This window comes from Pan troglodytes, chromosome 11 (genome assembly GCF_028858775.2).
Source record: "Pan troglodytes isolate AG18354 chromosome 11, NHGRI_mPanTro3-v2.0_pri, whole genome shotgun sequence".
Taxonomy (NCBI): Eukaryota; Metazoa; Chordata; class Mammalia; order Primates; family Hominidae; genus Pan; species Pan troglodytes.
Window position 1 is genome coordinate 41,015,161 of NC_072409.2, and position 109,312 is coordinate 41,124,472.

A 109,312-nucleotide genomic window follows, 5' to 3' on the forward strand; every position below is an offset into this window, starting at 1 on the left:
TGGGTAGGAGGATTGTAGAAAGCCTGGGTCCTAGCTGGACTCTGTGGGCAATGAGAAGAGAAGCCACTCAAGATTCGGGTTGAGGGTCACGTTGGTTTGCCTGGGCTGCTCCTCTAGAAATGCTGATGTGTTAAGACTCAGGATAAGTCCTCACATGCTTTGGTGATCACTTGCTTTGATACACTACTACATCAGGGTAGAGTTAAGTCATAATAGTCTCAGCTTCACTGGAGAAGAACCCAGCTCTGCAAGGAAGACAACATGAAACAGAAGCTTTCATCTTAAGATCATGAAGCCTAGAAATTACAAGGTAGTCAGCTTTTATACTGATAAACATTTTTATTCTAATATTATAGTTATAATTCAAGTACAATTTTCTTTGAAAAGTCAACTCTGTTAAAACAAAACTTGTTAAATATCTTTCATCAAACATAGGCATATTCTTTTCAATCCCCCACAGCAGTCAGAGCCATGTAGCAGAGTTAAGATTTTTTTTAAGCCTACTACATTTTGTTATTGCTAAAAAATCTGAATTAGTTGTCAAGGTTTCAGAGGCAGTCATTAATTAACTTTTGAAAGCTCTATCAGATACTCTGACATAAAATCATGAATCCAGGTATCGGTGTCTGGCAACGATGTGTCCACTAAGTAGACCACTACTTTCCGGTCCCAAGGGTTAGCATTTTCAATGACTGTCTGCACCAGTGCCACCAGAGGTTTCTTCTCCACATGATTTCGAAACACCATAGAAGCCTCCTCAGACCACTGGTTGCACTTCACTCCTAGGAGGAAGAGAGGAAGAAGAGGGAGCAGTGAGGAGTCAAAGGAGCTTTTCTTTGATCCATTATGATGGAAAATTATTTAGTCAATTCCAAAGTAACTTAAGCATCCCAGGTTTTAGACTTGCCTGAACCAAAAAACGGTTACTGAACAATCTTAAAACACTCCAGCTTATAGTTTTTCTACTCTGAATGGAGTCACTCTGGAAATCTTTAACTAAAAAACAAGTTTCATTTGAGACTTAACATTGTATTATAAAATGAGGTAATAATGACTACTGTACAACCCCCATAAAGTATATGCATATTTAAACTAACAGAATAAAATATCAATATCATATTAAATGACATTTCTTTCATTAAATTTTTTTTTTCTGATGGACCAAATATCATAAAAAAAGAAAAAAGAATTATTGTATGATTCATTTACAGTATAGTTATTTAAAATTATACACAGCATCGTGGGAAAAGCACTGAATTGAAAGTCAACAGACTCAGTTACTATTCCCAGCTTTTCCTCTATCGGGTGGCGTGGTCTTGGGCAAATCAGCTGATCTCTCAGGCCTCACCTATGATAAAAGAACCTGATTGGATCAGATCATGAGAAATCAAGTTAGAGAATTCTAAATTCGATTTTAAAACAAAACTGGGACAAGAAAGTATACATTGGCCGGGCACAGTGGCTCACACCTGTAATCCCAGCACTTTGGGAGGCCAAGGCGGGCAGATATCTTGAGCTCAGGAGTTCGAGACCAGCCTGGGCAACATAGCCCAGCCCTGTCTCTACAAAAAATACAAAAATTAGCTGGGTGTAATGGCCTGTGCCTATAGTCCCAGCTACTCAGGAGGCTAAGGGAGGAGGATCGCTTGAGCCTGGGAGGTCAGGGCTGCAGTGAGCCGTGACTGCATCACTGTACTCCATCCAGCCTGGGTGACAAAGTGAGACCCTGTCTCAAAAAATATATATATATATACACATATATATATACATATTTCAAGAAATACAATTAAAATTAAGTCCACATATACTGGATTACATAAACTGTAAATTATGCCCCAAAGTAATTAAGATATGGAAATTTCAGACATAATTTTGGAAGACTTGCTGTCTATATAGCAAATGGGCTAAATTATTTGATTATTTATTTCCCACAAGAGAAGCCTAGAAATTTCATTTTATCTGCAGCAGCCCTGACAATCTTTGAGCCATGTTATTTAAGAAGAAAAAAGGTAACCCACTGGTAAAGTAAAAGATGATTCCACAGTATGGCTCCCTTTCTTCTAGGATTCAGAAAATTTTGTGCATGGCCATGGTGCACTGATGCAAAGAATGCCCAGGTCAAGGCCAGATGTAATGAAGCAACAGCTCACTGGTGTTGTGGGAAGTCAGGAACCCCAAATGGAGGGACCAGCTGAAGCCATGGCAGAAGAACATAAATTGTGAAAATTTCATGGACATTTATTAGTTCCCCAAATTAATACTTTTATAATTTCTTACGCCTGTCTTTACTGCAATCTCTGAACATAAATTGTGAAGATTTCATGGACACTTATCACTTCCCCAATCAATACCCTTGTCATTTCCTATGCCTGTCTTTACTTTAATCTCTTAATCCCATCATCTTTGTAAGCTGAGGAGGATGTATGTCACCTCAGGACCCTGTGATGATTGCGTTAACTGCACAAATTGTTTGTAGAGCATGTGTGTTTGAACAATATGAAATCTGGGCACCTTGAAAAAAGAACAGGATAACAGCAATGTGCAGGGAACAAGAGAGATAACCTTAAACTCTGACTGCCAGTAAGCCAGGTGGAACAGAGCCATATTTCTCTTCTTTCAAAAGCAAATGGGAGAAATATCGCTGAATTCTTTTTCTCAGCAAGGAACATCCCTGAGAAAGAGAATGCGTCCCTGAGGGTAGGCCTCTGAAATGGCCGCTTTGGGTGCGGCCGTCTTTTATGGTCACTGCTGTAGGGATGAAATAAGCCCCAGTCTCCTGTAGTGCTCCCAGGCTTATTAGGACGAGGAAATTCCCACCTAATAAATTTTGGTCAGACCAGTTGTCTGCTCTCAAACCCTGTCTCCTGATAAGATGTTATCAATGACAATGTGTGCCTGAAACTTCATTAGCAATTTTAATTTCGCCCTGGTCCTGTGGTCCTGTGATCTCGCCCTGCCTCCATTTGCCTTGTGATATCTTATTACCTTGTGAAGCATGTGATCTCTGCGACCCACACCCTATTCGTACACTCCCTCCCCTTTTGAAAATCACTAATAGAAACTTGCTGATTTTACGGCTTAGGGGGCATCACGGAACTTGCGGACATGTGATGTCTCCCCTGGACACCCAGCTTTAAAATTTCTCTCTTTTGTACTCTGTCCCTTTATTTCTCAGACCAGCCGACACTTAGGGAAAATAGAAAAGAACCTACGTGAAATATTGGGGGTGAATTTTACCCGATATCTGGCTGAAATTTCCCCCAATACACTGGGAACCTTGAGAGGGTGGGCATCCAGTGATCCCATTTGTGAGCGGGTAAGGGGTAATCCCAAGGTCCCTGGAGAATCCTTAAAGCATTCCAGTTTAAACACTCAGGGCATTCCCATGGGTTCCACTTAGATTCCACAGAGCTCCTTTACATCTAGAGATATTCCTAAATATGTCAAACGGCTTGGCTAGGTGTGAACTAAGTCTACCAAAGTGATGACTCCAATGGCCATGTCACAACCAGTGACTTCCATGAAACTTCTAGTCTACCTCGCTTCTCTCTAGTGGATGCCTATGATGGCCCAAGAGAGACATACTCTCCGCCACATATAGTTTAATAGTTCCAGTTCATATGTTTTCAATTAATTATAAAATGGAGGTCCTCCCTTCAAAATGGATAATGTGATAGCCAGGAAGATTTTGTGACTTAGGAGCAAGTCAAAAGGAAGAAAGAAGGCTTGGCAGAGGTGAGCCTAGAAAAGGAACTGAGGACATGGATGGGACCCAACAGCAATGCTGTTTCAGATGTAAGTGTACAAAGAAACTTTCATGTATTTGGACTATGAGTTTTAGTTCACAAGGCAATTTCATATTCACTTTTTCATCTGATCCACATATTAGTTCAGTTACATAGACAGGATAGGAATTTACTGGTAATTTTATAAATAATCATGGGGTAGGTTTAGAAGTTAAATGACTTGAATCTCAGCCTTTTGACTTCAAAAACCACACTTCATGGAGAAGGAAGTATACAGTGAAGAAAGGCACACACTGAAGAGGCAGAGTGCTGAGTTTAAGGCTGTGGTGTGGGATCTTGGACAAGATATTTAACTTCACTAAGCTGCTATTCCCTGATGTGTATAATAGTTATAGTAACAGTACCTAAACCTCCTAGCATGGGGAGAGTTCAATGAAGTAAAGCAGTTGGTAGAACTTCTGCCTACCGATCTGGCATGTAAAGAGCTTAGAAGTTGCTACTGCCTCCTAATAAGAAACAAAAAGCTGAACAAACAGAAAATCAACAACTACTCCCAGGTCCATCAGAGAAGGAAGGTCACAGGGCAATTCACTGTCCCCAAAACCAGAGAGACAGACAGGAAGATACTGAGAGTCAAAGCGTACTAGAGCAGAAACCAATGAGCAGAGGCCTGGAAGCCAGAGGAGGGAAACCTAAACTGTAACTGACAAATTGCTGGGGGTACAGGTAAATAAGTCTGAGAGTTAAAAACTCCAGGGGAACCCAGTTATAGGGCCCTGCCTCCCACACTTTTGAGAGTTTTACCTCCAGAAGCACTACCTGGTACTCACAGTGAGTATCAGGGAAAAATCTCCTCATGCTTCCAGTTGGGGGAGGAGAAAAGGAACATTTTGAAATACACCAGAGCTTTCTGTTTTTCTTAACAAGCTCTGTCCTCAGAAGAAACTATTTTACTAGAGCCTGACCTGACAGGGTTTTATAGAGCTTAACCTTCCTGGGGGAAGGGAAATACCCAACTCCACTCCCCTCTAGCCATCCTGCTCCACCTAAGCTGGGGGGAAAGACCCCAAGGAGCACTGGTGAAGTTCCCAGTCCAGGGGCACAGGCTCAACAAAAGACTGAGACCTAATCATAGGACTACATAACATCCCTCACACCCCAGACACACATTGCTGCTGCTACATTACAAAAGCCTTATTTACCCAGATTTCCTTTTACCCAATGTATCATGTCCACCTTTCAACAAAGAACTACAAGTGATATGGAAGGAAAAAAACACAGTTTGAAGAGACTGAGCAAGCATCAGAATCAGAGTCAAATATGGCAGGAATGCTGGAAATAATCAGACCAGGAATTTAAAACAACTATGATTAATACGGTACCAGTGTTAATGGAAAAGCAGACAAAATTTAAGAACAGATGGATAATGGAAGTAGAAACACAGAAATTCTAAGAAACAATAAAACAGAAATGTGGGCTGGGTGTCGTGGCTCACACCTGTAATCCCAGCACTTTGGAGGCCAAGGTGGGAGGATCACCAAAGTGGGTGGATCACGAAGTCAGGAGTTCGAGACCAGTCTGGCCAACATGGTGAAAAAGCCTGTCTCTACTAAAAATACAAAAATTAGCCAGGTGTGGTGGTGCATGCCTGTAGTCCTAGCTACTCAGGAGGCTGAGGCAGAAGAATTGCTTGAACCTGGGAGGCGGAGGTTGCAGTGAGCTGAGATCGTGCCACTGCACTCCAGTGTGGGTGACAGAGCAAGACTCTGTCTCAAAAAAAAAAAAAAAAAGAAAAGAAAAGAAAAGAAATGCTAGAGGTCAGAGGTCAGAAACACTATAAAAGAAAATAAGAATGTCTTGGGCTTCTTAATAGATTAGACTTGGCTGAGGGAAGATCTCTGAGTTCAAGGATATGACAACAGAAACTTTCAAAACTGAAAAGCAAAGAGTAAAAGTACTGAAAAAAAAAAAACAGAACAAAAATCCAAGATCTATCAAAGGTTTAACAAATGCATAATAAGAATTCTAGAAGGAGAGAAAGGAACGGAAACATTTGAAACAATAATGACTGAGAATTTCTCCAAATTAATGTCACACACTAAATCATTGATCTAGGAAGCTCAGAGAACACCAAGCAAGATAAATGCCCCCGCCACCAAAATATATCTAGGCATATCACATTCAAACTTTAGAAAATCAAAGATGAACAAAAGTCTTGAAAGAGACCAGAAGAAAAAAACCACCTTATCCATAGAAGAACAAAGATAAGAATCTTTGTTCTGACTTCTCAGAGAAGCATCTGACTTTTCAGAAATCATGCAGCAAGAAGAGACTAGAGGGTTGAAAGGAAAAAACCCACCAGCTAAAGTTCTGTACCTTATGAAATTATCCTTCAAAAGTAAAGGAGAAATACAGACTCTCAGACAAACAAAAATTGGGAGAATTTGTTGCCAGCACACCTGCCTTGGAAGAAATATTAAAGAAGTTCTTCAGAGAAGGAAAATAATATAGGTCAGAAATTAATATCGACATAAAGAAAATCAGAGAATGAATAAGTGAAGGTAAAGTAAAACTTTTATATTTCTTTTTCTTAATTCATCTATTAGATAGGGTTTGTTCAAAATAATAGCAACAATGTATTTGATTCTGTATGCGTGTGTGTGTGTGCACGTGTGCACGTGTGCGTGTATGTGCTTATATGTAAGTGAAGTAAATGACTGCAATGATACAGGAGCCTGGAGGAAGGAATTAACATTATTTTGTTATTATACAGTACTTGCACTGTCTATGAAACAGTGCAATGTCACATGAAAGTAGACATGGATTAGTTCTAACCGTATATAGCAAACTCTAGAGCACCCACTAAGAAAAGGAAAAAATAGAGGTATAATTGAATCCTAAGAAAGGAGAGAAAGTGGCATTACTTAAAATGCTCAATTAAAATCACAAAAAGCAGAAAAAGAGTAATGGCAAAAATAAGAGCAAAGAACAAGGAAAACAAATAGAAAACAGTAACAAATATGGTAGATGTTAATCCAACTGTATTAATAATCACTTTCAATGTCAATAGTCTAAATACACCAATTAAAAGACAGAGATTGTCAGAGTAAATAAAAAAAAAAAGACTCAACCACATATTATCTACAAGACCACTTTAAATATAAAGACACATATAGAGTAAAAGTAAAGGGATGGAGAAAGATATACCACGTTAACACTAATTGAAAGAAAGCAGGAGTAGGTATATTCATTTCAGGCAAAGCAGACTTCAGTGCAAGGAAAGTTATCAGGGATAAAGAGGGGCATTACATAATGGTAGAGGGGTCAATTCTCCAAGACGACATACTAATCCTTAATGTACATGCATCTAATAACAGATCATCAAAATACATGAGGCAAAAATGGATAGATCTGCAAGGAGAAATGAAAAAAATCCACTCTGATAGGTAGAGATTTTAAAACCCCTTTATCAGAAATGGACAGATCCAGAAGGCATAAAAATAAGTAAGGACATAATTGAACTCAACAGCATCATAAGTCAACTGGATGTAATTAACATCTATAGAATACTTCATCTCAAAACAGCAGATTATACATTCTTCTCAAGCTCACATGGAACATTCATCAAGACGAACCACATTTTGGGAAATAAAACACACATTAACAATTTAAAAATAATACAATGTTTTCCCTCAGACCACAATGGAATTAAATTAGAAATCAGTAACAGAAAGATAGCTGGAAAATCCCCAAATACTTAAAGAGATTAAGCACAGTTCTAAATAACACATGGGTCAAAGGATACATTTCAAGAGAAATGAAAAAGTATTTTCAGCTGAATGAAAATATAGCACATCAAAACTTGTGGGATGCAGCCAAAGCTGTACTTAGAGGGAAACTTGTAGCACCGAATGCATATATTAAACAGGAAGAAAGCTCTAAAGTGACTGGTAGAGCGCCTAGCACACCATAAGTACCAATAACTCTTAGCCACAATGCTGGTGATGGGGATGATGGTACCATGCACTCATTCTTCACAGAGAAGCCTTCTTTGGGGAGTATAACTGTCACATTTAACAAAATGTGTTGTTAGGAAAACCTGAGCATTAGAAAGTGAAAACGAAAAAAAAAAAAAAAACCCATTAAATCTGAAGAAGAAGGTTTGAATCTAAACCAGACTAACTGGTGGCCATGCTACATGAAAGTGTTATTTTTGCTTTATATCCAATTACCATAGGATTTGCCTTTGAATTCTAGTAGGAAGACACAGAGAAGCTGGCAATATTTCAAAATAAGGCAATACACAGGCTTCCAATAAAAGCTGATCAATAAGTAAAAGAAGAACCTATATACACAATTTCTTTCATTGCTGACATCACATCACTTCTGTCACTGTGTTCCACATATGGGGCAAGGTGCTGAGGACTGTGAGCAGCAGCAAAGTGATCAGGGAGGCACCCCTCAACTCTTTGGGCCTCAAAAACCTCTGCTAACGCTACAAGGCCTCTGGGTTGAGCTTCATCCAGCTGTTCATGCTACATAATGGTAGGGTGCTCACAGGGGAGCCACCAACAGTTGTATTGCTTTCACAAAAGATAAAAGGGAAGTCTCATTAGACCACATTACAAGGAAGTGTCATTGTATGCCTGTTAAATTGGTTCCTCACATTTTAATGACAATCAAGAGGCTGATGTGAATGTGGTGAAATTGCTCCCTTGTATGCTGTTAGTTGTGCTGCAAACTGGAAACTCACTTGGTCATGAAAATGGTCATATATTCCATGACCCAGGAATGTTTTAAGATTGCATAATACTCTATTATGTAGATGTATTATAATTTATGCGATAATAATAAAGTATGATCCTCCTACTGGTTATTATAATAGGTTGTTTCCATTGTTTTTTGGTTCGTTTTAGCTAGTGTAAAGATGCAGGGTTTTTCTTGATATTACAATAAAAATGTTCATCAATAGGGAAGTATTGATTAGATAGAATTTTTGCACCCATTAAAAACAAATAGGAAAACCATAAAACCACCCAGAAAGTCATTAGAAAACAATACTAGATGAAGAAAAGCAGAATGCAGTATTATATCTGTACTAAGATCACAGCTTTAGAAATATACTCATGCTTGAAACCAGAGACAGAAGGAGTAGAGAAAAGAGAAACAGCAGATATAATGATAGAGCACGACTGTAAGAGATCATTAAAATTATTTCCATTATGGTTGCAATATTATTAGCACAAAAAAACAAAAACCCAACATACCTAAACTCAAGAGGCCAATGATTCAGTACTTGCTAAGTACCCAGGATAAAATGACAATATTGCATTGTTGTAGCATGAGTTCAGATTCCACAGAAATTACCTGCAAGTTGAGCTGTGACTGCTTGGAAGGGCAGCTTTCGGAACATGTCCACTAGGGGCTGTACTTTTCTTATGTTGACTAATTCGTGTTTGCCATAATCCAGCTCATACACAGATACCAGTCCATTGGTCAGGATTCCTTTTAAAAGCACCCTGTGCCACCTAGATGTACATTAAATTAAAAAGGAAGAGAAAACACATAAACTCAGTACCTGCTTTAAGGGCAAGAAATATTTTATGATAGAAAAATTAATGCAAATTATGTTTATCAAAATTTAAAACTGTATTTTCAAAAAAGTTTTAAAAGCATTTCCTGCTCCTTTTTCCAAAGCTTACTATTCTCTGCTTTGCCACTGTCTTATTTGATAGAATTTGCTCATTCAAGAGACTTTTATAAGCCCCTGGAGTTAGTGAAGGAAAGAGACATATAAACTGTCAACCATCATTAATTAGAAGAAACAAACGCCATGGAGCATGACCAGGACAAAGCCAGGGGATCCCTTCACTGAAGGAGGGTGGACAGAAGATGGCCACATGTTTGGATATGGTACATGCTTGGACGATGGAAAGAGAGAGGCAAGCAGGACCAGCTGGGGATGAAGAAATGCTTGAGAAGAAAAGCACAGAGGACTGGAGAGGGCATAGTGTTTTGGAGCAGAGCAAACCTTCCAGGAATGCGTGGAAGAATGGAAGAGAAGTCAGACTAGGAAGGCACGCTGGGGACAGATCAAATCAGTTTTGGACAAAAAAAGTTTGCAATTTTAATTATGACAAGGACATTAAAAAAAGAACAAAACACAAGATTCAACCCACCACCTAAAATAAAGAACCTGGAAAAGGTAGAGGAGTATGAGGGAAGTGGAGTATGGCTTCAGATCTGGAGCTCAAGGCACCAGAAGGAAATCCACAGGAATCTACTTACCCCTACTGAAGCTACATCAACATCATTAAAAAGAGAAAAACCCAGACTTCAAGGTTAATATATGAAAGATCACTTTAAAGTCCTATAGTCTCAAATACATGATTAAAAAGTATTACTGCATGAAGGAAAGGAAGATTGTTCCTAACAGCTGAAAGAAAGTGTCTATGGAGGTGGTCTCTGCTGCTAAATGGTGGAAATTGGCCTCTAGTTCAGGTGGCATGGTCAGTCATTCTCTGGAACAGGTTTGCCAGCCAGAAGCCAGAAGCCCACCAGAACAGCAAGCCCTGTACCACAATACACTGCTGGACTGGGGCTGGCTGGAATGGACTGTTTCTCCAGCCCATATACACCTAGTATAGGAAACCCATGCAGCTGCTATAGGATGAACTACAGAGAAACCCCGAAACAAAAAGGTCAGCTTTCAACACTGTAACTGGGGGCTTCTGAGGGAACTCCAGAAACTTTCAGACAGGCTCAAAGTACAGCAAGCAATACTCCATGAGTCCCAGAGACAATTGGGACACAGAAAGGATACATAGTATGTACATGAGTTTTGGGGGCCAAATAGACCTGAATTAGAGTCCCACCTGGGCTCTTCATTTAAGCTCTGAGCCTCAATCATCTCATGTTTAATATTTAATGTAAATTCACTTACAGAAATAATACATGGAAAGTGCCTGGGACATTACTTGGCTAATAATAGGCACTTGGCAAATGATAGTTATCATCATTATTATTAAAATGAAGACAAGCTACTATAAATAAGAACTTCAGATCAAACCGAAGAGAAATTTTCACAGGTGGAAACACTTTCGGTGTAGGTTGCTAATTTGTGTAAGCACAAAAGGAGGTAAAAACACTTGGTTTCCACCAACAGCGTCATCTTAAAATTGTACAGGGCAAATTGGTGGTGGTCTGTGTTTTTAGTCCATAAATAAGTGGTATAGGGCAGTGAAGAGAGAGTCCCAGAAAGCTGATGTGTTGTATTTCTATTTAGTTTTCAACTTTCAAAACTAATAGCTTAAGGGAAGACTTCAGTTTTGACTAGATTACTAAAATTCAGTACTGGCATCACCTGGAATTTGTTAACAACAGATTCTGGAGCTCCACCTGCAGAGATTCTGATTCAGAATGCCTGGGGTAAGGAAGAAGAATCTGCATTTTTAATAGGTTTTCCAAGTTGTTCTTATGCTGCGATAGATTTGGAAACCGCTGTAATAAAAATATGTATCTAAAATTTCTAAGTCTTAACTTACCATAGTTGGGAACAAAGTTTAGTAAATAGTCCTGAGTCTTAAGAAAGACAGAAGTTCTAAACATTTTATACTGATTCAGTTCATGAAGTTTTAAAAAAATCAGATTATCTGTTTTTATATACAAAACATCCCTTGATTATCTGGGGCAAATTAACTAAAGTCCAAGAGTCCTGGGGCAGAATGGTTCAAAGCCATGGAGGGCAGAGTGGGGAGTGCAAGGGCTCATATTGGAGCTCTCCAGTTGATGTGTTCTCCTTCCTACCCAACCCCTTTCCTCCAAGGAGGATCTCCTCACCTTTAATCATCAATCTGCCCCCCAGAACATTAGTTTGGTTTTTAACTGTGATTGAATTATCTTACAAAGAGCTCTGATTGAAGCAAACCTACACAAACTGAATTAAACCTATTTATGCTTGTGGTTATAAATAACACGACAGTAGAAATGGTTTTTTAGAGAAGAAAAGCTTATGACATACAAATTGTATGTTTTTCAAAATGAGAGCTTTTATACGCTTCACTGAGAGTTAAAAATTAGTTTTTTTCTCCCATGAAAATGACAAAACTTTATACATGCCTATGTTTGCTATCTTAAAGAATTAAAACATTTCATATAAAAAATAAGCAGTTTGACCTTTTAAACTGAGTTTTGGGGTGTGTGTGTGTGTGTGTGTGTGTTGGGGAGGGGTGACTGTTCTTTGTGTTCAGCATCGATAAATAAGCTTGTTCATTTCTCCTAAGCAAGCTGGCAAAGGAACAGGATGGGCATTGTGCCATTTCCCAGGGCTTCATGGCCTGAGTGGAGAGTGGACAGTGGGGTGTCTGGGCTTCACTTGGATGAAACCAGCACATCCTGCAGGGCTTTGGGGAGGAGGGTGTGGACCCATATGTGAAAATATTAGAAAAAACACTGAAGCGCTAAAGAAATGTAAGAGAAAGTATGTTCTCACAGCCCCAAGGCCAAAGAGTAGTGAAATAAGCATTGTTGCTCCTTATGAAAGATGGCACAGATGCCAGGATGCAGCTGACAACATAAAGCAAGAGTCTTGCCATCTTCCAACAAATGACTTTTCTTCTAGGAATCTATCCCGTAAATAAATAATCAGAAATGCAAAGATTTACATTCACTATTATTTATAATAGTGAAAAATACAGGAGAGAAAACCTTACATAACAAAATAGAATGGTAAGTAAATTATGATTTCATTGGGAAAAAGGAATTCTGTATATCATGATTAAAATAGCCATTATAAAGGTTCCTGAAGAAATTTTATCACATGGAAAAATGTTCATGACATAATGTTAGGTGAAAAAAGCAGGTACAAAATTATACATACTAATAATATACCAACTATATAAATATGCACATATAAAATTAGAGGAAATACATAAGTAGTTTAACAAGTGTTATGTGTGGGTGGTTGATTTTAATTTCTTATGCTTTTTTTATATTTTAAAATTTTTCCATAATATTTTTATTTTTAAAATAAAAAGTCATTAAATGAAAAAATCTGGTTATTTTCTGAATAAAAATATTCTTCTAATAGAAAAATAGAAAAAATATTTAAACATTCATTTTAGTTATATAATTGAGTTTTAACAGGAGTATGGCCAGTAGATTTTTTGATAAGTGACATCATTTTAAATACTAGAAAATCGGAAAAATTACTGTTTGTTTCACATTCAAAATTCCCATTAGTACAGTTCGAAGTCCCCCTGCCAAGATTAAGACTCTGGCATCATTTTACACATTTTTCTTAGGAGTAGAATAAAATGCTTTGTCCAAGGACCTACTTATTTTCCACTTTTGCAGCATACACTTGGTCTTTCTCCACTGCTATGTGGCGCTCTTCAGACACGCTGTAATATAGAATCATCTCTTCCATCAGAACTTCCAACTTATGTATCTCCTGCCAAGGCTGAATGACGAAGTAGCCTGGGTGACAGGCCACAGGCACATACACATCCATGTGTTCCCCTGGCTTTGATAAGTGGACAGGAGGTGGCAGTTCCTCTGTGGAGAAAGCGCTCGTATGGTCCACCATGGACTTTTTGATGACATCTGTGAGGTTCTTTCTGAAATTCTCTCCAGTGTTGCCCGACATGGGCATGTTGCCATTTTTGCTGTTGGGAGAGCCAGCTCCACTGGATATGGCACTCAAAAACACATCCTTCTGATGCTTCCACAAGTCTGCATTTGTAATCTGGCGATTAATACTGCGATGAGGATCAGGGAAGTTCTTAGGGGTAAATAAATAAACATGTGCGATCCCTCTGGTTTCATCCACTTTTGTAACCTTTGGAAAACACAAAAAACGATATAAGAAATACAAGTTCACATTAAATTTTGAGAGGCAGTGATAGTAACCTTAATCATTAAAACACAGTATTTTGCCAAAACCCTTGCTAAAATCCATTTTATTTAAGGAAAAATAAATTATCACAGCTTGGCAATGAATGGGCTCTGAAGTCAAAATAGTCTAGGAAACAGTGCAGCCTTATGGAAATAAAAAATTTACTAATCTTTAAAAAGTCTGAGAAAACTTTGTAACTTGCTATAGGTCATTATCATTGACAGAAAGGATTCTATATATCATGATTAAAATAGTTTAAATTAATGACATTTCGAAACACTTAAAGTAGAAATGATAAGTATGATGAACCCTGATATACTCATCACCCAGCATCAATAATAAAAAACAATCACAATGATGGCAAAATGATTTATGAGCATTCTGCTTAAGGCTGGTGTGTCCTCAAGACTGGGAAGGGAAGGAAAAAGCTCTGACAATCACCATATCTGTAAGCACCCCTCTTTCAAATTCCTTGTCTGGTCCTAGTATATGTCCTCACCCCTTTCCCCATCTCCAATTACATGGGAGGAGAGGGACCTGGGGAGAAAAAGAGGAAGCAAGCTCCACAGAACGGATCAAAATTAGTTTTACGCTTTTTGTCCAGGAGACCTTCTGACTACCTAACCATCTTTGCTCTTTCGGCCAGAGGGGTGTTTGTATGGAAATATCATACATTAATAATTGGGACTGTACTGCTGTGTGTCCCAAGGAGCTAGGTGACTGTTGGCTATTCTCATCAGCAACTCTGGTTTATCTTAGGAATGATAAAAATAAGATACTTCCAGCCACATTTATCTTTTACCAAATAGGGCTAGAAATGAAAGGCAGGAACACAGGTCTGCGGAGAGGGAGATAACAGCAAGGCAACCCATCTACAGTGATTTACTTAAAATTTCTTTTTTTTCCCAACAAGATGCCTCTATTACATTCATCCTCCGAAGTACTAATTAAATACTGACTGCGAATTCATTTTGAAATTTATAATACAGAAGTACAGTTTTAAAAATTAACAAAAAGTACTTTTACTGAGTAACCATCCAATATTCTGGCTTTAGGAGCTTAAAGAGTAGCTGAGAAAACAGTATTATCATCTGACAACTGAAGAATATGGAATAGTATATAATTAAGCATGTAATTGTACACTATAAACCCCAGAGGAATACAAAGACAGAAAAATCACTGCTAGCTAGAATAATTTAGAGGTCTTCATGAAGATATTTTTCAAGGACATTTCATTTTAAATGTTTATATAAAACAGTCATACAATTTCCATCAGTTAACAGAGAAAAACTATCTTCTTAAATTTGTATTCTTGGATATATGAGCAATGTTTTTGATTTAAAGATGCAAAAGTACAGAAAAACAAACAAGAGCTAGTGAAATAAGTACAGCAGATTAAATAAACTTTAGGAAAAAGAGGCTAAGAACCACAATTATAAACAAATGATTTGTTTATAATCTATTCTACTTTGTGAATAAAAAAGAAATAGAGGACTTATTTAAATGATCTTTAGAAACATTTATCAAGAGATCTGTGGTCCCTCTGTTGGGGACTTAATCCCTTATCATGAAGCAAAACAGAAGTGGAGAACCATCTCTTCTACATTAATAATGGGAAAAATTATAAGAAGGATTTAAAAATAATACTGGAGAGACAGGATAACTTCTTAAATAAGAATTAAACCATAAAATATCTTACAGCTACACATGTAGCCAATTTCCTGAATATAAAAAATGTGTTGGATGTGGAAGCATCCATTTTACAGTGAGATAAAATTCCTTCACAAAAACTAAATGAGCCCTGACAGCTGCCAGCTCCCTTTCTAAATGTATCAGGCCCAACAAGATAACTAACCTTAATGCTACAGTCCGAGCAATTCAAAACAGAATCTCTTAACCACAGCACTGCATCTGGTGTCCACATGCCAATAGATTGTGGAAGATCTGCTAAACAGCACTTGATGGCCTGAAAAGAAAATATGATGGAAAAGTGAACACACCATGTTAAAATACCTAGTTATGAGTAATGTTAATATTATTTTCCTACAAATCAAATGGTACCAAGATAGACAGCAAGCAACAACAGCTAATAACGACAATCACAGTTCCTGGTTTGAGCATCTGCTATGTTCCTAACTCTATTTATATAACTACTATTGTCTTTACTCCTTTATGAGCCAGGGCTTACCCCCAGCACTCCATATACTTCCCACCGTACAATACTTCTGCATGACAGGTGTTGCAGCCCCATTTCACAGATGGGGAAACGGACTCAGAAAGACTGTATAAGGTACCAAAGTTGCAAAGACAGGGTTGGGACTTTTATCAAGGTCTACCCTCTAGCTCAACTTAAAAAAAAAAAATCAATTGTCATTTGGAGGAAATCTGACTCCTGTTGCTTCATTCAGCATTTCCTGAGTACCTCGTGGGTACCAGGCACATTTGTTTGCTTTTTGAACAAGGCTGTAATGAGAACTAAGGAGGGTGAGAAAAACTGAAATCCACAGGTCCCTAAAAGCTTCATTTTCCCCAGTGCTTTTTAGCTCCTACCACCACTATACAAGCATCTGTAGAATGGCTACAACAGAGGCTAAAAAGTGAACTCAGGGATTTCCTTCAGCTTCAAGCAAACCCTCGAATCAATGGAAACAATTTTGTGAAGGGGATGAAACCCAGTTCCAGGATTCCTTTTCCTCTCTGAGCCCTTCCTGTCTTCCTGCCTTCCTCCCTCAGGAGCTTTAAGCCTTTCCTCGCTCTGCTGGCTGGATGTGGTACCTTTCTTGTTGGAGAGGAGGTCACTTAGAGCAGACAGCACACTTGAATATCTGCAGGGGCTGGGCAGGCAACGAGGGAGTGGGGCAGACCCGATGGGCCAGCAGAGGAGAAGGCCCCAAACTCCTAAGGAGCACTTCCCCACAAGAAGAGTGCTCAGCAGTCAGATTTTCCAATTTGTCAAGAGAGAAGCTAGAAGTAGGAATTTTTGTGTGAAATTTCCTAATTTTAAAATCCTGGCAACCAATTCACATTTTTAAAATACTGTAAGAGCCAAGAGCCAAAACTCAGTATTTAAGGGTTGGCTTTGGCTTACAGTCCATCAGTTTGGTACTCTGATTTAGACTCTTGGAGAGATGTTGTGAGCCAGAGGCTTGGGCTAGCTGGCTTTTAAAGTACTCCCAACCAACAGTCTTCCCATTTGTCAAATAATAAACCTACACAAGATTATGAAAAAAAAAAGTTTAGTGATTGTTAATGCCGTAGCATACAGGTGGTACTGTTGTGGACTTTCAGACAATCACAGCGGTGGGACAGATTCCCAACTGCCCTCCAGCCCAGGGGATCTTTTCTAGGTAAGCCTGGCCCTGCATGGCTGTTCCAACAAGAGGTATTATTAAGTCAGAGTAGCACTTAAAGGCCCATCAATTTCCAGAATTATGGCTGAACAATGGACAGTAAAAATGATTTTGAAAAAAGCTTCTCTGTAATAGTCACGGCTAGAAAAAGCAATGGTGATGGGAGGGAGAGACATGTCAAAAGCCATGCTAATTACGGACAATGTTTTATTTACTGAGTTTGATGGCAGAAGATGTCTTCTTGAAAATATTAGTAAATGGGCATCTTGAAGTTGTAGAATACCGCATTGTTTTATTTTTTAAAAGATATTAATTTCTGCACAAAATCCTCTATTTCTCCTAAAGGTAGTGAGTAGTTCTAAACAATTCAAAATATTCAAAATCCTTATCATCTGAACATTCATGAATAAAGAAAGGACCAGCTGAAGTTCATCTTTTAATTAAAATGTATGGTGGGGAAGTCACCGAGAAATGATTATGTCTAAACAGATTTCCAAAGAAAATGGTTACCTAAATAAACTAAAAACTCTAAAAATAAACATTTATACACAATATTCTGGAACTGTACATAAGTCAGTACTGGCATCTAATTATCAAAATGGAACCTGTAACTGGACAACACAGCTTAATGACTGGATGCTCTTGAAAACAAACATTTCTCAAACAACAGTATGTAAATATGACTGGTCTTCTTGTCTAAGTCAGCAATGTTTTACTTCTGAAAACCAGCAGACAACCACATTTGGACAATTTCCAATTTTCTTAAAAATTAATGAGATCAAAACTGAGAAGGCATCTTACAATAAGATTATGAACACATCCAAATCTGTTCCAGCAAATCTCCCAGGCTGGTAACATAGTACCTGAGGTGGTATTGCAATCATTTCTTGTAGAAACCGAGGTGGAATTTCCCTGAGCTCTGACACTTTTACAGATGTCACAGTGCCAGAGTCCAGGAACTGAACATCAAGAGCCCGGCTGCTGTGAACATTTGTGATCTGAAATGAGATAAGTGTTGGCTCATTTATTAGCATATTCAAAAGACCAAAATGCTTCTGTGCAATTACATTTTGTACAATCCTGAATGCATATTAAAAGGAACAGACTATCAGTGTTAAAATTTTCCCTGAATTTAAAATGTATTTATTTACTAAATATTATTATTATTATTATTTTGAGACAGAGTCTTGATCTGTCACCCAGGCTGGAGTGCAGTGGTGCAATCTCAGCTCGCTGCAACCTCCGCCTCCCAGGTTCAAGTGATTCTCCTGCCTCAGCCTCCCAAATAGCTGGGATTACAGGTGCCCACCACCACAACCAGCTAATTTTTTTGTATTTTTTAGTAGAGATGGGGTTTCACCATGTTGGCCAGGCTGGTCTCAAACTCCTGACCTCAAAAGATCCACCCACCTTGGCCTCCCAAGTGCTGCGATTACAGGTGTGAGCCACCGCGCCCAGCCTACTAAACATTGTTTTAGAGTAGAATTGCTTTCAACATCTAGTTAATCAGTAATAATCAGCAAACTGACAATAAACAGTAAAATAAGTATAGTAATATTTATTATTTCTCCAATTCTAGGACGTGATTTATTATAAAATGATTTGATACATTATTATATATTGCTGATTATAAGATACAGTCGGTTCTCCAAAATATTAAAATATAAGGGAAAAACTATTGTTTTGGGGTCAAAACAATAATTACCTTTGCAATTATTTGTATAACTATCAAGAATAAATACATGATTAAACATAGGATCTGCTTTTCACTAATTATTTTTCCTTCTCTGACTTTCCATACATCACTAAGAGAATGAGTACTCAAACCTTTTGTCTACCTTGAAGGTAGACAATATACAATTTGATAATAACAAAAATAATACTAGATATTTATCTAAAATATTTGGACATACACTAAGAAGGCTTCTTTTTGCCAAAAATACATAACCTAAATTTAAACATGAAGATACTCAAATTGTGAGATACTTTACAACATAATGCTATTCTTCAAAAAGTCAGGAATAGCAAAGAAAGGCTGAGTAACTGCCAGGCTGGAGTATACTAAGAAGACATGACAACTAAAGACAATGTGGGATCCAGATTGTATGCTGGAGCAGAAAAAGTACTTTGTGGGACAATTTGGGAAATGTATGTTCTGTGGATTAACTAATGGTTTTGTATTAATGTCAATTTCCTGGCTTTGATAATTATGCAATGGTTATATAGATGTTAACATTTGCGAAGGTAAAAGGCCAATGAGACCTCTTTGTGCTATTTTTGCAACTTGTAAAAAAGGAAAATTATTTCAAAATAAAAAGTTGAAAAAGTTAGTATGCATACACTTATATATTTTAAATTAAATCACACAGAACTTTAAGATCTGAAGAATGCCATGATCTTTTCAACGAGTCATGTTTTTGAAGTTTATACCTAGGCACATACCCCTTGGTCATATGACCTGAGATTTCAGCCTTCTGACATACATTCACATTAATAGCAATAATTACTTCAAAACTGCTACTCTCATTAAAGTAGACATGACCAAGTTTTATTTAAATAATGAAAAAAATCAATTCAATTAAGTTATCAAAATGTTGCTGTGCAGCATTTAAAAAATTCAATAAAGCAACGATTCTTACCTTTTGGGGGTTGCTTTGAGAATCTTACAAAATTATGCATACTTTTCCCCCAAAATATATAATACAAGCACACACACAATTTGCATACAATTCCAGGAGGGTTGAGGGACCCCCCTGAAAGTTGAGGTCCTTGCATCTAGGTTAAGAACCTCTGTATCAAAGAAAAAAAAGAAAAAAAAAATCAAGCCAATGTTTTTTTCTTAATTTTTTTTTTTTTTAGTTTTTTTTTTTTTCTTTTTGGTTTTGTAGAGATGGTATGTCACTATTGTGACCAGGCTGGTCTCAAACTCCTGACATCAAGTGATCCTCCCGCCTTGGCCTCCCAAAGTGCTGGGATTATAGGTGTGTGCCACCTCAAACTAGATGAAGAGAGGGAGGGAAAGCAACCACAAAAATCCAAAACCTGCCTTTTTAAAAACATATAGAAACGCAAGATAAACCACAACAAAACTCCTTTCAAGTTCGTAACTGAGCTTGCAAGAAAATAAGACAATTGTTAGTGACTAGAAATAGAAGAGTATGTGAACTTTAAAGCCAAAATTGTCTTGGGCAGGAGACATGGCCTTAGATCCAGGCAGGAGGCAGGGAGGATCTGACACTGCCTCATGAAGCCACAGTTCTTAAAGGAATATACTCTCAATGGAAGGCAACTTTGGAGAGCAATTAAGCAAGATCTAGTAAAATTGAAGATATGCATTCCCAATACCTAGAAACTCCATTCCTATGTATGTACCCTGGAAGACACAGACAGGAAGGTTCAAAAAATTAGGAACAATCTAAATATCCATCATCAGGAAGATGGAGTGATAACGTTGGCATATTAATAGTGTTGAATCATACAGCAGTAAAAATAGATGAACTACAGCTGCACACATCAACATGAATGAATCTCACAAACATAATGAATGAAAAAGCATGACCAATACCTCTTACAACTTATATAAAGTTTGAAAATATTTATTCATTTAGTTACACTTATTCATTTGCCTTTATATTATATACACATATTCATTAATATATTTCCACTATTTAAATATAAAAAATATATAGTAAAAGTGTGTATCTACAAGTACAAATACAGTAAGAATATAAACAAGTAAGAATGAGAAAAACACAAATGAAACTGGGGTGGAGGCAGAAGAAAGGAGATGTAAACTTTCTTCGACCATAACTTCAACCAGGAAATTTCAACCATACTGGTCATGTTTTATTTCATAAACTGACGATGAGTCTGTGAGTATTTATTCAATTTTTTAAAAAACCTATGTGTATATTTGAAATATTTCACAATAAGTTAAGATTAAAAAGCCAAGTGACTGATTTTTACCTCTACTCGTAACCATTTTCCTTTGCAATGGAAGAGGCAGATTTTCCCACAGAAGGGTAATGAAACAAAGCACTCAGAGGTCATGTGCTGCAAAACAGAAATGCATGATACTCTTATTACTCTTAGCAAAGAGCATATTGCTACACCATTAGAAAAACAGATCGCTGTGGCACTGGCAGACTTAACCGACATGTAGTCAGACTTCCAGCAATGGATGCAGCAAACACACAGGGTTATAAAACTTTTGTCTTGTTACTCATACATTTGTTGACATCAGTAGTTTACTCTCCCTACATGCACATGGCCCATAAATCAGCATTGTTAACATGTCTAAAAACATTAGCATAAGATCATTATGATTCACTTAGGCACTGGCTCCATCAGTTACACATGAAGAGAGGTGTTGAATCTGACAAAAAGGAGAACAGTGAGGAGGTTGCGAGAGCTGTCTGTGGGCCTATTCTTTTCATCTCTTCACATTTAGATGCAAAGATAACATTTTAATTCCAAAACAAAGAAATGTTATCACCACAAATATGTATGTCAGTGCCAGTTAAATACCAACAAATCACAGCTGTAAAGATGAAGTCTCCTCATCTTCCTCTTCTGCTGTAGTTTGAAGTTGGGGGTACCTGTCCATGGTCTCTTTCTGTTCAGGGTGTGTGTTTCTACTCTCCCCAAAGGCAATGTCTCACTTAGGTTACGAGTGCAGTAGGAAATATCGAGTCCTTTTCACCACCAAAGGTTATAAGGACAACATCCATACAAATGAGTCACTAGAGTCAGCCAGGCTGGGGGTTTCAGATTTTTCAAAGATAGACTTAAAATTAAACCTCTGTAACACAGAACAAGATAAAGCTATAGGAATGTCTCAATTCCAGACTGTACTTTGAATGCGGGTTTAAGCTGATTCGGCACATATTTTGGCATACCTATTCTACATAAGACACTAGATTAGATACTGTAAGGGATGCAGAAAATTGGTAAGGCACAGTCTATGCCCTCAAGAAGCATACGGTCTAGAAAGGCAAATAAGTACCCAAATAGCTAAAATATAAACCTGAATATGAATGCCCTGAGGTGCCTGATGTGCTTTGTGGGTTAGAAGGAAGAGTTCACTTCCAGGGACGAGGGGGTAAGGGCAGAAGTGGCAGTAGGGTTTAGTGATTTGGAAACCACAGCATATTGTGAAATATGACCATAATGTCCTAATGGAGGTAAGGAAACCATTTTAGAAACTTAAAGCACAATAAAACCTCTACAGAGCTCGATTCAGAAAAAAATAGTAGAATTAAAGGATAAGGAGCTTATTAATACAATTTGAACTGCAGAACCAAATCATCAGGTGGCAGGTTCTCAGGGTCCATAAAGAGCTCAAGGAGTGATGGCTAAGGAGGAAGATGAAGGCAGAACTAAGGAGGAAAGTTTTATTATCCTCCTAAATTCCAAGGTTTCTCCTTGCCTAAGGCAGAAGAGTCAGCTGGCTCTAGCAGACAGTCACAGGCAGCTGCACTGTGGCATCATCAACTGCATGTTATAAATAACACATCTACCGATTGCTGTGCACTGACTACATGCCAGGCACAGTGTCCTCAGGACAATCCTATAGGGTACACACTATTGCTATCTTCGTTTTACATTGCAGAAACTAGTGTTGTGTTTTTCTTTTAAAGCTCTGAAGTCTGGAGCTCTTTACCTACTATTCTAGAGATTCCATTTCAGACTACTAAAAAATCGTTCATACAAAAAAAATTGTTCATACTTATGCAATTTAGTAAATTACTCTTGCTTGTAATTTTAGGGCTAATTTTAGAGGCAGAAGAGGTTCTGCTATACCTTGCAATGGAAGTAGTCCTCTATCTTACGTAGAAGGTCACTGAGCTTGTTCAGACCCTTACAAGGCACCTGGCAGTAGAGTGTCCCATCAGAGCAAATATTAGTTACTTTGACATTTGTGTACATGGCATCAACCTATAACAGACAAAGGATACCTCGTGAATGCTTGAGAGCAGAATGCAGCTCTTACCTACCTAAAGGGTATCTACCTAAACATCCCATAACAAGTCTTTGCATTTTAAAATCTTTAAGTTAGAGTATATGTAAGATGAAATGCAATTTATAGCTTAAATGTACAAAACTAATTTGGATTCTTTTCTTTTTAAAAGAAATGTCCAATATCATTTATGCCAAGCACAAAATAGACATTGTGCATACATTCCCATACTCCATTGTCTGAAAGGCCAAGACTATCTTTAATGTTGGTTTATTTTCTCCCCATTTATTTAGAAAAAGAATTACATAAACCATGTTTTGTAACATTAACAGAAGTGAAAATAAACTCTCACAAAATCAAATCCATCATCAGTCTACTTTCTAACCTGTGTCCAGAGGTCATATGAATTTGAGTAATTTTAAAAAACCATAATCAAAGTAAATATTCAATTTTACCCATTTTTAGTCAAACCATAATAAAGACATTCACAGTGGTTCTACTTATTAAAACAGAAGTTTTCTCATTGTTTCTATGAAATCTTTAAAATGACCATTTTTAACATCTCATCCTATCTTGGGTAGATATTCTATAATTTATTTAAAGGCTTCCTTCTTTTGGGGCATTTATGTTCTTCACATTAAAAAAAGTTAAAGCTAATAATCAACATCTTCGTGGACCCAATTTTCCCTTCTTTTGTGTTATTTTTCCTTATTATCTTTACAAAATAATCTCATATAAAATCAATAGATGCTCATTGCAGGAAATGGAAAATAAAAAATCCAGTTCCTAAGAAACAATTACTCTGAACATTTTGGTACTTTTTTCCCTTCTAGCCCCACTCCCTCCTTTTTTCCCCTCAATGTAAACGTAATCTGTCTCTATCAATTGTTAGCCTAAAATGTATAATATTCTGGTGATTTTTCTCTCATACAAAATGTGTAACAAGCAACAACAGTGATCACAGTGGTACCTGCAGGTGAACCTCTAGTGACTTGTCACATATAGCCTTCAAGCAGGTGGCATTGATATTGATATCATCTTCTCCTGAGGTATCGTACAGAACAACAAGTGGAATGTCAGCTTTGTCAAGTATTTCCACTGCAAAGATCTTTCCACAAGTTAAAGATTCAACCACCTTCACTAGATCAGGGTCATCGCTTAGGACTTCCAAGCCTGAAAAATATTGAACTTTTAATTTCTACTTAATTAGAAAAATCATTTCAAGATGAATAGATGGATTGTGTCTGTTTTGACCATTATTAAAATTATAAGCCTACTGCAAAATTATTAAATTTTATATGAAAGCTTTGTTTTACAATCTTTATCTTACCTCTTAGGTTTTAAAAAAATATAATGTAAACGCCCTTTTGAATGATACACTAAGGCAGGCAATCTTAAAACAAGCAGAGAAACGGATAATCAATCAGAATTTCTACCTTGGGAGAAACAGTCTTCACTTTATACATGAACACATATTTAAAACCAAAAAACTAACACATATGAGAAGCCATCAATTATGTCTTCCAGTCATATGTTTGTAATGCACTTCCTACATATATACAATTATTTTTCTTATAAAATGAACACACATTTATTGGAAATTGAGACAACCACTATTGTTTCTTTTTTATTGACCCTTAGGATACCAAAGAACCTTCTGATTTATCAAAGACAGATTAAGTAGTGTTTAACACAGGTATTAGATGAATTTTGTTGTAGTCCAACTACTCTTTAAATTCTTAGAAAATTATCGTTCCACATAACATATATGACAATTCTAAGTTAATGTATTAAATGAATTAAAACTAGCTCATATTCCCCCAATGGTACTATAATGCCTATTTCCATATTTTTCTACTTTAAATCCACAAGCTAAAATTCAGACTCCTCCGAGTTTTTTTCTTCTTCTTGTTCTGTTCTCCAGACATATAACTTTGAACTTTTCTCAAACATTTAATTTCAACACCCTAAATCCTGTCCTATGCCCTTGATACATTCTTTCCAACACCAACTTCTAAAAGTTGTTAACAAGTTTTTAAAATTTCTTCAGGTTAATCTCACAGATAAGAGTCAAACCCAGCTCCTGTGACATAAGAATTCATCCCACCGGGAAGGAGGCATTTCTTCAGAGTACTAATTTTCATGAAATAATTATGATCATTTTCTGCATCTGGCTCAAGTCCCCCCCCGGCATGGTGCATATTTCAATGCCTTTCCTTATCACGAACATGACCAATGTGTCATCTGTCCTTTAAGTTTATCCCTACATGGCACTCTCATACAGGTGGATTCCTCTGTTTCCTTTAGGAGGAAGGAAAAGAACAATGATACATCTACTATGCCAAAAACTGCATGTGACCTGTGATCAAACCCATGCTTGGGCACATGAGGGTGTGTCAGTCACACCCTCACAGTATCACCACAGTCCATCTCAGTGGGAAAGGGGCTGCGAGTCACCTCACAACATGCTGAACAACATATTGAAACTGATCAAATGTCATGAAACAGGGCCTCTATCAATTGTTACTAGGGCAGTTAGAACAAGAAAAATCCCTTTAAGATGGTTGACACTTTTATAAGAAATTATAATACGTTTTTATATATAACACAAAATATAAAAACATAACATTTTTATAATGGTATCTTATAAAGAATACATTCGACATGAATTTAAACCTTTCAAGAAGTAACACATTATAACATGAGATACTTAGTCCATTTTAGGATTCAACTATCCAAATGTACAGTGGTAACAACCTATTGAAATGGAGAGAGTTTTTAAAAAAGTTCCTCTTACCTGCAAGCTTACATTTTGTAGCTTGAAATGAGAGTGAACAAAACTTCGGGTTTAATTTGTATGCTTTGCTTTTTTCAACATTTTCACTAAAACCATAGTCAACATAGCATACCTAATGATTAAAAAAACAGAATGTTTAGTTCTTTATCCTCTCTTTAAAAAATTCATTTGATACACTTAATTGGCTCAATCTTATTCCATGATCAGCAAGCTGAGTGGCAGAGTGGCACCTGGAAAAAGCTGAGGAGGTGCCCCTGACTTACCACAGAAGAGAAAGGCTGGAGCTGAGACCAAGGAAACCAGGGGTCCTGGTTCCAGGTCCCAGTCTTCTACCTCACCCTACCCCTTCAATGGGAAGAACAAGACTGCTCAGCCCTGCCACCTTGCTGTCGCCAGTCTTTCAGCAGCCTATCTACCTGGTTCTGCCAACTCTGCTCCCCTCCCCTTTGGTGCTTTCATTAATATCATAATGCCTATATCAGCTTATTCTTTTTTGAGTTACACATTTCCACCCGTTCCCTGGACAGCAGTATTTGTTTCTATGGCAGGCATCATCCTTGTGGTATTTATCAGATTCTAAATCCCCAAAGCAGCATTTGTGATGGCTATTCTCAGCTACTGTGCTTCCAGGGACCGAGATGCTTCATCAATGACAACAATGGTATCACTGCTGAACAACATGGAATTCTAAACTAAAAAACAGGCGTACCTATTTTTTTTAAGGGTGTGAAGCTGGGTTAGGTCTTCTTTCAGCTCAGCAAAAGGCCCTAAGTCTGCTGAACAGAGGTCTGTGTTTGCAGAAACCTGCACAACTTTTCCTCACCATTAGCACAGACTGTTAAGAGCCTGGATATTATTTTTAAGAATACTGATAGAATCTTCAGTTTAAAAGGATTATATAAACACAAAGCCTTTTTTTGAGAAAAATAAAAATCTAGAAACATTAAGCTATGGTTTAGAATAACTAAGAATCTAAGGGAAATGTTGAAAACCTAATATGCATCTCTAATTAAAGGAGATGATGGTTATTGAAAGAAACAAAGCAAACAAAACAACAAACACCAGGGCAAAGTCTTGGCCTTAATACCAAGTAACATGAGGTAGGTTCCTTTCACTGCCTCCCTGAAAATAAAGTCCACAGGCCAGCTTCTTAGTACCTAGATTATGGTACTAAACACACGAAACAAAAACCCTCCCCAGCAGAGAATCTAAGGGAAAAAAGCAGAAGACACCACTAACTCCTTTCCTTGGCCATGTGATAAGCGGGCCTGTGGGGCCTGTCTACCTTGTATCAGAAAGACCATCTCTTAGAATCCACATCTGACTCAACACTGACTTAGGCCTAGATCGCTGGTAGGGCTGCATGTCAGGCAGCTGGCCATTTAAGTGCACAAGTCTATTTCTCCAATCCTAAATTAGCACCTGCTTTTGCTTCTCATAGGCCTCAGGAGTCAGGCAGCTCTCATTTCCTTTAATAGCTATCACCACCTACAACTTAGATTCTGTTCTTCCCAGGCCCAAAATGGAGGTAACGTGGTCTGACAATAGGACATAGCATGTGAAATCATGACTCCTGGGAAATTCAGAATGTATTCTTAGCACAAGAACAGATTAAAGAATAACTGCTCCAAAGCCTCAAAAGAAAGTGTTTCTGAACTGTTTGTAGCTTCTTTTCTTGTTTTTAATCATACACGTTTGTATGGCAACTGCAGTTTATAAAACACTTGTCCATGCATTGGCCAGTGTGACTCTCACCACACTCTGCTCTGTGTCCTTTGCTCTGTGAGGGCTCAGTAGTCTCTCTCTCTCTAATGTCCTGGGATCAGGGCCAGTAGTCACATAATGTGGCATAAGGCCGCAGTCCATTCCTGGTTCTCTGGCACCATCAAGTGGCCAAAGGTCTCCCAGCACTACCTATCACCCAGCAGACTCCCCTGGGATGTGGGCCTGGGTCAGGCCAAACTGGCACCAGCCTCATCGGGTGACCGCATCTCCTGTTTCTCCTACTCACCAAGGATCTGACAGGGAAAGCAAGGAAGGAATCAGTACTTACCACCAGACAAAGTTCAATTCAAGCGAAGCAAGACTGGTGCTAAGTAGCTGGGGTTTCTCCAAATAAAGGGAGAAATCATCTCTGTCAGCTTCAAGGGGATGTGGGGAACAAGTTCAGGCCCGGATTGCTACAATCACCGCTGTCCCAAGAGCTTGCTACTGCACAAAATACCGAGCTACCTTTTTTATTCTTCACATCCAGCCCATAATTCTCAGCAGCAGTGACGAGGCTGGTCACTCCCTTCTTCATGAGACGCTTTCTTTTTCTGGCTTCTGTGACACCACTCTCTTGGTTTTTCTTCTTTGGCCATCTTTACAGGCTTTTCTGCTCCCCTTATGCCTCCATGTAAATACTGAAGGGTTTCAGGACCTGGGCCCAGGCCCCTCCTCCTCTCTACGTGTATTCTCTCTCTAGGGGATCTCATCTTGTCCTGTGATTTCACATAGCACCTATATGCTGATGCCTCCCAACCTGACACATCTCCAGTCCTAACTGCTCCCTGAGCTCCAAATTCATCCATGTGACATCTGATAGCTATTCTCAAACCTAGCAGGTCCTATGAAATTCTCAATTGTTCTCCACAATGGTTTTTCTCTCTGACTTCCCAATTTCAACAAATGGCACCAATATCTAGTCAACTGCTCAAGCCCCAAACCCAGTAGCTTATCTTGAATCTTCTCTTTTGCTTACCATCCACTTCCAACAGGTCAGTGTCCTGCCAGTTCTACCTCCAAATATATCCTGAATCTCTTCCACTACCTCCATGTTCACTAATCCAGGTTACAAGGTAGCTGGCTATTACAACAGCCACCTAACCAGTATTACTTTCCTTCTGTGCCCTACTATAATACAATCCATTCCCCCACAACAGTCCCAGAATGATTTCTGAAGCATCTAAATGAGATCACATCACTCTGCCTATCTCTTGCTTCAGAGTTATTTTCTATCATAGTTATTTCCTTTATTGGTTATTTCCTTCATTGTACTAAAATTGTTTTGTGTGTTTACTGTATGCTTGTCATCTCTCTCTTCTCACTAGAATGTAAGCTTCTTGAGAACAAGGACTTGTATGTTTTGTTCTTGGCTCCAGTAAAAAGTGAAAAAGTGTATCAGGTATATACAACAGGATGAGAGTGTCTGAATTTACAGACAAGCAATCAGGGAAGTTAAATAACTTTCCTAAGGCCACACAGCTAGAAATGGCAAAGCTGAGACTCAGTTCTATCTGACACGAGAGCCTGAATTCCCAAAGTAGAAGGAGGGAGGGAGGAAAGAAAGTGACTGCCCTATAGACTTCAGACTGGGAGATATCCTTGTGGAATATCTGCATTATTTATTGTAAATATTGTTACACTGTTAATGTGTCACTAGGATTTACGTATGATTCTTCTCTTCATAAGAAATCTCTGTGCCTCAAAATAGCTTAGCTTTTGTTGAACTTCCTAAGGGCTGGGGGAGTGAAATGGCCAGGAAACAGAAGTTTATCTAGGAACATTTAGGGATAGTTATCTCCTATCAACTAGAGACCCAGAGGAATGGAGGGACTTGACCAAAGACACACACCCAAATACAGGCAGACTCAGGACTAGTGCCCAAGCCCTGTGTTCTCCTTTGGTCCAGTGACCATCGTGGTCCTTAGCTTCTTTCAGGTTTCAAACTTTATCCAAGTATAATTTACACTGAATAAAAGATACCTGTTTACAATACAGTTTGATGGGCTTTGATCAATGTATACATCCATATAATCATCACCATAATAAACATATAGACCATTTACACCACCCCAAAAAGTCTCCTTTTGCCCTTTGCAATTAGCCCCCCTCCACCTCCTGTCCCAGGCAACCACTGATCTGATTTCTATCACTGCAGATGAATTTTACCTGCTCTTAGACATCATTTACATGAAATCATACATTACTCTCTTGTGCCTGGCTTCTTTTGCTCAGCACAAAATCTGTGAGGTTTGTCCATGAAACTATTTTTATCAGTAGTTAATTCCTTTGTATTGTTAACAGTGTTCTACTACATGAATAAACTATAATTTGTTTTTATGATTCACCTGTTGATGAACATTTGGGCTGTGTCCAGTTTGGGGCTATTAATAATAATGCTGCAACACACATGTATGTACAAGACACCTTGTGGGCCTTAGGGGTCATATGGTAAGTGTTCGTAAGAAACTGGCAAACTATTTTCCAATTTTCAGATTTTTAAAGTCAGTCAAATTACTTAAAATTTGTGCCTCTGTAGATTCAGCTGAGGAATTTCCTAAATGCCTCTGCAAATGGGAAAGGGTGGCTGGGTGGTTGGGTGAGCTTACTTCTGGAGAGGGTCAGGGCCTCTCCTATTGAGCAACCTGCTAAGAAACAGCAGTATCCCTTTCTGACCTCCTAACTCCCACTTGTAGCTAGGGTTCAGTGGCCAGTAACTGATGGACTTAAGCCTGTGTTCAGGGACTGGTCATTTGCACTCAATGACACGTACAGGATTACTGGCTGGCGGCTGATAGTGGCACATGGAATAAGGTTTTGTATTGTGGAACAGAGGCTGCAGAAATAGAAACATATTTCCCTGCTTGCAAAATCTAGAGTAAACCAAAAGATCTTAGATATATTCCCCTCACAGTCCAAGAGCGCTCTGTATAAATACAAGGGACTATAGAAGTGGGGAACTAGGGTCACCCTTCTACACAGTGTCCTTCCCATCATGAAGGACAGAAATGAACCCAAGTCTTAAAGTGCATTTCCCTTTAGGGAAGGGAGACATCTTAACAATCGAGAAAGAAAAGACTTTCTCTCCCTCCAAATTCTCTATCAAGTAGCAGGCCCATTATTCAAAGGATAAATTCCAAATAGACACACAGCTTCCACCAAGATAGAAAGAAGTAACACATTAAAAATACACTAGTACAACTGACCACACAGCACACGGAGCTAATACCTAATTTCTCTGCATGTTATTTGGGTGTTCCAAGGCCCTGAGACACTACCGCTCTCAGGGAAACTGTGCTTCTTGGTCTCTGCATTGACGGTATGAAGAGGCAAAGGGCAGAGGCTGATATCCACGAATGTAGCCAAGCCCAGAAGAGTCTGCTGATGGAAGCAAGTGGCAAACGGGCCCACTGGCCTTTTCAAGAGGGTGGAGAGAGCTACGCTGGGAGCAGCTGTGGAGAAGGACCTGTGTCTTGGCTATAGAAGAGGGAGAAGAAGAATTGTCTCCTTTGGTCTGTATGGCTTCCCTCACTCCGAAGTACTGGCCTTGATAAGAGGCCCACAGAGATCTGGTCAGTATTCATTATACATCCCCTGGGAATAGGAAGTGTCTTTCCCTGATTGGATAATGTGTTATGAATATTCCCATGGGGAATTTATTTTTTTAACTAAAACTCTGAGATAATAATAACTACCACGAATATAAAGGCTGACAGGGATAACCTTTTACAGATATTATCTTTTCAACTTCCATTGAAAACTACATTTAATTATAGGATACAACATTTAAATTTCAAAAATGTAAAAAATATTTACATTTGGAAAATAATAAGGTATTTGTATCCATAATGCTATGACAAAGTAAACAGTGCTTGCCTTTATTTTGTTCTCTTCTGTTGAGATGACCTGTGCCCGTAACCAGGCGTCCTCCTCGGCATTTACGGCCAGCAACTGCCCAACATTCACAGCCTGGACTGGTGTGATCTTAGGATTCTTACTGTAATATTCCTTCATCTCATCTTCCATTAATTCCTGAGCAGCAGAATAGTCTTTGCCCACATACCTGAATCAGTTAAAAGAAGAGAATGCAAATGAAGTAACCTAGAAGAAGAAAAGCAATAGGAATTCGTTTTTGTCCTTCTTTTTTCCCTGCTGCCATCTTTGGTTCCAGTCTCGGACTTGCTTATATCAACAGGGAGGAGAACGTGTATTCAGTGAAATACTTATCTCTTGAAAAAGAAGATAAGGGGGCTGGTCACAGTGGCTCACACCTGTAATTCCAGCACTCTGGGAGGCCGAGGCAGGCAGATCACAAGGTCAGAAGTTTGAGACCAGCCTGGCCAATATGGTGAAATCCTATCTCTACTAAAAATACAAAAATTAGCTGGGTGTGGGGGTGGGCGCCTGTAGTCCCAGCTACTTGGGAGGCTAAGGCAGGAGAATCGCTTGAACCCAGGAGGTGGAAGTTGCAGGTTGCAGTGAGCCAAGATCACACCACTGCACTCCAGCCTGGATGACAGAGTGAGACTCCCTCTCAGATAAGGGACAATGGAGATTGCACAAAACACACACCAAACAACACAGCAAATATTTGGTCCAACATATCCCACAACAAAGGAAACGTGGAGCAATCCAGACAACGAGAGGGCATAACAGGAAGCAGCGATAGTGTCCTCAGGAAGGACAAGGCTGAGAAAAGTCAGGAAGGGGAGAGAAGAGGAGACGTGGAAAATGGAGACACCAAGGGAGGCCTGGAGGCCAGAGAAGTGAGGGTCGACGCTGGATCTTGACTAAGGCTGCTGGAAATCTTTACAGATTACTAAGAAGAGACTCTAGAACATAGTTTTAACCTAACTAGGGCTGGGTCAAGCTTTGAAAAGCAATGAAATTTTACTAGAGAAAAAACAAAGCTGTAAGTACACTAAACACAACGTGACACCCCCCCTCCAAACTTATTAAAGAATTTGAGCAAATTACAACAAAATGTTGACTTCTGATACCCTTAAAAGAGGTACCATATTCTAGTCAAATGTCTCTAAAACTGTATGCTTGTTGAGAAACATTTTTTTTCAGGATTATGTCCTTATTCCTTTCTACACTTTTCTACTGTTGACAACTGTGGTCACCTTGTTCCAGTTCATGTTATCAAAACAGGCTACTGTTTTCTTGCGCTTTAGTCCTCAGAGATGATTTCGTCCAGGGTCTCCTTCTAGGGTGTAAAACCTGGCATATCAAGTTTGGGTCATGTAAGAGAAGCTGTCCCAGCCATAGGATCGAAGCCTTTTTAGCTGGAAGGCTATACTCTAACAGCACCAGCATCACTTGGCCCAGGAGACAGGGGAGATGCCACAAGAACCTTGTTCTTTGTATTGTTCCAGGTTTCACCCAGGCTCCAAGTAGGCCTGTACAGCTCTAAGAAATGGTTCCTTTAGGACTATTTCTATGTATTCTTGGTAATTATCAGCAGGGCAGAAGATGCCATAGTCAAGCTATTCATTACAAGGAGGAAAAAAAAAAAAACAAAAAAAAAAACCTCAGAAAGTCCTACACAAAATGGAAACCATGTGCAATGGCTATTTTAAAATGAAATATTATGTGCATATTATTGGCTTCAGAAATAGCTGCAGAAGCTTTGCCATACTCTTATAGTTTAATTTTTTTTTTGAGACAGGGTTTCACTGCTATGTTACCTAGGTTGGACTCTTGGGCTCAAGCAATCCTCCCACTTCAGCCTGCTGAGTAGTTGGGAGGATGTGTATGTGTCACTGAGCCAGCTACTATCATTTAAATGTATTGAGCTTTGCAAATACTAAGGCACTGCCTTGAATGCAGTTGCACTCTTGGCTCTGAAGTCCTCCAGAAGGTCTGCAACTGCACCCGAGTGCCCATTTGCTGGGACCTAGAGTCTCACTGGGCCTCCCCCTAGTGCTGCTATGTAGCCCTGGGTGCTCAACTGGCAGAGGCCTGGGCTGCAGCCCTGATGTGGTGGTCTGCCAAACACAGGCTCCTGCCAGAAGGGAGGAAGGTGATGAGAAATGGCTTGGGATCTGCAGGCAGCTTCTCTTCTCTTAAGCAGCCAGGAGAGAAGGAGGGCTGCACAGATAGGGGGAAGATGGACGGTGTTGGATGAGGCACAGTGCAGGACTGACATTACAGCTGGTATGACAGTGGGTAATGACGAGAATGAGGTCATATATTATCCTCAAATTACCTGAGCAAGGGGGGCAAAGAATGATGGATAGGCCAATTTAGAGATGCCCTAAATACAAAGTTTTACAAAGTTAATTTCTGAGACAAGGGATTCCCATATTTGAGATGAGGGTTCTGCCATAGTGCCCTCCAGGCCCTAATGAGCCAGAGATCCAGCTTCCAGTGCCTACTGCCTGCCTGGGTGAAGATGCCAGTACAGAACAGGGTTCAGTCTGGTGGAGGTTTGCAAAGTCTTGTGGGGAGGGCAGAAGCCAATAACCTAAGGTCAACCTAATGGCAGACATTACCCATCTTGCTTGCTGGTTGCCAGCCACTCTGCTGAACACATAAAATGCTGACTCCAGGATTTAAATTCCTACTGGGATAAGGTATTTAAATAATCTGACGACCCTGGACATAATCATCCTTGACAAACCTTGGTGTGAACAACAGAAACCATGTGATTGGTCTGGCCCGGTGCTTGGTCTCTGACTATGGCACCAACAGTTACTGGTTACAGATACCAAAGGATCCTGCCGTGGAAGTTTCTTTATAGTATAGTCAAATGGTAAAAGGTGGTAATGTGGCCTTCAATATCTTTCCTTTACTTCAATACAATAGTGAAACATATTGGGACCTCTAGCCTTCAGCAACCTATTTATATCTTCAGGCCACACCACATCTTAGAATAAAAGCTTTATCCTCTCTAAAGTTTCTGGAGGTTCTTCTAGTTTGAGCATCTGAAGATACTAGGTTCACTCTATTATCTACTCAGATTTCATTTGTTCAAATGGAAGAGCTTTAAATTTTTGAGCTCTTCTTTCATTGAAGGATTCTAATTATTTTTTGTGGTTCTTCTTTGGGCTTTTCCATCTCAGTTATGGGTCTCTGGAGGAGGGACAGCCCAAACCAAAGGACCATTTGGTTGAAGGAGCCCAGATTCTGTTTGCTTCAGCATTTTTCTGATCTGCCCAGCCATGGCCACACCCTGGACTGGTACCTCCAGGGGTTCAGCTACATAGGTTCCCATTCTTTTTCCCAAATGGAGACTGCAAATTATAGTCTTTCTATATTTTCCACGTATTCTGCATTTTCTCCAAAAGTCCAAGACAGGTGCCTGGAGCTGTACTGTTTTTTGTTATTCTAGTTATTGTTAGCTACCTAGGCAATGATGCCTTAGGCAATGACACCTCCTCTCAGGCAATGATACTGAAAGACTCAAATAAATAGAGCACCTTTGGGTCCAAGGTCTAATCTGATGTATTATACAAGGAAAGCAGCTCTGAGCTATTTTTACTTTTAGGAAATACTACATAGTCCCAGATTATAAATAGTATTATGCAGTGTGTAGGGCACTTGCCTTTTCTGCGAACTAGGTATTGCTTTTGACATAATATAGTTACCATCACGCTTTTGACATGAATATTTTTTTCAAGTTCATATTATCATTCCAATGTTTAAAGCTATTAGTAGTCTTAGGATAGCTGTATATTTTGAACAATTAACAAATATTAATACATTATTAAGCCTCACTATAACTCTATAGAACTAAGAATATGTTATCCTTTTTTTTTTTTGAGATGGAGTCTTGCTCTTTCGCCCAGGCTGGAGTGCAGTGGCGCAATCTTGGCTCACTGCAAGCTCCACCTCCCAAGTTGACACCATTCTCTTGCCTCAGCCTCCCGAGTAGCTGGGACTACAGGCACCCGCCACCACGCCCTGCTAATTTTTTGTATTTTTAGTAGAGACGGGGTTTCGCCATGTTAGCCAGGATGGTCTCGATCTCCTGACCTTGTGATCCGCCCACCTCGGCCTCCCAAAGTGCTGGGATTACAGGTGTGAGCCACCGCACCCGGCCATATTATTCTTCCTTTAACCCTCAACATCCATGTGAAGAATAGACAAGTGACAAAAGTATATCAGAATCCTAAAGAATTAGAAAATGAAACTTGCCTGATAACCACTTCATTTGTGTTGCTCAGTTCAACCACCAATACAGATGGTGATGCTTCAGTTGGAATCATTAAAGGAGGAACTGTTATGTCCTCCATAAAGGTATTAGCGCTTTCAGCAATGCTTTCTTCTACCTGCAAATACTCTTGTTCAACCATAGCCTTGATATCATTATCACCATGTGCTTGCCCTGCATCCTTTTGGATTTTGTCAGTGGGCAATGGAAGTTTAGCATAGAGAATGGCCTTCTGGGGATTTCCAGAAATGTAGTCTATGCTGCATACATCAGAAAGTGAGGCAAGATTTTTTAAGGCATCCTCAGGGAATTTCACTTTGTACATTTCCTCAAATGCTTTCGGAAGTGCACTGGCCCAAAGGCCACTTGTGTATTTCACCAGCAGGTCTGCCACTTTTTCTTTAAAGTCTCCTGCCATAACTGTTGGATACCCTTTCAACGGTGGTGTTTGTTTGGGACCAGGTAGTGGGGATAGAGGTACTTTCTCAGTGTCCAGTTCACTTCTCAAAAGCTGCTTTCTCTTAGCTGGATAAAGAAGTAAATCTTGGCCACCACTGCAAGGTTTCTCCACCTGAAATTTTTAAATAAAGCAAATGACAGATATTTCAGTGACTATAAACAACCCACAAACACATTAATGCATTCTAAATTTGAGAGTCATGCTGTTTCCAAATTAATCAAGTGTACGATTTACTCTTTTCAATTGCTAGGACTTTAATGCATTATCTCCACCTGCAAATAACATGAGCCACATTTCAGAAATAAAAAGGAAAATAAAATAGTATTAAATTCATTTGTGCGGCATCGAGACTCCAGCTGCCCTAGAAAATCACAAGTGCTCTGCCCTGTAACGCGTACTCTCATTTAGTTGTTTCTGCCAAATCCAAAACAATAGCTTACAAAACTGACTAAAAATAAGTTGTGAAAAGGTATTAAAACTGTCAGGAATAAACCACTGGGAAGAAAACTAGAAAATATTTAGACAAAATAGGAGTGCCATCTCTCTTCTTCTTGCAATAGCCTGAGAAAACCCTTGGCTTTCCATTATTTAGAAAAAGATGCTCCAGAGATAAAGTACAGTTTTAAAACAACCACAGCAGAAAGTTTAGCTGCAAGTGTTGTCACTCTAACAAACAAGTATTAAAAATACCTAGCACTTGTATGTCATCCAATCTTGAATTTCATTTGCATGCCATTTCTGAGAGGCACAGCTTGATGACATATTTTTATGTAAGAGAAGAAGGAGAAGAGAAATTGATGTATGGCATAATTTTTCTCCCTGAGTTTTAAGCCTTTCTACTACTAGAGCAGGGGTCAGCTCTACTACTAGAGCATGGCCCAATGCAGTTCATGGCTCATGGGCTAAAAAATGATTTTTATATTTTCAAATGCTAGAAAAAAAATCAAAAGAATTATTTCATAACTTGCAAAAAGTATATGAAACTCAATATACATAAAGTTTTATTGGAACACAGTCATGCTCATTTATTTACATATTCTCTCTGGCTGCTTTTGCTCTACAGTGACACAGTTGAATAACTGTGAGGGACTGCTTCTGTTAGTTGCAGCTCTTGGCCTGCAGAGCCTAAACATTTACCATGGACCTTTACAAAAGCAGTTTCTTGAACCCTGTACGAGACCATTAGACTGAAGTTAAAATTCCTTGCCTTCCAAAATATTTCTATTTTGTCAGATCCTATTTTACCTACCCCTTAGCTGCAATTTAACCCCTTAGGGTAATAATTACAAGTTTACATGAACCACGGTCCACCCAGAAGAACAGAATTTTAAAGTATGCTGGTTAGGTAGCTTATTAGTAAAGAACACTGACTTTTTACTTCACTCTCCATACAATGCTTAGGAAGAGTGAACATAAACATTTATGTACAAAGAAAGAAGGTGCTATCTTGTTATCAGAGAAGAGTTTTGACAAGTTAAAAGACATAGGCAACTTGGTAATAAAATTCCTTTTAGTCTGACTACATATTCTACATCACATAGGAAGTGAATGATATTAATATAAAACATTAGGTTTTCCTCTTCATACTTTTACCAATGTATGCTTAAGTTTTGAGGACTGAGGAAAACTTCCACACCTGGAAAGCCTAAAGCATCACTGAAAGCAGAGGTCTAATGGCACCTCCTGTAATCTGTCATGGTCTCCTGCTGGCACTCTGTGATCCCTCTAAATGGCATGTTATATGATTGGCACAGTTTATGTCCCTTATTTTAAGCCATAGGGACACAAATAGTTGGAGCATTCCTCATCTTTCTCTTGATGGTTAGTCTACTTCTCTAGAGACCCATGTTTTAAAATCTGAAATCTTAAAATGCCAATCTTCGCTGTGCTTTATGACACTCAATAAGATACAAGAATACAGATTAGGTATCCAGAGGTTTGAAACGCACACTTTCGGAGCCAATGGATAAGGAAAACAGCATTATAAGTGAATGATTAATTTGTCATATAGAATCCCAATTAGTGTAGTCAGTCATGCATCACTTAACGATGGGAATACATTCTCAGAAACGTGTCATCTGTTGTGCAAATATCATAGTGTGTACTTATACAAACCTAGATGGTATAGCCTACTCCATTATATAGGTTCATTATAATCTTTTTTCCTTCTAAAAAAAATGGGATACATGTGCAGAATGTGCAGGTTTGTTACATAGGTATACATGTGCCATAGTGGTTTGCTACACCTATCCACCTGCCCTCTAAGTTCCCTCCCCTCAACCACCCTAATAGGCCCCTAATAACCCCCTAATAGGCCCTGGTAAGTGTTGTTCCCCTCTCTGTATCCATGTATTCTCAATGTTCAACTCCCACTTAGGAGTGAGAACATGTGGCGTTTGGTTTTCCATTCCTGTGTTAGTTTGCTGAGGATAATGGCTTCCGGTTTCATCCATGTCCCCGCAAGATGATCTCATTCCTTTCTATGGCTGCATGGTATTCCATAGTGTGTACGCACCACATTTTCTTTATCTAGTCTATCACTGATGGGCATTTTGGTTGGTTCCATGTCTTTGCTATTGTAAATAGCACTGCAATAAACATACGTGTGTGGCCGGGTGCAGTGGCTCACACCTGTAATCCCAGCACTTTGGGAGGCCAAGGCGGGCAGATCACGAGGTCAGGAGTTCGAGACCAGCCTGGCCAACATAATGAAATCCTGTCTCTACTAAAAATGCAAAATATTACCTGGGTGTGGTGGCAGGTGCCTGTAATCCCAACTACTTGGGAGGCTGATGCAAGAGAATCACTTGAACCCGGGAGGCGGAGGTTGCAGTGAGCCAAGATCATGCCATTGCACGCCAGCCCAGGTGACAGTTTGAGACTCTGTCTCAAAAAAAAAGTATATATATATTTGTGTGTGTGTGTCTTTATAGTAGAATGATTTATATTCCTTTGGGTACATAGCCAGTAATGGAATTGCTGTGTCAAATGTATTTCTGATTCTAGATCCTTGAGGAATTGTCACCATACTGTCTTCCACAACAGTTGAACTAATTTACATTCCCACCAACAGTGTAAAAGTGTTCCTATTTATCCACAGCCTCACCAACACTGTTTCCTCACTTTTTAATAATTGCCATTCTGCCTGGCATGAGATAGTATCTCACTGTGGTTGGTTTTGATTAACATTTCTCTGATGATCAGTGATGTTGAGCTTTTTTTCATGTTTGTTGGCTGTGTAAATGTCTTCTTTTGAGAAGTGTCTGTTCATACCCTTTGCCCACTTTTTGATGGGGTTGTTTTTTTCTTGTACATATGTTTAAGTTCCTTGTAAATTTTAGATAATTATTAGACCTTTGTCAGATGGGTAGTTTGCAAAAATTTTCTCCCATTCTGTAGGTTGCCTGTTCACTCTGATGATAGCTTCTTTTGCTGTGCAGAAGCACTTTAGTTTAACACCATTTGTGAATTTTGGCTTTTGTTGCAATTGCTTTTGGTGTTTTTGTCATGAAGTTTTTGCCCAGGCCTATGTCCTGAATGGTGTTGCGTAGGTTTTCTTCTAGGGTTTTTATGGTTTGGGGTTTTACATTTAAGTCTTTAATTCATCCTGAGTTATTTTTTGTATAAGGTGTAAGGAAGGGGTCCAGTTTCAGTTTTCTGAATATGGCTAGCCAGTTTTCCCAGCATCATTTACTGAATAGGAGATCCTTTCCCCATTGCTTTTGTCAGGTTTGTTGAAGACCAGATGGTTGTAGATGTGTGGTGTTATTTCTGAGGTCTCTGTTCTGCTCCATTGGTCTATATGTCTGCTTTGGTACCAGTACCAATTTGTTTTGGTTTCTGTAGCCTTGTAGTATAGTCAGTCTGAAGTCAGATAGTGTGATGCCTCCAGTTTTGCTTTTTTTGCTAGGATTGTCTTGGCTATATGGGGTCTTCTTTGATTCCATATGAAATTTAACATAGTTTTTTCTAATTCTGTGAAGAATGTCAATGGTAGTTTGATGAGAATAGCATTTAATCTAGAAATCACTTTGGGCAGTATGGCCATTTTCATGATATTGATTCTTCCTATCCATGAGGATGGAATATTTTTCCATTTGTTTGTGTCCTTATTTCCTTGAGCAGTGGTTTGTAGTTGTCTTTGAAGAGGTCCTTCATGTCCTTTGTTAGCTGTGTTCCTAGGTATTTTATTCTCTTTGTAGCGATCGCCAATGGGAGTTCATTCATGATTTGGCTCTCTGCTTGCCTATTGTTGGTGTAAAGAAATGCTTGTGATTTTTGCATGTTGGTTTTGTATCCTAAGACTTTGCTGAAGTTGCTTATCAGTTCAAGAAGTTTTTGGGCTGAGATAATGGGGTTTTCTAAATATAAAATCATGTCGTCTGCAAACAGAGACAACTTGGCTCCCTCTCTTCCTATTTGAATACGCTTTATTTCTTTCTTTTGCCTGATTGCCCTGGCCAGAACTTCCAACACTATGTTGAATAGGAGTGGTGAGAGAGGGCATCCTCATCTTGTACCAGTTTTCAAAGAGAATGCTTCCAGCTTTTGCACATTCAATATGATATTGGCTGTGATTTGTCATGAATAACTCTTCGTATTTTGAGGTATGTTCCATCAATACATAGTTTATTCAGAGTTTTTAACATGGAGGGATACTGAATTTTATCAAAGGCCTTTTCTGCATCTATTGAGATAATCATGTGGTTTTTGTCTTTGGTTCTGTTTATGTGATGGATTACATTTACTGATTTACATATGTTGAACCAGGCTTGCATCCCAGGGATGAAGCCGACTTGATCATGGTGGATAAGTTTTTTGATGTGTTGCTGGATTCAGTTTGCCAGTATTTTCTTGAGGATTTTCACATTGATGTTCATCAGGGATATTGGCCTGAAGTTTTTTTGTTGTTGTGCATCTCTTCCCAGTTTTGGTATCAGGATGATGCTGGCTTCATAAAATGAGTTAGGGTAAAGTCCCTCCTTTTCAATTGTTTGGAATAGTTTCAGAAGGAAGGGTACCAGTTCCTCTTGTATTTCTGGTAGAATTCAGCTGTGAATCCACCTGGGCCCGGGCTTTTTTTGGTTGGTAGGCTATTAATTACTACCTCAATTTCAGAGCTTGTTATTGGTCTACTCAGGGATTCAATTTCTTCCTGGTTTAGTCTTGGTAGGGTGTATGCATCCAGGAATTTATTCATTTCTTCTAGATTTTCTAGTTTATTTGTGTAGAGGTGTTTATACTATTCTCTGATGGTAGTCTGTATTTCTGTGGGGTCAGTGGTGATATCCCCTTTATCGTTTTTTATTGTGTCTATCTGATTCTTCTCTCTCTTCTTATTAGTCTAGCTAGAGGTCTATTTCGTTAATCTTTAAAAAGAAAAACTGCTCTTGGATTCGTCGATTTTTTGGAGGATTTTTCCTGTCTCCATCTCCTTTAATTCTTCTCTGATCTTAGTTATTTCTTGTCTTCTCCAAGCTTTTGAATTAGTTTGCTCTTGCTTTTCTAGCTCTTTTGTGATGTTAGGGTGTCGATTTGAGATCTTTCTAGCTTTCTGATGTGGGCATTTAGACTATACATTTCCCTCTTAACACTGCATTAGCTGTGACTCAGAGATTCTGGTACATTGTCTCTTTGTTCTTATTGGTTTCAAAGAACTTCTTGATTTCTGTCTTAATTTCATTATTTACCCAGGAGTCATTCAGGAGCAGGTTGTTCAATTTCCATGAAATTGTGTGGTTTTAAGTGAGTTTCTTAATCCTGAATTCTAATCTAATTGCACTGCGTTCTCTCTTTTATTGTGACGGAGTCTTGCTCTGTCCCCCAGGCTGGAGTGCAGTGGCACGATCTCGGCTCACTGCAAGTCTGCCTCCCTGGTGCACGCCATTTTTCCTCCCTCAGCCTCCTGAGTAGCTGGGACTACAGATGCCTGCCACCACACCCGGCTAATTTTTTGTATTTTTAGTAGAGATGGGGTTTCACCATGTTAGTCAGGATGGTCTCAATCTCCTGACCTCGTGATCCACCCACCTCAGCCTCCCAAAGTGCTGGGATTACAGGCGTGAGCCATCACACCCAGCCGAGACTGTTTTTTATCATTTCAGTTCTTTCGCATTTGCTGAGGAGCATTTTACTTCCAAATATGTGGTCAATTTCAGAATAAGTGCCATGTGGTGCTGTGAAGAATGTATATTCTGTTGATTTGGGGTAGAGAGTTCTGTAAATGTCTATTAGGTCCACTTGATCCAGAGCTGAGTTCAAGTCCTGAATATCATTGTTAATTTTCTGTCTTGTTGGTCTAATATTGACAGCGGGGTGTTAAAGTCTCCCACTACTATTCTGTGGGAGTCTAAGTCTCTTTGTAGGTGTCTAAGAACTTGTTTCATGAATCTGCGGGCTCTTGTATTGGGTGCATATATATTTAGAATAGTCAGCTCTTCTTGTTGAATTGTTCCCTTTACTATTATGTAATGCCCTTCTTTGTCTTTTTTTATCTTTGTTGGTTTAAAGTCCGTTTTGTCAGAGACTAGGATTGCAACACCTGCTTTTTTATTTTTTTGCTTTCCATTTGCTTGGTAAATTTTCCTCCATCCCTTTATTTTGAGCCTGTGTGTGTCTTTGCATGTAAGATGGGTCTCCTGAACATAGCACACTGATGGGTTGCTCACTCACTGCCTCCCTTGGCTGGGGGAAAAGGGTTCCCCTTCCCCATGTGGCTCTCAGGTGGGCTGCCGTACCATACTGTTCTTCCTTCTCTCTGTGAGTCATGCCAGCCTTCTACTCTACTTTGATGAGAGAACCTGGATACCCTGGGTTGCCAATGAAGGATTCACACACTTATTATGGTTTTTTTTCGATGGGAGCCTCCAAAAGCCGCTGCTTCTAGTCAGCTTTCTTGCCCCCCGCCCCCAGCTCCATTATAATCTTATGGGACCACCATTGTGTATACATACAGTCCATCATTGACCAAAATGTTGTTATGCAGCACTTCACTAATTTTAGATTTAGATGTGGTGGTTCTCTGCAGCCAAACCCAGATGAGCCTGTAAAGCCCACCTTAAAACTTTTCTTCAGTTTTCACATACCAATCTCAATACTTTCTCTGAAGTGGGTGGTAGAAACTACTTTCAGTGGACGATAACCCATCTTATCTAAAATAACTTCCTAAGCCCCATCCCCCACTGTCCACATAGCTTCTTCTAACCCAGAAGAAGGTAAGAGGGTTCTTTGGCTTTATTATCTTTTTCTTTCCAAGGAGTGTACTGAGAATCTGGGATGCTTCATTGCTTAGTCTCCCCTCTCCCAGTCCCCAGACTGCCATTCCATCTGTGCCTTAGATGTGATTAGTGCCAATTACCTAATAACATACCTATCAAACCTCTAACAATGACCTCTGACATGACCAGCACAAGTTCTTCCAAATAGGAACTGCTGTCTTAACTGAAGTTAGGGACGTTATGTCCACTTGAGTTGGTCCAGGGCAAGAGCAGAATTCCCATTTTTTTCTGGCTTTTATTCCAGAATAATACTTAAAGATCATCTGGAGGTACTAAGCTTCCAGGGCTGTGTCTGCAGCATTTAAGTCAAACTTTGCCAGTCAGCCTATAAAGTGAATTTTTGACCAATAAGTCTGAATTTACCCAAAGTACAAACCATAGCCAAATAATCATCTGAATTAGAAGACAGATTTTTTCCCTCAGCAGTTTTATATTATTTTTATTGTTTAAAGTAGATAACCATATCCCACTCTAATGACTAGTTCCTTGAATTGTAAGCACTTTCCAGTCTTTAATGGTTTATTCTTTTATCTCAAAACAGTTAGTTATGTGCCTACATTTCACTTGTTCTCCAATGATTTGGCTTCTATACATTCAAATAAGCATTTACTAAGATTAAACATAGGCCTAACAAGGCACCGAACCTGACTCTACCTGGAGTTGATTCAGATATCCTTCAACACTTTAGGCAAATATTCACAGATAAATTTAGTGATATGGAAAAAATACCTGGTCCACATACTTCATTCCAATCTTTGGGGTTTCTTTTCTTTCTCTCTTTTTATTAAGGCTGGGACTTGTTCTGTTGCCCAGGCTAGAGTGCAGTGGCGCAATCTCGACTCACTGCAGCCTCCATCTCCTGGGCTCAAGCGATCCTCCTGCCTCAGCCTTCTAAGGAGTTGGGATTACAAGCATGAGCTGCCATGCCAGGCCAGCTGAGGGGTTTCTCAATTCAAAGGCAACAATTCATGAAACTCCTTTTAAAGTTAAAAAATATAATTTAAAGCAAATATAATTCTTTTTCAGTTATGAGTATGGAAAACACAAACAAGTTTTTCCTATTTTCTCATTCAACAACAATCATCAACACAGAAGACTTGTGTGACCAAATGAGTGGGGGGTCTCCCCACTTCAGTCAATCAATTAATTCTGCATTGGATATCAGCTGAATTCCACCAATTCAATTCTGACACTATCTACCTGGAGACAGCATCAGATCCCACAGGTTGAGGGCTCAGTCCCACAAGACTGTCTCCTCTTCAGACACCAGTTACAAGCCTGTGGCTCTGGAACTTCTGACCACCTGGATCAAGCTGGGGTTCCCAAGACCCTCTCTTTAGTTTTAATTTGCTACAGTGGCTCACAGAAATCAGGGAAACATGTTTACTGGTTTACTATGAAGGATATGGCTGGGTGCAGCAGCGCACGCCTATAATCCCAGCACTTTGGGAGCCTGGGGCAGGAGGATCACTCACTTCAGACTAATAGTTGAAGACCAGCCGGGGCAACATAGTGAGAATCTCAACAAAAAAATTTTAAAAATTAGCTGGATGTGATAGTGTGCATCTATAATCCCAGCACTTTGGAAGGCTGGGGTGGGAGGACTGCTTGAGCCCAGGATGTCCAGGCTGCAGTGAGTTATGATGGTGGCACTGCACTCCAGCCTAAGGGACAGAGCAAAACCTGTCTCTAAAAAAATACACGTGCGTGTGTGTATGGCAGATATATGTATAAATTAAAGGATATTACAAAAAAATACCAATGAAGAGATGCTTAGTGTGAAGTATGCCGGAAGGAGTGTGGAGCTTCCATGCCCTCTCTGCTACCCTACAGGAAGCTCCATATGTTTGGCTATCTGGAAGCTCTTCCTGCTTTGGGTTTTTATGGAGGCATCATTCCGCAGGCATGATTGGTTAAGTCATTGGCCACTGGCGATCAACCTAATCTTTAGGCCCTCTACCTTCCCCAGAGGTTGGTTGGGGCTGAAAGTCCCAACCCTCTAATCATGCGTTGGTCTTTCTGGTGACCAGCCCCATCCTAAAGCTACTAGGGGTTGCCAGTCATCACTCATTAGTTTAAAAAAAAAAAAAAAAAGACCTAACTTTGGAGAGTCACTTTGGATTTTAGGAATTGTATGCCAGAGAATGGAGAAGGCCAAATATATATTTTACAATATCACCCAGCTCAAACTCTCTAAATTTTCATATGAATAGAAATTTGCTTTTCCTGGGCATTCTACTGTGATCACCATCTGTCATCTACAAAAAGTGCCACCTCTTTTTAATTTTCTGGCAAATAGGTTTAGGAAAGAGACCTACTACTATATGTATCCCACAAGAACCTTGCTAAAGATAAAGAATTGCTATAATGTGAGTTAACAGTGTGGTGTCCATTCTTTACTGGGCTCTGGTGCATCTGAAAAGATTTACATGTTCATCTCCTGCCTCATTTCCCAAGACAGAACAGCCATCTTATGGTCTTCACAAATGACCAAGGCAAGCCAACATCTACTTGAAACATGGCTTTTATTATTTCCTTAGTGTGATAATCAACTGCTAACCACTTCAGGTAGATCTCTCAGAAGGGAACTTTTACGGCATCTAGTTCCTTTAGCCCACTTGATTCAGGCATATACCTGAGGAGGGAGTCAGAAGGCCTCCTCTACTGTGGGAGAAGACTCAGGATAATACTCCTATCCTTGTCCTTCATGTTTTCTTTGTTTTGTGGCTCTGTAATTTTTTCTTTGGTTCTGAATGTCCACCCAAAAAATCCATCAGTCCAACGACTGGGAACTAGCATGACTTGTAACTTCACGTACCATGTGTACACTCCCACCCCCACCTCCAGCAGGAGAGACAGGTAACATTAAAGATGAACTCCCTACACCATGGAGTCAAGCCCCTTCCTTTGCTGATCATCAGAAGATGCTGTACCTAATACGCCTTAAACTTTCTATTCCCGTAAGTTCATGATAATCGGCTTGATTTCTGCCACAGTTGGAATCACAATTTGAATGAGACACTTCCCTCACACCCCTCTGGATTTCTGTAAGTTTGGAGCAGAAATACTAGGCTTGGCAGATGTGAGGCTGTGATACCGTGAAATATATATTTGGTCTTCCTTTCCAGTTTCCTAAATACAATTCCTAAAATCCTTGGAATCTCCCAAGAGCTTATCTTTTTCTATGCTAATACTGACTGAGAGCTTCAGGGTAGGGCTGCTTACCAGAAAGTCCAAGGCAGGATTAGAGGGTTGAAACTTTTGGCCCCACCATTCAACTGCTGGGAGGGAAGAGGCACTGAAGGTCAAGCTGATCACCAATGGTCAATGGTTTAATCAACATGCCTGCGTAATGAAGCCTCCATAAAACCCCAAGATGACAGGTTTGGAGGGCTGCCTGGAGGGTGGCAGGCCCAGGGAGGGCACAGAGACTCCATGCTGCTTCCCCCATTTATGCATTTCTTCATCTGTATCCTCTGTAATATCCTTTGTAATAAATCAGTAAATATAACTGTTTGCCTGAGTTCTGCGAGCCACTCCAGCAAATTAATCAAACCCAAAGAGGAGGTTTTGGGAACCCCAATTTGAAACTGGTCAGTCAGAAGTTCTGGAGGCCTGGATCTGCGCAACTAGTGTATATGTAGAGGAGCAGCAATTTTGGGGATTGAGCCTTCACCCTGTGGGATCTGATGCTATCTCCAGGTAGATAGTGTTAGTATTAAATTAGAGGGCACCCAGCTGGTGTCCGCTGATTGGTTTCTGGGGAAAACGCCCACATTTGGTCACAGAAGCCTTCTGTGTTGATTGTTGTGGTGTGACAGCAGAGGAAAAACATAGTTTGAGTATTTTTTCCGAAACAGGCCCAAAAACTTAAAATATGAATTTCTTCAGGAGTCTGTTTGTTCAGACAAATAGAAGTCTTCATCCTACATGCCTAGAAACTTGCTTCTCCTTAACTCTAAGGGTCTTTACTTCTTTCTTTCTAGTTTTACCTGTGCTGTAAACTTAAAAGTTCTTGAAGCCAAACTCCTTTGAGTCTATGAAGGCTTACCTGCTAATTCTTTAGCATGGGCCTCTGAGGTAAGCTTACTCTTTCTTCTGAAATTAGAATATTCTTTAGGGTTCTATAACAGAATTGGTATTGTCCAGTTAAATTAAGCTTTCCAAAGCATTTATATGGGCACAGTTTTGTTTCCACAGGGTAGTAGTCATTTTTGTTGAAGCTTTAAATTAAGTTCTAAATTTCATTTTATATGGTCACCACCCAATACAAACCTGAGACAGTACAGCAAAATCACATTTACCTAGAGACCTGCTTTCTAGCACTGCAAGCATTAATAATGGTTATGAGCTCAAAACAAACAAAAACAACAAAGAAAAAGCAAAAAATAATCCCATTTTAAAACTTGACTTCAGTAGTGAATAAAAGATCCCTGAGTGCCTAGCAACAACTAAAACATCGAAGTCACTGACCAGAAGCTTGCACCCTACAATTCGCCAGTTCACAGAAAGGTTGACCAGCTGATGACTTCCTTAAGAGGTGGCCTTTTTATGCTAAAGCTGACGAGTGCTGGAAAAGTCAGACAACTGAGAAAGAGATAGGGAAATGGTCCCCAATGGCATCACTATGTCACAATGCAGATGCACTGATCAGGACAGATATGAAACATGCAAGGGCAGCCGGTGTGGTGTACCCTGTATGCAGGAGCTAAACCCATCCAATCCACCGTTCCATATCACCTACAACCACAGCCATCTCTGCCAGAAGGTACTGAGGCTAGTGATGATAAGCCCAAGATATTCAGAAATGGTTACAGTTTTTCAGTCAATTCTCTTTGAGAAAGTTAAGGTTTTGTAGCATATTCCACAGAGACTTAATCAAAGGTAAAAGTAAAAAGATCCTTGTAGAGGGTAACCCTTGACTGTTGACAAACCATCTACTCAGAGAAACTCTTCTCTGCCATCTTAGATGAGTCATTTAATAGACTCCATGTACTTCAAGGTCAACACTTCCGCTTACTCCCACCCCTTTAACTAGGAAAGACCTTTCACCAATGCTGTCTTTAGACACACATTGCAATTATTTATATTAGGATAAACTTCAAGTCATTTTCCTTTAGCATGGCCTGAGGTTAGGCCTCTTGCTCATGTTCCTTCAGGAAGATAATGGAGTCTTCTCCTAGTTGAACATGTGCAGAGCTTTTTGGAATTGCTTTTGGCCAGTAGCTGTGGCTTTCAATGTGCATTGGACACATTCCTTGCTCTCATTACCTTGGGCAGGAGTTGGGGCAGGTGCAGGGAGGGTAGGGGGACTGGGATCCATTCATGGATTGTTAAAACGTCAGGAACTCTCTTTGGCTTGGAGTTTATTTTGACTTCATTTCCTCCACTGCTCTTTATTTCTTTTCAAGTTAAAGTTTTGTTTTTCCCTCTTTAGCTTTTCCTCTGTTTGTATTCAGTTTCTTTGTAGAGCTTGCTGGGCATGTCCCTGGTTGAGCAGTGGGTTTTGGCCTGCTTTAGGCTGGGGTACCTCTCAAAAATTAACAGCAGTTGTCTTTTACTAAACACCTATTATGTTTCTGATACCACATTAATAGCTGCTTTATATATTTTATCTAATTCTCACAACCACCCTATGACATGGGTAGAATTAGTGACATTTTAGAGTAGATTGTGGCACTGAGAGGATGGTCTGTATGCTGAAAGGTATACAGCTAAGAAATGATAAGGTAAAAATCTACCTCAAAGCCCAAACTCCTTCTAGTGTACTATGGGGCCTTATGGGTAGTTTCTGTTTCAAGTTCCAGAACAGCAACTTCTCATTATTCCTCAACTTCGCTATTCTGATTTCACAACAGTGCTATTTTATCTTTTTTCTACTCAGATGTTCACCGAATTTAAATTTAAAAATTGTTTCAATCATGTGTTCATTATATATTTCTTTTCACTGGTGAAAAAATGGAAAATAAGTTAGATTCCATTTAAAAAATATTATGATTATACTTCCAAGTCTTCAGTTTACCTCTTCACTTCTGCTTCTGCTGGCATTGCTATTTAGAATATATTCAATATATAGAGTATATTCAATACCATTAAGCCTGAGGATATCGATTGCTGTTTATGTTCCATTTCCTTAGAAATCCAAGTTGTTTTGTTTTTACCCCAGAAGTTCCAGGCTTTTTAAAAAGGCAAGTCATTTTACATGGGCTAAAAGGTGCTTTATTATCTCATACAATTAATTACCATAATTAAAATTAAGTTAGATTCCTGAACATCCCCAAATATAAAAACATCTCTATGTAAGTGACAGAAACTCTTGCCTCCTTTGATATTAGAGAAACTGCTATACTGATGCAACTCAGAATTTTAAGAATTTTTAAGAGTCTACAGGATTAGATGTGAAACAACTTAAAGCTCAGTGATTTCTAATGAATAGGAAAATGATATATAATAAAACCAGATTAACAGTAAAACATCCTTGTAGAAGCTATGAATAATTAGTGTAATTAGGCAGTTTTTCCTCATTCACAACATTTTATGTTCTATAATTTTGTCATTCACAAAATGTTATGTTTTATAATTAAGGCTTGGTGTGCCTCCAGCCCAACATAGAATGTTTCCCAGCTACCTGCTGGTTGCCTACCAGTAGGTCTTGGGGCTACTGACAGAAATTCTCCTTAGCTGAGTGCATCTAGTTCTGCCCACCAATGAGCCCCTCAGCTCTCTAACAGCTTCAGGCAAGACATGGGAGACAGATATTCTGGCTAATATAAGAATGGAGAGGTTTCTTTACCCGTTTCAGAGAGTAGAAATTTTCAATAAAATCTCTGGTGTTCAGCAGTCATTGTTGCAGGATTTGGAATTTAAGACAGGTCTCATGCTGTCACCCAGGCTGGAGTGCAGTGGTGCCATCATAGCTCTGCAACCTTGAATTTCTGGGATCAAGCAATCCTCCCACCTCAGCCTCCTGAGCAGATGGAACTACAAGCATGCATCACCATGCCCAGCTAATTTTTTTAAATTTATTTTTTGTAGAGACAGAGCCTTGTTATGTTGCCCAGGCTGGTCTCAAATTCCTCACCTCAAGCAATTCTTCTGCCTTGACCTCCTAAAGTGCTGAGATTACAGGCATAAGCCAATGTGCCTGACCAAGATTTGTAATTTTTCTAGAAATCAAAGTCAGCCAGAGGCCATGGATCCTGGGTGACCTCAAGGCTGAGACCTGCTGTGTTTCCACCAAATGATGACTCCTTAATGAAGTGACCTGGCCTCTGCTTGCCTCTTCAGCTTCTTCCTGAGCAACTCTCTTCTTACTGAATTTCTTTCAGCTTCCTGAAAATACTATGCTTTTCTATCTCAGGGCTTTGGCACAATCTGTTTCTTTTGTCTGAGGTGCTTTTCTCCTCCCTCTTTACCTAACTCACATTAACCCATCTGTCAGGTTTTAGTTTAACAGCCACCTCCCCTGGAAGCTTTACTTGACTCATCAAACTATGTAGAGTCTCCTGTTTAGACATTCCCTCGGCATCCTGTACTTCTCCTTCATAACCATTGCAGGCTTATCATTATTTGTTCAATGTTTATTTTCCCATTGGACAGAAAGTTCCATAAGGGCAAGGACCATGTCTGTCTTGTTTACTGTTTTATCCCTAACACCCAGGTCAGTGGCTAGCACACGGAAGCATTTTATAAATACCAGTCAAATACAACAGTTAAACGAGAGCACTATTAACAAGACTACTGCTCTAGAACAGCCAAGAGGTGTTGTTGTACTCCTAGGACCCAATGGGAACTCTTAGAGTGCAGTGTCCTTGATCTGCAGGCTTACTGTCTTGGAATCTTTGCCTTTTCAAGACAGTTTCTGCACAATTTCCACTTCCCTCACAAGTTGTCTAGGAATACCTTGGAGCTGGCTCATTGTTGTGAATAACTCTGTGTTCTCCCTAGCTTTGAAAACTCTCAGTACACATTTTGCTACTGGACAGACCCAAAAGGTTAAGGACAACAGATTCAAAGCATCCTTCTGCCTGCATCAAAATGTTTTCCAATATCCATGTGAAGTGGCTTACAGCATACTAATTAGAACCTCCCTGAAGATAAAATTTCAAAGCTGCTATTTGGTCCCTAAAGCTGATGCTGTGCATTCTGATATTCAAATGGAATTCCTGTAAGTAGTAATCTCTGGGTGGTAGAATGATGGGTGATTTTTATTTCTCTTATAACTTTATTTTTCAATCTTTTAATATAGAATATTTTATCTGGTTGGAGGAAAAAACCCTTAAAAAAGAGAAATACACTGCACTTAGATTTCTCCTTCAGTTACATGACAAGCCATATAGAGAGACAAGCCATAAAGAGAGATACCCATTACCAAGTTCTGTCTTATCCTAAACTTTTTGCACTGCCTTGAGACTATCTAATTTTGCTTGTAGTAACATCTGTCCTAGGCATGGTATCAGTGTTTCTGCTTTGCAGCAAGGTGAAAAGAAGAAGTTATAAGAAGGGGGAAAATAACCATTGTGTAAGTGTTTAAAGCTGTTTAAAAATAACCATGGTTTAACTGTCTAAAACTGTTTAACCACAGTCTGCTGAAAAATATTCAGAGGTTAAACAGTTTTGAAAGGTATCAGTAGACATCAATATGATTGGTGTTTTCTGGCATCCCACTTCACTAAGCAAATTACTATAACCTAATACTTGGTACTGATTATATCTGAACAAAGGTAACAGACACAATATATAGATAGGAAAGTTATATTGTGTTTCTGCTTCTGACTCTCATTGCTTGGACGGAATATAATAACGCAATAAAAGATGAATTCAAGTGCTATAAAAAGCAACCAAAAAAACAGTCAGTTGTTTTAGCACCAGAGGTTTAGTAGAAAACTATTCATTTTAGGAAAAGTTTTTAAATCAAAGAGATATATACTCTCTCATCTACAATCCTAGCAAGAGAAATTCTAGAATTGTGAAGGCATGTAGAGTAGCAAAGATTAAAATTTCCCAGAAAGGCCATAATAAAGCTACACAAATATTAGTATTATCATGGAATATAAAAAAACTAGAAACACATTACATTAAGAACCAGTGAAGTATATTTTTAAAGTTTTTACTCTAAAGACTTCTTTATCAGAGCTTAAAAATGAGTTATATATGTATCCTGATGATTAAAAAAAGGCTCTAAGTTTTACAGAAAACTCTCTACGGTATGCAAATACCCATGTAACAAACCTGCACAGGTATCCCTTATATTTAAAATAAAAGCTGAAATAAAAGAACTCATAAAGTTCTATGGATTTAAACCATAAAGGAGCCATATGCATTTCAAGAGGGGCCACAGGCCCTGAACCTTCAAACTGAACAGCCTAATGAGACTTCTAAGGGAATACCTCAATGTCACTAAACCTGCATCGAGTGAGGAAAATTCTTCCCAGAATTGAGTATAAATGGAAAAAACTGAACTGAAAAAAACTGGAAAAAACTGAACTGAACTGAAAAAGCAACCCTGGGAATTTCCATTAGGAGAACTAACCCTATATTCCACATAAATCAGAGGTCACATTATTACGAATATTAATTGTTCTTGAGTTTATTAGTAGGGAAACAGAGCCATATTTCCAGAGTTTAACATTCCTTATTTTCCCACCTTAGACTGTATATTCTAACATTTGTCACATTGTCCTAATCATTTTTTTCCCTATTTCCCTCACTACACTCCAAGTGTCTTCATCGTCTTTGTTCTTAAAACACCTAAGGCAAAAATTAGCACATGCAAGTGCACAGTGAATAGTATATGAGCAAATGGGATGGATGAATGATTGAATGACACCAGTCTCTAAGAGGCCACGGACTCAAGTGGAGGAAAAAGTAGTTACAAAAACACATGTTTTCGGCCAGGCATGGTGGCTCATGCCTGTAATCCCAGCACTTTGGGAGGCCGAGGTGGGCGGATCACCTGAGGTCAGGAATTCGAGACTCCAGCCTGGCCAACATGGTGAAACCCTGTCTCTACTAAATACACAAATATTAGCTGGGCGTAGTGGCTAACGCCCATAGCCCCATTTACTCGGAAGGCTGAGGCAGGAGAACCACCTGAACCCTGGAGGCGAAGGTTGCAGTAAGCCAAGATCGTTCCACTGCACTCAGCCTGGGTGACAAGAGTGAAACTCCGTCTCAAAAAAAGAAAAAAAAAATACATGCTTTCTTTAGGCCAGGTGCTTATAAAGAGGGAATGCCCTACACTGCCCAACAGGCTTGGGGGCCAAAATATATGTTAAAGAAATAAAAGCCCTCTACCAAAGCATACATAATCCTCATGCATATTTAATTCTACAAGCCTAGAAGCATCGAGTAGCTGTTAATGCGACCATTTAAAAGTTATATTTTAAATATATTTTATGTAAGCAAAAACACTAAGAAACATCTAAAAGTTAGTTACTTTGGTGTAAGAATCCAGTTGTCTCTACTTCTGGCTGAACTAAGATCTTTAATAAACTATGCTGATCCATAATCTTATAATCACAGACTCTGAAGTAGGAATAGAAATGGAAATTGATAAATCATTTTTAAATTTTTTTTCTAATTTCCAATTTTCTCTCTAAAGATAGCTTGTAAAAATTATAATATAAACACTATTATTAATTTCAAAATAAAAATTAAGAACTCTCTATATAATTAGTCAAAATAACTAAAATTTGCTCAGCTAAAAGTCTTTAAAAATGCTCAAGAGTGAGCAAATAAAATTTGAGGCTAATAAAACAATTCTTCCCAATAAGTTCAGATTTATTAAAATGGCAAAGCTATCAGTGTTTACTGGTAACAGTTCAATCATTATAAAATGGTTTACATATTATCACATATTAAATGCATTTTTAAAATGACATAAAACAAAATATATAAAAATAGCAATTACAACACAGGAGAACCTTCAACTTTGACATACTTCTATAAATAAGAACTGACATATGTTAATCTTAAGAGATAAAGATTAATGAGGTAACATATGTAAAGTGCTTTGTCTTCCGGGGATAAAAGGTGATATGACTAATAACTCAAGATCTCAAAGTTGGGCAGGGAGGAGGTATCAGAAGGGAGGAATAAGGAAAAACATACCGTGCAAATATGAGGCCAGTGTTCAAACTGTTGTAAAATTCCTTGATTAAGGTCTTCTTTATATAACTCTTTGTAAAAATGTGGAAGCTTAGATATCCAAATGCCATTGTTATGCTTGTTTAGTATTTCCTTTATGCGGTTTTGAACCTCATCCATTTTATAAGTGTAAGAGGCAGGAGGCATGACATTGGGTTTTTCAACAGTCTGATTTAAATTATCTTTAAATTAAAAAAAATAGAATTAACCAAAATGCTTAACATTTTAGATTATCCCCATTACCTAATATTTGCATCTTCAGGTTTTGCTATAGTGTGGGCTTGTGGTAGCCAAAGGACTTAGAAGGGAGCAGGATTAGGCAGAGCAGCACCGTGACAACCTCATTCTAAGTTTTAACCCTGAAATAACCAGCAGTGTTTCTTGTGGGTCAAGAAACACCCAAAGAGGGAACCTAGTCCCTTTATTTTGCAAGGATGCTTCATAGTTTAAACATCAAGATGATCTTGCTACGTAAAGAATAATTAAATTATTTAACCAACCGTTTTCTACCTGCTGAGGAAGATTGCATTTTATATATTAGTTTACAGACAATACTGAATTTAAAGCTATATTCCACAGAACATAGGAATAATTCCTTAACAGATCAAATAACTTTTTGATCTTATACTAGTTTTGTAGAAGATAAAAAATTGCCTGAGTTTGAATATTATGATCAATTTTCACCTTTATTAATGGAAAACAAATAATTTAGCAACACACAAAAGTTAAAAAATTGATCCATCTATAATCATCATCATCCTAGCCTCAGTTTATAAACATACAAGGTTTGGAACCCACAGATAACTTTTATTTCCCCAATATCAATCATTTATCTTTCGTAAGTGTGTATTTATAAAGTTTTGGCTTTATAGCTATTTTACATTTCGTTTTTACTTAAAACTTAGAATGTGAGAGTTAATATCCCCAGAAAATAAAGAAATCTGAGTGTTTACTATAGCTGACAGTCCTGGAATTTTAAGAACTATGAAATTTATTCCAAATCTCTATGAAATTTCACTGAGATACAGATCTGAGTATATTAAATATTACCATCTATATGCAAAATATATGCATATTTTAAGCAGATAGTATCTCTGCTGGGATTCAGTAATTTTTAATTTGCAGGTAGAGACAGTCTGATTTGGGGATGCTGCCTCTGAGAATGCCAGGAAGCCCAGAGTGAGCTATTCCTTGAGGACACTTGGACGCTGACTCTGCTCTTCCACCAAAGGGCAAGATCTGGCCTTGCTAAGTCTTAGATTGGCACAGAGAAGAGAAGGCTCCAGGATATCCACATATATTTCCTATTAAGGGTATAGCTAATTTATTTAAGTTCTTCCCAAATAATGATATTAAAGGACTGGGAAGGAGGAAAAGATTAAGTTTCTCATAACTGGCCAGACCCTCCCATAATGAGAATGTGTCAGCAGCTGACCCACAGCTGTGTCTGCAAATGCACTTGCTCTGTGGGGCCACTGGGGCCATCTAAGTCCCTGCACCTTTTGTTAAACAAATTAAAGTAGTAATGGAGGTGTCCATCATGTAGGAGAGGTTGTGTACACATGTGTGCCTATCAGCTCTGCCAGGTGAACTGCAATCCTCCTGAAATAAGTCCTCTTGTTTCTGTAGAAGTAGTTTATACTAATTTAAGCTTCTAAAAGGATATTCAACTTTGCCATGTAGTCATGTTTCAGAAAATGCCTATGTAAAAGTAATTCATGTAAACAAAAATCATATTGTTCAATTAATTTCCATTAAGAAATACTGGAGATGTGTTCTTATAAAAAAAAAAAAGCATTTCAACTAAGTAAGAATCATACTTAAAGCAGCAAATAATGTAAAATCACATTTACATTTCACACACTATAAGCACTGATACGAAAACACTGTCTCCCTGGGTGGGTCTATGAGCAGGGGATTTACACATTGGTTGGAGAAGAAAAGATAACAAGTGGTTGCATTTCCAACCTTCAGATTCTTTGACTTATACTATGTCTCCTATTGTTTTCCTAACAGCCCACTTGGATTCTATTACCCAAAGAATTATTTATATTCATATTTAGATGATTAGTGGTAACTGCACACAGTTTAGGGTGCTAGCTTTTAAGTGGTGGAGTATCTGAAACTCTTTTATAAATTTAAGTCCCATATTTATACACTTTTAATCCACAGCAGATGTTTCCTTTATGTGAGGCCTCAGCCTCTGAAGTCTCAGGGGTGCACCCCCTAAGAGGTGAGAGAGTAAGGGACACAAGCATCTCTGCAGGCCACACATAGAGGTGACACAGAGTAGGGCTGGGGTGAGGAAGGCCTCAAGTCAGTGTTTAGATAATGACATCTTTGGGAGGCACCATTTTCTCTTAAGATCACTTTGATTCATGATGTAAAGAAATTAGGAAAAAGGGGAGGAAGGATATATTCCAAACAGGAGAAGGTGAGAGCAAATGTCAAAAGCCACCACCAGATATGTTTCTTGACTCCAGAAGCCAATATGTATCTCAAAAATGTTTGGAAAACATACCACTCATTTCCTTAGTAGAGGTTCTTGAGAGATGCATCTGCAAAGGTGGCTGAAGGGACGCCTTCGGGCTAAACCTAAGATATTAAAAAAAAAAAAAAAGTAAAATAAATGTAAATAACAAAGTCTATACCAAGTTTTAAACACTACACTTTTCATTTAAAGTCTCAGTGGCATTTAACAGCAAAACAAGTCATTAAAATAATTTAAAATCAGAAAAAATAAAAATAAAACCTGGCATCATCTTTCATGTTTCATATTCACTCAGAGAAAAGTATGTTAAAAGCTAAATTTAAACTAGGTCTTTGAAAGCCTCTTTCAAAACTTGGATGTCAGAATTCCAATTAATCACTTATAAGAAACTGGTAAAACAGAATAAAGAAGACCATGCAAAAATAAACAGTTGGAAACAAAGAACATTTTGGAATATAACCAAAAAATGAAGGACTTGCATCACCAGATGTTGAAATGCATTATGAAGTTACAACACTTAAATGAGTTGTACAGATAGGTAAAATGGTAGAGAACTTAGAAACATGCAATTTGCATTATATCTTGGTACATAATGAAAGTGGCATTTCAAAACAGACAGGTGAGGGACTGGTCAAATAACTATTTGAAAGAAAGAAACAGATCCCTACCTCATACCCTCACTAAAAATAAATTTTATATAAATTATACTGGATATATGTAGGAAGATTTTTCCAAATATGAAGACACATAAATAAACCCCACACACATCATTTATATTCATGTCTGTTTCCCACACTAGACTCTAATAAGTGTCTTAATTGTTTGTGTTCCCAAGTGCCTGGGGCAGAGCTTGATACATGCAAGGCAAATGAATATTGTAAGAATGACTGAACGAATCATGACCGAATGAATAAATGACTACAACCTGCCCAGCAGTGGGTACGGGACTATAGTGAGTGATAGTGACATGGTACACATAGCTGCCAGTTTTTGAATAGTATGGAACAGTCTAAAAATTAGATCAATTCCTTGAAATGAAGCACATTTTCTTATAAAATTTTAATTCTAAAAGAAATGATTAGGTTCTAGGCTACCAAAAAAAACTTATTTGGTATATGCAATTATAAGATCATCCTATTTCTATATTAATATATCTGTGTAATAGCAGAAGATGCCAAAAATATATCCAACTCCTATTTTGCAGAACTGGTAGGGAGATAGTACTCCTTCCCGCACACCAGCCCAAAACATGTAAACTGGAAGCTTCCCCTGCTTTAAACAAGCATCGAAGGCTCCAGTAGAAGGTAGAGGGATATGAGCAAAGAGTGAGTACACAGAAACTATGGAAGGGACTGTTATGGTTCAGTCATCAAGAGGTCTACTGGAGAGGAAAGAAAAAAGTGTATATAGCAAAAGAAAGCTCTTCAAAGAAAACTGCTACGATGCATGAAAAACAGACATAATAAAATAAGATGACAGAGGTCTAAGCAGTTTTATAACACTAAGAATATATTGTCTCTTAAAAGACAAAGAGTTAGACTGGTCCAGAAAAAAACCTTCCAAATCTAAACATATGTTGTTTATTAGAGACATATTTATAGCTCATAAATATTTAAGACATACTATGTGCCAGACATTATGTCAGACAGTAACTGTCAATGATCAGCAAGATAAACATGCCCTATTCTCTGGGACTACACAGTATAGTTGAGAAATGGACCGTGGTAAGTAGCTGCTGAGATAACCCCAAAGATTCTTCCCTCCAGGTATTCACAGCCTTGTGTAATCCCTTCCCCTTGAGTAACCTGCTTCTAATCAATAGAAGACTTCAAGGCTGAAGGGATCACAAATAACTAGATTACAGAAGATTCTAATTTCAACTTTGCTAGTATAATCTCTCCTTTGTTGCTTTGATGAAGCAAATGGCCATGTTGGGAAGAACCATGTGGCAAGAAACTGAAGATGGCCTTTGGCCAATAGCCACCTAGGAACTAATGAACAACTCAGAAGGAAGTACACTGTGCCAATAACCATGTCAGTAGGACTGAAAGCAGATTCATCTTTAACTGAGCCTTCAGATAAGATCCCAGCCATGGCTGACACCTTGACAGCAGCCTCATGAGAGACCCTGAAGCAGAGGACCCAGCTTGACCGTGTCTTCCTTCCTGACCCACAAAAACTATGAGGTAAGAAAATGTGTCTTGTTGTAAGCTAATAACTTTGGGGTAATCTGTAACACAGCAATAGATAATTAATGCATTGACAAAATCTAAGAACAAAGTCTACTAAGTGTTATGATAAGGGCAGTAGGTATAATAAAAGCACACAATGGAACTAATAAACCAAATTAGGAGATAGAGGAGGAAGTAGAGAGTAAAGGTTATTAGCACTTATTATGAAGTTATAATAATGTGAATAGCCTGGTACTGCAGAATAGGGAGGTAATCAATTATTCTGAATGGAAAGCCCAGGAACTGAACCATATGTTTATAAGGCTTTAGTACTGGTAAAGATAGAATTACAAACCAGCAGAGAAAGAAAGGATTGTGTAATGACTGATACAGGACATCTGGCTAACAATAAAAAAGGATTCCAACTCTCACACTATAAAATAAAATAAATTCTGGATGAATTAAAGACTAAAATGTAAAAAATGAAGCCACAACAATTACAAAAGAAAACAGAAGACATATTACATAATATTGAGTGGAAATGCTTTTCTAAACATAATACCTAAAAGCAGAAGTCACATAGTAAAAGATTGATAGCTATAAGCATGCAACATTTTAAAGTTTTTGTATACAAAAAATACAATAATTAAACAAACTGAGGGAATACTGTCAAGATATTACAAAGGGCCAACTTATTTAATTATAAACCACTTTTATATGTAAGAAGGAAAAGAGCCAACAGAAAAATTATGTAAAGACAAAGACATGTAATTCACATAAGACCTATAATGGGCTAATAAATATATGACAAAAATGTAACTCCCTTAAGAATCAAAATCAAGGAAATAAAAATTAAAACATAAATAGATTTTTTTCACTTTTCAAAGTAGCAACGCAAAAAACAGATGCCCAATATTGGCAGGCATACAAGAAAATAATCACTCTCATATTCTTCTAGAAGAAAACAAATTATTATAATCTGTTTAGAGAACAATTTAATAGAAGCCTTAGTATATATACGCTCTTACCCACACATTTTATCTCTACTAATTTATTCTACAGGAAACTAGCCATGCCATTTTTCTAGAACTTTTCAATTTGTTAACAGGCAGGCATGAGTTCTTAACCGGAACTCTTGAGAATGAGCTTTGGGGGTTCATGAATCTACTGACTGGCACAAGATTATGTATGCATATGTAAATGTACATGTGTGAATTTTTCTGGGAAGATCATTTACAGTTTTCATCAGCTTTTCAAGAGGTTTGGTGACCTCAAAAAGTTTAAGTGTCCTTCATAACAGGTTTAACTGCTTTTTACTACATTAATATTTCATAAGTAGATATAGATGTTTTTGCTATTGTTCCATTTTGATATTTTGATTTTATAACTAGAAATGTTACCCATAACATCTGCCACCGGGTAGTATTTAGATTTCTCTTAAAAGATATCTTTCAAATACTATGTGCTTAAAAAAAGACTTGATTAAAATGTTTTACAACATCTCAAGCAGTCTTTAATTAAAATATGTGGCTTTTTTTTTTAAGAGACAGGGTCTTACTCTGTCACCCAGGCTTGAGTGCAGTGGTGTGATTATAACTCACTGTACCCTGGAACTCTCAGGCTCAAGTGATCTTCCCACCTCAATCTCTCAAGCAGCTGAGACTACAGGTGCACACCACTATGTCCAGGTAATTTTTTTTTTTTTTTTAGTAGAGATGAGGTCTCACCATGTTGCCCAGGCTGTTCTTGTACTCCTAGTCTCAAGAGATCCTCCTGCGTCAGCCTCCTAAAGTGTTGGAATTACAGGCATGAGCCATGGTGCCTGGCCTGCTGTCAATTAGAAAACTTTTTATTCTGAAATACCTATAAATTCATGGGAAATTTCAAAAAGTGTACTTAGAGGTCCCATGTGTCCTTCACTGTTTCCCCTAATAGTAAAATCTTGCATAGTACATATCAAAACCAGAATATTGGCAATAGTACAATTCAGAGCTTATTCAGATTTCCAGTTGCATATGGATGTGTGTGTGTAGTTCTGTGCAATTTACCACACGTACAGATTCACGTGCCCACCAGTACAATCAACATACAGAACTGTCCCATGGCTACAAGGGTTCCTCTTGCTCTCTCTTTATAGCCATACCCATCCCTCAAATCACCCAAATCCTTAACCTCTGGCAACCACTAATCTGTTATCTATCTTTATAATTTTATAATTTCAAGAATGTTATATAAATAAAATCACACAGTATGTCGCTTTTTGAGATTGGCTTCTTTCACTCAGCATGATTCCCTTGAGATCCATCAGAGTTGCTGTGTGTATCAATAGTTCATTACTCCTTTTTACTGTGGAGACATATTCTGTGTACAGTTTGTTGAATCATTCACTTACCAAAGGATGTCTGGGTTGTTTCTATTTTTTGGCTAATATAAATAAAGTTACAGTGAACACAAGTGGACAGGTTTTTGTGTAAACATAAGTTTTCATTTCTCTGAGATAAATGTCCAGGAGCGCAACTGCTGGGCCCTATTAAAGTTGCATGCTTTTAGTTGACAAGTAAAAATTGTATATATTTATGGTATGGAATATGATATGATATTTTGATATGTGTACACTGTGGAATGGCTAAATCAAGCTGCTTAACACATGCATTACTTCACATGCTTATTTTTTGTGGTAAGAACACTTAAAATCTACTCTTAGCAATTTGCAAGTACACAATATATCATTAACTATAGTCACCATGAAATACAACAGATGTATTGAACCTATTTCTCCTAACTGAAATTGTGTACGTCCACAACCCCCATCCTAACCCCACGTCCCTGCCTTTGGTAACTGCCATTTTACTGTTTCTATGAGTTTGACTTTTTTAGATTCCACATATAAGATCATGTGGTGTTTCTTTCTATGCCCAGCTTATTTCACTTAACATAATGTCTCCCAGGTTCATTCATGTTGTTGCAAATGACAGGATTTCCTCCTTTATAAAGGCTGAAGAGTAAGTATTCCATTCAGTAGATACAACGCATATTCTTTATCCATTCATTCATTAATGGACACTTCAGTTGATTCCATGCCTTGGCTATTGTGAATGCTGCTGCAATGAACATGGTTGTGCAGATACCTCTTCAACTGATATACGGATTTCATAGCCTTTGAATATATACCTAGTAGTGGGATTGCTGACAGTTCTTTTTAAGTTTTTGAGAAATCTCCATACCGTTTTCCATAATAGCTGTACTAACCTACATTTCCCCCAGCAGTGTATTGGGGTTCCCCTTTTCTCCACATCCTTACCAGCACTTGTTATTTTCTGCGTTTTGATAGTAGCCATACTACATACTATTGGGTGGGAGGTGGTATCTCATTGTGGTTTTAATTTGCATTTCCCTAATGATTTGTGATGTTGAGCATTTTTCCATATACTTGTTGATCATTTGTATGTCTTCTATTGAGAAATGTCTGTTCAGGTCCTTTGCTCGTTTTTAAAATTAGGTTGTTTTCTTGCTATTGAGTTGAGTTCTCTATATTTTGAATATTAAGCCCTTATCAGGTATATGGTTTGCAATATTTTCTCCCATTACATAGCTTGTCTTTTCACTCTGTTGACTGTTTCCTCGGTGGTGCAGAAGCTTTTTAGCTTGATGTAACCCCATTTGTCTATTTTTGCTTTTGTTGCCTGTCCTTTTAGGGTCACATCCAAAAAAATCATTCAAAATGTATTACTGAAATGTAGGCACACAATCAGAGAATACCTCTGTCACATACTGGATTCAACTAGCGCTTTGGGTCAAGATCTGTGTTTTAACTATGTATTTTCTAGACCTTATAAAAATTATAATAATTATAAATAATATTAAATGTATACCATTATAAAAATATTTAGGGTTACTTTATTAAAAATTCTGTAATATAAAAAATTAGTACCAACTCTACCTAACTTTTTTAAAAAATTAATTCTTCATAAATATTCTAGTATCTGGGGGAAAGTTCCTGGGGGGAAATTATCTTTCACAAAACAGAATTTTTGAACACTGATTTAAAGGAATATAATACAACAAAATTTGTTTTGAAAAGGCACAAGTAGGATAGAAGAATGTGATCTTGATGCATCTACATCAGGGGTCAGCAACCTTTTTCTGTAAAGGGTCCACCAGTGGATTTTTGGCTTTGTAGGCCATCTAGTCTCTGTACAACTACTCACTTCTGCCACTATTTTGCAAAAGCACCCAGAGGCATATGCAAACAAAGCAAAATGGCCATGTTCTAATAAAACTTAATTTACCAAAACAGGCTGTGGGCTTGATGTAGTCCATCGATTGTAGTTTGCCACCCTCTGAGCTACCTTATAAAACCATAGTTTTGAACCAGAAAGGAACTTTGAGATCATCTCGTTTAACATTTTCTTTGGACAAATGAACAAACCACAGACCCAAAAGATGAAACAACTTAATTTACCTGACTAGTGAATGGCAGCACCCAAACAAAGACTTATAGGTTGTCTTATTATTGCCAGTCTGGTATTCTGATGCATGGATGTCTGATGCTACTACATAATCATGGGCATGATATTTGCAGCACAGTGGAGTGTCTGAAACTCCATCAGATTTTACTTAAACCCACAAAATTGTTAAAAAAAGGTTTTCTGAAAAAGTTATAAGTTATACTGAAACAGTATCTCAAAACAACTTGTGAGAGCTGTTAAATGAACTTTACAAGGAGAGATTGACAATACAGAGAAAATATAGAATAGAGATGCACTTAGAGAATGATGTTCAGGCAGCTAGAAGTGAACTTAACTGGTAATGATGCATGTCTCTACTATATGTGAACTTACATTAGATAAAATAGAAAGTGTTTCTTTCTTAACCTGAACATACATTTGTAACACTTTTTACCCTAGATTCACCAAACTTCTGTGAGTCAGAGGCCAAATACCTGTTGTTAGTGGACATGGTCACATGCCTTTGCACTGGAATGTCTTTGAATGCTTCATTTCCAAGAGTTGTGTGTAGCATATAAGGAGACATTTCAGCATCAGGCTTAACTCCAGCAGAGTTTCCTTTGTCTCTTAACGGTGCTGGATTAGGTTTTTTGCCAACAGAAAAATTTGAAGCAAATCCTGGTTGTCTGAGGGTTGCTTTTGGTTTTCCTATGAAGTTAGGCATACATAACAAAATCAATTAGCATCCCCAAACCCCACTTTCATTATGACACTCCCCTGACCAGATGTTTTCTGTGGGTGTCTATTCTCAGAACAGTTTGTAAGAACACGAGGAGGTTGCCACTGGAGGGCTGGTCAACAGGGAAAGAATAGATTGGTAAGTATTTGGCAGATAAGGTTCTTCATCCATCAGACTGGCCAGTAACTCCTGCTTCTCACCAACTGAACACTTCAGTGGCAGCCACCTCATGTTCTTGCAAATATAGCACACTCAGCTATATCTTGGTCCTCCCGTCTCTTCCCCATAAATCCAAATTCTACCCATTGTTTGCGGTCTGGGGTCAAGTCTCCCCTTTGCCTTTTTCATTCAAAATGATTGCTCCCTTGTCCTAAATGCTCTCTGTGGCATTTAGTCATCTACTGCTTTGTATTATCATTGAACCACTTCATGGGAATTTAGTTTTAGAACTGATTGTAAGATCCTTGAGATAAGTGTTCGGTAAACAAAGGCTGAGTTGTCTATAACATTTCTCTGTACTACATAATTCATATATTTCTGAAACTAGAGGTTTTCTACCAGAAGACATAATTTGTCAAATAAGACATAAAATCATAGGTTCTTGGTGCAGCCAACATTCTGGACAAGACATTCCCTGAAATGAGCTTAAAAAAAATAAAACTACACACTACCGTAACAAGCTCAATTAAAATCTGTTCTGAGTTATTTCCCACTGTGTAATTACTTCACTTAGTAAGTCATGCTCAGCGCATTCACTTAAGAATTTCAAATGGAAATGCTAGCTTCAGGATCTTTCCCCTGACATATGTATGTTAACAGATACAAGTATTTATCATAATACAAACAATATTTCCATAATTCCCTATGATAATGTATTCGTAGACAGCCCTAAAAATTTTAGCATGTAAAAAGCTCCTACCTTCTAGAAAAAATGGCATGGTTTTCTTCACTCTCATCTGACAATTAACTTGACGCCCGGTTTTCCTTTTAGAACTCCTTTGACGAGCCACAAGCTGAGCAATTCTTGCAGTTTCTGTGCAGGCCATGGCATAGCAGGTAATCTATTCATTAGAGGCAGGGTAAGAGGAGAAACATTTCTCAGATTCCGTGTTGCCTAGAGGCCAGTTCTTAAAAGTGGATCTTAGTGAGCCTACATATCCCAAGTCAAGTGGTATGCAAATATTCATGTGTCTCGCTCCTTGATAATGCTAGAAGAAAATTATATTTTCTGCAAGAGGAATCTGGCATAGTCTAGTACATTGAATTATCTTTCCCAAACTGAAAATTCCATTTATTTTTAAATAGGTATTAAGCATCTACAGTGTACTAGATACTATGAGATTACCAAATGAACAAAAAGCAACCTATGATCTGATGTATAATATCATATAATTTGTGAGGTACATTTCATTCACACTTTACACATGGGAATGCAGAGGCTCAGGAAAGTTAAGCAACCTTCCAAGTCACATGGCGAGGCTCTTTGAGTCCAAAGTATGTACTCATAACTACTATGTTGAATACAAGACTACTAAATCCTTCTCTTGCCTCTGTGATGGATCTGCTGGGTGACTCTGGGCAAATCTAAGTATTCTCAGCTGTAAAACAGGGGTGGTTTAGACCTGGTGTTTTCAAACTGTGTTCACGGGAGCCATAGAGTTCTATGGAGAGGCCTCAAGGGGCTGCTACTGGCAGGGGCATGAGAGCAAGGCAGGGCAAGCAGGGTCTCCGGAGCTTCCACATCTCTCAAAACACTGTAGCTCAGCTCTGTATCTTTAAAGAAAAAATTGGTATGATATGATATTGAAAAAAGATTTGAAGATAGAGACTACTGGGACAAGATGCTCTCTACAGACCTGTGTAGTTTTCAAGTCTTTGACTCTAATTTGAAATCAAAAACAGGAAAACAATGAGGCTTTATGTCACAAGCTAAAATATGTTCCTACTCTTTGGCCCAGTATTTCTATTTCTGAGACTATATTACAAGAACATAATTTAAAAAAACAAATGTTACCTACCCAAGTATGTGCAACGGGGGTATTTTAATAGTCAAAACCTGGAAACATTTAAAATGTCCAAAACAGGGGAACGAAGAGTTGAGTAAATTACAGTATAGTGACTCTATAAAGCATTAATTTATTAATTCATTCAGCTATTCATTCATTCATGCATTCAACACAGATTTATTAAGCCCTTCATCCTTAATAAACTTATGGAGGAAAAAGAGAGAAGCAAGAAATTAAACAGAAAACATTGTGTCAAGTGTGATAACGGATGTATTACAAGGTGCAAGTAGACAGAAAGGAGGGCTTAAGTCTGTCTGGAACGATCAGGGATGCCAAAGCATATTTTATTATTCATATAACATTTAATTAATTTATATCTTCTCCTTAGGAAAATTATTAACTACAAGGTGAACTTCCCCTTTGACTACTTTCCTGCTCCTGGTTCCCTTGTCCTCCTCCACCACTGCCTCCTCATCCCCCCATATAGAAAAACCACTATGTCAGGTTTTGGTGAGAAACACTCCAGACCTGATCCACATATTTACACATGTAGAAATATACCCAGGAAACTATAGTGTATGAGGGGGTGTGGGTGTTTTTGTTTCTCTTTTGGTTGGTGGTCTGTCCATATCTATTATGCTGTACAATGGGTAGGTACCAAGAAGTGAAGCTGCTAGGTCGCAGTGGAAGAGCAATGACAGATCAACCGGCTACCACTAAATGGCCTATACTATCTATAAACTGTGTTCTTCCAGAGAGGCAGAAGGATTTAAAACGGTATAATGATATGATCATATTGGTGTGAAGGAGAGGAAAAGAACAGAAGAGAAGACAGAACAGCAAGGAGGCCCCGGTAGTTATGAAAAGTGATGAAGGATCAGCTCCGGACTGACTAGGTCCAGATAGCAGGAATTGACTTGATGAGAATTTAAAACTGTCTATTAGATTTGGTGATCACAAGGTCATTAGTGACTTTGGCAAAAACATTTGTAACAGGTCTGTAATAGGCAGGTGTGATATTTATGCACTTAAGGCCTCCAGTACAACTATTTTGTTTAGATGTTGACATTGGGTAAATATTTTTAATTTTGTGCGGTTAAAATCTTATTTTTACAATGAAAAGAATTTGAGGAATAAGAAAAAGACATAAGAATGTAGGCTGTGCTTTACATGCTGTTTTCTCTGTCACTACCAATCCCAAACAACTAAGCTAGTACTTTCACTTAGACGTCTATCACAGGTAGGAGATTGGAAGTGCCAGAGAGGCAATTATGAATTGGTTTGATTCTTCTGACACGCACAATTACCTTCTTACCTCTCCAGATCTACTAGTCTCTATCCTGACCACTGCTGGCACACTTCTCAGATAGGCTTCTAGTGTAGGGAAACCTAGCTGTTTGAAGGGGATCCAGTCTCCAGTCAAGGATCTGTACTCTCCTTGGAGCCGGGGTAATGCTACTCCATTCTTATGAGACTGCAGAACAGCTCGCAGCATCTTTGAAACCAGATCTCCTTCCAGCATCTTTGCCTATAAGAACACAGTAGAAGGTTACTATAATATGGCTCATTCGTTTGTGAATTCAAATAGATTTTCAGAGCTGAAACTTGTTACTTTATAAATTATTACTGCATACTTTCTGTGCAATTACAATATGGGGAAACAACTGCCATGGTAGAGAAAAGCACAAATACCATAAGAATGCAGGGGAAAGTCAGAAGGCACAAGACCAGCCTGAAGAGGGAATATATCAGGGAATGTTCCCAGATTCAGGCGGGGAAGCCTGAATGGAGTCCTGAAGAGCAAGATGGAATCACCTAACAAGGAGGAAGAGGGTGGGCTGTGGGGCTGGGAGTGGTATCAGCCCAAGGAAGGGAACAGGATGTGCGAGTGCACAGAGGTGAGAGAGAAGCACATGGTGTGTTCCAAAAATTCCAGACAGTTAGGTGGCTGGACGTGACTGAACAAAGACTCCAAGCTGAGGGCTCAGAGGGCCAGGGAGGGGCAGACCCTGAGACTACTATATTATGCTCATGTTTGCATTTTTGCCAAAAGTAACGGGGGCCTTAGGGATATTTTAAATAGGGGGAAAAAATGATCAGCTCTGTATTTTAGAAAGATCACTACTCAGCAATGGAGAAGATAAATGGGAAGGAGAAAGATTAACAAGTTGTCAGAATACTTGGAAATGTGGAGGACCACAATACAGGGCCTTAGGAATAAATAAAAAAATCAATTTGAGAGGTAATTAGGAGGTGGAATCAGCAGGAATTGGTTAATTGGTTTGGATGAAGAGGTGGGCTCCAATGTTTCCAGCTTAGAAGTAAGGTAGAGAGTAATGACCCACATTGAGGTGGGATAAAGGCAGGTTTGCAAGAGAGGAAGAGGCCAATTCATTTTGGACACGGAGAAGTTGGAATGCTTATAGAACAGCCATGCAGATATATTCACTAGGAAATTAGGTTAGAAGTCTAAGCTGGTCACAGATTTGTTGGTCTTTGACTTATATGGGGTACTTGACATCCAGGGAGTAAAAAACAAGGTTACAGATGGACCTCTGCAGAAGGCTATCATTCAAGAAATGGATAGAGGAAGACGAACCTATAAAAGGCTAAGAAAAAGGGACTAGAGAGATGGAAGAAAAAGAAGCAGAGTCATAATGCCATATGAATAAAAGGAGGAAAGAATCATTTCCTTTGGACTAATGATTACATCTAGTTGTAGTTTTGCAGAGAAAAAAAAAGACAAATTCAGGAGATACATTCAGAGAATGTATAGATACATACTAGGAGATACATTCAGAGAATAAGTAGCCTGGAAAAAATGGCTTACCCTTTTATTAAAGGAAAGAGGAAGGCAAACCATGGGCAATTTGTTACTTTTCCTTCAACAGTGATGTTCAATAGAACTTTCTGTGATGTTTTATATTATTGCAATGTCCACAATGTCCACATATGGCTCTGGGCACTTAAAATATGGCCAGGATGACTGAGGAACTAAAATTTTACCTTAAATTAAATGTGGCCACTGGCTACCATACTGGACAGCAGAGAATTCTAGACAAATAGCCATTTTCTTTCTCTGGCTTAGAAAACACAAAAGAAGAATGACATACAATTCTATCAATTCCATCATTCGTCCATCTTAAAAAGAAAACAAAATATCAGCCTGTTTGTCCTGCTATTAATTATAAACATAATATTGAAGTTACAGTAAGGTTTCAATAGCAAACAAAAATCTACATAGTCATGTGCCACTTAACAGTGTTTTAGTCAACAACGGACTGCATATATAAAAGAGGTTCTATAAAATCATAATGGAGCTGAAAAATTCCTATAGCCTAGTAATATCTTGATAATCCTGGCCTTGTATAGGCCAAGGCTAATGTGTGTGTTTTTGTCTTAGTTTTTAATTTAAAAAGTTTAAAAAGTAAAAGAGGCCAGATGCAGTGGCTCGCACCTGCAGTCCTAATGCTTTGGGAGGCCAAGGTGGGCAGAATCACTTGAGCCCAGGAGTTTGAGACCAGCCTGGACAACATGGCGAAACCCCGTCTCTACAAAAAATAGAAAAATTAGCTGGATGTGGCAGCATATGTCTATAGTCCCAGCTACTCAGGAGGCTGTGGTGGGAGGATCATTGAGCCCAGGAGGTCAAAGCTGCAATGGAGCACCACTGCACTCCAGCCTGGGTGACAGAATGAGACTTGTGTCAAAAAAATAAAAATAAATGAAAAGTAAAAGAAATGCAAACTTTTAATAAATTTAGTGTCGCCTAAGTGTACAGTGTTTATAAGTCTACAGTAGTGTACAGTAATGTCCTAGGCCTTCACATTCATTCACCATTCACTCACTGACTCATCCAGAGTAACTTCCAGTCCTGCCAGCTCCATTCATGGCAAGTGATCTATATAGGTATGCCATTTTTTGTTTTATATACCATATTTTTACTGTATCTTTTCTACGTTTAGATACACGAATACTTACCATTGTGTTAATGGTTGCAGTATCCCTCTTTATCTGAATGTTAATAGCATTCAGTACAGTAACATGCTGCACAGGGTTGAAGCCTGGGAACAATAGGCTATATACCACATAGCTCAGTTGTGTGGTAGGTTCTACTGTCTAGGTTTGTGAGTCCACTCTATAATGTTTGCACAGCAATGAAATTGCCTAACAATGTATTTCTCAGAACATATCCCTGTCGTTAGGCAATGTACGACTGCATGCATTATATACCTTCCATTACTAAACATTAACTCTTTTCAAATTATTATCACCAGGACCAACAACATTTAATTAATACTATAACCTACAAAAGCCCTATACTAGGTCTGTATTCTTATTCTTTTCACAGATGTGTGTGTGTGTGTATGTGTTTGTGTGTATAGTCATGCGTCACTTAACAACGGGGATACATTCTGAGAAATGTGTCGTTAGGCAATTTAGTTATTGTGTAAACATTATTGAGTGGACTTGCAAACCTAGATGGTATACCCTAGTACACACCTAGGCTATATGGTATAACCTATTGCTCCCAGGCTACACACCTGTACAGCATGCTACTATACTGAATACTGTAGGCAATTTTAACACAATGGTAAGTACTGTATGTCTAAACATATCTGAGCATAGATAAGGTATAGAAAAATACAGTATTATAATCTTACAGGACAAATGATTATGCAGTCCATTGTTGATCAAAACATTGTTATTGGCACAAGACTAAATATCAAAATCTTCCTTTAGGGAAAGTTTACCTAAAATAAAATTAACTCATTTTATATGTAGCACTTCTTGAGTTTTAAAAAATATACACACCTATGTAATCATACCACAATCAAGATACAGACATTCCCATCATCCAAAAAAATTCCCTCATGTGGGGTACATAATATATGTAAAAGTAAAATGTACAAAGGTAGTACGAAGAATAGAACCAATGGAAGGTTCTTACACTACACATGAGGCGCTGTAGTGTCATTTGAAAGCTATGATAAAGAGGGATACTGTAAACCATATGGCAACCACTAAAATTTTTAAAAAAGGTATAATAATATGCCAGTAGTAAAGATAAAATGTAATAAGACAATACCTATGCAAGCAGAAGTTAAAAAAAATTAGACAGGAAAAAGGAGAAAAAAAAGGGCAGAGAAAATAGAAAACATCCAGCAAAATGGCAGGTTTAAAGCCAATCATATCAATAATTACATTAACTGTAAATAACTGAAATAGCCCTATAAAACATTAGGGGTTGGCAGAGTGGATAAAAAAGCAAGACTTACTTATATACCACCTTCAAGAAACCCACTTTAAATATGAATGCATAGGTTAAAAGTAAAAAGAAAAAAGATGTACCATGCAAACACTATGACTGTATAAATATCAGAACAAGGAATCTTATCAGAGATAAAGAGAGACATTACATAATGATTAAGGGGCTAATTCATCAGAAAGATAAAACAATCCTAAGCTTCCAAACACACAAAATCTGATAGCTGAAAAAACTTATTCACAATTTCACAATTATCATTGGACACTTCAAAACTCCTTTCTCGTCAATAGACAGAACCAGTAGATCAAAAAATAATAATAAAATCAGTAAGAAAATAAAAGAGCTGGCCAGGTGTGGTGGCTCACACCTGTAATTCCAGCACTTTGGGAGGCCGAGGTGGGCAGTTCATCTGAGGTTGGGAGTTCAAGATCAGTCTGGCCAATGTGGTGAAACCCTACCTCTACTAAAAAATACAAAAACTCAGTCGGACGTGGTGGTTCATGCCTGTAATCCCAGCTACTCGGGAGGCTGAGGCAGGATAATTGCTTGAACCCAGGCGGTGGAGGTTGCAGTGAGCCAAAATTATGCCACTGAACTCCAGCCTAAACAACAGAGTGACTCCATCTCAAAAAAAAAAAAAAAAAAGAATATAAAAGAGCTAAACACTATCAACCAAAGTGACCTAATGATATTGACAGAACACTCCACTCCAAAGACAGCAGAATATACATTCTTTTCAAGAGCACATGAGATGTTCACCAAAATAAAATATATTCTTGGACTTAAAACGATATTCAAACAACTTAAAATAACTCATATTATAAAAAGTATATTCTGTGGATAGAACAAAATTAAATTAGGTATCACTAACACAAAGATATGTGAACAATCTCCATGCAAATTTAACAAGATACTTCTAAATAACCGAGGGTCAAAGAGAAAGGCTACCTCCAAAATTAGAAAAATATTTTTAAATAAATGAAGACACAAATGTAAAATTTTGCTGGATGCGGTAAAAGTATTAGAGGAAAATTTATAGCATTATGTTTCTGTTAGAAAGAAGAAAAGTGGCAAATCAATGATCTATTCTCCTACTTTGAGAACAAAAAGAGAGAAATTTATATCAAAAGTAAGCAGAAGAAAGGAAATAAAGGTGAGAGCAGAAATCAATTCTGAAATGATGAAACAGATCAATAATGAAGTTTAAAAATAGGAGAGAAAAGAATCATGAAACTAAAACTAGTTTTCAAACCATCAATAAAATTGATAAACTCCTAGAAACATAGAAAAAAAAAAAGAAGGCACAAATTACCATAATGTGATTGAAAGAGGGGCCATCAATACAGATCCTACAGACATTAAAAAGAGAACATGATAAAACAGTTATGCCAGTAAGTTTGTAGCTTAGATGAAATAGATAAATGTATTGAAAGACACAAATGTCAAAGCTTACTCAAGAAGAAATAAATAACCCTCAAATATCCCTATAGCTATCAGAGAATTTGAATTTACAGTTAAAAATCTTCACACAAAGAAAACCTGAAGCCCGCATTGCTTTACTGGCAAATTCTACCAAACATTTATAGAAGAATCAATACTACTCTTACAGATTCTCCCAGAAAACAGAGGGAAGAGAACATTTCTGAACTCATTTTATGAGGCAAGCATTATGCTGATACAAAAACTATACAAAGACACTGCATGAAAAGTACAGACCATATCCCTCATAAACATAAATGCAAAAATTCTTAACAAAACATTAGCAAATAAAATCCAACAATCAGTGAAAAGGATAAGACATAATAACCAGTTAAAGTTTATTCCAGGAATGCAGGTATGGTTCAATATTCATTAAGTCAATCAATATAACTTACTACATCAACAGATTAAAGGAAATTAAACAACACAATCATATCAACAGGTGAAAAAAAGACAGCTGACAAAATAAAAAATCTATTTATGATTAAAAAACTCTCAGACTATTAGAATAAAATGGGAAGTCCTTAACCTGATAAAGACCATCTGTGAAAAAACCCACGGTTAACATCATTACTCACAGCTAAAGAGTGAGTGCTGTCTCCCTAAGACTGGGAACAGGGCAAGAATGCCCATGCTCAGCACTCCCATTCATTATCACAGTGGAGGTCCTAGCCAGTGCAATAAGGCTGATTTCAAGATTTACTATAAAGCTATATTAGTCAAAATAGTGTAATATTATCAAAAGAACAATCATATAGATCAATGGAACAGAATATGTAATCCAGAAATAAACCCATATATGGTAAACTGATTTTTTTTTTTGAGACAGGGTCTTGCTCTGTTGTCCAGGCTGGAGTGCAGTGGCACAATCTTGGCTCACTGTAACCTCTGCCTCCTGGGTTCAGGTGATTCTTGTGCCTCAGCCTCCCAAGTTGGCTGGGATTACAGGTATGTGCCACCATGCCTGGCTAATTTTTTTGTATTTTTAGTAGAGACAGGGTTTTGCCATGTTGGCTAGGCTGGTCTCAAACTCCTGACCTCAAGTGATCCACCCACTTCAGCCTCCCAAAGTGCTGGGATTACAGGTGTGAGCCACCTCCGGCCTAGTAAACTGATTTTCAACAAAGATGCTAAGGAAATTCAATGAAGAAAGTTCAATGAACAGTGCTAGTAAAACTGGTCATTCATATGCAAATAATGAACTTCATATTATATATACAAAAAATTAACTCAAAATAAATAATTTAGGTCCTAAATGAAAAGGCTAATAGTATAAAACTTCTAAAAAATACACAGGAGTAAATCTTTGTGGCCTTGGGTTAGGCAAAGACTTTTGAGAACCATAGAAGAAAAAATTGGCTGGGCACGGTGGTTCACGTCTGTAATTTCAGCACTTTGGGAGACCAAGGCACATGGGTCACCTGAGCTCAGGAGTTCGAGACTCGCCTGGGCAACATAGTGAGACTCCGTCTTCACACACACACACACACACACACACACACACACAAAAGCTGGGCATAGTCGCACGTGCCTGTAGTCCCAGCTACCTGAGAGGCTGCAGTGAGCCATCATGGTGCGACAGAGTGAGAACCTGTCTCAAAAAGAAAAAAAGAAGAAATTGACAAATTGGATCTCACCAAAATTTAAAATGTCTGCTCTTCCAAAAGCTGTTCAAAAATGAAAAGCCACAGATTGTGAGAAGATATTTTCATAACAGACGTGGTAAAGTTGGTAGTCATATATAAACAATACTCAAAACTCAATAATAAAACAAAGATCCCAATTTAAAGTGTGCAAAACACCTGAATACATACGTCACTAAAGTAAAAATGAAGATGGCAAAAAAACACATGAAAAGATGCTCAACAGCATTAGTCATTAGGGAAATGCAAATTAAATTCACAATGAAGTATCACTACACATCTATTAGAGCAGCTTAATTTTTTTAAAAAAATGACAATACGAAGTGTTGATGAGAAAGCAGAGCATTTAGAACTCTCATACATTTCCGGTGGGCATGCAAAATAGTACCGTGAAAAATAGTTTGACAATTTCTTTTTTTTTTTTTTTTTTGAGACAGAGTCCAGCTCTGTGGCCCAGGCTGGAGTGCAGTAGCCCGATCTCGGCTCACTGCAACCTCTGCCACCCAGGTTCAAGCAATTCTCCTGTCTCAGCCTCCCGAGTTGCTGGGACTACAGGCACACGCCACCACGCCCAGCTAATTTTTTTGTATTTTTAGTAGATATGGGGTTTTACCATATTGGTCAGGCTGGCCTTGAACTCCTGACCTCAGGTGATCCACCCGCCCTGGCCTTCCAAAATGCTGGGATTACAGACATAAGCCACTGCCCCGGCCAGTTTGACAATTTCTTACAAAGTAAAGTATACACTTATATAACCCAGCAGTCCTCTCCTACATTATTGCCCAAGAGAAATGATGACATATGTCCACACAGAAACGTGTGTGTGTATATAACAGCATTATTTATAATTGCCCCCCAAACTGGAAACAATCAAAATGTCTATCAAAAGGTAAGTAGATAAACCAATCTAGTAGCGCCATACAGTGGAATACTATTCAGTAATAGAAAGGAACAATCTGTTGATACATAAAACATGCATGACTCTTATATTATGCTAAAGGAAAAAGCTGGACACAAAAGGCTACATACATGACTCTATTTATGTGAACATTCTGGAAAAGGCGAAACTACAGACACAGAAATTAGATCAGTGGTTGCCAAGGGCTGGGGGTAAGGGGAGGTGATTGGCTATAAAGAGGGATTTTTACTGCATGTACAGCATATCTTTAACCACCACACCCTCCCCCACCCGCCCCCCCAAAAAAAAGTTCTTTTAAGCTATGCTTCTCTGTGGTCAGCCCTCTCTGGTTCATACACACACTGCCCTGGCTCCTGGCAACTACCAATCTGCTTTCTGTCACTATGGATTATTTTTGCCTAGTGCTTTGTGTTCCATCTATGTTACTGCATTTAACTCAGTTCATTCCTTTTTATTGATGAGTAGTATTCCACTGTATGGATATACTGAAATTTGTTTATCAATTCAAATGTTGATACACATTTGGGTTGCATCCAATTTTGAGATATTATAAATAAAGTTGCCTTGATCATTCATGTACAAGTATTTAGGTAGGCATATGTTTTTATTTCTCTTATGTAAATTCTGAGAAATGGCTTTTCTAAAAATCTAGTATCTATAATAATGCTGGGAGGCTATTATCCTCAACTTATAGATGTGAAAACCAAGGTTCAGGTAAGTTAAATACTTAAGATATCGCGGGATGTAGATAAGCTAGGATTTCAATCCAGGTCTGTTTGATGCCAAAGGCCACATTTTTCCCATTATATCACCCTGTCTACTGGTACTGGGAAAAACACCCAGCAAACCCTGAAGAATTAAGAACAGGAGACAAGACAGGAAAGAAAGAGTAAGCAGAGTAAAAAAGAAAAAAACAGTGGTGTGAAATCCACAGCTGACTCCACTTAGTCACAGGGCTGGTGTGGATTCCAAGACAATGGAACAGCTGGAGATACTCAATAGAAATTCATGGCAGAGACAGAGAACTGCAGAGTCTGCACACCTCCACTACCTCTGAAGTCCACACTCTGAATGAATGCCAGGGAGCAGGAAAGAGGACAGCTTTGGGACCTATACTTCACGGTTGCCAGATGTCAATGCTGAAGTATGAATTTTGGCTCCTGAATAGTAAATTGATGACACGGAAAATACTTTAACAATGGTTCATGACTCATGAGTCAAAGATCACTGAACTACTATACAGTTATTTCCACAAGTAGTAAAAGCAACAGTGGAGACTGGCCAAGTTTTAATTTGCAAGAGGACATACTAAAGCATCACTTGCTTACTCCTCAGTGCCAATCCACCCTGACTATCCATTTCTGATCTCCACCTTCCCCATCTATGTGCTCTTCTTCCCTTCAAAACCCAATCCCTCCCATCAGTTCATCTAGAGCTCTTCTGAGTGAAACTGGGCTTTGCATCTTTGTATATCCGTATGCCTAAGTGGGCCTTGGCTATCAGCTACATATGCATTACATATAGATATAATGTCAGGTGGTTAGCACACATCCAGGGAAAATATCCATCTGGGTGTGACCAGTGTAAACGACTCAAATTAGACTGTTCAATATATCTGACTCCTCCCTGGCCAGACTACTTTATATTCCCCTGCCAGAGTTTCAGTAAGAAGGCCTTACCCTTTGCCTTAAGAATAGAGTTTCCATGGTATTCTCCTTCCCTTCATTTTGGAAAGAGCATCTGGCTCCACTGCCACCTCCCCTCTGTGGTCTACTTTCCTCCGCTACATTAGGAGTGGAGAGCAACCATTAATTTATGGGGAAAAAATGTCGGATAAATGCATTTTACTAATGGGTGTCCTGTTACTAAAACCTAACAGAACACTGTGATTCAGGTTTGAAAGGACAGGTCCAGCCCTGTCTTAGAGTCTAATCAGAGGCTTGTTCTACAGGTTGCCCTCTGCGGAAGCCTTCCACTCCTTCCACCCTTGGGAGAACCATTTTAGACCACTGCCCCTGAAATGTCCCTTCTATCTTCCTTATTTCTGCTCTGAAACAGCTGCAAGCAGGGATCTCCCAAAAAGGGCACTTCACAATTTTTTTTTTTTAAGGAGCGGCATTCAGGTAGAGTCTTCCTCTTGTCCCCACCCATGACCTGTTTAGCGGCCAGAGCAGTGAGGTACGAAGCTTTGCCTAATGCTTGCTTCTCTAGTCCCACCCTCTTTAAATGTGTCTTCTCCTTTATATAGCAGATGTCTTGTGACCTCCATCCTAATTGTTCTATCCTTTGCCCCGAGACTCTTGGAAGAAAATTAAATAAAATACCAGTGTGAATCTGCACGGCACAGAAGTGCTCATCCTTATTTTTCACTTTTCCCACCCTATCCAACCTCACATTTACCCACCTTGATTTCTTGGCATTGTCAGACTGTTTTTTCTAAGTTATATTTCTCAATCTGACCTGAGAAAAGCTTACGCCACACACATACTTCCTACTTTCACTCCCCCTTTATTTTTCCCCCAGATAGAGTCTTGCTCTGTCACCCAGGCTGGAGGGCAGTGGCGTGATCTCCGCTCACTGCAACCTCTGCCTCCTAGGTTGAAGCAATTCTCCTGCCTCAGCCTCTTGAATAGCTGGGATTCCAGGCACCCATCACCATGCCTGGCTACTTTTTGTATTTTTAGTAGGGACGGGGTTTCACCATGTTGGCCAGGCTGGTCTTGAACTCCTGACCTCACGATCCACCTGCCTTGGCCTCCCAAAGTGCTGGGATTACAGGTGTGAGCCACCGCTCCCGGCCTTTCACCCCCTTTTTAATGCACATATTATCACAGTTAAAATCTACTTTAAAATATTTCAATAGTAAAGTTGCTAACACCTGGCCGTTGATACATTTTGATTTGGTTTTGGGGGAACGGGAGGGGATTGCAGAAGATTATGCCTGAGCCTCCTTTTACTTGTGTTCCGCAAGTTTAATGCCACTGCTCACTCATTTTCCTGGGATAAGCCCCTTCTCCTGGATCTCATTCTCTTTATCTGTAAGATGAGTGAGGTCAGTATTAGTTCTCAATCCTCCCCCAAGCAATGTGATACATAAAGATGGAAGGCGGATGTCTACAATTCCTTCACTCTTCACCACTTCCATGGCAGTTGTCCTAGTCCGTGTCAGCAACATCTCTTTCCTGGAGCAGAGCAGCTGGGCTCTTAGCTGGTCTCTCTGCTTCCACTTCACCTCCTAGAATCTGTTCTCCACATATCAGCCTGAGTGATCTTTTCATATAATATATACTATTATATCACGTCACTCAAAACCCTCTAATGCTTCCTGTGTTAACTCAGACAAAAAGCCAAGTCCTTACAGAGCCAAAAAGGGCCCGGCATAACCTGCAACCCCCACTTCTTTGCCCTAAGTTCTCTCTTCTCTTTATTTTCATTCACCCATCCTGGGCTCCATGCTTTTCCTTGAACATGCCTGAGATGGCCTCACAACAGGGCTTTTGCACTTGCCATTCTCTCTACCTGGGACATATTGACTCCAGGGGCACATGTGGCTCACAGCCTTACCTCCTTCAGCTAAAGTATTTGCTCAACTGTCACCTCCACAGTAAGGCCTTCTCTGGCCACCCTATTCAAAATCAAAACTGAGATGCCAGCTTCCCTGATTTTCTCCTTAGCACTTATCACCATCCAATATTCTTCTCCATTTAATGGTTTTGTCTTTCTCCCCAACTTCAATGCAAGCTCCATGAAAGCAAGGATTTGTGTCTGTTTTGTTCACTGCTGAATCCCTAGTGCCTAGCCCACCGAGAGCTCAATAAATATTTGTTGAATGAATAAGAAATTCTCCATCCACCTACCACTCCTTTTCTCTCCTACTCACTAAAATACAGCATAACATAGGTGAGCTATTAAAGGCATAACTCTGAATCCAATTTAAGTTACTAAAAAATTATCTGCAAATGTTAACAATTCTTATAAACTGAATGAGACAGCCAATCGCAACACCAAACTGTGGTTGAGAATCATCAAGTAAATTATTTCTGAGCGTGTCCACTCTGAGCCAGATTAGGCCCTGTCAGGGCCGCAGCATGATTGCAAGGAGCCCACACATCCTGACAAGCAGCAGGCACGGCTTGAATATTAGTAAATGCCTCACATGTACTTATAGTCCTGTTTTTCAGAGTGTGCAGATATTATTGGGATCCATAAACACAAACTGATATTAAATTCACAACAGCTTTTGGTAGTTATATGTTTAATTGACCAATGGATACTGCAAGTACAACTACTAGTGTATGAGGTTTCACGAAATTTTTCTAAAGCTACAAAAAATGGCCTCATACTTGAGGAGACTGAGAATCGACGCTTGACCACATGGTTGCAATCTGTAAATTAAGTTCCCTCCCCCTGCCTGCCTTTTTAAAGTATGCCATCTTTCATGGAGGACTATAACTCTCTATTTGCAAACAACTTTTTGAAGGGAAGGGGAATCCCTTGGAGTATAAGACTGTGGGTCTCCAAGCTGGTGAGAAGCAGTTAAATGTAGTAAAACCTGGAAGGCTAAATGTGATTGTATTCAAATGCACGACTTGCCAGTCTGATTTCAAGTCCCACATTAGCAACATCACTTCAGGCAGTGAACGAAAAAGAAAGTGTAAGCTTTAAAAAAAATCATCATTATTTTCTAAACTATATCACTTTGTAAATGCTCTGAATTTTGTTACTTGGCTCATGATGACTTTTTTTTGAAACTTTCGGAAGATGGCAATTATACTCTCAAGGTATATAAGAATACTTTGTTCTAACTATAAAAATAAAGTTTAATATCTTAGACATCATCCATTAGAAGCATAAAAGAAAGTATATCATAGGAATTTCAACTGGAGTGCAGTGGCGCAATCTCGGCTCACTGCAACCTCCGCCTCCCGGGTTCAAGTGATTCTCCCGCCGCAGCCTCCTGAGTAGCTGAGACTATATTTTTTATGCTTTCGTGCTTTCCTTTTTTTCTTCGCTTATACCCAGTTAATCTTAATTATCCAAGACACTAATAATGCACATGAGGTGGGGTGGGGAGTTGGGGAAAGTGATGACAATCTTTAGGGAAACAAAATTTAAATAATGTAAGTGGCCTAAAATAATTCTCACTCTACTTCAAAACTGCATTTTGTAAATTCACAGCTTTTCTCTTTACTATACCTGAAAATGGCCCAAGGAAGTCCTATTCTGAAGAACCTGGTTTTGGTGCATCCCAGATAAACGCCTTCTACCATTGATTGATCCTCCCTGGCTCAGTCATTTGCATGTTATCTGCTTCCTCTAGCTACTGGTGTCAAAGGCCTTTAGCTGAGCTAGTCTGACTTCCATCCTATGCTTTCTCTTTTCTAAGTTTCTTCTTGCTCAACTATTTCCAACTGTATGATTTGGCTCATCCTCCTTACTACATTTTTCATGTCATCAATTTAAGTTGTCGAGTGGCACTAAATCTTAAAACAAATCAGAAGAATTATTAGGGTAAACTGAAAACACCAAGTAATCTCTCTTAGCTTCTTTTAGTTAGATGTTCAATTTTGAAGTATCTGGATATCTCTTTAGGGCATATACTTCTAATAACTAACTGCCCTTCTCCTTGAAGACACTATTTTAGCAACAGCGGGAACTTAAAGTCCCATAATGTCTGTGCTGACACATTTTAGGCATCGTCTAGGCTAACCCAAGCTCCTTATCTTACAAATCAATAAACTGAGCCTCAGAGGGAAAATTTTTTCCTAAGATCTTTACCCAATAAATGATTTCTCACCTTGCAACACTTTTAAATGCTCTTTTCTTTCTAATCATAGTCTGTTACCACTTCAATTACTCCTTCACCAACCAGTTTTTAAAGGAAAAAGATGATTAATACCCTCAGATGATGGTATACTTCCTTAAGAGTTTTTTTCAGGGAGTTATCTTTTTTATTCTTGTGATCTCAAGTTCCAAATTATTCGTGCATTTTAACTGCATACCATGAATGTACGTAAGTAAGGGATTTCCATAAGTCTACATACTAGACGAAAAAACCCTGAGATAATAAAGTGGCTTAGTAAGGAGTTTGTGTCTTAATCCTAGTTCCGCTACTGATTACCTGTGACAAGTCACTTCAGGTCTCTTTTTTTTTCACAAGGAAGATAAGAAAGGTGGGCAAGAGCCATGATTCTCAACTTTCCTTGGATTCACTGAAGGCTCAAATAAGGTCCAAATATGTAATGAAAACCGAGTTTGCTTACTCATGACAAAGCTGCACAGGCTAAAATGCCAAGCTTACTTTGAAGTCACACTGGGTAGCTTGCACTGATCAAGTTCTGATTGGCATATATACATGTCTTCAACTAAAAATTGCAAAATTAATTACTTTTAGTTTGAAAGACAAAACTGTAAACATATTTGGCTTACAGGGAAATAATGACAAGAATGAAGCTTTCAAAAGTACAGAGGTGGGAGTGGAGGGAGGAAAAAGCAGGTTTGGCACAAAGAAACAACAGTTCACGTAAATATAAAATTTCACCAAGGAACTTCTGTGAAAGTGTCCAGATGCAAAGCACTCTATGTCAAATCTCAATTCTTGAAAACAGCACTTGACAAACACAAATTAGGCACTCGGGGTTGGATTATATTTTTTCTTTATATTCACATTAAGTATCCAACTAGATTATATTGCACAGAGAACTTAAAAGAGGGGTTCTTCAAGGAGTTTAAAATCTCTTGATGCACAATACAATAGTTCATTCAGCCATGTTCAACCTGTACACTTAAAAGGGCATTAGCAGGGGATTACACTTCATTTTCAATCTACAGAGACTGAAATCTGAAGGCACTGCCAACTGCTGCCTCACAGTCTCACCGTGCAACTACCAAAGACGGAGGCTGTGTGCCACCAAAGGGCCCTGGATTGGGGCACAGGAGATGTGAGTTCTAATCCAGCTGGCCCCAGGGGCAATTCCCTATACCCAGAACAGTACTTTGCACGTAACTGATGCTCAATGAATGTCAGCTGAGAGGAAATGCAAAAATATCCACCATGTGCCCATTTATATTATATAGTAAACACAAAGATCTTTGTGTCCCTGCCCTCAAAAAACTAAAATCCAATTATGTAAAACATGCACCGTTTGTTGGGAGGAAGAGAGTGAATACTGCTTGGCAATTATTATGAGGCAAAGGATATACAGTGGTTATCTTGGAAAAGCCTTGCAAAGTAAGCCAAGTACCTCTATTTGACACATAGAAAACCAGGCTAAGAGAAAGCATGTAATTTGTTCAAGATCACACAATTTGTAAAATGAGAAGCCCAGATTTCAATCCAGGTCTGCAAAGTTCACATTATTTGCAGTATGCAACACATTCACACACATCAAGGCAGCCCAGGACAAGACAGGGATTTGGGTCCAAGTTTTACTTCTGCTATTAAGCTGTTGCGTATCTCTCTAGAGAGAACATTTCTCTGCATTTTTTTCACCGGCACGATTGGAGAGCAGAGAGGTGTTGGTAGGAGGGTTAATGAACTAGATCTGTGGTTTTTGGTTTGGTTTGGTTTGGTTTGGATGGGCGGTTATCAGAATTCTTCTGGGCCAGGACTTGTTCTAATGTGGTTGTTTCCCTTCCCTGCTCTTAGAAATTATTTGAGAATGGTACCTTTAGCTATTAATGGAAATATACCTCTCAAGTGAATGGGAGCAGAAAGATATGACGGCTCCAAGCTCCCTCCTAGCAAGCTGAAGCTGAGAGTCTGACCCTGCTGAGGGGATGCTACTGAAAGTTGAGAGACAACTTACTCACGGATCCATGTTTCCCTCCCAGCTGGGTGCTCTGTACCCACTGGGTGCTCCTGGTTTGAGAGAAATGGGGATGTGTGTCCTGCATTACTTAAGCGGCCTGCCTGGGGCTCGTCTCCAGATTATAGAGACCTTCAAGAGAAGTTCGTGGTGTAAAATACTTGGGTTCAAATAGGGGAGCGCGGACATCCCTCGCTGGGGGCGGCGGCTGCGGCCTGTCGCGCCGGTAGCGGGAACCACTTCCTGGTCCGCATCTCCCGCCCGCGTCCACACCCCGCTGCTGCATTTCCCCCACGGCGCAGAGCTTCCGAGGCGGCAGGAGGCTCCGTCCGACTCCCGCGTGAACGCCCGGCCCGGAGCAGGGTCCCTTCAGAGATTTAAAACACAACGCTCTGGAACTCCAACTCCCCCGGCGCCCAGCCCGGTTCCCAGGCGTCGGGGCGGGGGCAATCCCCTGCGGCTGCAGGGAAGAGGCCCCGAGCCTGTTGGAGCCCCCGGCCCTGGCCGCGGTCCCACCGGTGACCCAGGTGCGCCGCGCCCGCCCGAAATCTCGTCCGACGTCGCCCGGCACCTGTCGCGCCCGGAGCCCGCAGGACCTGCACTCACCTCGTTCCGGGGGCCCACGGCCCGTCCCCGCGTCTCTGGGCCCAGTTCCTGCCGCCGTCTCCGCCAGGGGCCCCGCCGCGGCCGCCGCCCACTTTCGGTTTCCCCGTACCACCGGAGCCGCCCCGCGGCTTGGGAATCACCTCAAGCCCCCGCCCCGCCCTGCTCGGCCCCGCCCCGCTTCGCCCCGCCCCGCTTCGAGGGCAGCCTGGCCTCGGCTCTGCGCACGCGCGGGCGCTCCGGCCGCGTCGGCCCACGCCGGCGTCCGCGCGTGGGAAGGGAAACCGTCGCCACCTAGCGGTTTCTGCGCGTGCCCACGCACCGGCCGGCGGCGGAAGACGCCTGCGGGGCGGGTGCGGGAGCGCCTCCTGGTGGACAACGCAGGTACGCGCGGGCCGAGCGAGCCGGGACTCAGCAGGGGGCGAGGGCGGCTCCTTCTATGGGGCTCACCCTCCTTCCAAACAGTTCAACTCCTGCACATTATTTTCTTCAACATCTAGAGCAGTTACTTTTTATTGCCCTAGACACACACTCTGTCCGCCCATATCCTTCAGGCCTTTCTCAAGCATTACCCTTTCAATGACGGTGGACACAGTGTCTAACATGTCAACCTCCTTCCTTGACTTTCCCTATCCCCATTCTCAGCCTTATTTCTCCTTAGCACCTATCTAGCACACTATATGTATTTTACTTATGCTTTTATTGTCTGCTATCCTTCTAAAATTAAAGCTCTGTGAGCACAAGGATTTTTGTTTGGTTCCTTAACCTATTCCCAGAGCCTAGGATAGTGCCTAGCACACGATCAGCAATAAATATCTGTCAAATTTATTCATTCACTCTAAAGTTATTGAACACCTAATAAGTGAATACTTATTTATTCTGCACATTAATTCCACCAACACTTATTGGCACCTGCTTTGCATCCCTGCAGCCAACATTGAACACTTCTCTGCACCATTGGATATGCATTTACTGAGAACCTGCTGCTTATTCAACCGGTATTTTATTACAGCTTGACTGCCATGTATAAGACATACAATAAACTGAACGTTTAAAATGTACAGTTTGATAAATTATGCATTTACTGAGAAACTGCTGCTTATTCAACCGGTATTTTATGACAGCTTGACTGCCATGTATAAGACATACAATAAACTGAATGTTTAAAATGTACAGTTTGATAAATTTTGATATATATATATATATCACTGTGAGACCATCACTGCAATCAAAATCATGAACATATCCATCACCCAAAAAAGTTTTACTGTGATCCTTTGTAATTCTTATATCTTGTCCCTCCCTGTCCCTTGCCCCCTCAACTGCTCACCTGCTTTCTGTTGCTATAGATTAGTTTGCTTTTTCTAGAGTTATATGTAAAACTTTTATGTATGGAATCGTATGTACTATCCTTTGGGGGGCTGCCTGGCTTCTTTTATTTAGCAAATTATGTTCATCCATGTTGTTACATGTATCAATAGTTCATGTCTTTCTATTGCTGAATGGTATTGTAGGGATGTACCAAACCTACCACGCAACCCAGCAATTCTGCTCCTGGGTATTTACCCAGGAGAAATGAAAGCAGATGTCCACACAAAAACCTGTACAAGAGTGCTCATGGCAGTTGTGTTGGCCGTAGCCCCAAATGGAAAGAATACAAACATCCGTCAGAAGGTGAATGGACAATCAACTAATATATATTGAACACCTGCTGTTAAATAACAAATTTTCATGGATAAGCCTGTGCTTATAGAGCTTTTGATTCAGTGAAAAGATGCAGTAGGCAATACAAAGAAAAATTGGAAGTAAATCTGGAAAACCTGATATCCAGCACTCAGACACTTGGATGTTTCCCCAAAGGCGGTAGGGAATTGTTCAGAGTTTTTGAACAGGGCTTTTCTTTGAACACTGTTCTCTTTCATATCCTAGATCTGGTCCCTGACTAAGTTTGCCTAAATGTCTCTCTCTGGAATTTCTCTGCATCTCCTTTGCTCTATTTCAGTCTATTTTAGATGTCTTTCTGTTCTTTCCCTTCCAGTCTACTCCAAACATTGCAGTGGATTTTTAATAGACTTTGCTATGGTCTGAATGTTTCTGTCCCTACAAAATTCATGTTGAAACCTAATCCCCATTCTTGCGGTGTTGAGAGGTGGGACCTTTGAGAAGTCATGATGGCTTCGTCCTTGTGAATAGAATTAGTGCCCTTAGGGGCTTAAGGGAGCCTTCTGCCCCTTCCACTGTGTAAGGATTCAGCAAGAAGGTGCCATCTTTGAAGAGGAGAGCAAGTCCTCACAGGATGCCAAATCTGCTGGCACCTTGATCTTAGACTTCCAAACCTCCAGAACTGTAAGAAAAAAATTTCTATTATTTATAAATTATCCAGTCTAAGATATTTTGTTATAGCAGCAGGAATGGACCAAGACAGACCTAAAAGACAACCAGCCCCAATTTGCTCTCTGCAGTACTCACAACATCCTGTGGCTCCACATTTTAGAAGGGAAAGATGTAAAAAGCAGCTGCCAAAGGAAAGAGTGCTAGTAGTAGCAGGAAATAAAAAAAAAATTTCAGAGTCTAATATGTAGAATAAATCATAAAATAATGTGAGTTGAACCCAAGTTTGAGATCCTTTATCCTTGCAAAGATGTTCCATGTTTAGACTGCCCTATATGTAAAGAAAAATGAAGCTCTGCAGCTAGTTTTTTTTAAACCAGCTTTTTTGATAGTTGACATATAATACATATTTAAATGTACAGTGTGATGAGTTTTGACCAGCGTCTTTAATTGTGTACCTACCACCACAATCAACATATGGGATTAGTTCATAATTCCAAAACTTCTCCTGTGCCCCTTTACAGTTAATTCTCTCCCCATAGCTTTATCCACTGGCAGCTACTGATCTGATTTTTGTCATCATAGGTTTGCCTTTTCTAGCATATCATATAAGTGGAATCATGCAGGATGTCATCTTTTGTGTCTGGCTTCATCACTTAGCATGATGGTTTTGAAAGTCATCCATGTTGTTGCACATAGTGGTAGTCGGTTCCTTTTTAGTGCTGAATAGTAAGCCATTGCATGGCTCTATCACAATTTGTTTATTCATTCACATTTCATGCACATTTGTGTTGTTTCCAGTTTGGGCTGTTATAAATAAAGCTGTAATAACAGCCATATGCAGGTCTTTGTGTGGTGATGTGTTTTTTTGGCATAAAGACTTAAGTATAGAACATCTGGTTGTGGGATAGGTGTACGCTTAACGTTTTAAGAAACTGTCAAACTGTTTTCTAATGTGGCTGCGCCATTTTGTACTCCCACTTTTACTCTCTCCTTGGTAATGTGTAAGACTTCCAGTTGCTCTAAATCTTCTCCAATACTTGGTATTGCCTGTCTTTCTAATTTTAGCCATTCCAGTGGATGTATAGGAATAGCACACCGAGGTGTCAATTTGCATTTCCCCAGGACTAATGATGTTGAGCATCTCTTCATGTGTTTATTGGCCCTTCATATGTGTTCTTGGGTAAAGTGTCTGTTCTGCAGGTAGATTTTTGTCCAAGACATCAGGAGGTTCTCAGAATTGCCTGGGTATCTGACAGAGCAAGGGCAGATTAGAACGTTTTTTTTGTTTGTTTGTTTGTTTGTTTGTTTGTCTTTGTGAAGTGGTCCAAGACCCAGGGAGTTCAAGAATTCACCCCCATACCCTGGATATAATTGGATTTCAGGAGAATTAAGAGATAACAGAGATGGAACAGACTGGTTACTCCGTAGGCACAATGGTTCTTACCCTTTTGTGGGGAAGTCAGAATAGATGAAAGCAAATTTTGATGTATGATTTCAGAGAGGATATAGAGTCCTTAAAGCTCCACTGTGAACCCACGTTAAAAATTTCCTTAGAGGAAAGCATATATCCTGGGGCCAAATAGCAGAGTTTTTGAAATGAACAGGACTCAGATGGAAGGCATTCTTCCTCTGCAAATGCCCAAGCATATCTTTGGACAACAAGGGCAGTGGCCAGGAGCATCTAGATCTCTTTTAAGAGAGGCAGGCATAATTTCCCATCCTCAAGGGCTGTAGAGAGGTCCTTGGTACTCTGCTTAATGTGGTTTTTAGGGTAGGAAAGGTAGATGGAAGGGGAAATTAGTAAAAGCTGGCCACTAAGCAGAAGGCTGGCAGGTCATTGTGCCTGTCCAGAGACAAGAGAGAGGTTATCGTGGGAAGGGAGTGCAAATCAAGGCCCAAGTATGGGGAAGGAAGACAGCTTTGTTAGTAGCTTATCCTTGGCAGAGAAAGATGGACATATTTCCAGTGTGAAACCTCCATCCAAAGCCCTTCATGCATTTTGTCCACACCTGAGGAGCCTGTACATTTGGAGAGAGTCACATTGGATGCAAACACCAAAATGCCTGTACAAAGCAGGCAGGACCAATACTATTGGTTGAGTTGAATCTCTGTCCTTCCTCTTTTTCATCTCTCATCAGCAAGCACCATTTAGAATGAGGGTGAGACAGCAAGCATGGTCCAGGAACATGTCTGTAGTTCATTTTTTTTTCTTGTATGATAGTTCTTTTGGTCTTAGCAATACAGCCCAAGAACAAGACATTCCTCATCCTTTCTCTAAGAGCCTGTCAGACTTTACAGCCACCATAGGCAGCTTTGTCACTTGCAAAATTTAGAGCGACAACTTGATAGACCTCTAGGTGCTGTCATCTCACTTCCCTTCCTCTCTATATTGACTCCTAAAAGAAAGCAAAAACCAAAAACAAAACTTTCATATCTATCAGTTTATGACCCATCAAATGAACAGCAGGGACTTGGTAATAACATTATTCAATGTCTGGAGTAGTTCCTCTCTCAGGAAGCCTTCCTCGAATCCCCCACCTGACAATCATTGTTCCTTTAGCTGAGCTTCTAGAATGCTTTGTTCCTTAAATATATTTATAGCAGAGAACATAACAAGTGATTTTATATCTCATCTCCCTTGTGAACAACTTGAAAAGAGTTTACATTTTATTCATCTTTGGTTGCTGAGTTATTTGATTGCAAATAATTTTAACAATACCCCTATTTGAAACTAAACTACATCATGTTTGAAATTATGTATACAGATGGAACCCAGCCACATGAGTACTTTTTGCTTACATAAGGTCAGGAAAAATAGATCCACGACAAAAGGAATCTTTGGACAGATCTACTTTTGGTTAATCATTAACACCATAATCACTGCCTCTCCCATCAGCTTTAATTGCCTCATGAACAAATGCAGAGGAATTTCTAGACAACTGCATTTGTTTCAACTGAGTAAGGAGAAAAGACAAAACAAAACAAAACAAAAAACAAAAGGCAGAGATTGCCGGAGCCCTGCTAAAATCCAGGCCCCGGTAAAGCTAAGGATGTGCTGATCAAGCAAAACCCCCTAATCTGCCCACAAATCCCTCCAAGGTGAGTCAGCTGAAAGGGCCTAATCCCCAGAAGGGACTGATCACTAAAGCTTTAGAGGCCACACAGCCACAGCACACTGGAAAACAGGGGATAATGAAAGCTTAAAGGGATATTGTGTAGAGAAAGGTCATAGAACCAACAGAGGAGGGTCTTGGCTGTCTAAGAGGTCACCTTTGCCCTCTCCTGACTTGTAGGTCATTCATATAGCTCAGTCTTAGGACCCCAAAATAAGAATGATTCCAAGGATGTGGATATCGTTAAGAGTTAGCTGGCTTAGGGCCCCCGCTGTGGGGTGGGGTGTGGAGGTGAGGTAACTAATATTTTAAGCAAGGCAATCAACCACAATATGACTGATTTTGTAATAGTCAATAAACCAGATGGCACAAGAATTATACTGCAATAGCTGCTAGTGGTGAGGAATTGGGGAGGCAGTGAGGAGAAACTACATGGGTGCAGAGGAGGTGCTCAGTATAGGTGAGCTGACACTGAAAGAAGCAGACAGTATTCGAGAAGTGTGGGCTCCGATTAGAAGTGTACTATACAGGAAGAATCACTACCCCTTAGTTGCTTGCCCTGGATCATTTAGGACCTGACCTTTCGTTAAATTGGGAGGTTGCATAGAACTCCAGAGCCCTTTGGCTCTGGTTCTAGCCTTGGATTCCCTTATGTGGCAAAGTGAACACAGAAAGTAGTGAAAGAGGCTTCTCTTGGGGCTGTTTGGTCAATTTCTATTCATCAGTGGTTATCTATGGGAAATAACCACTCCCCATAGATACTCAACCACTCTTGAGACAGTGGGCTCTGCCCCAGTCCAAGCCCCCTGCCCCCAAGCCTGGGGCACGTTGTTTTGTACTTTTATGAGGTTATTTTTGGTTGTCAAAAAGATCAGGTGCACCTCCTGGCATTGAGTGGGTGGGGCTGGGATGCTTGTGGTACTTCCCCCATATCAGAGAAGTTCCCCTTGTCTCAACCAACATGTGGATGTCATGCCAGTCATCTATGTAGATGACAGACCTCGGCCTTATATATAAACACAAATAATTTTCCCCACAGTTTTACTATACAGTGAATTTTCCAATGCTATTTTTATCTGTGAATTTCACTTTAGGAAAGTAAATGAAGGGATTACAAAATATTTGTCATAAAACGGGGGTGCCAGGTCAGATAATACTGCTACTCGAAATCCCCCAACAGCCAACTCCACCCAGAGAGAAGCTGAGCAGGATATTCTTGTTTACACCAGTAGACATAGGGATACACAAATTTATCTTTACTAGATAAAATTACCTTACTTGCCCTAGTGCTCAGAGCAGTTGAGGAAGTTAGAATCATTCTTTTGGGGGGTCTTTCTGGAGTTTACTTAGCCCCAAATTGTATTTCCCCTACCATAAGTACAAGAGATAGTCTTCTTCATCTTCCTCCCAATTCTCCCTCATCGCCTCACACCGTCTTTTTCATTTAAAACTGGACTCCTCACTCTCAGCAGCAACTTCCTTAAAACTGGATTTTTATATTTATAATTAGAAAAGTATAGCACCTGGGGGCTAGCAGTTGGCTAAGGAGAGCTAGCAAGCTGCTGGCTGGAGTAAGACAGTGCAGGAAATTTCCTCTAACGATGTGGTTCTTAATCTGAGAGTGATATGGTGTGTCAGCACTAACATGGTATTTTCCTTCCTTTGTACACTACAGGTTGAACTATAAGCTCACTTGTAAATATCACGGTAATTATGGGAGCTTTATTTACAAAGCTGTGTGTGTGTGTGTGTGTGTGTGTGTGCATCCTTAGGAGTGGCGGCCCACATTCCTGGTGTGACTTGCTAGAGCTAGGGTAAGCAATAAGGACTTTGTCCTTCAAATATTAGGTTTTGTGTTCTGAGTGCTGATTTCTGCTTTTGATTGTTCAGGGGCCAGCACAGAGGCTGACAGCCATTGTTTCAACCTCCATGAGCTGAACCTCCAGGAAGCAGCTTCCTGGGGATTTAAAGAGACAATACTTGTGCTCCCACCCCCATGTCTTTTGGGAACCAGACATTTAAGGAAATCTTTGTCGGGTCACTGGTTGATTACAGAAATGATGGAACAGAAACTTTAGTGACCACAAACAACAATATATATCTTGCAAAAATAGTTTTAAAAAGTCATAAATAGATGACCCAGTCCTCATAAAGTACAAGAAATCTCTGAGGTATTGAAGAATTAGATATCCAGTTAGTGCAACATGGTATTTAAAATTTCTAGCTCTCAACAAACAATTACAAAACATGCAAAGAAAGAGGAAAACATGGTCCATTCACAGAAAAAAAGAAGTTTACAGAAATCTTTTCTAAGAAAGACCAGACATTGGAATTATTAGTCAATGGCATTAAGTCAACTGCCTTAAATATGTTTAATGAGATAAAGAAAACCATAAACCAAGAACTAAAAGGAATCAGTAGAATTATATATGAACAAAGAAAGAATATCAATTAATAAATAGAAATAAAAAAGAACTAAACTGAAATTCTGGAGGTGAAAACTGTAATAACTGAAATGAAAAATTAACTAGAGGCATTCAACAGCAGATTTGAGCAAGTGGAAAAAAGTGTCTATGAACTTGAAGACGGGGCAATTGAAATTATCCAGTCTGGGGAGCACAAAGACAAAAGAATAAGTAAAAGTGAACAGAGGCTAAGGGCCCTGTAGGACACCATCAAGTGAATCAAATTTACAATATGAGAGTTTCAGAAAGAGTAGAGAGAGTTGGGAAAGAAAGAACATCTGATGAAATAATGACTGGCAAATGTCCCAAATTCGATGAAAGAAATGAATCTACAGATCCGAGAAACTCAACAAACCTCCAAGGATAAACTCAACAAACTCCTAGGATAAACTCAAAGAGCTTCACCCCAAGACATATTATAATCAAAGTGTCAAAAGTCAGAGACAAAGAGAATCTTGAAAACAGAAAAAGAGAAATGATTAGTCACACACAAGGACTCCTCAATAAGATTAAGAGCTGCTTTCTCATCAGAAACCATGGAGACCAGCAGGCAGTGGAATGAAAAAGTGCTGAAAGAAAAAACTCAAAGAAGAATTCTCTCTCTGGCAAAACTATCTTTCAAAAATGAAGGATAAATTAAGACATTCACAGATAAAATCTGAGAACATTCACTGCCAGTAGACCTGCTCTCACAAGAAATGCTAATGGGAGTCCTTGGGGGCTGAAATGAGAGGACACTGGACAGCAAATTGAAGCCATATGAATAAATAAAGATCTCTAGTAAAGATAACTGCATAGATTAATATAAAAACAGTATTGTTGCATTTTTAGTTTGTAACTATTTCCTATGCAGTTCAAAAGACAAATACATGAAAAGTAATTATAAATCTTTTAACGGGCATACATGTAAAATGTGTAATTTATGGCCAGGCACAGTGGCTCATGCCTGTAATCCCAGCCCTTTGAGAGGCCAAGGTTGAGCGACCACTTGAAGCCAAGAATTCAAGATCAGCCTGTGCAATGTAGAGAGACCCCATATCTAAAAAAAAAAAAAAAAATTAAATTAAAAAAAATAGCCAGGCATAGTGGCACATGCCTGTAGTCTCAGCTACTCAGGAGGCTGAGGTGTGAGGATTGCTTGAGCCCAGGAGTTTGAGGGTGCAGTGATCTATGATCACACCACTGCACTCCAGCCTGGGTGAACAGGCAAGACCCTGTCTCAAGGGAAAAAAAGATATTAATTGTGATAACAGCAACATAAAGGTAGGAGGGGATGAACTGTATAGGAGCAGAATTTTTGTGTGCTATTGAAGCTAAGTTGGTATTAATTCAAACTAGACTGTTATAAATTTAGGATGCTGCAGTGGACAGAATGTTTATTTATTTTTTTTTTTTGTAGAGACAGGGTCTTATTATGTTGCTTAGGCTGGTCTCAAACCTCTGACCTCAAGCAATCCTCCTACCTCAGCCTCCTAAAGTGTTAGGATTACAGATGTGCGCCACCAGGCCTGGCTTGAAGTTATTTTTATCAAGATCAATTTTTTATGTAAATGACTTGATATTTTGGGGATCCACATCATAATTTACTGACTGTAGATTCTGCTATTGTAAGCTTTCTTTAGGGATTATTATTCCTACCAAGTCAATTTTCCTTGGTCAAATTATGCATATCAAAATGTTAAATATACTTTTCTTCCATCAATTTTCAGTCAATGATAAATTTTACCACGTGCAGTTTTAACCATTATCAGTTTTTGCTATAGACTGTTTGTGTCCCCCCAGATTCCTGTTTTGAAACCTGTCCCCCAGTATGATGGTATTTGGAGGTTTGACCTTTGGGAGGTGATAAGGTTGTGAGGGTAGAGCCCTCATGAATGGCATCAGTGCCCTTACAAAACAAGCCACAGAGAGCTCCCTTTCTGCCTTCTGCCATCTGAGGACACAGTGAGAAGACAGCTATCTGTGAACCAGGGGGTTGGCCATCACCAGATACCAAATCTTCTGGGACTTTGAGCTAGGACATCCCAGCTTCCAGAACTGTGAGGAATAAATTTCAGTTATTGATATGTCATCCCGTTTATGGTATTTTGTTATAGCAGCCTGAATGGACTAAGTTTTATTTTGGGTGGATTCATTTTACTGGTAATATTTATTATGAGGGTCAAAGTGTCCTTGGGGTGAATACATTGTACTTTTAAAATTTACAGACATTCAATTTTGACCCAGCTTTTTAGGGACATGCTGCTTGTCTTAAAAGCTTCACAGCTCTCAGCCCCTCCCTACCCCATTTATGAAACAGGAAAGGATGTTCTCAGATTTACTTACAAGGTACAAACAGATGAAAGCCAACACAGTGGTTCTAGTCATTCTGCTAGGGAGTTGAAAGCAGGGGTCCCATTCATATATCCTGGTTTGGAACCAAGCTTTTTCTCTCTCTGTGAATGAATAAACAGTGAGAAAAGAGAGGCTGTGATAGGTAAACAAATGCCCAATTCATCTGAAAACAACCCCATCCCTTCCTCTGTATCTTGGCATTTACTGTAGAGAGAGAGCACTGTTAGTTTCCATGGTTTTCATTCTCCTCTTATTCTTACATGCAGATGCTCAGTTTTATTCAGGACAGCAATTCACCAACTAAAAGACTAAAAAGTTCCCAACCTCTCTTGCAGCTAAGAATGACCTAAGTTCCAGCCAATTAGATGTGACCACAGTGTGGTGTGGGACTCTGGGGAGACTGCTCAGATGGAAGTGACCCAGCTGAGAGGGCCCCCTTTGCCCTGCCTTGCCTGCTCTCTGAAATGCAAACATGGTGGCCGGTCGAGGCTGGAGCTCCAGCAGCCACATTGGACCATGAGACCGCATTGAGGATGGAAAGCACATACAAGATGCTCGAACAGAAACACATGATTTATAAACTTCTGTGGTGGTCAGTTCAAGGTCAGTATGGATGGCCTGTCTCTGTAAAGTATTGATCCTGGGTGTGTCTGTGAGGGTGTTGCCAAAGGAGATTAACATTTGAGTCAGTGGGCTGGGAAAGGCAGACCCACCCTTAATCTGGGTGGGCACCATCTAATCAGCTGCCAGCACAGCTAGAATATAAAGCAGGCAGAAAAATGTGAAAAGAGAGACTGGCCTAGCCTCCCAGCCTGCATCTTTCTCCTGTGCTGGATGCTTCCTGCCCTCAAACATCAGATTCCTAGTTCTTCAGTTTTGGAATTTGGACTGGCTCTCCTCACTCTTAGCTTGCAGACAGCCTATCGTGGGACCTTGTGATTGTGTAAGTTAATGCTTAATAAACTCCCCTTTATGTATACATCTATCCTATTAGTTCTGTCCCTCTAGAGAACCCTGACTAATACATGTCACTATTATTTTAGGGATTCTAGTATATGTAGCCATAGTGAATGTTAACCAAATTATGAGTTTTGCCATTGCTCATTGTGTGACTTTGGACAAGACACCTACCTTCTCTGGGACATATATATCCCCATGTGCCTAGTGGCAGAGGTGATATGGGGTCTATATGTATGATTCTGAGATCGGGTGCTTTTATCTTTCTGACATCCAACTCATCTTCTATTGAAGACAGCACCTCAGTTTTTTCTTAAGAAACTACCCCTCCCTGCCATCACTCTTAGTGCTTAAGTGAGACTGACACCACTTCTTGGCTCCAGTGGTGAACATGTGACCCAGGCCCCTGCAAGTGTGGGAGGCACAGAGCTGGCTGCATGAGACCAACCTTGCCTGGGGCTCCCTTGTGTACTGCACTTGTGGACACAGAGAAGGAGGAACTCACCAGCATGTTCTCTTCTTGGTCCAGACACAGGGCCCCTTGAGCATGCCTGGCCATGGGCACTAGGCCTGGCTGTTATATGTGGTGTCCCTCAGCATCTGCCCGAGTTAGGGAGGCTTCTTCACCATATGCACCTGAGCCACCCCACCCTGACACCCCGTCCTGTATTGATGGAACTTGACACTGCATCCTCACTGAGCACACTGAGGCAGTTTCACACCCATCCCCTCATTGTGCATTTGGGAAACTGAATTCCAGAAAGAGCGGCCTGGCTTAGACCACAGAAGATGCACAGAGTCTAAAAGGTAAGGGAGGGCTCCAGCTTCCTAGGCCAGTGCTGAGCCTCCTCCCAGAGGGAAAGAAGAAAGAGGTTGGAGGCAGCTCTGTTATGAGTCAGTGGCATCGGCAACATGCCCAGGAACCCAGGGCATGAGCAGGGCAGACATACGGCTCCCTAAGGGCCCCAGCACAGCCTTGAGAGGCCAGGGTCGGGGTCCTCAGGCCATTGGTCTGGGCACCTGGAAGTAGGATGAGCCCTCCCTGCTAGTGCGGACAGAGACTATGGGAGAGAAAGCCTCTGTTTCCTCCTGTATTAATTGGGGTGCTTGGGTGAGTGACCCCAAGGGTTCCACATACTCAGAAAGTGTCTGTTGATATGGCTTATCCATCAGTGCCCATTGTGCTCTGAGACCCCGGGAAAATGCTCTCCACTCCCTGGACATCATTCAGAGCAGAGTTAGGTTTGGGGCTTGGGTGATGAGGGCTTGCTATAGGGCAGAGGGTGCCAGAGCATCGGACACCATGTCTGTGGTCCGGGAACGAGGCTGATCCTTGTTGGATCCTGAGTCTGCATTTGGAAGTAGGGGGAAGCATTGTCCTGGCCGAGATAAGGATGCTTGACGCCAAAGGAAGTGGAGGCAAAAAGGGGTCAAGGGAGGCTTCCGAGGTTCCTCACACTGCCCTTTGGAGCCTGCGGACCTGTTCCTTTGCCCCCTGGAGACCCCCAAAAAACCACTGCCTTGAGGTCAGCCAGCCGGAGTGTGTGACTTAAGTCGAGGCGCTCTGGCCTGGGGCTGCAGTGCTACGGCTGGCCACCAGGAGGCGGTCAGCCTCCTGTGTCCGGGTGCCTACTCTGCTTTACCAGCAACTGGTGCCAGGGAAAAGTCACGCAGAGGTCACGCCTGCCGTCCTCCTTCCTCAGGTCTGACTCACACCTTTTATTTGCATTGATCATCTCCACAGTCTTAGCTGGTCAGAAGGTGGGGAGGTGGAAAGTCTGCGATCCTCCCATTTATTCATGCAGCAACTACGCCTGAGCACTCGCCCTGTGCAGGTGCCCCAGTGGGCCCAGCATGCTGTGCTGAGATCAGCCAAGTGGTCCCTGCTCTCCAGGAGCTCACAGTCTGGAGGGGGAGATGGACAAAGGCATGTGAAAGAAAAGAGCAAGTGCTGTAGAGAAAATGAAGTCGAGTGCTGAGAGGTGGGCCTGGGAAGTCACTGGGTGGGCCTCAGAGGGGCCTTACTTTTATGCTGTGAGCAGAAGGACCAGAGGGAGCCAGCCCTGCACACATTTGGGAACAATGTGTCAAGGAGAAGGCACCACTGAAGCAGAGACTCCCAAACAGAGGTGGGTTTGGCAGAGGAGGTTAGAAAGAGCAAGTGTGTAGGCTGGGTGTGGTGGCTCATGCCTGTAATCCCAGCACTTTGGGAGGCCGAGGCAGGTGGATCACCTGAGTTCAGGAGTTTGAGGCCAGCCTGGCCAACATGGTGAAACCCCATTTCTACTAAAAGTACAAAAATTAGCCAGGTGTGGTAGTGTAAGCCTGTAATCCCAGCTACTTGGGAGGCTGAGGCAGGAGAATTGCTTAAACTTGGGAGGTGGAGGTTGCAGTGAGCTGAGATCGTGCCTCTGCACTCCAGCCTGGGCAACAGAGTGAGACTATCTCAAAATAAATAAATAAATAAATAAATAAGAAGAAGAAGAAAGAAGAGAAAGAGCCAGTGTGGCTTGGGGAGTGTGGCTTGGGGGAGCCCTGGAGGGAGGATGGGAGAGGAGGGAAATGATGGCAGGGCCAGATCCTGGGGCCTGGTAGACTAGGTGAGTTACCCATTCTTCTCACAACATTAGCAATGTGAAAGTACAAATATTTAATATCTCACAGTCTATGGATCAGTAACCTGGGCATGGCTTACCTGGGTGCCTCTGCCTGAAGGTCTCCCATGAAGCTGGGACTGTGGTCTCAACCGAGGCTGGGCTGTGGGAAGAGCTGCTCCCAAGCTCACTCATGTGGGTATTGGCAGAACCAGTTTGGACTAAGCCTGAGTTCCTTTCTGTCTGTTGGCCTGGATGTTCCCCAGTTCTTTGCCATGTGGGCCTCTATGTCGGGTAGCTCCTGACATGAAAGCTTGCTTCCTCAGAGGACTGTGACAGAGGCAGCGAGAGGAGGAGGGACAGAGAAGGACAAGGAAAGGGAGGGAGAAACACAGGAGACAGCAAGTACGAGGGAACTGGTGCTTTTTTTGTAACTAAATATTGGAAGTTGCAATGGATTGAATGTTTATGTCCCCCAAAAGTCATGTGTTGTTAGCCAAATTCCCAATGTGATAATATTAGGAGGTGGGGACTTTGTGAGATAATTAGCTCATAAAGGTGGAGCCCTCATGAATGGGATTAGTGCCCTTTTCAAAGGGACCCCAGGGAACTCCGTCACCCTTTTTCAACCATCTGAGGACACAACAAGAAGCTGGCAGTCTGCAACCCTGAAGAGGGACCTCGGCAAAACTGGACCATGCTGATACCCTGATTTCAGACTTCCAGCCTCCAGAACTGCAAGGAATACATTTCTGTTGTTGGTGAGCCACCCTGTCTGTGGCACTTTCTTATAGCAGTCCTAACTGACTCAGACAGGAGAGACAGCCCGTCACTTTGCTGTATTCTCTTAGTCAGAAGGGGAGTCAGTAACCACTTTATGGTTAAACAAGGGCATGAATCCCAGCAGCGAGGTTCATTGCAAGCTGCTGTGCATGCATGCAGACTACCACATAGGTCTGATTCTAAATATAACAGGAAACCACTGGAAGGCTTTATGCCACAGGATGACCATATACGAGTTTCATTTTATGTTAACTCTCTCATGGTGCAGAATGAGAAATGAGGCCCAGAGTGGAAGTAACTTTTCCAATATTACACTGGTGGAACCCGGGCATGTCTTCAGTTTAAGTCCGTGCTGCATCCCATCTATCCTTATAATTCTTCCTTCTCTTGAGTTTGTGCATTTGTTACTTGTGACACCAACCTATGAGTGTTATGAGAATTATCTCATGTATGCCTGATGATGTCTCTGGGAAGCAGATGCTGGGATGATTTGCATTGTGCAGGTTGGGGGACTGGAGAGGCTCTGAGAGGTACAGTGAGTTTTCCAGGGCACAGAACTGGTAAGAAAAAGAAGGGTTGGAACCCAGCTGTATCTCCTCAAACCTAGGGCCCTCGCTGCATTTGGGTTTTCCCAGAGGGGGGATGTTGGCAAAATTGTGAACAGTTAAGGAGATGACATAGAGGAGGAGGGTGAGCAGTCAATGGCTCAGAGAGACCTTTGGAGAGGGAGCTCTTTGAAGGAAGGAGCCGAGGTAATGGAACCTTAGAGAAGTGACCTAACTTCCTTGGTGATAGGCCCCAACAGAACTTAGAACTTTGATAACCAGCACTCACATTCTAGAGACCCCCTGTCCAGCTCACTCGATGGGAGCCACTAGAGGGAATAAGATGTTCTCCTGCTGTATCCCGACTTTCTGAGGCTCTGACTCCAGGAAAGCCCGGCACGAGAGCCTTTTCCATTGCTGCAGGCTTTTTGGCTCAGCACTCACTTCTGGCACCTCTGGCCATTTGGCAGGAAGTACCCAAAGGTAACACAGAGAAGTCCGGGCCAGGCCACAACTGTGATCCCACCTGGGCAGCCCCACACCCCTCTCCATCGCCGTGTGTGTGGAGGGAGGCAGTGGAGGGAAGGCAAGGGATGAGCGTTGGGCCCTTCCTGGGCTGGAGCAGGTTGTTGGGTGTTGGAACCCTGGTGGGCCTGGCAAGATGGGAAGGTGAGTGCTGGGTGAAGGACATTTCCCCAGATGGTATCCTGTGCTCCTGAGACTTCAGCTCATTTCCTCTATGCAGTTGCCTACCTGTGCCTTATCTGGGGAGCAGAATTTCTAATGTGAGTTTCCCGCTGCAGTGATGGCCAGGCAGGGCCCTGATGTCTGATGATCTGGCTGCCGAGCATCATTTGTGCAGAGCTCCATGTGAGAGATCAGTGAGGAGCTGGTTGATGGGTTCAACTCCTCCATCTTCCTAGACAAGGGGTAGGTGCACCATGCCACCAATAATGACCAGCACTGGTCTGGAGTGAGAGCGGGCATGGGGGAGGGTGGTGGTGCTGGTGTCTCCACTGCCAGTATCACGAGATGAACAGCCCAGGTCCAGAACCCAGTTTTGTATACAAGGACTCCTGGGGTCTCTCAAGCAGGGCCTTCCCACTAGAGTGGCCCACAGTTCTACCCCGCAGAAATCTGGGCTGCCACTCCTCCTCCACCTGCAAATTGGTAAGGTGGAAAGACACTTCACATACTTGTAGGAATATCAGAGAAAAGACTTTTTCATTGTTTTCATATCACACCAGGCCATGAGCATTTTTGCATGTTGCTACTATTTTTGTTCTTTTAGCCACCTGCCCCAGATATCCCATGTAAGAATCAGCTCCTCTGTCCTTCCAGACCTGCTCCAAGCCTTAGAAATCATCAGGCTTAATAGGGTGGTTTATACACAAAAATGGAGGCGGGGGGGGGGGGGGTTGGTTCAGCTCTTCTTTATGTGTCTCTGCAACTTGTCATGTCCCAGAACACATCATCTTAGCCCACTAGGGCCAGAGCCTTGGCCTCACCTGTCTTCACAATATTCCAAAAGAAGGGCTTTTTTTTTTTTGCCACAGCAATTCCACCTTCCAATGCTGGTGGACCTGGATGTGATTCCATTCTGCTGCCATTTCAGCAGGGCTGCAGGGAACACCTTATGTGTGTCCTATTAGAGAGCACTGGCCTGCTAGGGCTGCCATAACAGTACCCAGATTGCGTGGCTTAAACAACAGAATTGGTTTTCTCACAATTCTGGGGCTAGAATTCTGAGACCAAGATGTGGGCTGGGGCGGTTTCTTCTGAGGCCTCTCTCTGTGGCTTGCAGATGGCCGCCTTTTATCTCTGTGTTGACATTGTCTTTACTCTGTGCCTCATTTTTGTTGTCATTGTCGTTTGTTTGTTTTTCTTGAGACAGAGTCTTGTTCTGTCGCCCAGGCTGGAGTGCAGTGGCTTGGTCTCAGCTCACTGCAACCTCTACCTCCCTACTCTGTGCCTCTTTGTGCCCTAATCTCCTCTTCTTATGAGGACATCAGTCAGACTGGATTAGAGTCCACCTCAATGAACTCAACCTTAATGACCTCTTTAGACTATGTCTCCAAATACAGTCACATTATGAGGTCCTGGGGGTTAGCACTTCAACATATGAATTTTGGGAGACATAATTTGGCTCATACCACATACTTATTCCCTACAGAAGACAGACTCCAGGCATAGGGTTGCTTGGTGGAAGGGTATGCATATGAAAAATCTTAAATTGCTTCAGCCAAATTACTTTCCAGAGAGGCTGTGGCAGTTGCGTTGCCACAGCAGTCTCCAATGGTGGCTGCTTCCCTGCATCCAGCCTGACAATGGGGGATGTCATTCATTTACATTCCTGATAATCTGGTGTCCATGTGGCAAATGCCACTGTATGCTTCCTTTGCTTTTTAATTTCCCACTTACAGGCTTGAGCCACCTGTCAGTTGTTTGCCAGCCATTTGGATTTTCTCTTCCCCCAGTTGTCTGCTCATGTTCTTGTTGCTGTGACAGCCCTTCTCGCACCCTGGAACCTCCAGGCATTTGCCCCTTTGCTGGATCTGGGATCCTCATAGCTCAGGTTCTCAAAACTGCCTTTATTGTAAAAGAAAGAAAATTAAGTGCCTTGCTTTGAAGTCTAAAGGACTCTCCTAGGGTGGGTGTTGTAGTCCATTTTGTGCTGCTGCAACAAAACACCATAGACTGGGTAATTTATATTGTACAGAAATTTATTTCTCACAGTTTTGGAGGCTGGGAAGTCCACAGTCAAGATGCTGGCATCTGGTGAGGGCCTTCTTGCTGCATCATCCCATGGCGGAAGGCTTCACAGGGCAGAAGGGCAAAGAGAGAGTGAGAGACAGCAAGAGGGGGCAGACCCACCTCCACGATACTGACATTAATCTACCCATGATGGCAGAGCTCTCATGACCTAAACACCTCTTAAAGGTCCCATCTCCCAATATGGTCACAATGGCAACTGCACTTCAACATGAGTTTTAGAGAAGACAAACATGCACACCATAGCAGTGGATCCACACTGTAAACTGGTCTCTCAACTTGGTGGGGGCAGTGGGGTGGGGAATGAGGTTCCCCCAGATCCTCTCCCTCCATGCCAGAAGAAGACTAAGCTTCAGGTAGCTTAGGGGGAAGGTGATGTGGCCCTAGCTTTGGGCAGTTCTTAGTTCTGTCTTGTGTGACCTTGAGCAGCCATTTGACATCCCTAAGCCTCTGTTTTCCATCTCAACAATGGGGATTTTTTTAGGACGCACTAGAGTGATGCTCTTCATACAAGCTCTTAATAGGGGAATGCTAACCTCTCTTGCTGTGGGCACTCACATCCCTCTTCACACACAAGTCCCCAAGGAGTTGGGGCTTCCTGGTCTGAGCTCTAGCTCACGATTCTCCTGGTGGTTTTTGGTGCTGCCTCTGACTCTGTGTCCTTCCTTGTCCCACTCAGTATGAAAATGAGTTAACCCTGCACCTGGGCGAGATCTGCACAATGTGGACCCTCCAGGTGGGCACTCAGGAGCATATGGTGGCATCCCTGGACCAGGCTTCCAGAGCAGACACATACCCTACAGCACCACCTTCCTGTGTAACCACTGGTTCTTCGTCTCTACCCCACAGTTCCTGGACTGGGTATTCAATAGGTGGGAGCCTGTCCCTTCCACAGCACAGTGGGGACTCTGCCACCAGCTAGCTGTGTGTCTCAGGAATTTTGCTGCACCTCTCTTAGCCTCAATTTGCTCCTCTGAGAAGAAAGGTGGTAAGAGGATGAATCTCACAGGGTTCTTGCAGGGACTAAATGGGGTGAGCCATGGCAGGTGCTGACCTGGTGCTTGGCTCTGTGGAAATGGCTGCCAGATGTGCTGTGGCTGTTATTTATTTTTTGAACATGAAGTAGCTCTCTGCCTCACTCGTGGCCGTCCTATGTTTGGGAAAGCATATGGAAAGCAAACCTGTTTTCCCATTTGTGAAGAGGGTTTGAGTTTCCACATGGCTGATCCCTGTGCTTGGGGTACCCAGAACAGGGCTCCCTGGGGGCTGGTGGAGGGGCCCTACGCTAATTCAGATATCTGGGAAAATTCTGGTTGGGGTTCATTCTTTCAACAAATATACACTGAGCACCTACTTTGTGCAGGTACTTTTCTGCCTGCAGAAGGCACTCCCTGGGGATTGTCTGAATTCTGGCTGGGGAGTCATGGGTGCACTAGACATCATAAGCAGGCTGCGTCCACAGTATGTTGACATTGTGATGTCCTCCTGGCCTCTTCCAGATACACATGCATCCTGCCATATTCTGACAGAGATGATGGACCTCAGGATCAACTAAAAATGTCAGTGGACTTCAGGTCTAGAAGGACGGGCTCCTGTTTCCCCAGAACAGTTGGGGGCATATGGGAGTCTGTGGCTGGGGAGGGGCTGGCAGAACCCTGGATCTCATACATCTTAGGATTCCCATGAGAGGGCTGAGGTCTGGGGGCTTCCTCTGCAGGAGGAAATTAGTCAGTGAGAGTTATGGATAGGATCCAAGTCCCCTGGGAAGTGAAAGGGAGGCTGGGGCTCAGAGCCATCCCCACCACAGTCCCATCCCAGCTCTGCCCGCCTCCTTCCACATCCACCCCTCCAGACCCAACCTCTAGGGGACCTAGAACAGGAGCTGTAGTGAGCAACCTGCTCACACTTCTACCTCAAACCTCATTCCTGGTGCAGGTAGCCCTTCAGAGCAAGAGTCACTGGCAAGACCCAGCCCATGCAGGTTCTATGCCTGCCCTGCCTGAAGACCAGGGCTGTCTCTGCCAGGACAGTCACAGAGGGGTTGGGTGGGGCCGTCTCTGGACAGGCAGGGCAGGCACAGGGGCCCACATCCAAACAAGGGTGCCCTAGAAGAGCAATGTGGAAGGAAAGGCCAGGTATGTGACTCTGCTGCCCCCCACCCCCCACCCCCTAACACTATCTCTTCTATCCTGGGCACCTGGCCAGAAAAGTACCCTGAGGGCAGTCCGGGGAAGGAGCCTGCTCCAGTGACAGCCCAAGATAGAATCAGTCCCAGAGCACTCCTGTCCCTAGCCTGGGACCATACAGAACTGGCCCAGTGAGGAGGTCCCCAGCCTCCTGGGGGATTCTTTCCTATGCTGGTGGCAGAGCAATTGACTCTGATGGATGCAATGAGCGCTGGGCTCTCAGGGCAGGGTGGGGACAGCCTCCCCTCTGGGACCTTTCCCTGAGCCTCAGTCAAATGATGCGGGCCCAATCCCATCTCCACCTCTTACCAACCATATGGCCTGGACTAGATTCTTAACCTCCAGACCTTCACTGTCCACATGTGCAGGGCAGAGATGGGACATAACAGCACCTGCCACACACAGTGACTGTGCAGAATGAGAGGAGAGAGGGAAGGCAGGTCAGGGCCTGGTCCCTTTGTAGGTGGAGGGTGCTCACTGAGGAGCAGCCAGGTGCATGGGTTGCCCACTTGTGCTCAGGAAACCTCACCCACCTCAGCCCTTATTAGGCACCTAATGTGGATTCTAAGACAGACACTGAAACAAAGCTGCCCCTGGGGAAGACGACATGTATCCAAATGGGGAGACAGACTAGATGGCTGATCAAGAAGGAGACAGATGCCATCTGGGGAGGGACAGGCATAAGCCACTTTCTGGTGCTTGGAGTTAGTGAGGAAGGGCTGAGTGAAAATGCCACTCTCCTGTGCCTGCCAGTATTGGGTCCTGGGTCATCATGTGCTGGGTGCCCTCAGTGAACCACCATGTGATGCAGAGACCAGAGAGTGAAGGCCCGGGTCGGCGCAGGGTGGTGCAACTTTGAATCGAGGTGGCCAAGGTTTGCTGTGGGAGGCCCAGGGAGCTCCCGTCTGTGTCCCCTTCCAAATCTCATCTTGAATTCCCACGTGTTGTGGGAGGGACCCAGTGGGAGGTAACTGAATCATGGGGGCAGGTCTTTCTGTGCTGTTCTCGTGACAGTAAGTCTCACGAGATCTGATGGTTATTATAAGGGGGAGCTTTTCCTTCACAAGTTCTTTTTGCCTGCTGCCATCCATGTAAGATGTGACTTGCTTCTCGTCTTCCACCATGATTGTGAAGCTTCCCCAGCCACCAACCATGTGGAACTGTAAGTTTAATTAAACCTCTTTCTTTTGTAAATTTCCCAGTCTCAGGTGTGTCTTTATTAGCAGTGTGAAAACGGACTAATATGCTCCCTCTTGCAGCCTTGGGAATGGCCTCCTTGTCAGCTCTCAGGTGTGTGGTCTGTGGTCTAAGCCCCCACACAGTCCCTAGGCCTTCCTGTCAGGGGCATGCTGGCCTTGAACACGTGTCTCAGAGATGGGATGCTCACTTCCTACTGGGCTCCTTCCCTGTGAGTGTTGCTCACTAGGTCCCAGGTGTGCCCCTACTCCCTGTCACAGCTCCCCGGGGCTTCTGTCTCCTCCAGGAGGGGAGATGTCAGTGGAGGAGCTGGAGTGGAGCAGGGGGGATTCCAGCTCCCCACCTCCTGGCTCATTCTCCCTCCTCCCCAGGAGTGCTGAGTCCTCAAGAACTTCTCCTCACTCCACACCATCCTCTCTGCTCTGCAGAGCACCTCAATTCACATGGAGAGAAGTTTCCAGGTGAGCAGGCCTCTCTCTATAGGAGCACCAGGGTGGATCAGGGACATCCACGGGGCTGGGCTGGGCATTGCCTCTCAGTGAGCCTAGGAGGTACTGGGAGGCTGTGAACCCTCGAGGTAGGGACTGGGAACCTGGGTGGGGTCTCTGAGCCTCCCTGGGATCTTAGGCCAGCAGTTCTGCTTCAAATTAGGTTACCTTTCCTTACCTGTCAGATATAGGCTGGGGCCAAATCGGAGACTATCAAGAGCTTACCTCACAGCAACACATTTCTCTGATGATTGAAATCAAAACTGGTCAAAACAGACCTGCTCAGCTGAAATGGGAGTGGGGGCCCAGTGGACCAACCTGAGACTCCCCTACCCTCCCTAGTCTCATGGGGCCCTTAGACTCAGAGGAACCTGTTGGAACCTCTCATCTAGGGTGTTTGGGTCTGTGACTTCTTAAGTAAATGGGATTTGCACTCAAACTCCTCCCCGTGATTCCCAGATTTCTCCTTCCTTCTTTCCCCTCCGCACAGAAACAGTCCCGGAAATTTCCAAGGTGTGTAAGATAGTGCACTGTGCAGGGTTCTGCTCACCATGGCAAAGTGGAGGAGGAGATGGGGGCAAGCCTTTGGGAGGGAGAGAACTGAGAGGGTGGAAGGACTGGACAGGGTGTGGTTTTTCAGTTTCTTGTTGAGAGTTTCTTTGAAAATCTTCAGTCTCCATCTTTTCTGGATTCATAGCATCTTTTCTGGATTCATAGCAGAGGGACCCCTCTGGTCCATGGGCAGGTGGGGTGGGGGTGGGGGGCACTTCAGAGAGCAGGAGGTCCCAGCAATGGGTCATAGTGGTGGCTGTGCTGTGCTGAGCCAGGAGGGCTTGATGAGGTGGCAGATTGAGCAGGTCCCTGGCTTGGGTCCCTGGCTGGCCCATCGCACTGGCTGGTAGCCCCCTCCAGGCTGTTGGTGGATGGGGAAGGTAGAGGGTCCTCAGGAAGCTGGCCTCCAGCTGCTCTTCTGTCTGGACTGCAGCTCCAAGGGGAGGGGGCACCCTGCCTGCACCAGGGATGGGCACTGCCGAGGAATCCCATGGGCCAGGTAGTCAAAAAGGCTGCCCAGCCATGGGTCCGAATGGCTAGAGTAGAGGAAAGGTATGTGCACTCTGCGACTGCCCTCTCTGGCACCATAGCAGGCACTGCTGATCAGTCACAGATTCCGGCCCTGATGCCTCATTTGCAATGACACATATCCCAGATGGTTTATGAGGAGTATATGGGGACTAATGGATCCCTGGTGGCTACTTCCTGAGAGGATTTCACAAGCATCCACACAAAAGAGGAAGCAAAGTGGCCTCACCCATCACCCTGGGCACCCCTAGCCTGTCAATTAGAGATAGCACCTCGGAGTCCCCCTTCCTGAGTGGAGGAAGAAAGTGTTCTGTGCAGGGGAACTTCCTGGGGGTTTCCCTGGGGAGGTGCAGCCTTTGCATGGCCTCAGCCCAGCCTTTGGGGCAGAGAATCCTGTGGCTGAGGCAGGCAGGAGCCACTCATTTGGGCCTCCTGGGACTACCCTGTCTTCTCCCACCACGGCTGGGCCTGGCTGGGGGCCTGGACACACATCGAGAGCCCAGAGGATGGGGCCCTGGTCAGCAGTGGTGCTGAGGGGCATGGTGAAGGCAGCTGGGATGGGGCCTGCAGCTAGGAGGAGGAAGCTGGCCTCTCCTATGGGGCCCCGGGCAAGTCACTCTCCTCTTTGGCCTCTGTTTTCTCATCTGAAAAGTGGAGGGATGATGGCCCTGTGGTGCAGGACTCACATGGTGACAATGCAGTCACAGAGAGGAATGTGGAGGGCTTTGTGCCTGGTTCTGCCCTGGGGGAGGGGTGTGATGGCAAGAACAATGCTGTGAGTGCTAGGAACGAGGTGCTCAGGAGAGCCTGTGAGGCAGGTGGAGTTCCTGCCGCACTTTCCCAGAGGAGGAAACACACAGGTTCAGGGAGGCCAAGGGAGTGAAGCTGGAATCAAAGCGCCCCAGAAGTGGTGGCAGTAGTACTAGTACCAGCTGATCTGGCCAGGTGTCCAGGGCCCCAGGGTCAGGGGGCTGGGAGAATAAAGGGGTGAAGAGGATGTCCTCACTGACCTTGCCCTTGACCCTGGCAGGAGGGGACCTTCAGGGTGGCCACCCTGGAGATGGAGACCCAGAGAGCCCAGAAGAGGCAGCAGCTGCAGGTGGGGTGGGAGAAACTCCAGGGAGTCAGAGGGCAGGACTCCTCCCTCCCAGCGAAGGCCTCACATCAAGAGAGGAGGGGGCCTTGCTTCTCCAGCAGTGCCTGAAATGCCTCCAACAGAAGTGGCCAGAGCAAGGGTCAGGGAGAGCTGGGCTGGCGCAGAGGGTGGAGGTGGTGGGTTGGAGAGGAGCAGGGAGCACCAGGGCTGGCCCCTCACAACCTTTGTGATTGCCAAAGCCGGCTGTAGGAGTGGCTACAGCGAGTTTGCTAGACGCAGAGAGGTGTGGGGACGGGTTTTGGGTGGGGGCAAATCTTGGCTGCTCCACGTGGGAGGCCTGGGTGGGTCCGGGAGGCTGAGTGTGAGGGATTTGATTAGGTAATTAGGGAGCTGCAGCTGCCCCAGGTGGCTGCAGATTGTTTGATCTGATCAACCCGAGGGAGGTACCGGAGAGCCAGTGCTCATCAACACCCCACCCCATGGGCACAGGGTCCGACCCCTCCTTGGCCCATTCCACCTGACCTGGTGATGCTGGGCACTGCGATGAAGGATTATCCAGATGTGATTGAGGCTGGGGAGGGGCAGGGCGGGGCCAGGGTCCTGAGCTTGGGAGGAGAGAGCCCCTCACCGAGCCTTGAGCTCTCGGCAAACCTCCTCTCAGGCGGTCCTCACACTTCCCCTGTGAGCCGGGCGTCGCGCCCACCGTATTGATGAGGGAACGGAGGCTCCACGGAGCCGCCAGACCCCGTTCCCCGTGTAGTGAAGCGGCCCAGCTGCCTCGCTGCCCAGCTGCAGGAGATTGTAGCTGCGCTGGAGTCAGACGCTCCCTCGGGCGCTGTCCGTGGTGGCAGGAGAGTGACGTTAGAGAGCACGGGAGTAGGTGAACAATCCCTTCCAGCTCGAGGCCTCGGTTTCCCTGTCTGTCATCAGAGAGGGCTGGGCTCTAAAGTCCCTGAGCCTCCGCTGCCGTGACCGCCTCCTCTGGAGCCTAGTCTGACCCAGGTCCAAGTCCCATTTTGTATGCACGCCCTGCCCCCTGGTGGACCCTGTTGGTACTGCAATGTGAGAGGAATGTGGTCGGGAGGTGGTCAGAGGCCAGGGACCTTTTTGATGGGCTTTGGCTGTCTGACTTCCAGGCAAATCTGATCAACTTCCAGGAAAGGAGTTAGGTAAGCAGCTGTGGCATTCACTGCGGGAGGCTGGGGGCGTGGAAGTCGGAGACTCCCCGCCTGCCAGAC

At 41.0% G+C, this 109,312-nt stretch overlaps 1 protein-coding gene across 2 annotated transcripts; it reads right to left on the reverse strand.

Annotated features, from left to right (window-relative positions):
* Positions 1-319: 319 nt before the first annotated feature.
* On the reverse strand, positions 320-84,323 carry TDRD7 (tudor domain containing 7). Of its 2 annotated transcripts, XM_520135.7 has the most exons (17): positions 84,134-84,323; positions 67,725-67,937; positions 65,323-65,464; positions 64,159-64,372; positions 57,076-57,149; positions 54,519-54,736; positions 35,654-36,240; positions 31,388-31,574; positions 25,748-25,859; positions 23,921-24,123; positions 22,794-22,928; positions 20,958-21,044; positions 17,855-17,989; positions 15,497-15,607; positions 13,082-13,584; positions 9,114-9,274; positions 320-782 (listed from the first exon to the last, which is right to left on the reverse strand). In XM_520135.7, the coding sequence occupies exons 2-17, from the start codon at positions 67,929-67,931 to the stop codon at positions 562-564; spliced, it is 3,297 nt and encodes a 1,098-aa protein (XP_520135.1). In that variant the 5' UTR covers positions 67,932-67,937; positions 84,134-84,323; the 3' UTR covers positions 320-561. The 2 variants fall into 2 exon arrangements, with proteins under 2 accessions (XP_520135.1, XP_003312242.1); XM_003312194.5 differs by lacking the exon at positions 67,725-67,937 and having other exon boundaries at positions 84,134-84,276.
* Between the last annotated feature and the right edge of the window lie 24,989 nt (positions 84,324-109,312).

What these genes read in the sequence shown, in the direction of transcription:
- TDRD7 (XM_520135.7), bottom strand. Translation starts at nt 67,931, where the DNA reads ATGCTGGAAGGAGATCTGGTTTCAAAGATGCTGCGAGCTGTTCTGCAG. An exon ending in ACCATGTCCACTAACAACAG is followed by an intron (nt 57,150 to 64,158) that starts GTATTTGGCCTC and finishes TTAATATCTTAG; the next exon opens with GTTTAGCCCGAAGGCGTCCC. An exon ending in GCTGCAAAAGTGGAAAATAA is followed by an intron (nt 9,275 to 13,081) that starts GTAGGTCCTTGG and finishes ATGTACATCTAG; the next exon opens with GTGGCACAGGGTGCTTTTAA.